The sequence below is a fragment of the Dermacentor albipictus genome, chromosome 4 (assembly GCF_038994185.2).
Source record: "Dermacentor albipictus isolate Rhodes 1998 colony chromosome 4, USDA_Dalb.pri_finalv2, whole genome shotgun sequence".
NCBI classification, from domain to species: domain Eukaryota; kingdom Metazoa; phylum Arthropoda; class Arachnida; order Ixodida; family Ixodidae; genus Dermacentor; species Dermacentor albipictus.
Window position 1 is genome coordinate 138,937,781 of NC_091824.1, and position 112,804 is coordinate 139,050,584.

The 112,804-nt window shown below is 46.3% G+C and overlaps 5 protein-coding genes across 7 annotated transcripts; 4 read left to right on the top strand and 1 right to left on the bottom strand.

Annotated features, from left to right (window-relative positions):
* The first annotated feature begins 912 nt into the window (after positions 1 to 912).
* On the top strand, positions 913 to 6,138 carry LOC135895767 (membrane metallo-endopeptidase-like 1). Its single transcript, XM_065423926.1, has 2 exons — positions 913 to 928; positions 4,037 to 6,138. Exon 2 carries the CDS (start codon positions 4,130 to 4,132, stop codon positions 6,089 to 6,091), a length of 1,962 nt encoding a protein of 653 aa, XP_065279998.1. The 5' UTR covers positions 913 to 928; positions 4,037 to 4,129; the 3' UTR covers positions 6,092 to 6,138.
* A 12,200-nt stretch (positions 6,139 to 18,338) lies between these two features.
* Positions 18,339 to 76,862, bottom strand: LOC135895809 (sodium-coupled monocarboxylate transporter 1-like). 2 transcript variants are annotated; one of them, XM_065423993.1, is made up of 19 exons: positions 76,578 to 76,862; positions 70,156 to 70,284; positions 66,033 to 66,246; positions 51,367 to 51,558; positions 43,174 to 43,242; positions 43,061 to 43,112; positions 42,083 to 42,150; positions 40,275 to 40,355; positions 34,752 to 34,825; positions 34,162 to 34,302; positions 33,241 to 33,370; positions 32,424 to 32,512; positions 31,947 to 32,056; positions 30,614 to 30,681; positions 27,271 to 27,357; positions 24,479 to 24,639; positions 22,200 to 22,297; positions 21,695 to 21,813; positions 18,339 to 19,998 (listed from the first exon to the last, which is right to left on the bottom strand). In XM_065423993.1, the coding sequence occupies exons 3-19, from the start codon at positions 66,177 to 66,179 to the stop codon at positions 19,888 to 19,890; spliced, it is 1,797 nt and encodes a 598-aa protein (XP_065280065.1). In that variant the 5' UTR covers positions 66,180 to 66,246; positions 70,156 to 70,284; positions 76,578 to 76,862; the 3' UTR covers positions 18,339 to 19,887. The 2 variants fall into 2 exon arrangements, with proteins under 2 accessions (XP_065280065.1, XP_065280064.1); XM_065423992.1 differs by lacking the exon at positions 70,156 to 70,284.
* LOC135895810 (uncharacterized) lies at positions 45,739 to 51,298 on the top strand. The gene is made up of 2 exons (XM_065423994.1): positions 45,739 to 47,190; positions 49,605 to 51,298. Exons 1-2 carry the CDS (start codon positions 45,982 to 45,984, stop codon positions 49,671 to 49,673), a joined length of 1,278 nt encoding a protein of 425 aa, XP_065280066.1. The 5' UTR covers positions 45,739 to 45,981; the 3' UTR covers positions 49,674 to 51,298.
* Positions 76,863 to 76,883: 21 nt separating the features above from the next.
* Positions 76,884 to 99,865, top strand: LOC135895811 ((3R)-3-hydroxyacyl-CoA dehydrogenase-like). Of its 2 annotated transcripts, none has more exons than XM_065423995.1 (4): positions 76,884 to 77,017; positions 94,184 to 94,366; positions 98,203 to 98,396; positions 99,217 to 99,865. In XM_065423995.1, the coding sequence occupies exons 2-4, from the start codon at positions 94,210 to 94,212 to the stop codon at positions 99,631 to 99,633; spliced, it is 768 nt and encodes a 255-aa protein (XP_065280067.1). In that variant the 5' UTR covers positions 76,884 to 77,017; positions 94,184 to 94,209; the 3' UTR covers positions 99,634 to 99,865. The 2 variants fall into 2 exon arrangements, with proteins under 2 accessions (XP_065280067.1, XP_070393731.1); XM_070537630.1 differs by lacking the exon at positions 76,884 to 77,017 and adding an exon at positions 90,506 to 90,783.
* A 10,161-nt stretch (positions 99,866 to 110,026) lies between these two features.
* Positions 110,027 to 110,332, top strand: LOC135895804 (solute carrier family 22 member 7-like). Its single transcript, XM_065423980.2, has one exon. It carries the CDS (start codon positions 110,027 to 110,029, stop codon positions 110,330 to 110,332), a length of 306 nt encoding a protein of 101 aa, XP_065280052.2.
* The last annotated feature ends 2,472 nt before the right edge of the window (positions 110,333 to 112,804 follow it).

Genomic DNA, 112,804 nt, shown 5'->3' on the forward strand with positions numbered 1-112,804 from the left:
TTCCTATAAGTATGACTGCAGTGTTATTTGTGATAAGTGAATATCACTCGCAGACGCAAGAAATGCTGTGTTGCCAGCACAACTTGTACGGTATCGCTCAATGGAACTCAGCTTAATAAAACGTTAAACAAAATAGCAGAAAGGATAAATTCCAGGGGAACTCCTCTTGATTGATTATATTTTTACGTCAACAAGCCACGATAGCGCTGATGCGTCTGTTTTTGGTTTACATTTTCTTCTTCGGAATTTCTGTGACGTTTTCAAACACATATACATGAATAATAAGAAAAGGAAGATGTCACAAGTTCCATATTCTTACCGCGCCACGAAAGTTAGAAGTACAGCCTTAAAAACTGCAATAGTCAGCCTTTTAACGCTTCAAACGTTTCCGGAAGGGTATTACATTGGGCCATAGGGCGGGCGCAATACCTTAAAATAGATAGATAGATAGATAGATAGATAGATAGATAGATAGATAGATAGATAGATAGATAGATAGATAGATAGATAGATAGATAGACAGATAGATAGATAGATAGATAGATAGATAGATAGATAGATAGATAGATAGATAGATAGATAGATAGATAGATAGATAGATAGATAGATAGATAAACAAACAGTATACTAAAACAGTTAAAACAAGAACGCATGAGAACATTAAATTTGGAATTTTCCAACGTACGTTATAGCATAACAATACTAAGGTACAATAGTGACACACCGCACAATGTTAAGGATTACGGTTAGGTTCAGTGTGCTACCAATGAGAGAAACTGAGAAAAAAAATGTTTAACAGTAGGTCGGAAAGACGCGGCATAATATGACAATGCACTATAATAAAAAATAAAATTACAAAAAGTAAAAAAAAATCGTAGAACCTGACGAATTGGTAGAGAAGAGGAAGAAGATGTTCGCCATCACTACGGTAAGCACCTAAATCTTACTCCCAATTTTTTCTCCCTATTATCAGGTTACCTGCTCATAAAGTGACCCTCTACTCGAGTTGGTCAGCCACCAGCTGTCCTTGTTCACCCTTAGAATTCAGGTGTAGTGACAACATGTCTCTTATTACCTGCTCTATCGAGCCGGAGCGAAAGCCGGAAACAAGAGGGATGTTGCGCGGCGAGCACAAGCGCTAAACAATATCATGGGTGTCCTAACGGTTGCGAAAATCCTGCAAACAATCCTACAATCCTACAATCCTACATATGTATATAATAGTACGAGCAAGTCTTTCTCAGTGTCAGATGAATTACCTGTTATCAGAAGCGCTGCTGCGTATTACAGCTATGCTAAGACTTTGTCTTACGGCGAGTCTGGCCATTTGTATTTTGCATATGTAATTTTTCAAAGCTATCATGTGCCTTCCTCAGTGTGACGTTCAATTGTACGGAAATGCCTAGTGACTAGCTTGCGCTGCGGTGTGATGCGGCTTGCCTATAGGGACAGTTGTCACGTTAACGAAGCTGCTCAGGAACTAACGCGAGAAAGCAAAGTAAGATAACCGAAGCACGTAAAGCAAGTAAATGAAGCAAAATAAGTAACGTAAGTAAAGTAAGTAAATAAAAAAATAATCTGGCAGAACCCATCTCACGATGAATGTCGGCGCTAATGCGATTAGCAGTGAAGCAGTGTAGCGACACCGTATTGGCACAGCCGAAACGCGTCATGTGTGGAGCTTGTACAGTAGCCGGGATCCTCTATCGTGCTTCCCTGTGAACAGGCTGCTCCATCTAGCGGCGCGTTCACGAAATTTGCGCTCGGCGCGCCGCTGTACGCGGACGCTGAGAACTGTTCTCTCGTTCGTGGCGCAGAGCGCTAAAGCGTCGGGCTGCGGTGCCTCAGGAGCCCGTGTATAGTGGGTTTTGAGTGACCCATACCGGGGGAATAATCAAAAATAGGCACATAGCCCGTGGTACACATTTTAATTGTTGCACATACCAAGTGTTCCAAGCTGTCTGTACGCGCACAGGCCCAGTGGCGCGTACCCCGTGTCCCATGTTGTGGCGCGAAAGATGTTAGACTAAACCGTACCGCAAAGCGGGCAAAAATCCAAAAGGAATGCTAATCGCTTCCTCGTAAAAAGGGTATCGCGAGAGGTGTAGCCGGAACAGCAGAGCGTGGACTGCGATATCACTATTTTGTGATAACTAGCTGCAGTCATTTCCTCCGCTACGATTATTGTGCTGTACTGTATACCTCGATCTACGGCAACGATCGTTCGCGCCGACGTATCGCACATGTGCGTCCAAATGTGTTGGCTCCCGCAAGACAGCCCGCTAGCCTAGCCGCATGACGGCGATGCCCCACATAAAGAAAACACGGCCACTGTACTAATTAAGTGTTGGAAGCGCAAGACTGAGTATCTATTCAACCCCATAAGTTGACCCCATCACTATATATGTGTTGCGCATACCTTGTCTTAGATTCTTGACAAGGTTGCTACTCGAAGTTTTAAGAATGACAGCCCACAGACAAATGTCACAGCGTATGGCCTTTATGTTAAAGCTTCTGGGACTCAAATGTTAAAAGTGCGAAACAATAATAGACACCTAAAAATTATGTAATTTTTTGCTGCGGCTGGGCACTTTATCCGGCGTCGGTGCATACAAGAGACCGCGTTTATACAAAAAAAAAAAATCGTCTTTGTGCATAGTGTGCGTGCCACCAAAGTTTCCCGGTAAACATCGCGATTACATAAACTGCAGTTGCCGGGAAGCGTGAGAAGCAGCCAAGGATATCTGAATGCCATCGCGTTCCACTAACAAAGGCGAAGCTTATATATGCATGTCGGTATATAATTTCCACGTCCCTGAGCGACGCTGTACACTTTAGTTTACGGTAGTTTTGTCAAGCTTCGGCCAAGGCACTGCAAGTCGCATACATTGCAAAGATGCCAAAAAAACCAATCTTCACAAGTCGCCGCTCATACCGTGTCACCCGGTAACAGAATATGTCGCCACTAAAAGAAAGCACGAGAAATATTTGCACATTCTTATCACTCGAACTTTAATTAGTAATGGCACGGCGCGTATGAATAAGCAAATTTATTCTGCGGATATCGGCAATGTGTAAGAAGTTTAGGGAAAGGGAGAAATTGTTATCCACCGATGAGTGGCCCGAGTATTACGTTTCCTTAGTAGCTACGTGTGTGCATTACGATTTTTTTGCCATTTCTCTCGGAATTACTTCGTTGAAGTACAGTTTAGTATCCAGGTATCGAGCTCAGTTGAAAGCGGCCATCGAAGAATCGCTGAAACGCTGCACAGCCTATTTGTGGAGTATACAGCGCGTCGTATTATTGGGTTCCATATACACTCGCGTTGTGTAGGAAGTATACCGTGGTCTGCATTTCGGGCTGATCGGGAGTCGTTCGTCATAATAACGTAGTGCACAGTATACGAGCCAGCAGAGGTAGGGAAAAGGATGACATCGCAAAAAGCTGCGCAAGAATCAGCAGCGTAGGAAACAGCGAAATGTGTGTAGAAAAGTTCCGCTCGGGACGCTTGACTATTTCTTTCTTTCCCCTTTTTTTGGACTTCGACGGCGAGGTGGCGTGACAACGCGTCAAGCTGCGAATCATCATCATCATCATCATCATCATCATCATCATCATCATCATAATCGTCGTCGTCATCATCATCATCATCATCATCATCCTGGTTACGCCCATTGCAGGGCAAAGGCCTCTCCCATACTTCTCCAACTACCCCGGTCACGTACTAATTGTGGCCATGTTGTCCCTGCAAACTTACTTATCTGCGAAAGAACCTGCGAAAGAACCTCGTAAAAGACGCGCGTGCGATGCACCCGCAGTTAAATCACTTCGGGTTCGCCATGTATCTTTCACAATATCGTCGCTTCGTGTGTAGTATAAACGTGAAATGAAACACTTTGCTGGCCTAGTTGGTGACAGGCGCACCATAGACAGATGCGTGTGTCTGTGTCCCTCGTCTTTCGCTGCGCAACATTTCTGGTAATAAACGTGCACGCGCCCTCATCCCACATTTTCTATGTGTCCCTCCACCCCCAGAGCGCCAAAGCCAACCAGTGCGACTCGAAGCCCGCAGCCGACGTCGGAAGCGCCAAGAGCCTAGCCTACGTCATTGTCGTGTTCGGCTTGACCATGGCTGTCACGTGCGTTTCTGTCATCTTTCGCGCGGCCCCATCTCCCAGCTCCGACAGCAAAACGCACTCGGCTTCCACTGCTGAGGCGTCAAGCGAAAGAGTGGGACTGAACGCCGGCTTGTCCAGCCTCATCGAGCCTTTCGTGGACACCTCGGCGGAGCCGTGCCGCGACTTCTACGCCTTCGCCTGCGGCGCGTACGCAAGTCCGTCGGCGCAGACCATCACGCAGATGCAGGACGAGATGTACGACGCCCTGCCCCGCGCACTCTCGACCGCCACGTATCCTGAGCGAGGACAGAGCGCCGCCCAGAAGGCGGCAGCCCTGTACCAAAGCTGCTTGAGGGTTCAGGCCGGTGACCTCGACGAGTCTACGACGCTGAGGCAGTTTGTCCAAAGCGTCGGTCTCTCCGTACCAGGTTACGCCCGCGCGGAAGCCCTGGACCGTGTCCTGCTCCTGTTCTTCAAGTACAAGCTGCTCACTCTGCTAGGCCTATCTCTGGAAGACTCGCAACTCTACAAGGGCGCCAGGGAGATCAAGGTCACGCTCAATGCCAATCAATTGGTCTGGTTCCGCCAGCGAAGCTCGAACGTACTGACGAGCCAGTTCTATGCTCCGCACACTGATGCACTAGGCGTGCTGAATGACGGTGACGAAGCCTTGAGAATAGCCGTGCAAATAACGGAATCCGAGAACACGGCCATCGGCCTCCTTACGAAAGGCACGCTGCAGAAAGCGAACAGCCTCGTTTTCTCGACTGTTGACGACATTGGGATCTACACGCCGACCATACGTCCTGGCCGCTGGGAAGTTCTGATCGCGGCTCATAGTGATAACGTCTACCGGAAAGAGCACAAGGTTCAAATCAGTGTTAGTGCCTTGTCCTATTTTGACAAGATCTATTCGAACCTCGGAGAGGCGAGGACGAGCCTCCTGGTGGCGTGGGAGCTCGTGCGCACTTTGGTTCCCCTGTCGTCGTCCGAGTTGGCAGAGCACGTGCGGAATTTTCCGTTCATTTGCCTGCGCTCCGTGATCAGAGCCATGGAGGTGCCGCTGCTTTCGCACTATTTGTTCAGGGCCGTTCCAGCCAGCACCGTCGACTCCGCCAAGAAGATGCTGTGGCGCATACGGAAATCCGTTATCGAAGAGATTCGTCGCGCCAGCTGGCTCGACGACGTCACCAAGGCGACGGCCCTGGACAAGATGCGCACCCTCCAGGCACACGTGGGCTATCCCAAATTCTTCGCCAACGACGAAGAACTGGACCAGGTGTACTCGCGTTACCCGGACGTGTCCTTTCGCTTTCTCGAAGCGTGGCTGCACGCGATGAAGCTGACCATCGAGTGGGAGTTGAGGAACACCAGCAGCTTCAAGTTTTCTTTGCGCGCAACGAACGCCGCCTACTTCCCCATGCGCAACGCGCTCATGCTGCCGGCGACCATGCTCCGCCCTCCGGTGTTCTCGTCCGGTGCGCCGATGGCATACAACTACGGCGGCCTCGGCTCTGTCATCGGGCACGAGATGACTCACGCGTTCGACGTTGAAGGCAGGCTGTGGGACAGTGACGGTCAGTGGCGTGACTGGTGGTCGAAGTCGTCCCGACACTTCTACGATAGCAAGCTGCTCTGCCTGCGACGCTCCCATGGGATGTCGCGTGAAACCGCCGACTCGGAGAATATGGCGGATTTCGCGGGCGTCGTCTCCGCGCTCAACGCGTACAGGGGGCTTCTCCGAGAGAGCGCCGAGCACTTGGCAGAGCTTCGATACAACGCGCCGCAGCTCTTCTTCATTTCCAGCTGCGTGAAGTGGTGCGCCGCCAACGGCAGCGCCCCGTTCACGAATTACGCGTCCTGGAGAGATCGCTGTGTGATCCCGCTGAAGAACATGGAGGCCTTCGCATCCACTTTCGGATGCTCCCAGGTCTCGAGGATGAGTCAACCTTCGCGATGTTCCTTTTGGTGAAACATTTACAGAGCTTTCTTTGAATACAAATCTACGTCGTAAGTGTATATACTGCGTTGTTGGGATAGCGAAAGTGCACATATTTTAGTTATAAGTATACACCATAGTGCGGCTACTGTTGTATGTCGTTATTTGATAAGGCTTGAGATGAGATTTGAAAACACGACCCTTTCTTCAACGAGGAGTTTATTGAGAAAAGTGAGCGGCCTAATTCAAGGTAATTAGGTTATGTAGATTCTGAACAGATTCTAGAGTATCAATCGATGACTTTATATTAAGGTACCACAAGGAAGACGCATATTCCATTTCAGTTAGAACGACCGTTTTATGCAAAAGTAATTTTAAAGCGACCGGAGCAAGGGAAAAATTACGGCGAAGGAAAGCAAGCATGCGATTAGCATTTTTATATATGGGTTTGATATGCGTCTTCCATGAACGGTCACTGCTGTTGTGCACGTCAAGATATTTGTACACTAGACAAAGCACAAAGGAGAGCCATTAAGAACATACGGATGCGGGTGAGCTTTGGAAGCAACTCGTGTTACATTCAGTGCCTTTCATTTGGATATATTGTTTCATGAGCCAAGTGTCGCACCATGCAGAAATGCTATTAATTTAGATTAATTAATGCTACTTGTTAATAAGTACGTCGCTGAAAATATCGCAATTGCATGTTACTTGGCTGTGCCTATACAAGTGCCTCATTGACACTTTTATAAGTAGGATATTACGTCTCGAGTTAGGTGATTAGTTACCATTACCTAATTAAATCTCAGTATTGAAACAGTTACTAGGAGCTACGTCACTGTACCGGAAGCAAAATGCACTAGGTTTTCTTCGAGTAACGCAATTGCTCTCTTTTTATCTTGGCGCATGGTAGCTAATCGGGACACCCTGTATATATTTATGGCCTCCGAGTGCAAGTGACGATGTTTCCATACCTAATAAATGTTGTAAATTATTAGAAAAGCTTTTTTTCATGAGTCGTTAGCATTGCTTACTGGAAAGAGAATCAAAAATGAGACCCATATCATTCACCTGAATTTCACACGCCGGTGATAGAAGACTCTGCCGAAGGGGTCGCTGAAGTCTGCAGGCTTTTTTCAGAGCCAAAAAAAGTACGCAGAGCAATTTGAAGCGAGGTGAACATACAGCAACATGTTCATTCTCTAGGCATAGACTATCCATACCTTTATAAATAATTTTTAATTGACTACGTCCTTCTCTTTAAAATATATAATAAACTTTGTCCTGTGTTTATAATTAAATATATTGTGTATATGCATGGTGCTTACCGTGGAAATTCAAAACAATGTTGAAGTGAGAAAATACGGATGAGGCTGCCGCCGCTAGTGCTTCTAATGCGCTTGTCCTCCAATTGTTAGGGTTTGCAGAAATAAAGCGAAAGTATGAATTAAAAGCCCTGCACGTCCTCGCCAACAATAATGCAGTAAGCTATCAGCCACAATCAAATTATAAGTGAAAAAGGCAAGTCAAAAGAAACCTCGAATGATGCGGGTGACAAAACTCTGGTAATGACATTTTAGGTGTGCGTGTGTGTGTGTTGGGGGTAGGGGGGTAGGCTTCGGGACCGCCGGTGGCTCTGCCCCCTCCGGAAAATTCCGGACGGGGCTCGGGCTCGGACCCCCCCCCCCCCCCTCCTCCCCCACCCCTCCTAATCAGTGCCTATGGACGCCACTGCAATAGATGAGCCAGCTGGGTATGTTCAAATGAGTACAGTTGCAAAACGGGTCCCTAATATTCGTTTTCACTTACATTTTCATATTAGGCATAAAAATCCTTCCACACCGCAGAACTGCGACTACTTTTCTAACACACATTTTTTTTTAACAAACACAAGAAATCATGTAAAAAAATCGGTGCTTTATTTGCTTGAGCTGAGCTTTGAGCTGTGTGAAAAGAACACAACAGCGCCTGTGTTGTGTTCTTCCCTCAGTCCTCGTCTTTTGCGCTGTGCAAACGTGTTAACAACAACAACAACAACAACAACAACAACAACAACAACAACAACAACAACAACAACAACAACAACAACAACAACAACAACAACAACAACAACAACAACAACAACAACAACAACAACAACAACAACAACAACAACAACAACAAGCGCTTGTGCTCGTGCTTTCTTTCACTCGTCTGTGTTTTTCGATCGCGCTACGCTCAACCATGGTGGCTGTCGTAGCCTTGCCATTAGTTAGAAATGTGCCAGCAGCTCCGTTGTGTCTGCTCGAAGTGGATCTCACGACTTACTCTATGAACATTTGCCTTAGTTTGGAGTATAACTATATATCTCACTGCTTCCCGCGAAATTAATACCTGCAGACGCGGGGCCTATGGTTTTACTGCGGTTTTCCTTCTGTGACGTGCCTTGCACGTGCAGTGTCGTCATCGGGACGTGCTCAAGCTAGCTTGGCGGCCGGATGCGGATGTAAATTCTCGCTGAGCCAAAAAAAAAAAAAAGCGTAATGTAAACTTCTCCCGACGTCGCCCCAGCTGCGGGGCCGCTGGGGACCTCCTCAGTAGGCGTCGCCGCCGCTGGGAGGCGGCTCTGAAAAGTTCGGAGTTGGAAGACCAGCTCTGGGCCGTCCGGCAAGCCGAAGATGCCGCCCGAGTCCAAGGACTTTGAGCCGCCACCTCAGGCCACCACAGCCAAAACTGCCGGACCGTTCTTTTTAATGAAGTTTATTTGCGTCTTTCTTCTTATTTAAACTGCATTCATAAACAACTTTGGTTAAAAAGTGGTTCGTACCAAAAAAAAAAAGTGTTTGATGTGTTCCTTTCTGCGGTCAACAAACTGCCGCCTGTGCCACTGCGCCTCCGAAACAACATACAGGGTTTTTCAGCGAACACGTCCAAAAAATTTTAAGGGTTGCCTGTGGCAGATAGCACAATTCTAGTTCATGGGCTGGTCTACTCGAAGAGGCGGACATTACTTGCACGATAAATTGAAATGTATAACGCACTAATTAAATAATTAAGTGTTTACCTAAGTAGTACCTTATAGCCCATATTGTAATTTACGAATTCTAGCCGTGAAGCTCTCAAGGCGGGTCCACTTGGAACGAATTCTTAGGATGACACCAGTTTCGAGATATTAATTGCCGAACTTTGCGGATAAATATATATATTTAATTATGCGGTTTCACGTGCCAAAACCACGATCTGATTATGAGGCGCGCCGTAGTGGGGGACTCTGGCATAACTTGTACTACGTGGGGTTCTTTAGCCTGCACCTAAGTGTAAGTACATGGGTGTTTTCGCATTTCGTCCCTATCGAAATGCGGCCGCCGTGGCCGGTGCGGAATGCATTTGGTGTTCCAGTTACTTTCTTAACAAAACGTCCTTCTATGCATTGAAGAACGAACGTAACTGGAACGCCTATGCATTTCTCCGCAAAGTTCAGGAATTAATATCTCGAAACTGGTGTCATCTTGAGAATTCGTTCCAAGTGGATCCGCCTTGCGAACTCCACCGTTATAATTCGTAAATTGCAATATAGGTAATATGATACTAATTAGTTAAAGCCTAATTAGAGTTTTTTGTTAATTAGTCGATTAGGCATTTCAATTTTATTGTGCATGCAATGTCCGCCTCTTCCAGCAGACCAGCTCATGAACTAGAATTGTGCTATCTGCCGCAAGCAATCTTTAAAAATTTTTGAAAGTGTTCGCTGAAACACCATGTATATGTTTCATAGACTGTCGAGATCGCGTTGTCGACCAATGCGAGTTGCTGCTGCACCGACAACAAAGCAGCAACTGCAGTCCTTCCTAGGGGTCGTCAACTATTACGGGAAGTTCGTACCTAATTTGTCAACTGTTGCTAACCCCTTGTACCGGCTTTTGCAGAAGGACACTTCGTTGCACACGGACGTTGCATCACACACAATACATTTTCTCCATTTTAAAAAGCTCGGTGATCCTCCTTATGGTGTACGTATACTTCTTCGGTTGCATACTAGACATTTGCCACAGTAAGATGTGTGAAGTTCTCAAATTTCAACATCTATTGTCTTTTTTTTTTCCAGAACTTTGTATGCCACTTCAAGACGAGCCACCAATTGAATCCCCTTGACGGACGCATACTCAAGCTTGCCAGATATGCAGACAGTACTGTACAGTCGAACGTGTTTATAACGAAGTGCTTGGAGCCTCCGAAGCTACTCTCACTTCATTGTAAAGGTCGCGCACCGCACAGCTCTCAAGAGAACGAGAATCCAAGTAACCGATAACACTACAGATACTTCCAAGTCACGAACGGCATGCGCGTTATCAGCATGTCAGAGCATTCTCGACGGGGAAGTAGCGAGCGCAGCGTTTTCAAGAAAGGAAACGCAAGCAAGGCAGATGACGATTATTGTGTGGCAAGTATACACCCGAAAGGGTGTACATTTGTTATAGAGTGTGCGAGGTGTGATCTGGAGCTATAGATAACGTGCTAGATAGATAGAATAAACTTTAATGGCCAACAGAAAAGGCGATCTACCCACCCCCCGACACGCAGGTCAGGGGGCGAGTGCCGCCGCCTCAGATGCAGGCTGGGAGGTCTTGGGTCCCAGCAGCCTCTTCAGCCAGTTGGACGAGCCGGAGCTGGAGCTCAGAGTCCGAGCTGCGCAGCAGGGTCTCCCAGGTGTCTCTACTATCTATTTTGTGCGTTCCCCCGGGAGAGTACGGACATTCCCATATTATGTGGTCGAGGGTCCCTCTCGCCCCACAAAGATTACATTTATCGCTCCTGGCCTCGGGGAACATGTGGTTCGCCATAACCGGGTGCGGATATGTATAAGTTTGTAGTCGTCTCCACGCTACTGCTTGTCTGTTTAATTTTGGGTCTGGCGGGGATACCAGTCTACGAGCCAATCTATAATGCTGCGTGATCTCCCCATATTTTAGCATGCGCTCTCCGCTCCCTCGGTCATCGAGGGGCCCCGTAGCGGCTCGGCGGTAGAGATCTCGAGCCAGCTCGTGGGCCGCCTCGTTGCCGGGGACGGCTTCGTGCGCCGGAGTCCAAATTATTTGAATTTTTCTATCGAGCTTTCTCTGGCCTAGGATTCTGGCCGCTAAGGGCGAGATCCTTCCCTTGCTAAAATTTTGTATGGCAGTTTTGCTGTCACTGATCACAAATTTCGCGTCCGTTCCAGCGCAAGCTAATGCGATCGCAATTTCCTCGGCAACTTCTATGTTGCGCCCGCGCAGAGTGACAGCGGTCACGGGAATACCCCGGCCGCTGACGGCCGTTGCCACCGTAAAACTGCCGCTACCTCCCGCCGCGTCTACATAGGCCACCTCATGTTCCGGGATATTACCGAATTTAATTTTTAATGCTTCGGCTCGTTTATGCCTCCTGTCTTTGATATGTTCCGGGTGCATGTTTTTTGACAGGGGGTGGAAGTAGATAGGGAAGTTAGAAAAAACCTGATTAACGTGCTAGAGAAACGGGCAGCAGTGTTGTAATGTGGAGAGATATGGGGGCACGGAAGAAGGTGTGCGGCATGCGTACGCATGATTGCGCTCCTGATTTGCTACCGGCAACAGTAGTTTCCGTTTCAATTACACATTATTTCGCAACAGCTAGGGTCAGTATAATGTGAAATTTCTTTAGCTCGTCTTTGTTTTTCTTATCGCGCACCGTTGACCGCTGGCGTATATACCGGTAATGACGTGGGCAGAGCGCTGACGAGGCAAGAAAAGGAATTGTGTTGGAAAAAAAAATCTATGCCTTATCCTTACCCAAAGTACAACGCTAGTCAGTAATGAGAACAGTTTAACGTTTGCTGTAATGAAGCTACTCATTGCGAGGTACTTTGGATTGATCCGTGGAAACAGGCTTAATGGGACACTAAATGAAAATGATAAGTTGAGCTAGATCGATAGATTATTCGTCTAGAAATCAATCACCGTTTGGGTGGGCCAGTACGTCACTTTGTTGCGCAGGAAATTGCCGCCGAAGGTCCCGCTGCTGCTCCTAAATGTGAACCGCCCCCACCAGAACGGACGAGTTGACGTAATCTCCACGTGACTTCCCCCTTTGAATCCGCCAGTGCTTTCGTCACAGGAGAGGCACCGTAGTCCACAACAGGAGGCGCCACTACAATTTTTCACTGTCGCGTTCTCGCTTACAACAGCTCCGTTCTCGCTACGAATGACGAATTCATTGTTACAGAAGCCCAATATTTAGTGGCATCTGTATCGAAATTGCTCCTCGTAGCGTTCACTACGCAGACCTTCCCTCACAGAGTTCATGTTCCAGTTTTGACAATTTAGCGAGTCAGGATACCAATAACGGCAATGGATCTACGAGTACGCCCTCAACAATGCACCACGTTTGGGCACTTTAGTTTTGCCTCCAAAAATTCGCGAGTCTCACCACGCGCCCTCGTTGCGCATTCTGCTCGTTTTAAAACACTTGCAGTTTTAATGCGGTTCACCGTTTCAGAGCTACACAGGGGCTATCAGAGACGTCGTAATGAAGGACTCCGGAACAAGTTCGACTGCTTGCGGGTTCTCGGAGCACCCGCCCAAAGCGCAGTGTACGCGAGCGTTTTTGCACTCTGCAGCCAATGAATGCTTCAGTCGCTGCCTAGAATCGAAACCGCTACCCCCCCCCCCCCCCCCTCCATTGTGCTCTGCAGCAGAACGTCACAGTCAATGAGCCGCAGCGGCTGGTGTTTCAAATTTTGGCAAGCGTTCTAAATGCCATAACAAAAAAAAAGTTCTAAGTTTGCAGAGCGAGATGATTTTACTTCACAATATTTCGATTCCCTCGGTGTTCTTCGTTGGCTCGGTCATCTTTCCGCTCCTGATCCTCCTTCCTCGCCGCGCTGTACAGTTACGGTGCGGCGAGCAGGCATTTTCCTCTTCTCTGTCAGTCAATCTCTCTCGTTCATCGCGCTCTTCTGTGGTCAAGTTATTGTCCGCAATAAAATAAATATCGATCATTAATTTCCCCTGTTCTCCGCACTTATCGCTCGTACTCTTCAATAGGGCGAGCGTGATGTCTCTTTCAGAAGGCCATTACTCGCCTGCTTGTCTTTCTGTATGCGAGGTGCTTACGTATGTTTACATTAATAGTAATAAATTGTAACCACTACTGTATTAGTAGTGTACGTGCGTTACCCACATTCTCGCGTGACGACACCTTCCCGAACAATTTGACTACCATTCTGTTATGGTTAGCAGATGAACATATTGGAGGTAGCGCTTCGTTAAAAACAAGAAGACCAAACGGGGGATGAAACAAACGCACCGTCTTTATTTCTCAGTGTAAATATAGACTGTACATATATACACAAGGACAATTCGCACATCGATGGAATGCTCGACTTCCGACACAGCCCGAATGAACAACCGGCAGAAACTGAATTTACAACAACATCAACAAAAAATAAAGATATACAAGGGCAGGGTTAGGTGGTGGACGTTTAGAAAATTTGAAAATTTCACTGTCGACAGTGCTTACATTCAATAAAACAGCTGAACAGTAAAGCAGTGTCATTCAATACAATAAGAATGGTTGACGATGTACTTAATTTGCATACCAAATAAATTAGGTGCTAGGCATCTATATAGTTGTAACCTGCTTAAATTACAAACACTCCTTTTTGTATTTAAGAGATCACTTGGGCGTGCTTATAATTGCAATTCATCTAAACATTTCAGGGAGGGTGTAGAATTTATAATTGACTTAACAAGTAACGCTTATGCCCGGATGATCATACTGTAAGACACTAAACACACATACTGCCCTGTGACTGGCGCAGCATGGCCTTAGTCGCTTTTGCGCCATTAAACTCGAATTACCTACCTACTAAACATACTTAACGAACGAAGCGCGGTTTGTGACAACTTGAATTAACTTAGCAGATGAACTTACGACTTCAATATGAATAAGCCTTAATATCCATCTAGACTGCAGGAAAAAATCGGTGAAATGAACAAACACAGATATGATGACTGCGCCAGAAACAGCGTAATGAAACCAAACAAACGCCACTCTTTTTTCGCGAACACGGGTAGTTGTTTTACGTTTGTTTATTTCTGTGAATTGAGTGAGGTAAACGGACAAATGTACATTCTGGCACGTGAAACATGTAAACCGTAATTGCGGTCATGAAATGCAGTGAACTAGCTGGTATAGTGGCTACAAGGTTTAGCAGTTTAGCTTTTGCGAACTATAATATGTTTTTAACGAACGAGCTAGTTGAAATGCAGTTATTGAGATATTATATAAAAGTTTCGAGGCTTCGATTCGCATAGCGGAGTCTTAGATTATCCTGGACGTTTTAAAATTTAATGAATTTAAATTATGGGGTTTTACGTGCCAAAACCACTTTCTGATTATGAGGCACGCCGTAGGGGAGGACTCAGGAAATTTCGACCACATCTTGTTCCTTAACGTGCACCTAAATCTAAGTACACGGGTGTTTTCGCATTTGGCCCCCATCGAAATGCGGCCGCCGTGGCCGCGGGATTCGATCCCGCGACCTCGTGCTCAGCAGCCCAACACCATAGCCACTGAGCAACCACGGCGGGTTCCTGGACGCCTTGGTTAGCTATTTTAAATACATTGATTTATGGGTGTTTTAGGCAATGAAAACTCGGCCGTAAAACACTCAGTAAAACGCTTGCGGAAACGGCACAATGCTGAAAGCGCAGCTGCTTCGATACCCCAGTAGTACACTGCATCCACTTTCCTAAATGCTGAATTATCGAACTAAAATTAATTGACAACATTTTATTTTCTAAACAATACGTTCTTTTAAAAAATATATTCAGCGCATGGAATGTAGTGATGTCTGGAAATACAGATATCTGGATTCATTGATTCATTCAAATAACTTTATTGAGTGCCCTGCGATTTGGTGGGGTGGGCCTGGACCCCACCTATATAGGTTTCGGCCAAGGGTTGTTGGCCCTTGGCGGCTTCCTCATCTCGCTGGACGGCCCAAAGTTGGCGTGCAGCTCCGAGCTGAGCAACGCAAACTCCCAGGGCGCGCGGAGGCTGTCGCAGTTTGAGGCTGCATCACCGTTATCCTGTATTATAGCCGTACATTCCCATAGGATATGCTCCAGGGTGGCTTTAGAGTCGCAATGTCTGCACTTGTCATTTGTGTACAAATCTCGGTGTTTTAGGTGCATGATAGCTGGACTCGGATAGGATCTGCTCTGTAACTGCTCGCCGCCATTCGACAGTCTGATTTTTGCTTAATTTTGGTTGAGGCGGTGGGAATGTGTGCCTCTGCAATCTATGGTGTTGTGTAATTTCGTGAAATCTGGTCATTCGATCTTCCCACTCCCACTCGGCGGTATAGTAGGTGAGGCGGAGCTAACCGAGGCTCGGTCCGTAATCTCTCGAGCCATGCGGTGCGCCGCCTCATTGCTACCGTCTGGTAGTGCGTAAGCGGGCGTCCAGGTGAGATCGACACGTTTGTCGTGGTCATCAGCTAATTTTAGGAGCCGTAGTGCCTCTGGGGAGATTCGACCGTCGGCGAAGTTTCGCATCGCTGTCTGGGAATCACCAATGATTATGCCCACTTGTGTCTGTGCTATGGCTAGCGCGATAGCTATTTCCTCTGCTGTTTCTGCGTGTAGATTGTAGCGCTCGTCGTGCATTTTCCCTCGTAATTTATCACCACTGCTGTGTAGGCGCGCTTGTGTCTGTATCTAGCTGCGTCTACAAATGTGGTGTCCTTGCTGTTAGCGAACTTATGTATATAGCGCACTCTGCTTTCCCGTCTGCCCTGATGGTTGAAATGTGTTTTCAACCTGTCCATTGCTGTCATCGCTCACCCAGAGGGTGACATCGTCAGCGTAGATGGTATGATTGAGGCCATCGATTTCCTGTAGCTTTGCTGATAATCCGATAAGAGCCATGTTAAACAGCATCGGTGATATTACTGAACCGTGGGGCGTACCTGCGCTTCCGATCTGTAGTTCTTCGGAGTTAAGGTCTCCTATCTTAATGTGTGCCTTTCTGTTAGCAAGGAAGTCTTGCATATAACTGTATACTCGCTGGCCTAGGCCTAGCTCATGTATTGTTTACTATTGTTTTGTGGGTAACACTGTCAAAAGCTTTCTTTAGGTCGAATCCTAGGATAGCTTTGGCATTCCGACTTGTGTTTTCTCTAATTTGATGCTTAAGTTGGAGCACTACATCCTTTGTAGACAAATTTCTCCGGAAGCCCGACATTGTAGGGGGGAGAACGTCCTTATCCTCGAGATAGTTAGTCAGTCTCGTTAGGACAACGTGCTCCATGAGTTTGCCCACACAGGACGCGAGTAAAATGGGTCTCAGGTTCTGCAACTGTAGCCGCTTGCCTGGTTTAGGTATTAGAATAATCTGGGCCGTTTTCCATTGTTGTGGTATTGTACCAGATTGCCAGCATTCGTTTATATACTTGGTAAGTTGTTCTAGAGAGACATCATCGAGATTTCGGATCGTCTTGTTTGTTATTCCGTCCAGTCCCGGCGCGGATGTAGTGTTGAGCTTTTGTAGAGCTGCTCTCAATTCCGCTTCGCTAATCTCTTCATCTAATCATCTGTTTTTGGTGCCCGTGTAATCTGGGCAAATTGTTGGCTTAGCCCGAGATAAATACCTTGCGGCTATCTCATTGATAAATGTTGCTTTAGTTTTGTCATATGCATGTAAGATTTTGTTTATGTTTTGTCTGTGCGTGGCTTTACTATGTGGATGACAGTAATTAATTAAAAATTGCAAGATATATACAAAATCACATTACGGAATATCTCAGCTTTCTATAAGAAAGTAAATGTATACCGCCGTGCGTGGTTAAAAACAGTGGTTAACGTAACAGATGTGAACGCACGACTTAATTAGCTGTTTTTACTTAACAAGCGTTAGTGCAGCATATATGACATGACCCTTTACTTATGCACAGGCAGAATTGCTACTAATGGCTGCAAAGGAGTCTTGGAATCCCATGTAACTGAGTCGTGTGTCGCGTACTATTTGGGTGTTTCGCTGCTTGAAACGCATTTGGAAGGTGCTTGCAATTTTTGTGTGTTGTGTCAAACGCGAATGCGGAATGCCTTTCAAAACTCGGTGACTAGCGCTACTTCGGAAGTTGAGCGTGATCGTAACGAAACTCGGGTGAGCTTGTTAAGTGAAACTTGCATCAACCAGAGCCGCATACAGCTCCTACAGCTGTATTATCACTCTAGTCAAACACACATCATTGCTACTGTCGAATAGTGAAATGTGGCGGTGGCAGTGAAAAGCTGAGTAGCACTCGCACTTGGCGTTTGGAAAAGCCGTGGCAGCCTCTATATTATAGTTAAAGATGTTCTGCGCTTGGGAATTAAGATTATTTAGATACCTTTTCTATTTTTCGAGACCGAAATCGAGAAACACATTGAAAAATTGGAGGACGCTTAAGCTTCGCCTTCAAGAGTGGGACTCGACAGCGTTCCCGTCGACCCGCCAAGGGGTATAAGACAATGCGCTACGGCACAGCGATCACTTACGATGCGCCCCGCATCGGACTTAGCGCCCACCTATCACGCGGTGAGCGTCGAGCAACGCAGCGTTCGGCGCGGCAACGAAACGTGCGCCTGAGCGAACGGAACGAACCAAAGAACTCGGTGTCTCGGAGGGGAAACGATCTACGCCAGCCGAACGTCGTGATCGGCACGGGCAGAGAGATAGATAGTAATCTAAAGAAAGGAACGGCGCTTGATTCTGCAACCGGGAGCACGGCGAAGCGTCGTCAGGGGAGAGGGAGTCCCGCGACGCGCCTGGCAGCGGTCCCAATGCGCGCGCGGTGCGCCTCCTGTCGGGGCAGCGCCGTACATTGAGAGGAGGGGGTCTTCAGTGTTTGCCGCAAGATGGCTCTGCGCGTGCGGAAAGCGCAGAAGAAATGCAGCGGAAACGCAATTCGCAACTCGTGTAATTGTGACTTCTGTACGTTACATGTTCATAATTACCGATATACACCGCAGTATAACTTTCCACGGCTCGTTTCGAAGGCAACACCGCATTCACTAGAGGCGCGTTTGCACCGCTTGGAAGCATCGAACTCGTGGCTGAGTGGTAGCGTCTCCGTCTCACACTCCGGAGACCCTTGTTCGATTCCCACCAGGCCAATCTTGGAAGTTGCTTTTTATTTATGAAGCGCCTGCCGTGATTTATCGCTCACGGTCAACGCCGCAAACACCGACGCCGACGACACCGGCTTTTCTGCGACACGAGCTCCTTAACGCTATCGCGTTAAAAGGCAAACTGCGTGTGGTCCTGGTGCTCGACGCACTGTCGCGGATGTCCGGTTTTCCATGCATATCCATAACCGCTGACCCCTGACCTTGGCTTTGTGACCTTATATCGCTTAACGTAGTTCATAAGCACGCAATGCTTCAGCCAATATTACGTGCGTAATAAAGCGAGCATACACGAAAGCCGCATAGGCACGGTTTTAAGAGTTTTTCTTGGAAGAGGGTGTTCTTATGAATTTGAGCGATCTGATACCAGTACGAATAATTCACTGTATATAGGAAACTGTTTCAGCGTTCACGGGTGTCAGTGCGTTCGTCTTCTGTTCTGACGGTAGGATAATTCCACTTTGATCTAAAGAGTGGTGAGAAAAGAACAAAGGGCAACGACCTTCATTTCACAGAAGGCCGGAGGTAAAGCTTGCATCAGAGGGAAAAGTAAAGAGAAAATACGGAGATAAGTTTTCAGAGGGCAGGAGCTAGGGGGACTTCCTGGAAGTGTTTTTCTCGTGCTAGGTTTTAAGTTCACAGGTGAAACAAGTGAATATCAAGGGAAAGTTGGTTGTATAGCGCATCCACTTCCTGTGACGAATGCATTACACAAACAGACTCGGCATAAAAACAAACTAAATGAGGCTTGAGCTTCCTTGTGATGTCCCTTGCTGTTTGGAACACAACTCTATTTGAATGTCATTCAACCAGGCTTCATAATACTTTTTTTTGCACTTGCTAAAGACCAGCAGTTTAGGCTCACATTCTCACGCGTTAAAGGAATAGCGGGTCACATATCGCAGGTGCTTTAAAGTGCCGACCGGTTTCAAGCATCACTCACGAGGGCGCTATCACGCCGTACTATTACTGTCATGGCGCATGGAAGCACTAACCATTGTTGTCATGTACAACAAAAAACCTGCGTTTTTACAATTTTACCCCGGGCAACACGTTATCTGTGGACAATCTTGGCTGGCTTGTTGCTTAGTGTAACGACATTCTTCTTTCGCGCGCACCAAGTGCACCGTAACATGCGACTCTCACGTCCGAAAAGTGTGCTGCGTATCTTAAACATGGCGCACGAAATAGATTGAGGATGATGACGCATGCTAAAAGGCAACAGAGAAGTAAAATTATCACCTATAAAACAAGAAATCACGACACGCGGAAACCTGTAGGTCTCTCAGAGAAAAGCGTTACGCTGAGAAATAAAGCGACGCGAATAGTAGGGCTTCAAACGCGACGTCTCTATGTCTACCGGACACGACGCGAGGTAGTGAAATTGAATCAGACGAAATCGAAATCGAATCTCCTTCGTAGCGAGTGACAACAGTCCTGTTGGACCTCTACACTTCCCAGGCCATCGCGATGGCACGTGTATTTGTTTGGCGTCTACAAGACGACAGCCTTGAATGACATCTCTGGCTTGTACGATCCCCCCTCCCCTCAGGGCTCGCGGAACTGTTCTAAGGTTCCTACGCATTTTCAAGTCCCGCAATTTCAGGTACACAAGCGGCGAAAATAATTTTCCGCCGTAAAACACGTCTTCTTGGATTCCTAAATGGTGGTGTGTTGTGTGCCATCGTCACTGGTCATGGCGAGGTTCACGTGGCCGTTGGAAATTCTGAAGATCTCGCGGAGTTTCTGCGGTTTCTCGGTGGCATTTTTCTGCAAGAATGAAATTGTAAGCGCATGTATCAGTGGAGGAGCCACGGTAGCGAACATATTAAAGCACGTTGGAAATACACAGGAAGAAAGCTAACGGTTGAGAACTATTCGGAACGCATTGTTGATTAAGAATGGTAAAATTATAAAGTACTAAATTTTAATGTAAGCGAGAATTCAAAATTCTTGCTTTTATGAATCTCATGCGGTGGAAGGTATATATATATATATATATATATATATATATATATATATATATATATATATATATATATATATATATATATATATATATATATATATATATATATATATATATATATATGACACTTTATGTGTTCTACTAGAACACATAAATACCCAAGAAAGCGGATGGGGAAACAGCGCCGCGGTAGCTCAATTGGGAGAGCATCGCACGCGAAATGCGAAGGTTGTGGGTTCGGTTCCCACCTGCGGCAAGTTGTTTTTTATACACTTTAATTTCCATTAATTTATCGTTTCTTTATTTTATTTATTAAGCACAAGTAATTTCCCCTATGTTGTCCTTGGTGTCAGTGTTTGTTGGCTGCGCACGTAGAAAAGCAAGAGCGGCACGCACACACGCACGGATATATATATAACGCGCGCCATTTCAAAAGCGTCTTCTTCATTGACTCTGTCCTAGAGGAACAATACCGTGACATCACCCCCGGCTCGACATGAAGCCACCGCTTGCGGCGGCAAATGAACGGCTGCACTTGGTAGGTCAGGCTGTACAGTACGTACTGTAAGGTGGCGTGGGCGGATAAAAGGTCAAGACCGAGGATGTCGTCGTCGGAACAGCGGGTGAGGACGGCGAACAAAACATAAATGTGGCGGCCGGCAACACTGACACGTGCGGTACAGAGGTGAGCTACGGGAGACGTGCCACAATCAACCACATTTACGGCGCATGATATATAGGGTAGGGGTCAGAATTTTCTTCAAATGCTGACGGGGATGAGAGCTCATAACAGAAATATAGGTGCCGGTGTCGACCAAATCTGTAGCAGGTAGGCCATCCACTTCAACGTCGATCAGGTTCTGATTGGTTGAGAGTGTCAACAGAGGAATTTGAGGGCAGGTCGTAATAGCAGCGTCATGCCAGGAGCTGCGGCCGTCAGTTTCCTGAAGGAAAACGCCGGGAGTATAGGACGCTTGGGACGGCGTAGTGGAAGTGAACGACAAGGTCGGCGTCATGGTGAGGGCGAGTGGTTGTCCTGGGCGGCGGTCGTAGTGTTCTGGGCAGAAGTTTCTGGTTCAGCTTGGGTTGGCACCTGGTGCAGACTTCGGGGTGGATAGACGAAACTGGAGAAGCTTGTTCGAGAAGGCTATGTCCAAGGACTTCGTCAATGCCGTGAAATGTGTCCGACACGTCCACATCGAAAGTAGATGGGCTTGTCAGGCGTTCTCCACGCATCCGGATCGCGATAATTCGGAGTAAGACCACGGCGTTGGAGAGTTCACTAGAACATGTTGCTATCCAGGATTTCGCGACTGGCACGATTAAAGCGTGGAAAGGTGACTGATTAAGTCTTTTCTCATAATTCCCGCGCTTTTCAGGGCTTGATAAGCTGTAGATTTTGTTGCAAAAGGAGAATGAACGCGTCAAAGATATCGCTTTCCTGTGTTTGCTTACGCGTTATTTGGCTTGTGTTACGTTACCGTTGGATATACATACCTCCGCTTTCGTAAGACCATGTTTTTGTTCCTTGTGCTCTTTGGCACTCGTCCTGAGGTACAGCTTCCTCACGAACGGTGCTATTAGGCTTGGGTCAACATCATTTGAGTTCTTGAGACCTGCGGGAAGGCAGAGTGACCTATAAAATTTTTTTTACTATGCTACAAAGTTAAGTACGTATGTGAATAACTTGAGGACACTTGTCTTGTCGAACTAAATAAACGAAACAACTACTTCAATTGCATTGAAAACTGATATTTGTATCTGCTTTACATGCACTACCATATGCAGCTTAACAGAGTTATGATATATTTATTCTTGGCATGGTGTTACGGAGCTGGCTCCTGATTAAAAAGTATGCCGATTTTCGAAATTACTTATATCTTCGAGAGTCTATAAGTAAGATCTGCTGCAAACAGTCACTACAATTGTTATTGAAGATTATTACCATGGTATTTTTCTTCGCGTTCGTACTACCAGATAACAGCGGGACAGAGGCACTCACCACAGAGTAGCGTAACAACGACCGCTACGAGGAAAGTGGTGAGGAAGCTGATGACGGGAATCCACATGTAGGACACATGGTACAACTCGTATATGCCCCTGTAAACACAAGCCAAAACAAAAGACAGTTCCAATATAAATTGGGGAAGGGAGGAGGCGGTGCTGTGCATGCGCCCTGATTTTAAGAAAATCTAGATCAGTGTGCTATCTCACCGGGCGACACGTAGGGAACGCCTGTTCGAACGCGAAAAGAGGGAGAGATAAGCCCATCATTGATAGTAGGAAAGCAGTTGGAGAGACCGTAGTTTCGCTAGTGTGATACTTCAGCGATGTGGTGATCAACTCCACCGAAGGGGGTGACGGTCGCTTTGGTGATTCACTCTAGGATGAGAGCGGAAAGGGCCAGACACAGGATTAAAGTTCGAGTATAGGCTCCGTTTAGATAAGGTGGAGGGCTGTGCCGGATAATGTGGTGAAAACGCGCGCCACGTTTTCACCGAAAGTCCTCTGCCGGGGATTATGATTTAAGATGCCCGATAGTGAAGACCGAGGTGAGAATTCACCGTACGCGTATGTGTGTTCTTTCCGCTTATGCTCATATTACGCGCTTATTAGGTACTTTCTACGCTGTGCCTTGCCGTAATCCGTTTGCAAACGCGCAGCTTGCTTAACGCCTGCGGAGTACATGGTCGCAGAAAGCTGGTGTAACGTTCTGCTCAAATTTTGCCAATGGTTAGCGTCGCTGGTTCGGGCATTATACGCGAAGAAGGCTGAAACATGATATCCAGGTTTTGTTTTAGATCAGCATCGTGCTCAGCAAAAGAAGTTCGTAACTAGTACTTGTGAGCCCTTTTCTGTACTGGTGTTGTTCGTAAAAGTGAATTCCAGGCAACTATATGGTGTTAGACATATCAGCGAAGGCGGCCGGAAGATGGGAAAGGCCGATTACGAATGAAGAGCTTTGTGAATTCGGTCCCTGGTGCTTTATCACCGCAACCACGCATGGTGACTACAAATAATTAACTGATAAGTATGCGCTCACGTGCCCTTTCCTCGCATTTTGCTGCAGTGAGGTCGTTGGCAAGGAAGTTTCTATGGTATACTATAACCTGCGATTTGAATCAGTGTAGATGGTGGCGCCATGAAGTGCATGTTGAGCATGGCTATCGATGGCAAACAAATGCATTAATGCGCAGACGTTGCGCAAGCGAGCTCCCCTGCGACTGATTGACTATGAATTGATTAGAAATTGACTAGATTGATTAGAAATAACGAACTGATAGGTATGTGCTCACATGGCTTTCTATGCTGGTATAACGTATGTACACGTGAACGGTTCGGCGTCGGGAAGTACTACGGGAACTTTTGTTGTTGCATCTTGACATATCGCTGCCAAATTGAGAATTTCGCACGTAATGGCGGGATCCGGCACAGTGGAATATATTGAACAAAAATTCCATTGCGAATGGACAGAAATAGCATACTTTTGCAATATGCTGCGATTCTAAGCCAGCCATTCAATGCGTACGAAGTTTGCGCCAAATTAAGAAATTTCCCATCGCGCTGCTGATAGAGGACTTGACAGATTTTCAGGCGCTGCTCATTGCGGCACCGCTGGTAAACCACCTAGCTGCTGACGCTACCCATGCTGCCAGTGCCGTAGTGCAGCGACTCTTTACACTACTGCCGAGAGTGGACGCGCCGCAAGAGAGCTTCTCCGTTTGGCACGCATTATGAAATCGGCTTGCCGGAATAATCTGCAGAACTGTAATCGTCAGTTACACAATCAGGTTCCGTTATTACGATCGTTGTTACCGCCTAATCTCCCACGATGTGACGCAACACTGCGGTGTCTGACGAACGACGTCAGACTTCCCAGTGTAGTCGGAAGCAGACCGAACAATCCAACTTTTGCCAAAGCTGGCTAACACAGCTGGGAGCCAAGCATTGCTCCTCATAAACTCAGGAAGCCACACGATCCTTTCTGCAGTATCTAAAGCGACATATTATAGTGCCCTGCTGCGAACACACTGCACCTTATTTAGCGCACATAATCAATCTCGATTCTTGCTTTCTCTCTCTCGTTCTCTTATACCCTTTCCTACGTGCAGAGTAGCCAACAGGGCAAAGTATAGTTATCTTCCCATCCTTTCCTTGCAACTCTCTCGCTCTCTCTCTCTCTCTGATAAGTACAACGACATTATTATTGTCAGGCTACGAATGAATGAAATGGAAATGTATGACAGCTATCAGACCATGACAGGGGTCAGCTGATCTCACCCGGAGTGGTAAGTCCGATGAGGGGGCACCCTAAGAGTGTAGTTGAACGTGCACTCCTCGAGCGTAGTGAGGGCAGCCACAGGTTTTTTAGGATACATCATGCTTCCGATGGCCACCCAAAAGGACAGTCCCATGCCCGTGACCATGGACAGCAAAACAACCTGCGGCAGTAACCCGAACAAAAAAAATCACGCCGGACGAAAATTTGTGGTTCTTCGCTTTGTTGACACGAGTAAGGGAGTCTGACTTTAGTCAAAATGGGACGGCACTGGGACGACGGTGTGACAGCGTTTCACAATGAGACAACACACAACCTGTCAGACAGGTCACATGCGTAACCGAAGTCGTTATTCAGAAAGCGGCATCCAGATTACATGTCTGCTGCTACAAATGTTTGCGCATGATTTACGAGCTTGCTTGCTGCTTTGTGACTCATTTCGCATCCGCTCTCCGTTGTCTCATTGGATAGTTATTTATCATGCATTGAATCAGTTTTTTTTCCTTATTTTCTTGTGACAAAGCGCAGAGGGCGCCATGGCGACTGTGGAGTTCTGTGCAAGGGAGTTGTTGTCTCTCTAACGTCGCTAATTTTCTTAAGGCGGCTGCAACTGTCTTTAGCTTCCTGACGCTACTAAATATTCTGACGGAAGATTCCGACATCTTTTGCAGAGTGCTATGTTGTCAGTGACAGGTGGTACGTGACAATGAAATAATTGCAAGTTTGTTTTGAGTCCAGCGAAACAATTTCAAAAACAGAATATGCAGAAGTGGGTCCCAAGGTCATGAGATTGTACTCTAGAGAAAACGAAAAACCTTGTTTAATTGCTTACAGTGCCTGTAGCTACGGTATTTTACAGGGGTATCCGAATAGCGAAATTTTTAAATAAGATATGAACATTCGAGAAAAAACAACTTTCAAATATGAAGTTGAATATCGGATATTTCCAGTTTATTAGAGTAAAATTAAAAGTTGCGTGTAGTCTGTTCGGCTAAAAGAGGTTGTTTACATTATTCGATACATGTAATGTAACTAACAACTGGATCTTAGGTCAACTGTCAATACTTTAAGTGAGAAACGAAGGAAACTAGTATTACACTGGTGCACGATGACAATGATATTAATGAAAAATAAATGAACAGTATGTCCCAGATGCATGTAGCAGAGTAGTGCTCTTTTTGTAGGAATCCATACATGATGAGGTTGACCAAATACTAGATTGCTTTGTATAAATAGACAGCGAATTCGTAGGCTGCCTAATGCGAGTCATGCTTACTCAACGGCTAGTAAGTATAGTCCATAAGTGACCTCCTCCATGTGCTTGTCCAGGAACCGGATCGTCTACATGACTGCAATTTTCTTGCACCAAAATAATTCAGACGAATCTCCATTTGCACCAGTCTATCTCTCTGCAGACGGCCAAACCGTTGTTGTCCTTAATTAATAACGCTAAACCGAAAGAAATATTCGACAACTTCGAATAGTGAATTCTCAAATCGATACGAATCAAAAATACTATTTCATTCGTATTCTAAATCGTATTGTGTTATCCTGCGCGGTTATAATAGCCCTTCGTCAGCCCTTTAAAGAAGGACAAGTACACATGCCGCATCCTACACGCGCCTCTCTAGAATAAAGTTTCATTGCTTTTCGCAAATGTAAGATTGGTTTTAGGTACCTTCCACGTCTACTTACGACGCTGCCGTAGCCGTAGTAACGTCACAGCAGTGATCATTGTCGTGCACCCACGGGAACGTACAACGTTTCAAGCGCGGAGTTTGGGCAATAAGGTTTACGAGCAAGTGAATGTTGTATTGAATATTATCGTTTTGCTGAATGCGGGCCCTACAAAAGAACAGCGATTGCTCAGTAGTTGGCGCATTCGGCTCTCAGCTACATCTAGGTGCACTGCTGGGGGTTCCATCTGCACTGGTACGGGTCAGCGAAGTTTCCTTTCGGCCATTTTTTTCTTCCTGCATTGTACTTTGCCCCGTTGTGCCGACAACTTTATGGCGCGTAGTTACTGTGGTCGAACCTTTAACCAGCTATTTCGGTAAAATTAATGCTGCATATTTTCAGCTCGTTCTCACCCGTCATGAAAGATACTTCGAACCTGCATCACCAAATGGTTTTTGAAGCCACGGCATGATGGAATTGTATTCCTCTTCCTAGCAACCAAAGTGTTCAGGTGAACCTATGCTGCCAGCTAGGCAGTTCGATCGTTTCACTGTCGGGCAATTCCTAGGCGAAAATATAGGAAAAATAATATGGAGTGGGCGTGGCGCTGACACTTTCAAGTAGGAGGATTCGCCAAAGAATGTCGTCCAGGGAATGCAAGTGCACAACAGAAATGCGTGTAGCAAGGTGCTGCGCAGCGTTTGAAAGTATTTAACGCCCCAAATGCAACTGTTGGGCTATGACAGAAGGCGTAATGTAGGATCCCGAATTAATTCCATTACTTCTGAACTACTGGTGTTCTCTAATTTTTGTGTAAACATAAGTACATGAGCGTTTTCATATTTCACTTCCATCCAAATGCGGCCTCTATACGGCGGGGAATCGGACCCGCGACCTCGTATACAGCAGCTGAATGCCATAACCTCTGAGTCACTGCGGCGGGTTAGTGCTGAGTACGAGGCGCTATGTTGCAAAAGAGCTCTGCTGGGTATCTATTTTGACTTCACTTTAGTTTCATTGAGCAACAACTGACTCCAAGTTCTATTGGAAGTAACACGTTGTTGTGCACAAGGATACTGAGCGCACCAGAAATGACGTGCATGCCCAAATTACTCACCCGGCTTCCGCACCATGGAACTAGCAGACCGACGAAGAATGTGGCCCCAGAGGCGCCTCCGAAGGATCCAGTTGTGACAAAAGTGGCCTAGGTATCAAAATGTAATCACTCGGGATGAGTCCGTCTCTTGACACAATCACGCAGGTCAATATATACAAACACAATAACAACTTTTACGATGCAGGTGACATAACGTCTAGAATTTTTATCTGCTCTGATATCGCTGCGGTGGTGGGCTAAACGCAGTTTTCGCTGTCTCATAGCCTTTGATATAGCTGTCCTGCATTCGCCAACTGATGTCGCATTCACTAACTCATATGCCTTTCTCAAGTGGAATGGTCTACAGCTCTACATGCGACACATGCAGCTGTGAGGAGACATTCACACACATCCTTTGGGTCTGCCCGCGCTTTAGTGTTGAGAAGTGATCTGAGCAGTTCTCGATAGGGTGTACAATCGTACACTATCAGAACAAAATGTTCTAGGCTAGTACTCCCAAAAGAAATCTGCGCTGAAGGCTATATCTGCGTTGCTGAGGTTCCTGAGGTTCACGGACATACATAATAGAATGAGAACGCTGCTGCAACTAAATTGCTACCGCTGGATTGTGCACGTGGTCTACTTTATTTGTGGTCCTTTCGCTTTCACTTTATTTCCACTTGTCCCTTTCCCCGTGTAGGGTAGCCAACCGGTAGCCAACCAGAAATAGCTCTGGTTAATTCTCTCTGCCTCTGCATATATAGCCTCTCTCTCTCTCTCTCTCTCTTATTTCATGGCAGATTTGATTGTTTAAAATAAAGCATGCTGAACCAGTAACGCCTTGCGATTGCACTGATGAATGCCATCGTGACAATTCTATTCCGAACAAGCTACAGCGCAGTGGGTCACATGATCAGCTTCATCGCTCAAATTGCTAGAAGTTGCCCATGTTTCCAAGCAATCACACTTAAAATTGCAGGGTATTAGCCAAGAAGCAGGGATTATAAAGTTATTGTGAATGGGGTTTGCGGGCTCTTGGTTTGCGAAACAACTTCAAAAACAAACTACAACAAGTTATGTTTTACAGAAGCGAATCCTTCGTGTATGCTGTAGTTACCATGGCTGTTTTGTAGACCTTGAAACAGCTCCATTATTACAGCGCTACTCCCTTCTTCTTGCAGACAGAAGATAGGGTATTCTTTTTTTAGCAGCACGAAATTTTTCAAAGATCGCCTATGGCAGATAGCGCATTTCTAATCCTTGATTTAAATTACTCGATGTGGCGGCCATTACTTCTACGAGAAATCAAAATGTTCAATTGAATAATTAGCTTAATAAGGCTAATTACCTCTAATATTCCCTTTTTAATCTTCCTTGTTCCCTTCCACCCTTCCTTGTTTGCGCATAAACGATCGTACTTATGGTCTACTAAGCAATGAACCGACTATCCCAGCAACATGTACTTCAGGATTCATATATCAATAGACAGAAATATTGAACAAGAACTTAAATTTTACCGCTTCAGAAAGCTCCTTCATAAGAGAGCTTAGTGCATTATTACTGGCCGATCACATTTGCTTTCACTAATTATTGATGTTTTGTTTCTTTTATATTTGTATGTTTATGCATGTATGACCTAACAAAAAGTTCATATAGATAGCATTTGTGCTAATGTTTTACGTGGCTTACCTATTCCAATGAACAAATGTCGTAATCATTCTTGTCAATGAAATTCTGTTCTCTTGTGTGATATGTATGTGCGTTTTATATGTATTCATTTGTATTGATTAACACTGCTCTTGTAAGCGTACACATAGAGCTGAGACATCTGTAAGACCTTTCGTGCCTTTAGTCCCAGTCTCCCCTCGCTGGGGCGAGAAATAATGTTAACTCATTCACTCATGAATAATAAATTAAGTTACAATGCAAAAAGCAATATAATTAAACAAAAGCGCATAGTAGCTAGTGAGTGATTCAACACAGCAGGCACGCGCGAGTAGTACGACACAAAAAGGCATCAGAGCAGAAAAATGAACAAGTACTGCATGCGCACATGGAGTCGTTGAAGCCATTGTTGAAAGAACGTATGTTTCATACACAGCTGTCGCCGGACACGCGTGAAGGCAGCGTTTGCACAAGCTCTCCAAAGCCGCTCAGGACAACTCCGTCCTGAACTTGAGCTACCAAATGATCAGTATTTCCTAGATAAAAGTCCTCGTGAACCCATGGAATCGAGTGCACTAGCTTTGTTTTATCAAAACAACCTCGTTTTAGCTGTGCAACGAAGAAACGAACATGCCGAGGCGCTGACCTGATTACCAAACACGTGTTGCTTTTGTTTAGCGGCCAGGTCACCCAGTGAGGCCCTTCGTGGTGTGGCGTGGAACAGCACTTCGTACATAACAGAAAGCCTGGGCTCTCCCTCCGTGAGGTTATCTTATCTTGGAAAGACGCCAACAGCGTCGAAAACTGTACTTAAAAAAAATCGCACACTCCTTGTGTATCCACCTATTGAAACTAGGAGCTCCGTGCTTACGTGCGTTACGGCTGAAGGCATCCTGACCGTTTGTTATGTAGGAGATCCTGTGCGGCATAATCGAATCGATGGATGGAGTTTTTCAGAGGGCAGGGGCGCCTTCACGTATAATAGCGCGCAAGCTCCAAAACATGTCTCGAACTAGCACTCTCCCGTAACCGTTGGAAAGGGCGTCGAGATCTAACGCTACGCTTTCACGCTACCTTTGCTACAGGGGCCTGAAGCCTAGGTAGGAATTCTATTCTTTTATAGCTTTTTCTGTGGGGTTTCCTTAGTTGCAGTACCCCGGTAAGGCAGAGAAGCAGTTTCACAAGGTAGACTATGTTTGGATATGCGCGGTAAAGGCCAGTGCAGCTTCTGTGTATTTGATTCTTTCTGATAACCACGCGCTATCAGCGTCGACTCGAAGGTAGGTGTGATGGTGCATTTCTCAAGCGACTCCTTATGATTGGCGGAGCAGCGTTGCCGAATCGCATCGTCTGCTTTAGACGAGAGGCACCTATGCCGTGCACTCGGGGAAGCCGAGAAAGATCTTCGAGTCGACGCCAGCTCTTTCTTAGTGTAATGCTGAATCAATCATTGGTTATCGGCGCGTCGAGTTGAAGCTGTCGTAGGCTTAATTCCGGCGATTACAAAAGAAGCTTGATGAGCGCAGCTCTATAGCTTTGGCGTTGCTCTTCGGGCATACCGAAGAACGTTCAATAAGAGCAACAAAGAACGCTTGAACGCTTGCGCTTGAACATTTTTCAGCGCTAAATAAGAGCTCAGTTGCGTGTAAATAGCGTCAATACACGGTAGGTGTAAAGCGGCGTCTAAAGGCGGTCTCACCGATAGGATGGAAGGCAGGCTGCCGGCGAGGAATGCAATGACCACCGTGAGGAGACCGTAACCGGCGGCTGAAATGAAAAGAAAAATATATGTTCTGGTCACTATTAATGGTAGAAAGAACAACAGGGGCGGCTTGCGCGAACATTTCATAACGAAAATAACAAATTTAAGAACGCGTTCTTGTGCGGTCTAGGCGTTATCTATGGCACATTTAAGAACGCGTTCTTAAATTAGTTATTATTTTCGTTATTAAAAGTTCGTGCAAGACGCGCCAGGTGCAAAACAATATTTGCCAGTCCCCGTCTGACAGTGCTACACCGCAGGACTATTAATGCTGGGCATACTTGAGCTATGTGGAAGTTACACGCTGCGGGGCCAGCGATAGGCAAAACACGTGCTTGTATATCAATATAATATGAATGAAGATAAGCAATAATTATTTAACGTGAACAGAGTTCACTCGGCGTAGTTCAACATTGCCTAAAGAGCAAAGAAAGCGACACGAACCCGGGACACAGGAAAGGCGGCGATCATAAGCGCTTGTACTTCCCGTCTTTCATGTGACCTTTGTTAGCTGAATTTTTTTCAGTGATGACTTTCACAAGGGCTGTAGTCGGCTCCAGGTAATAATTTTAATTATACGCCCGAAGAATGAACAAAGAAAGCTTGGCACACTCGCAAAACAGACACTCCAACCAATTTCTCCACCACCACGCTAGCGAAGTGCTTCATGAACACCGAGCAAAGCCTCACGATCACCCGTTTTGGTGCGCTCTATGATGTGTGAGACGATTGTATGTAGGATCCCTGTATGATACACTCACGAACGGGAACCAAGGTGAATGAAAGCGACTGTAGTCACATGAAGTGCTCGAGTGAAGCAGAAAGTACAGAAGGGCAAGAAATAAAAGTCTATTTTTCATATCTAAAGGTGCCATCATAATGGGCATGTGCTAAAATTCTTTGAGCAATAGTAGAAAGTTGTAGGGAACAAGGTTGCTTCGGCTCACAGCTGTAGCTTGCAGTTCCAAGCGAATGGAAACTCAGTAGGTGTTGGAAGTGGGGCTGATACTGTTTCCTTTTCTTTTTTTGCAGTACTGTGTGCCTTTGCACGAGCTCGGGCTGTCCAGAAAGGGAACTGACTTCGAATCGCCCGATTCTCCCTTGCATCGTGTTTCAACCGTTCCTGTTCTAAAATACGCTCTTATCCGACGTGCGGAAAGGAATGGCTGATATAGTACACACAATTATTTCGCTTATGTATTGATTCTGTGTTATAAGGACGTTCGATTGTAGCACAGCAGGAAGTTAGTGGCAATCTGTCCACGCATACCGATTGCCTTCGTTGCCCACATGGCGCCTCTCGGTGACAGCTTCAGCTTCGGTTTTAAGAAATCCTCCCATGTGGTGGCAGCCAACGCATTGTAGCCAGACGACATCGTGCTGTAATAAAAACAACACAAGCCTGATGCTGAGAAAATCCGATGTCACGAATTGGGATTGCTCAAAGACAACTGACACAGGCTGACATAACCTTTCCTACTTTGATTTGGTATCAATAGCACTGAAACAATACCAGTTCCCACGCCAAACAAGGCGCCGATGTCGGATTACTGATGCGAAGTCACCTTGCTTTACTTGATGATTTGCTAGCTCGCTAAAATGCTTGCTAACGTTAAGAACTCGTTATTAGTATTATTAGTGTTTGCACCATTCTCGCCGTCGCTGCTTCTCCAGCGCACCAGGTGCGTATTGAGTAATTTCGCTTTTGATCTTTATAAGTAACAATATAGCAGTGCTCCCGTCGTACCTGAGTGATCCGCTGTAGACAGCTGTGACGAAGAGCCCAGCTATGCCGGGCAGGTAATCCAATGTGTCCATTACAAAGTACGGCATCAACTGCAACCAGAATAAGTATTTGGATAAGCTATTTAGTCTTTGTTGGTGTGGTTGGTAACGTCAATTTTAACAAAAAGTACCGGATTTATGGGAGAGCTTGCTAACACTACTAAAAGAGCAATTTAGCCGTGGTGATAGGCTAAGGTGTGCACTGCAGATAATTTATTTGCTACAACGGGAATTGTGGTGACTTAACTTCAGAGGTGACAGCAGATCTGTCGCTACAAAATGCATTCGTTGTGTTCTTGGATAACGCTCCTACAGCCAGTCAAAAGAAAGTGCATCAGTGTTCTGTACATTTGGTATTATCATTGCTATCAAATTTCTTCGCTTGATGAGGATGGTCATCATAACACTCGTTCGTCTTTAGCGAGCCACTGCATGAGTTATTTGGAAGACTGTCTGCGTAGCTCCACTTCGACATGCCAACACCACGAATACCTAAGAAAAGACTAACATAATGATCAGTTACACATTCTACAGCTTACTGGAACCTTTCCGAATCCAGTCCAATAATTCCCACACGCTTCTCATATGTTATCTGTACAGTTTTCACAAAAGTTGTAAGGATTACGTATGAGCTCCGCAATATTGCCGCCACAATATCTGTCGAACATACATGGAATTATTGAACTGCATGCGGAATAATTCCTCCGGGCTTTTAGAAGTCGTAAGCAGCCTTGAAAGAGATGATGCAAAGCGTTTACCCTCCTTTTTTTTTCACTTGCCTCGTCATACTTGTTGATAACGGACGCCTTGACGGGGTCGCACTGTTCATAGAGCGTGAAAAGCACCAAGCCACAGAACACAGCTAGCGTCATCGCTACTGCTACGCCCAGCATGTTGATGTACAGCGCCCTGCGAGTGCGAGCCTGCGATATGAAAGGTGCATCGGAACACGCGCATCGCTGGCTAAAAAGGTTAAGAGACAATAACATTGTCGCGAAGCGACTCAACCTCTGCTAGAGTCACTTTGTACTGAAATTTTCGTGCCGCCTTTACAGGCGAGCCCTAATGATAAAACACATTTGTCAAGCGGTGGAGTGGTTTGCAGAGTTGTCGCGAAACGACCACTTCCGATGTTTGTAGAACCATGCATTACAATGACTGTAGATTCTTCTCAAAAGTGTTAGTGCCACCATTGTGATTACCATTGTGATTACCAAATTGTGATGCTCAGAACTGCGAACTTTTTGATCAAGTGCGGTAGCTTTGATAAATATCGTCATATGCTTACAGTTAAATAAACAAAAAATATTGAGCGTACATTAGGATACTAATAAACTGGTTATTCAAATGATTGCTTTACGACACCGACCAAAAAATGGGCAGGGTATGATTACACGTAGGAACTAAGGCTTAGCTGCTAATACAGTGCATGGCACCTCAAGCGCACGAATTGTGGCATCTGTCGTTCGCATATTGGGGCTGCCTTCGTAGTCGTTGACAATCGCTAAATGAGATAAATATTTTTTAATCGTATACGCTCCAGCTCAATCGAAGTAACTACCATCCCAAAGGTACACAATCTACTTTCCAGATCGAGGTTATCTCCGCGGTGACCTGCAGGGCAGGGATAACAACCCATGGCATTGTACTCTGACGAAATCGGCTCATCGAACACGCCCGTTTTCCGAGAGCAGACTCACGTGCGTGCCTTGCGAATGGAGCCGAGAGCGCAGAAGCGCTGTATCATGCTCTGGTTGGTGCAGAATCCCATGCTCCAGACGACAGAGCAGCCGATGACCACGTTCCAGAAGGTGAAGGTCTTCTGAAAGTCGAAGCTCATGCTTGCCATCGGGAAGCAGGGCGGAAGAGTCTGTTAGCATACGCTCGCTGTGAATCCACCGCCCTAAGCACTCAAAACACGGTATCAGTTACGCTGATGAAACACTCAAAACACGGTATCAGTTACGCTGATGAAATTCTCTTTCGAAACTCTGCATTTCTTATTTTCGACGTACTTTTGAAACGCTTTTTGATGTTTGGCCCTCTGTGGATCAGCAAAAGTTCTTGATATCAAGGCGGCGTCACCACTGGTATTCGGCTTTTGCGTCTTTTCTGGCTTATGAAGCTTCTGACTGTAAGAAGCTTTATTTTTTTTGGCATTGCTGAAGGGCAATTTACTAATACGGCTGAAATCGTTGTGACGTTGTGACGCACTGCAGAATTATGGCCAATGCAAATATGTTTGTTAGATATAATGTTCTTATGTTAGTCGTGGTATACTTATACCTACTCAAAAAACTCCAGTAGTCCACGTTTGTCGACAGCTTCAAAAACTGCAGAAGGTCCACCAGTCATTATCAAGCCCTGGAGAAGAAAAAAAAAACAACAACGTTTCAGCCTTCTTGTTCCGTTAGCAACGGAATGTTAGCGACGAGTCTACTTTGTCTGGTATGCTCAACCACACCTGATCGCCTAGCGTGTTTTGCCCTTGAGCACGTGACTCGATTCCAGCACGGGGCAGCGCGATTTCAGGGCGGGTAGAATGCGAATGCGGCTTTACACGTCAAGTGATCATGAATAGCTAAATTCATTCAAGACGCTCCACATAGCAACAAAGTTCACATATCACGAATCATAGCGTTCACACAGCGGCGTCTCCCGTAGTGCTGTAACCTTGACATACACAACCAAACTAATTGACTGGCCACATCTGAAGGTTACGCAGTCTATGAGAGGTGTTGTAGTTGAAGCTGTTAGATACATTTTTGACCACCTGGGCTTCAGGCAAGGCTCGTTACAAAAGAGTTGTCATTACGCCTCCACCGAAGAGATGTAAAATGTGGTTGATTATACTTATTTCCATCATAAGCATGCATTCGACGAGGCAGATTTTTATGCGAAGGCATTATATATTTCGGCGTTCGTACCTGGCGAGAATATGGCGCAATTTTTTTGTTAAATTGCCAAAAAGTTTCACCGACAATTATGATAGTCCCTAATACAAACCTCACGCCCAGCTGCTTAGAGAGAGAGAGAGAGAGAGAGAGAGAGAGAGAGAGAGAGAAGGTCATTCTTTATGAAAAAGGGAAAGGTTAGCACCGTCTTCTGCAGACCTAGAGGGAGTACGGCTCAGCACCAACTAGCAGGTGGAGAGTGGTGGCAAAAGAAGACAGGATAGTTTAGGTGTTTTGAATTCGTGATATATGATGGCAAATAATTTTATTCTTAAGGACAAGGTGCTCTCGGCGGCGGTGCTGAGCCTCTACTGGGGCAGCTTGTTTACCAGCACCGGCAGACGAAGCGTTTCCGGCGGTTGCGTCACTCGTTGTCCAGAAAGACAGTGTGAACACGGGAACGCATGGCTGGCACGGAGCGCATTTTCTAGCGGCGGCGGCGCAGGCGCGGTAGAGCATGCGCAGTGGTTCCGACGCCCACGCCCGCGCTTTGTTTCCGTGCTGGCCGCATGCCTGCTCGTGCCGGCACTCCGCTTTCCTTCTCGCCCCTTTTCGCACACCCTCCTCTGCTTTCCACCTCCTGGTTGCGCTGCACCCTCCTCTCAGCTTTCCTCCTCGTGCCTTTCATCCCCCCGCTGCGATCCGCGTTTGCTTTCATCTTTCGCTGTGCTCGTTCGCTCGGTTACGCCGACGCCGACACGGGCGCCTAAGGGCTGCGCGCTAAAAGATCCATAAAATACCGTTCAACTTATGTGTGATGGCAGGTGACATTATATACATATTTTAGTAACGCTGCAAAAAGTCAGCAGTCACGATGCCGAAAAATTGGCAGTTTCGCCCGGAAGATGGAGCACTGTCGGGGATAGCTAGATTAATCGCTGCGCTTCAAATCCTCGTACGTTGTGACAAATATATACGGTGTGATATATATTGGATAAGGTGGCGCCACTGTGCATAGGTTATATAGGTGTATCTCCTGAAAATAAAGTTGTTGAAGTTAGCGCATTGTGGTGTCGTCTCCCTTTCGTCCTTGTTTGCTAGCGCTAAATATGCTTTCAGCTTACCAACACGCCCAACAAATGGCAATGCTGATAAATATATGTGGGTGCAGCTACACGCGGATGCGACATACGCGTTCGCGCCACAATTCCAGGCGCCCTTAAATGCTTTAAAACGCCGTGTAGGGCGTGTAATGACACCGCATAGACGCCACTGCGCTGCCCGTAAGGAGCGGCGCCAGTGAAATTACCTCACTTTCAGATTGTAAGTGCTAATATCGTTATGTACTTTTTAATAGCCTGAGAAGATATGATAAAACGCGCGCGCTGTGAATTAAATGTATGCTGCAATTCCTTAAAATTCAGAGGAATAATTTACTCAAGAACATAAGAGCTGGTGTGTGCAACGTTGTCGATTGAATAGTATTGCATCTACCTTGCATGTACGATCGACATAGGTAAAGATACAGTGTACATATTGTCACGTTGTAGTGACGGTCAAGAACAACACAATAGCAAAACTTTGAATGACGAAAATAACTTAATGGGCGAACTTGTGCCCTTAGAAGCAAGTGACATTCAAAGCACAACGATATCGGCGAACACAGTCGGCGATCGTCGAAAATCTCATCAGCGGGTCATGTGCGTCGGCTTTTACACATGAGTCGCGGCGGATATGCATGAATTATACATGAGCTGCGAATATCTGCAGAATGCAGCCGCCAAGAACGCTTTGCCTCGTGTCATCAAATGTCAAACGCACATATTTATAAAATTAAAGTCATTCCACTCTGTGTATGTGGACGACCAACGAAGCTGTAGCACATGACACAGGGTTAGACAAGGGTAAAGGTATTTATTTTGATCATTTGGTAATAGCAGTGGCGATAGCTTTGAGATTACTGTGATATACAATAATTGTTTCGGTTACAACCTTAGACAGAATCTTGGTCAAAGTTAAATGTATACAAGACCGTTGGGTAGATGAGCGACTTGGATTGGTGCGGCTCTTCAAACCAAACTTTTCTAGCACTAACTGAGTGAACCATTTCTTGTCTGCTTTTGAAATGTCCACATTGAAGTCTCCAATGATGATTGCATGGGTGGGCCGTGGTGACACTACCCCTGTGAATTGCGTGGTCATGAACTTCTCGATATCACACTTGGGTGTGCCTGGAGACATATGCAAAGTGAATGTCACAATTCCATCTTTCGCTTGTACGGCACAGACATTCCCACAGTCGGTGGCACTGTCCTCTTGCGAGTCAAGGGTGCATGGTTGTACATACATTGTGTCCTTTGCGTATATGGCAACGCCTCCTGCTAGTGAGTCCATGTGCTGTTCACAAACGACTTGAACCTTACGGGGCTATGAGCCATTGCATTTCTTGCTTGCTTACGGGGGTGTGAGCCATTCATGATCACAGCTTTCCACATGCTGTTCTTTATGTTGCATGTGTGATTAGAAGGAATGTAAGCACTGTTCGCTTCACTGACGGCTTGTAGCATCTGCCTTACGGGGCTATGAGCCATTGCATTTTGTTTTGGCTTGCTTAGGGGGGGTGAAGGTATGAGCCATTGCTGATGATGATAGCTTTTATGCTCGCACACCTGAAAATTTCACGGAACCCTAGCCATGAGCAGCTTCGCTGCAATACTCAATTAGCATTTACTAAAGCGAAGCTTGCTAGCGAACCTTCCCGGTCTTTGGCGATTGATGCTGCTGGTGCTGCGGCTGCTGCATAGCCAGATCGCTTACACACAGGACGTCACTCGTATGTATCAAATCGGCCTTTGTGTTGCGTTATTTGTACTATACCCCTACGAATGTGCCGGTGGCCGGTTCTGTTCTCTTCGTAATTACGCAATGAAATCACAAAGGGTCCATGAATATCCTCACCACAGCAAACATAAGCTTTTTCGAACAGATGTCGGCGTGTTTAGTAGGTCGTCCTGTCGAGTAAGGTGGGCCGGTCTGGAAACAGTGCAACAGTATGAGCTGGGCTGATTACGTAGATGACGTGATGAAAAGTGGGCCGATCTCTGAGGCTGTGTGAGCTGCGGTCGCTTGGAACACACGTAACTACTCTGCTGCAAAACACATTGCAGACGATGAACAGTTTTATAGCAGCTAATTAACCGCTTCAGTAAACTTCAATTTACAGAGAACCTGAAATGTGCGTTGGATCTGCGTATTTGTTGTTTTTTTTCCCCATCTACCTGTGCTTGACTCGTCGGCTCGAACCGTTTCGTTGGAACCTGCAGTATTTCGGAATTTTTTTTCGTTCGCTAACTGACGCGTTCCCCTCTGCTGAGAGAAATTAAATTAAGTGAACATCAATGCTGGAAGCTCACTGACCGTAAGAGGTTTTCACGAACGCAGTTGGCTTCTGCTCGGTCTCTTCACGCTTGATTTCCCGTAGTTGTGACGTTTCTTCTTAGTTAGCAGTATTATTATTCCCTTCCTATCACTACTATGTGAAAATATGCGACTGGCACCATGGTAAGGTGATTAAATGTGTTTTTATTTGAATAAAAGTGATTTAGCGGTATTGAAGGGATCTCTCGCGCAAGATCGGAGGACAGGAAATGAAGTAAATGTAGCAGTTCTGTGGAAGTCGATTACTCTTGTTTCTTCAATTCTTCAATTCAAGTTTCTTCAAACTGATTTTTGGTCTATTTGCCATATGCGAGAGCTGATAATCTCACGTACGCGCTCTCTAAACACACCCCCCCTTCCGCACCCCCTTCACACACTCAAATTCTGTCTCTCCCCAACTGTGCCTATTCTTTAAAGTATGCCTGCGCTTTAAAGCCACAAATTTTTGATGCGACATAGCTGAAGCAATGCACAAAACAAACGTGGCTCATTAAAAAATATCTTAATTTCTGAAGTGCAAGGCAGCCGGAACAACAGCTCGCATCATATCTAAAACTAAATTAAATTTTTATAAAGGTAGAAAGTTGCTAATAAATTATCCTTCTTGATGTTTAGTTTCTGCCTTGTTAGTAAATATTTCTTTATCGGGGCATGTTATCGGCCGTTTTTCGTTCGATATCCAACAGTCTGGAGTCTAGTTATAACAAACATTCGTCGCGCCTAATGCCATATAACACGATTGTTCCCCGTTGAAGTTTTTCGCCCGGAGGACTCTCAACAAATTCTTGGAAAAAATCGAAAGTCTCATTAGCATACGCCAAAGAGGGTGAAGGCGGAAGCCTGCGCGCTCAAGAGACATTCATTAAATCACTTGACATTCTCATTCGAAGGCGTTGTTACTTATATTTTTCTGCCCACCATAGATCATGGGTTCGAGTGCCTTAATTGACGTTATTTTAATTAGCTGCGCCTTAATTAACTTCGCCCTTATGAACACCAAAGGTCGAGAGTGCCACTCCTACCAAAGATCATGAATTCGAGTGCCTTAACTAACTCTATATTAATTAACTGTGCCTTAATTAACTTGGACTTAACACCAAAGGTCGTGGGTTCTACTCCCATATAAGCTCGAGGGTTCGACTCCCACCGTAGGTCGTGGGTTCGGGTGCCTGCGTTAACGCTATCTCAATTACCTTTGCCTTTTATTGGAATTATGAGCGGCATCGGAGCCAGCTGTGGAAGACGACGACGCGGACGAACGGGCGAGCAGTGGCGCGAACCCGTGTGTGCGCGAGGCGAGCTCACGTGACTTTCTGTACCGCACGCCCCGTTTTCAGGGTCGCCGTATGACGAGGCATTTAAGGCTTTCGCCTCAAGTAACGTTTTGTGCACGGAATGCCTGTTTTTCTGCATCAGCGAAACAAGTTGCAAGCTCGATACGTTTTTTTATGGTGCGACTGTTTCGACGGAAGTGTCCTTACCTGGATGGTGACGATGAAGAACCCAGAAAGCATCAACGCCATCTGTATCACGTCGGTCCAAACGACGGCTTTGATGCCACCCTGCGAAATCGGAATGCCCTTGTCATATCCTTAACTACATTCCTAATCTACCGACTCGAAACAGGCATCCGCGACAGCTGGGACTGTAGTTTTATAACGCGAACTTTAAAATGTGAAAGGTGCTCAAGGAAGTTTTGTCGTATAGGACTAAGCCAGTGCTGTAGCGATGATCATGATGTTGATGATTGTGATTGAACATCTTTACTTCTTTCATGTTGCTTGGCTGGTTGGTTAATGTGTCAGTCATACAGGCGTAGTTAGCAAAGCTGGCTGGGGCGGTAAATGCTTCCCCTGAGCGTTTCTTGCCGCTATTTACAAACGTGTTACCACGGGCCCGTGAGGTTAGTATAGAATTATTAGCGAGGGAAAGGCGCGAGGCCTCATGTCGCACTATTCTCGGTCTTTCTATCACGTCCTCTTGCAGTCAACTGGTGGTATCGTAAGCACTTAGTCAACCGTCGGTCCTAAATTGTTTGTTTGCCCTCTGTTTATTGCTCTTACGCACTATGGGTGATTGGCCCGGATGAAATTAGAAGAAGGCAATTAGCAGACTAAATAATTGGGGAAGCATCAAAGGAGTAGAAAATAACATGACGAATTAGGAATTCAAACGAAAGATTTCTTTGAAACAATTGCAAACTCTCAATGGTTGAGCAAGCATCTTTGTGACATTGCCCAAAAGAGGATGTTCATAGAGAAAGGATTTTAACAATTGAAAATTCAGTCCGATTTGTCTAAATGTTTCATCAAAACGTTTTCCCTTGAAATTGTGGATTGAGGACAGAATAAGAGAAAAAGAATTATAATTTGTCTCGTCTTCTCCGCAAAACGGGCACAGCGGGGAGGGAGCCAGACAAGCCCTGTGTTGGTAAAAGTGTAAGGAAGTTATTCGATACCGTAATCGAGTGAAAGTTAATTCCGCTTTACGAGTCTAAAATACACTTCTGCGCCAAGGGTATAGTAGGTGTCGATACTCTGCAAAATTAGTTACAGCTGGGTTGAAAAAGTCAAAATAAACTTAACATTATTTGGGCTCCTGCGTGCCTACTTATTAGTACACGTGCACTTATTACAAGACCTCGTAAATTTTGCCCTCGCTTGCAAAGAAGCAGAAGGCAGGTTTGAGTGAGCTATCGCTTCTTTGATCCATAGTGTTGGTGGCACATGCACAGGTTTGGAAGTCGACCGAAGCTGACATCGATTTGAGTTGGCATATTAAAAAGCTTTTGCCCACCACGAGGTGGCGATATTTCTCTGTTCCTGCGATGCAGTCTTAGAGTTAATTTCACAGAAATACGACATAAGAAGTTTAGGTCGAGTGTGTAGGTCATCGGAGTGAACGTTTACGGTAGCCCTTCGTTTGTTCCTACTTTCACATTTATTTATATATTAGTTGTATTCACTGTACTATAGTTTTCTCCAAGCCACTGGGCTGGACGCACGGCTTTAGAGAGTCCGCAATACTGAATTGGTATATACACATCTCTTCCTTATACCATCATCATTCATCAACCCTTTCCCTCCCCGTCCCCCTTCCCCAGTGTAGAGTAGCAGGCCAGAGCAAGTTATAGCTCAGGCCGACCTCTCTGCCTTTCTGTAAATACATTTCTCTCTCTCGTATTCACTGTACCAATTCACGCAATAATAATTGTTCTTACGACTTCGCATTAAAAACTATTATAGGACACCTGAAGAGAGATAACTCACTGCAATGTGTCAATACTCACAATTGCCGTGTAAAAGGCGCAAACGCCTCCGTTCAGCACAATGGAGAGCCACACAGGAAGGCCTGTCACTGCGTGGATGAGGTTTAAGGTAAACATTACAGCGTCCACATCAAGCACAATCTCTCATTCACCCCAGGATCAACAAAAACGTATAGTTTTTTGTGATACAACAGATATCGCCCAAAGTCTGACTTATGACAAGCAAAGCGACTGAAAGTTCAAGTTCGGTTGCTAAAATGTAAAGCACTGTATGAAGAAGTACACTTCATGCCAGGACAGTCACGCTCATTCCAGCGACTTTTGTATCCCGTTCGTCGGCGGAGTATTCTGGAAAGGTTCGTTACAATGCAGTTGAGCCATTGAGAGTGCGTACGTTTTTCGCGACAAATGCCAGGCGCACAGAATGAAAACATATTAAGACGTCTCGATCATCCGGTCACCATCCAACTGCTCCCACGGCACTCGCTCCCTGCTCATCAAGAAGCAACCGCCTCCTTGCTTGAGGGGGGGAGGGTTAGGGAGAAAAGGAATGGCATATCATTTGAATACCTGCGTTCCTTCCCAACCGCGCAGTCTCTCTCTAGAAGTCTACGTAACTCCACTTATGGGCAAACATACATAGAAAATCAATCAATCAATCAATCAATCAATCAATCAATCAATCAATCAATCAATCAATCAATCAATCAATCAATCAATCAATCAATCAATCAATCAATCAATCAATCAATCAATCAATCAATCAATCAATCAATCAATCAATCAATAAAATAAATAAATAAATAAATAAATAAATAAATAAATAAATAAATAAATAAATAAATAAATAAATAAATCAAAAGACGTTTATCTACCTCACTAAGGGGTTACTTGTTGTAGTCTGCTTCACAGTGCTTTTGACGTGGGAGATATGTGATGCTAGTGCTGTCAATGCGAATGTTGCCAATGAGAAATACCAATCAAAGGGAGTTCACTCACCTGACCCAAGTGCAAGTGACGGAGCGTAGAGTACTACTCCCATGTAGAAACACTGAAATGTAGAAAAAGAAGTGCTTAATTTTGTACAAATAACTATGTCAAATACAAATTACCATTTGGATAGTAGTCATGACGGACGTAAGCTTCCGAATGAGCACAGAGTTGAACCTCCTCTCCAGGTACTGCATAAGAAAGAGCAAGCGAATAAGAGAAAAAAAAAAGTTGAATGGTGTAAACCATTCATACAGTTTACGGCAAACTTCGTTTTCGGATTAGAACACAATATCTCCTTAAGGAGATACAATGGTCAAGACGTCCTTTGGGCTAGTTTGTTCATATTCCTAGTAAAACAGCGCCAGAGAACACGAGGGACCAGACGAAGAACAACACGTACACAGGGCGCACTAACAACTGAATGTTTATTCCCTGTATGCGCAGAATAAGTACTGGCTGAACATGAATAAACAGAAGATGGGTGCATATATAGGGCTGAACAGGAATAAACATATGTTCCCAGCTTCCGTTAGTGTGCCCTGTGTACGCGTCGTTCTCGTATGTCATCTAGGTACCGTCATCTTATGCCGTTATCTAGGTAGAGAAGACTAGGTCGCACAAATCTGCTGTACTGAAATAGTTTATTTCTTCATAGTAAAACAGCGCCAATTTCAGTACAGCAGATTTGTGAGACCTAGTCTTCCCTGCCCAGATGACGGCCGCGAGCCCTTGGGTCCTGGCGGCATCTTCGGCCTGCTGGATTGTCTTAAGTTGGTCTTCCGGTGCACAGCTGAGCAATGCGGTCTCCCACTGCTTTATGGTCTTATGTGTTTTATTCTGTGTGGGTGTTCGAGGACAAGCCCAAACCAAATGTCGTAGGTCCGTCCTTTCTTGACAGAATCTACAAATATCAGCGTAAAGGTCCGGGCAGTAGCGGTGGTATGCCACCGTTATAGGCCACCGGGTTCGCACATGTATCTGTGTGTAAGAGGCGCCATGGCGTCACTTTCCGCCTATTTAACGAGGAGTGTGCCGGGGGGAAATGGGTCCTTGCTAAAGTATAGTGTTTGGTGATCTTGTTAAAGCTGGTAATCAGGTCTCTCTCCGTTCCCAGTATTTGCGTGTCACCTGCTCGGTCTGTCATTTCTCGAGCGAGGTTGTGCGCTATTTCGTTCTCGGGAAGGGAGGAGTGTGCGGGTGTCGATAATGTGAACATCTCGATCTTCGCGAAAGTTGGTTAAAATTCTTAGCGCTTCCGGCGAGGCTCTTTCTTTGGCATAATTCTTGACGGCGGCTTTGGAGTCGCTGACTACGATTTTGGCCTCCGTGGAGGCAAAATCGCCTTAAAATCAGAATATTTCTTACGAAGGATAGCGATTTGTTCCTTACGAATGTATCACTACGAATCTTAAGCTAAAGAAAATGTATTTGTATTTTGAATCCGTGCAGCTCGTCAAGCGGATTGTTTTGTCTCGTTGCGAAAGGCGATGACAAAGTGTAAGCTACAAACGCACAAGCACTTAAGAGGGCCACAAGCTTCAGTGTTCGTCTTACTTCTGATTAGTTTATGAGCTCTGCTTAAAAAGCTCCCGTTGATCACCAATTAAAGGCAGCGGGTGCACAGAGCATTCACTTCTAGCGGCGAATGAATAGATTGCGTTTGATTGCAACGACTGCATGTAGTGATGTCCGTAATTTATTATAAATTTTTGTTATAGCGCTGCCATAACGAACTATGGGGTTGCAGTATGTACAAGTAAATAAACTATCTAGGAACGTCATAAAAATACGATATGCGAAGTAGCTTACTCAGAGTACAGAAACTCATGCCCGACGAATTCATGCTTTTCAAAACGGTAGAGGCCTTAGTAATGAGTGGATTTGTACACGTCATTCAGAGGTTGATATTCAATTGAGTTCAAAGCATTGTGTTTGCCAGACACTTATGGCTGGCTACATGTACTAAGAGCTGTATAGGCAATCTGACGGAGTTCCAGGCGGACGTACAAGGCAGATACAGCAAAAGAGCATGCGAGATAAAGAAATGAGGTGTGCAAAGGAAACTAAATCAGAGTACGAAAGAAGCACGGTATTTACACCACTAAAAACAAAAACAATTAAACATGAAAATAACAATAATAGCCCTATGCAACCCTGAAAATAACACGAATAATTACATAAACTATCTTTATACAATATCTAACATCGCAAATGTAACTAATTGCAAGCAATCATTTGTTGTATCAAAGTAAAAAGAAATTGCACCCTCAAACGTGCTATTTATTCCCAATGGTTTTTACGCCTTTATACACTTCCACACAATTGAGTGTGTAGAAATTATTACTCTGCACGAATAAAGTAAAAGAAGAAGAAGGAAGCAGAAGCATGTTTATATAGTATACCGTATCAAATTATCGCTGACACATGCGTCACAATACTACAGATGATGTAGGTGCTAAACTAGTTTTAAGGACACCAAAAGCAGGTTCGAAATATGTTATACCTTCCTGTAAAAACGCGAGTGAGAGCAAAAACTTCATTGAAAAGCTGGTCTGGCAGTTTTCCTTCGGGGCGAGAGGGGGAAGAAGGCGATTAACCGCTGCCCCTCCCACCCTCCGTCGATGATGATGGCAGTGGGGGTGAAAATTTTGTTTTCTTCAATATTTCCGATGGGGTAGTGGGGCGCCGACTGGTGCGGACGTGCAAACATCGGCTCCCGATATCATCAATGATTTCACGAGGTTATTCACGCTAAATCGAAGTGAATTGTGTACCAACGAAAGCAGCAAGTTACACGGATTCCGTGGATACCGGATTTATTTCGGTGGGTGGATTCTTTCTCAACATTTTCTGCATTCGAATTCTCAACCTCGTCGTTCAAAGGCGGGTAGGCCTAGGCCTAACACCGCAAGTCAGTCATTGCCGCCATGGAAATCGTCCCCGGTGAGACGATATCGCCGGAAGATGCGAATGACCCGGGCTGGATTGCGGCGTATAACCGCAAATCACGCAAGGTAAAGGCCAGTCAACCACAAGGAGCAAGTTCAAGTACTCGTGGCAGACGAAGGGACGGTGAGCGCACCGCCGGACCGAACAGCGCATACCAGCGCCTCGTCGCTACCTCGAGACTCCCTCAGCTACCGAGGGACACGTTCCGTATAATCGTGAGACCCCGAGACGGTCTTAACGTGGCCAAATCTACACCAGTGCAGGTTGAGCAAGCCCTGGCAATGGCGGCAGCCCTGGCTCCTCAAGACCTCACGGAAGACTCCATCTGCCCCAACGTAACTCAGAATATCTTCATCATCTGCACCCCCAGCGAACGTAATGCAAGAGCATACGCCACGGTGCAACAAATTCGCATGAAAGACACTACGTATCGGGTCGCAGTATACCCGGCGCCACCCGATGATACCTGCAAAGGCGTAGTCCGAGGCATTGACCTCGAGCTCAACGACTCCCAACTCCGAGAACTGATCGTCACGAAACGCAACCCCAACGCCTTGGAGGTGAAGAGAATCAAGAACACCACAGCCGTGACAATCCTTTTCCAAGGAATGCAAGTACCAAATTACATCTACTGCGGAGCAAGCATTGTTCGATGCACACTCTTTCGCAGACACACAGAAGTTTGCTACAACTGTGGCAACATCGGTCACCGCGCGGATGTCTGCCCTAACCCCAGTACGACGTGGTGCCGGAAGTGTGGCATCAAAACTCCAGCGGAAGATCACCAGTGTTCCCCTCACTGCACCCTGTGCGGCGGACCGCACCCCACCGCCGACAAGGACTGCAAGCGCAAGTTTCAGGTCCCTTACATCGTTCGACAGAGACGCCGCCGCAGACGCAACCGACGCGGCCGTAGCCGCTCCCAAGGACCAAGCGGCGCCAGTCACAAGGACTCGGCCGCCACCTCGGGTATTCCCGTAGCGACCACAAGGAGTCGCTCGGTCACGCCGTCACCCGAGCGCCGCAGCGCCCTACGCAGCAGCCGCTCCCGCTCCAGGGGACGACGCAGCAGCCGGTCCTGCTCCAGGGGGCGCCCTACATCCGGCCCCACGGAACTGACGTGGGCCGACCGAGTACGAGGGAGACATCACCAGCAGCAGCAACGGGACGTTTCATCTACCAGACAGGTAACGCGGTCTTCATTGCCCGAGCATGAGAGCGAGATAGTCACAGCCCTACGACAGGAACTAGCGGGTCTCCGGGCCACCATACAAGTGCTTACAGCGCAGCTTAATGACGCAAAACAGGAGATTCAAAACCTTAAAGCTCCCAAACAAGCACCACCTCAGGAGACAAACGTAAAAGTTAGCACAGCCAAACGCAAGCCCCCTCCGCTCCCAGAGACGGAAGAAGAGAGTAATGCACCGCAAGACACCCTAGGCGAAATTCTGCGCCTCACGCGAGAGAACCTAGAAAGTATTCGTATCCTAACGAATCGTGTAGAGGTGGTCGAAAATAAAGTCGCCATAAAAATTAAAAACAAAGCTAGTCAGCCACAACAGATGGACACGACGACGCACCCCTCGTCACCAATAAATCCCCCGCAAAACCATCATGGCTAACACGACACGGGACACCTTAGAAATTTGGCAGTGGAATTGCGCTAGCTACGCGAAACGCAAATCCTCGCTGCAACAGTACCTCAAAATTCAACCCAAAAAGCCGCACGTAATACTATTACAAGAAACCCTATGTGAAACCCTCACGCTCTCAGGGTACAGCCCCGTCTCCCAAAAAGGAGGGGACGCCAGGAGAGGCATCGCCATGCTCGTTAATAGAAAATTCGCGCATATCGTGCATAACGTCCTTCCGAAAAACAGTCGCATCGAGGCGATCCTAATCGAGCTCGTACCTAACCGACTTCTAAAACAAAGCATTTTTGTACTAAACGTCTACAGCTCCCCCGCGCACTACAAACAATCTTTCCACGCGATCCTTACTAAAGCCACATCATTGGCACGAAACTCACCGCTCATTATCGCAGGGGACTTCAACGCCCCCCACCCGTCGTGGGGTTACCCCACAATCAAGCCTAGCGGCAACAACCTCTCGCGCGCGATCGACGACCTGTCCCTCACCCTGGTGACGGACCACAGGTTCCCCACCAGATTGGGTACGTCGACACAACGCGATACTACGCCGGACCTCACGCTACTCCGAAATGTAGCAAACTACACATGGACGAATACGCAAGAGAACCTGGGCAGCGATCACTTCGTCATACGCACAGAAATACCAAACACGGCGGCCCCACCCCGGTCTTTCACCCTTACAGACTGGGATAGCTTCCGCCAGTTACGGAAGGAAGACACGAACACGTACGATTCCTTCGGAGAGCTCCTCTCTGCGATAAAGGGCGACGTAGCTAGAGCCACGAAAACCATACAAACGGAATTGGAGGTCCCAAGGGTTGACCCTCACCTCGCACACTTACTCGAGGCCAAGGCCTCGATACTTGCGCGATGGCGAAAACAACGTCTCAACAGACGCCTGCGCAAACGCATCGCGATACTCAACCGAGATATCGAACAATACTGTACGGAGCTCACAAGACTCCAATGGCAGGAACTATGTTCGGCGGTCGACGGCCGCATGCGGACCGGAGGTAAGTGGAACCTCCTGAAACGCATGTTAGACGACAGCCAAACAAAGGACAATCACAGCCACGCGTTAGACCGACTTTTACACTTACATAAAGCGAAAGGGGGAACAGAAGAGTCCTTCCTGGCAGAAATCGCCAAACGTTACCTTCCATTAGGCGACGCTCACCCCAACGATTACCCGAGCATAAAGTGCGACACCACTCCCGAACTAGACGCTGCCTTCACGGAAGCAGAAGTTCGAGAGGCGCTACACAACCTCAACAGCAGATCGGCCTCAGGACCCGACGGGGTAACCAACCGAATCTTACGTAACTTAGACGACCAGGCCATTACACTACTCCTTAAAGACATCAACCACGTGTGGGAAACAGGAGAGGTACCAACGCAATGGCGCACGGCCACGGTGGTCCTTATCCCAAAACCCGGCAAACCACTTAACCTCGACAATTTACGCCCTATCTCTCTTACCTCATGCGTGGGTAAAGTAGCCGAGCACGTCATTCAAAACCGAGTGTCACGCTACATTGAGGAACACGAACTCCTCCCACACAACATGGTAGGGTTTCGACCCCACCTTTCCACGCAAGATGTCATGTTGCTCCTAAAAAGACAGGTCTTTGACGTTAAAACAAGAGACGTTCGAGGCATCCTCGCCCTCGATATCACGAGAGCATTCGACACCGTCTCGCACCGCTTCATATTGGAGTCTGTGGCAGGCCTCGGCCTCGGCCAGAGATTTCAGGAGTACGTGCGCTCCTTCCTAAAAGACAGAGAAGCCCGACTGCGAGTCTCACAACTTAAGTCGGACTGCTACACGCTGGGTTCCGTCGGAACACCGCAAGGCTCAGTCATCTCTCCATTACTCTTTAACATAGTGATGAAGGGACTCGCAGACAAACTACGAGACATCCCGAACGTAAATTTCGCTCTATATGCAGATGACATCACCATCTGGAGCCCGGGAGGCTCCCTGGCAGACATGGAGCAGGCATTACAGTCTGCCCTAGATGCCACGGAGGAGTACCTACTAGAGACAGGAATGAAGCTATCTTCCAAGAAATCGGAACTCTTACTATATCGCAAGTCTTGCCAAGGAGTCCGATACCTAACTCCTCTAGACGAACTTCCGATCGCACTACATACAAGTGACGGCCAACAGATTCCGCGAGTCGACCACATTCGCATTCTTGGGCTTCTAATCGAAGCCACCGGATGCCACGCACACTCGATCAAACACTTAACCGCCAAAACCGAAAATATGATCAGACTCATCCACAGAGTCTCAGGGCGCAGGAAGGGTCTCTGCGAAGATAACCTACTGCGCGTATACCACGCGTTCCTTATGAGCCATATTAATTACGTCGCCTCTGCCCACAACTGGACGAAAACAGAAAAGACGAAACTGAACACGCTCATGCGCAAGAGCATCAAACAGGTCTTGGGCATTCCACAAAGAGCAAGTACAGCAATGGTTGATCAGCTAGGCATGCACAACAACATCGACGAAGTGATCGAGGCTCAGACTATGGCGCAAATACTCCGCCTATCCTCGTCCAAAGCCGGTAGACTAATTTTAGGCGAAGCTAATGTCTCCCCATCTCCCTATCTCGAACACGCTGTTACCCTACCGAGTGAAATTAGAGACAACTACAGAGTCTCACCGTTTCCCAGAAACGTCCACCCACTATACAACGTGGGTAGGCGTCGGGCCCGCGCCCGCGCGATTCTCGACCGCACAGACGCGGATCGTGAAGCCACCGCATTTGTTGACGCGGCCCAGTACGGCAATACATCAACTTTCGCGATAGCAGTTGTGGACGGCAACGGAACGTTACGGTCATCGGCATCGGTTAAATCGACCACTAGCGCTAAAGCCGAACAGATAGCCGTAGCCATCGCCATGGCAGACCCCACATTTACCCATGTCCTCACGGATTCGCGTGCTGCAATTCGGGCTTACGAAAGCGGCAATGTACCGAAAGAGGTAGCGCATATATTACTAGCGAGCTCAAACGAGTGCAAACGGTGCCTCTCCTGGTTCCCCGCTCACATGGGGAAGGACATCCACCCGCAAAAACCCAACCTCAATGAAACGGCCCATGACCGTGCGCGAGAACTTGCCCGCCGCGACGGTCCCACGGCCTCCGAGGGGCTGGACATTCAGTTCAATGACCCGCTACTCACATATCAAGAAATCACCTCACACTATCGAAAAGGCAGAATGAAATACCCGCTCCCGCACGCCAAACTCGAGCGCGCGCAGGCGGCCGCGTTTCGAATGCTGCAAACGGCCTCGTATCCGTCACGAGGCCTATTAAGCCACTACAATTCAGAAATCCCGGCAAATTGCACAGACTGCCCAGAACCCTACTGCTCACTCTCGCACATGCTTTGGCAATGTACCGCGTTACCAGAGGGCCCTCTCTCCAGTGAGCGCGAATGGGAAGAAGCCCTCAAAAGCCCGGACCTCAAACTGCAATTCAAGGCCGTCCAGAGGGCCCAAGAACTGGCGGAGCGTCACCACGTTCCCGTCCCGACTTGGGCGTCGCCTACGGTTTCGGCCCAAGGAGCTCGCCGCGTGCGATCTCCAACGGCTTAGACCCCTCAGGACCTCAATAAAGTTCTTGACTGACTGACTTCAATATTTCCATCGTTGTCACTATATCCTCCACAGGCAGCAACCATGCAACGCGGCCTCACCTGATTCACACTGATCATATCCATCTCGTAGAAGACGGGTAGAAACACGTGGGCTGCCAAAACAATGCCGACAATGACACCGATGAAGTTGACCATGTACTGGGCGCCATGAATGAAGCTTTCCGAAGGCACACCAAGTATAGCGATCGCCGACAGGAAGCTCGCCATCATCGACATCGTCACCGGAAACACCTGCGCAAACAGTGGTGCAAAGGAGCTCGCTCTGAATGCACGCGGAAGGCACTCGGTAATCGGGACAAGCACTGCTTCAATAATTATCAGTAACGGGAGCACCTGCTCGCGTGTAAGTGCAGCAGGTGTACACACTGGCGGCAGTAGAAAGGACAGAAAGTGACCCAGCAATCTGGTTTCGTTTCACTGCGGCAGAAATACGGGGACAGCACTAATGACCTCCTCCACTGACCACCCGGACGCACAGCATGTGGTCTACGCTTAAAGGAAACAATTATTGGGCGATAAAGACGATACGACTGTTACGCTTTCTGTGCGACATTACCGGCAAGGCGTGGTTAGATGGAATTTTGGATATCTGTGCTTAAAGCTACTAAGTGAGCTTCCTTTCTTTTTCTTTTTTTCACATAGTGGGGCATACTCTGCGTCTGTCTGAACCTAACGTTCCTTTTGTTGCGGTTTCGATTGCGAAATAGCTGGAAAGGTTAGTTGTGAATCACTGATATGATAATGCATTAAACTGCCGAATTTTACACTTTACCTAACCGCTTTAGTGTATGCTGCCATAAATATCTGGAGTGTTTTTTACACGCTCGCTTGGCTCGCGTGAGGTAAATTGATATCGTCTTGGTTGCAGGAACAGCTTACCCATTTAGTTTCTCAACTACCGCCACTGCAGACGTGTTCTAAAAAGAGGAGTCAAATATATGACAAGCGTAAGGTATGTGCCAGCGCCTTCTTTGACTTAGAATGCGCGTGCAGCGATTGTTTCAGCTCGCAGGAGGCGCTTAATAGGCGATCGCTGAAATACATATTTATTTTATTCCGTCTAGCCTGTAAGTAACGCTTAATGTATCATTAGCATAAATGAAAAGGCGAACAAGAAAAAGAATGGGAATCTCGTTGCGCGTATAGTTATATGGGAGTGCGACATGCAATCGCTCCGTAGACAGTTTCTATCTTTGGCGTGCTCTCAGGCGTACGTATCGGAGCCCATTGCAAATGCTGTCGATCCTGGAGACGCAACAATACACTCTATTTGTTTTAGATTTGTTCGCGTTTGTATGTATGACGATAGTACATCAAGCGTTACTTTCGGAACAAACAGAATGTTATATCGCCTGAAGCAGATAACGGAATTTAGGATGCGGTGGACGCGAACATATAGCCGTAACGTATGCAGGGTGTTTCAGCGAACACTAAAAAATCTTTAGAATTTGCCTGTGGCAGATGTCACAATTCTAGTTCATGAGCTGGTCTGCTCGAAGCGGCCGAGCGTACTTGCACAAAACGTTAAGTTGCAAAATAGGCTAATTAAATAAAATTCACTAATTAAGCGTTTTAAACTAATTACCTTATGGCCAATATTGCAATTCACAAATTGTAGCTGTGGAGTTCGCAAAGCGGATGAACATGGAACAAATTTACAAGATTACACCAGTTTCGAGATATAAATTCCCGAAGTTTGCGGAAAAATGCAAAAACAACTTGCCGCAGCTGCGGCAAGTTGTTTTTGCATCCATTTTAATTTACATTACTTTATCGTTTCTTTATTTCATTTATTAAGCACAAGTAATTTCCCCTATGTTGTCCTTGGTGTCAGTGTTTGTTGGCTTCTTATAATATGACTATATATATATATATATATATATATATATATATATATATATATATATATATATATATATATATATATATATATATATATATATATATATATATATATATATATATGTATATATATATATCGTGTATGGCTGTGTGTGACTGTGTGCACGCTATACCAGTCGCCGCCCTATGAAACCCCCCCTCCCTGAAGGGAGACATTAAGCCACGGGTCTGTCGTCAGTGAGCGTGCCAAAGCTTCCATCGACGAACCGACGCATGAAATGCCGACGTACTTTGACCGAGGAGAGTGAGCGCTCTGATGTTGACGAAACGAGAGGCATTTAAGCGACGAATGGCGACGGGTAGAATTGATACTTTGACCTTATGCTCGCAAATCATCAAGTGTGGAACGTTTGCGGCTCGTAACCACGGGGCCGGCGGCGAGAGCATCGTATGGGCTCCTGTGACGTTGGGACCACTTCCATCCGGCGCATGTGCTGAAGAAGCTCATTAAATAAAATTTTAATTCATTCATTCATTTGCGTTTTTGATACGATGCATCTGAACATCTGCAGCCGTCGGACGATTTGACACGGGCGAAACAGCACTAAGTTGCCTCTCATTCTACAATAATAGGCCGGTTGTATCCATACAATGTGAAGTCTTGTTTATGCGGGAGCGATAAGACGAACAGGTAAACTTGATAAGTCTGGTTCCTCTTCTTTTTTAATGAGAAAGTGGGTGCCTATATATTTAAGTGCGCTTTATTGGCGCACCAAATATAGACTCCGGAGACCTCACAAACCCTTCCTGCTGATACGTTTTGCTTACTGGAGGCGCCCATTTACAAGCGAAGAAAATCGGCGCAAGCGGAAGCTAAGGAAGCACGTCCGCTTTCTGCATTTCGCTTGCAGGGTGAACAGTATCGTGCAGGAAGCACATTATATTTTAGACAGTTTTAGTATAGCGTACGCTATTCCATTGCGTACGCTAAAAAATAGCGGGTCGTCACTGCGCATGCGCTGAACGCTAAACGAAATAGCGGGTATAGCGGGCGTACGCAACGCAAACGAGTTAGCGTTGGCGTTTTTGCGGGGTTTGCGGAGTTTGCGGGAAACATGGCGGCGATCCCGGCTGCCCGCTTCGAATTGAATTTGGCGTTGCTTTTGTAAAATGCACTTCGTTCCTAGCAAATGACTGTGTAAACGGCTTTCGCTTAGTCTCAGGCCGCTTCGACGACAGAGTATTATGGATAACTTCGTGGTGTTTTCGAGATCGCTTCTCGTTTCGAACGAGTCAAAACCTAACGAAAGAAACGTTTGAGATGTCAGCGCCACCTATCGCTACAGGCGCGAAATAGCCGCAACGACGGAATATGGCCTCAGAGATTCGAAGATATCGTCGGCCAACTAAAATTGTAGAAAACGTGCGCTGCTTAGCGTACGCTATTTTACAGCGTATAGCGTACGCTAAACTAAAAGTCTTTTATCGCGCGCGAGATGAAGTTGCGCTCGCGATACTCGGCGGAATTTTTTTCTGGCTTCCAAGAACCAATTCCTTCTAGACCGTTACAGTGGTTACGTGTATGGGAGAGCACTCGTTGCTTTCGGATGAGCTTTGAAAAGCAAGTATAGTTAGGTCAGAGTTAAATTTTTTCCCGCGAAACTCCACGGTATTACGCTGCTCTCATACCACGGGCCTCACAAACGCTTCGCTGCGTTTAGTTGTGATCGCTGCCCTGCGGTGTATAGATGTACTGTGTTGTTTATTAATAGTGATGGTATGGGATGTTTGTCTAGTGAAGAAAGACCGATATCCCAAAATTGTAGCTAAACACACACATGCATACTTTCCCCCTCCCCTCCTCCCTATGAATGCACACATAAGAAGCTGTAGACTAGAGAACAATATGAATAGAAAGAAAAAAAGAAGAAATAGCGGCTTTCACAGGGGTCGGATGTCGGGTAAAAGTGAACCGTTTAGACATTTTCACAAAAAGTTCACGTTCTACGTGGTGCCAGCGGTAGAGAAGATGTTCTACTTCCACTGCCACAGTCGTGAGTGATGGCGCTGGCTAACACTCCCAGTGTTAGTACTAGCAGACAGACATAAATATCTCAGAAAGTGGATAGGAAAACGACGCCGCGGTAGCTCATTTGGTAAAAGCATCGCATGCGCGACGTGAAGACGTGGGTTCGTATCCCACCTGCATCCAGTGATCTTTTTTCATGCACTTTCATTTCCACGTATTTATCATTTGTTTAATGCAATTAGAAACTGCAAATAATTTTTCCTATGCTGTCCTTCGTGTCATTGTTTGTTGACCTCTTCTGTACTGATACGTACGTATTGACAGCTTGCAGGTGGCTTGTAGATGGTCACCTAGTAGACAACCTAATTAACTCGGATGTGCCCCTGGAATGTGCTCCTGGGATGTGCCCCTGGTCCTGATATAGAAACTCGCTGACAGCTACTGTGCTGCCCAATAGACAACTTGTCCCACTGGCTACGTGCTTGAACGGGCAACTTCGGCAGGGGGTATGTGCCGCTGCAAATGCGGCCGGAATAGATGAGCCACTGTGACATAAGCGATGTACAAGACTGAAATGCATTTAGACATGCGGCGTACTTCCGGGTGCCACGCGCAGCTCTCGTCGACATTTTCCCCTCGACAAGCATCATAGAACGATTGGCTTCATCGTCGTGACGCAGGCAGCTACGTAACAGCAAGCTACAGGCGACAAGGCTGTGCTCGTGTCATCCGCTAATGTTGCTACCTCTCTAACTCGAACAAGCTTCGCCTCATTTAGGCTCCAATAATGCGTTAGATCTGCGTGTCTTTTTGGTTCGCTGAGGCTGTCAACGTGCTCCGACCTTATCGCGACATACAGAAAATGAAATTGGTCACGATTTTTATACGTGCACTTAGTACTGGCCACATTTGGCCCTTGTGCAACTAAAAAGAAAAAAAAAAAGAAAAGAGAAAGACAGAGGCAGTCAATAGTAATGTTAAGTTCATTTCCTTCTATTTTTTTTCCATCGCAAAACAGTAGTTAGTAGCTGAAGCATTAATTAGGATAGCGCACGTGTTATAGGCGCACATCTAAAGTCAGGTGACGAAGGCATCCATCTTTATGCGAGCAAGCGTTCGCCTTCGAACATTCCGTTCATGACGCACACGGGATATTAATACCAATGGAAATTTGATTTTACCCACCTGACTTGAGGATAGCATTCGTTCTATGCGACGAAAGCAGATTCTATATTGGGGTGTTCCACTTGAGCTCAAACGCCCATGTCCGCTTGATATTTTTGTTTTGTCTGGTTGTTTTCTATGTCATGTAGGAATATCCAAACTGCGCGGAACCGAAAATTTTATTAAGGAAAGTTTTATTACCGGAAAGCCTTCCCAGCAAGCCAAAAAAAAAAAAATATGTGAAGGTTGCGGCGAGAGCGTCTTCCTGTTGCTTACCGCAGTATTTTCCGATTTTACGGCCGAATTGAATGCAAACCAAGAACGTTGTGTCGAAAATCCTTTCTGCTCATTTTAATATGCTTCGCAGTAGATTAGTTCTCACGTTTCTTTATGCTGTCCGCAAACGAAAAAGAAATGTTAGAAATTTCCAAACATGGCCCAAATCAGGCACGTACCCAGGATTTTTTTTCGGGGGGGGGCCCACCACCTCCATCATCATCATCATCATCATCATCATCATCATCATCATCATACTGTTTTATGTCCACTACAGGACGAAGGCGTCTCCCTGGGATCTCCAATTACCCCTGTCCTGCCGCCACCCGATTCCAACTAGCACCCGCGAATTTCCTAATTTCATCGCACCATCTATAGTTTTCTGCCGTCTTCTACTGCGCTTCCCTTATCTTGGTACCCATTCTGCAACCCTAATAGTCCAACGCTTATCTAATCTGCGGATTACATGACCTGCCCAGCTACATTTTTTCCCCTTGATGTCAATCAGAATATCTTCTATACCCGTCCGCTCTCTGATCCAAACCGCTCTCTTTCTCTCTCTTAACGTTATGCCTAGCAATCTTCGTTCGATCGCTCTTTGCGCGGACCTTAACTTGCTCTCAAGTCTCTGCCCCATATGTCAGCACTGGCAAAATGCACTGAGTGCACACCTTACTTTTCAATAATAATGGTAAGCTTCCAGTCAGGAGCTGGCAATGTCTGCCGTATGCGATCCAACCTAGTTTTATTCTTCTGTGAATTTCCTTCTAATGATCAGGGTTCCCTGTGATTAATTGACCTAGATAAACGATCTCCTTCACAGTCTCTGGAGGCCGACTGGCGATCCTGATGTCTTGTTCCTTTGCCCGACTATTTATCATTATCTTCACCTTCTGCAAATTAATATTCAACCCCACTCTTACACTCTCTCAGTTAAGGTCTCCAATCATTTGTTGTAACTCGTCTGCATTGTTGTTGAATAGAACAATGTCATCGGCAAATCGAAGGTTGCTGAGATATTTGCCGTCGATCTTTACTCCTAAGCCTTCCCAGTTTAATAGCTTGAATTCTTCTAAGCACGCAGTGAACAGCTTTGGAGAAATTGTGTCTCCCTGTATGGCCCCTTTCTATATAGGTATCTCCCTGCTTTTCTTGTGTAGAATTAAGGTAGCTGTAGAACCTCTGTAGATATTCTTACGCAAAGGACGAGTCAGTAAGACGAGAAGCTATTTACAGATTATATTTACAACAACGGTTGCAGCGCTGACCGGTTAGATTCACACCGCAAGCCCAGTTCGTTCTTCCTCCTCTTTTCTGGAGTGATGGCGCCCACGCGCCTCGTTCAAACAAACAAATACCACACGCATGTAGCAATATTTTCCAAGCTTTTTGCGTGAGCGTTCTGTACTCCTTGATTGCGTAGTGCCTCTATGACTGCTGGTATCTCTACTGAATCAAATGCCTTTTCGTAATCTATATAACCCACGTAGAGAGGCTTACTGTACTCTGCGGATTTCGCGATAAGCTGAGTGATGACATGGATGCGCTCCATTGTAAGGTATCTCTTCCTGAAGCCAGCCTGTTCCCTTGGTTGACAAAATCCAGTGTTGCCCTATTCTATTGGAGATTATTTTGGTAAATATTTTATATAATACTGGGAGCAAGCTAATGGTCCTATACTTTTTCAATTCTTTAACGTCTCCTTTTTTGTAGATTATTATAATGTCTGCATTCTTCCAGTTTTCTGGGACCCTTGCAGTCGATAGACACTTCGTATAAAGAGCCGCCAGTTTTCCAAGCATTATGTCTCCTCCATCTTTGATTAAATCGACTGTTATTCCACCTTCTCCTCCCGCACTCTTCATCATTTCATTTCTTGCAGGGCCCTTCTGACCTCATCGCTAGTTATAGGAGGGTTTCTATACCCTGTTCATTACTGTTTCTAAGTGAGGTATCGTGATTCCTCTGAGCACTGTATACAGGTCAGCTTAGAATTTTTCCGCTGCTTTTACTATATCTTTGAGATTGCTGATGACGTTATCTTTTAGTGCATACATCATGGTTTGTCCCAAGCCAGGTTTCTTTTTTACTGATTTCAGGCTGCGTTCATTTTTTACAGCTTCTTCAGTCTTTCTCATGTTATAGTTTCGAATATCAGTTATTTTCGCATTGTTGATCAGTTTTGACAGTTTTGACGTAACGCTGTGCGGCTGCCAGTCCCACACAACCACGTAGAGCGCAGGACTCTGCGATTCTAGATGTACTGCGCTCACCGCGAAAGGTTAGGAAAACACCCACATATGCACAGCAGAGAAGTGGCTACGTGAGGCCATTTGACCGATAACTGTAGAAGCGTCATTCAAAGCAAGTAATTGAACTCCATATCAGGCAGCGTTTTCTCTACTTCCTTTTTAAATAAAAAGATGATGCATAAATACTCTCATAAACAGCGGTCAACTTTTTTATATTTTTCGCTTTTCCTTGCAGTTTGGTTGTTGCCTTGGCTCTCTCCCTTGGTAGATCGCTTAATTTCTCAACTCCTTGCGATTTTTGTTTCCAGTTGCCAATTTTGCACGAAAAGTGCTATACAATTAGGGAAAAGCAGACGAGGTAATGAGCGACAGTCATGTTGCTTATGGGTTTAAGGGTTATAGCATGATTTCATGATGGACTCACTTTAACATTATTTTATTTCCCACCTTATCTAACCCATATCACGTGTATATGGTTGCAGGCATCTGGCAGCCTCGCGGCGAGCCGTAACTCAAGGAAATAATGAAGCAAAGGGATAAGTTAAACGCAATTGGCGTTTTCTCCGGCCGCAACTCGTTCCACGAGAGTTCAGACCGGCTCAGTAACAGCCGCATCCCTTTCCTGGTCCCAGGATCAGCCCAAACAGGCAGCATAATGCTGACCGATTAATAGCTGCCAAGTCTCAACATTGATCTGGCGGCGCTTTAGAAATATGTGAGGAGTGGTGGCGTGGGTTGGGAGGGGGGGGGGGGGGGGGGTATGCCACTTGATTTCGGGGGGGGCCCGGGCCCCCCCGGGCCCCCCCCTGGGTACGTGCCTGGCCCAAATGATAAAAAAAATTTGTAACTTTTATGCGTCTGGACGCGCTTTCTATTTCATACAAAAACTTGAAAAACGCGTCACACATAGAACGTTCGTTTGGCAACATTTATGTAGAATATTATCTTCCTATATGGAACACACGAGAAGACAGAAATAGTTAAACAAGCATTAAAAAAAAACTCGATCTGAAAAAATAAAGAACTCCGGTTCCAATTTTTGAAAAAAAATTTGGATGGAAGTCCGCTTATGTCGGGCAATATGTGGGCGCCATAACATGTTTCCTCTTTGTTTTCTTCACAAAATATAACGGGTTAAAGTGGCACCTGTCGAACGTGCTGGCTTTTGTGCCGCGATGACTCGTTCCGGTTTGTTAACATTTACTTTCTTTCAAAAGAAGAAAAGGCAACGGTTTCCACAAATGAAGGAAGGTTACCCTGGGTTCTTTATTGGGGCAAGAAGAGAGGACTTGTTTTCTGCTTTGCTTTCTAGGACACTGGAGAGAACAAACTCGACACTGCTTGTGGTGCTCGAACAAATTTATTGCGTGACCTTTGCAGTTAGTACTTAAAAGGGCGTAATCACCGTCAACTGGCTAGAGGCAGTTCTCGCAACGGACAGCGCATGTACAGTTGACTGATCGCGGGCGCGAATGCACACATGCCATGACTGAATTCGTAGAGACTGTACTTGATTCCCGGCAAATATTAAACTTCAGCCCAAGCTCTCTACACAGATGACACTTGTTTTATTCGTCCAAGTCAATTAGTGGTATAATTGCTGCCTTAATGTCAATGCACAAAGCGAAGAAACCTTATAAACAACCTGCACAACTGCTCGGGCAACAATAGCGCTCTTCTGAAGAGTAGAAAAAAAAATAATTACCTAGAAAGAGTAGAGAAAGAATAAAAGCAATTCGACAGAATGATCTTGAAACGCGACGAGAGAGTACGGACCAATGTCGCTTAAGTTAACTGTTGTTTCTTTCTCATCGTAAATTCTACGTGTATGCTTGTAGCAGCTGAAGAAAACGATTGGCAGCGTTGGACAAGGGGACGTGACTGAGACAGACGACAAGCACTTGTCGTCTGTCTTCCGTTTTCTTCCGACATGCACCAACCTGCCTAAGTTGGCACGTTATTGTAGCAGCTGTAGCTTACAGTAGTGCGTAAATACAAACGTTGCACGAGATTACGCTTATTACTTGCGGGGTGCATTAACACAGAAAGAAAGAGAGAAAGTACACTGAAATAGTGACTATAGACGCCTATTCGTAAAAAGGGGGAAAGTAAAGAGACAAAGCGGGGATCGTTATGGAAGCGTCACATGCCAAGCTTCGTAGTGATTAAGATATCTTTATTCCCATCGGTGTGGAGTTATTAAACAAAAAATACCTTTTACCTTAAATTGTGGCTGGAACCATTCCTCGAACGATTTCACCTCCCGATGCACGAGAGTGCACGTTGCATAGGATATAAATACCAATTGTTCCCGCCACATGTAGTTGCATAGGACTTAACTGCGTCGTTAAAGCTCCGCGTACCATAAATGTCAACATGTGCGTTGATCTGCAAATATTTCTTTTTTTAGCTCATGTGAACCTAAATGCTGAATTTGAGCGTAATTTTCTGATTAATGCCTTGTCATGGATGAGGCGTGCTTGATAAGTTAGGCGTTTTCTCACTGTCAGATGCAGTTGACTATCGTTATCTCGACCTCTCTTAATTCGACTTTTCGCCTAATTTGATCGCGCTGTAAACTAGTTGCGAGAAAGCATGCATTGACTACGGAAAAAAAGCTCGTATTAGTTCGAACACGAAAGCATGCCGCTTCGGTTCATTCGATCCCCGCCGGCATCCCCTCATGCGCGTGGCGGTTACTATAGAAGGATTGAAAGCATGAAATTCAGAAGGCGGAGCTATATGCTTCCCCTAGTTTGAAGATGCTTTAGCTTAGCTTCACTTTTCAGAACTTTACTTTGCCTTTCTGTCCAATGCCGAGGCAGGGTTTAAACATGTCGCAACTTGTCACCGCGCGCCGGTTGAGTCGCGCTGCAGGAGCAAGAAGCCGAGAGACATTACGGACTACTTCGAGCAATAAAACATATTTTAGGCCTCGGGTTCGATTCCCGACAGCAACAGCGATTTTTGCGCGCGAGGAATACGAAAACGCCCGTTCAATTAAACGAGAGTGCACATTAGAGACGTCGAGGGTGTTCAGATTAGACCGGTTCTCTACACCGTGGCCTTCCTGGTCGGCCACTGAGCAGTTCAAAGGCTGCTACAGTTTTTTAACGACAGCAGACCTGTACCGGCGGTTGTAGCCTGAATCGGTTTTCGTCGTGCTGCACGTGATGCTGTGTTGAGGTCGTGACCGTTGCCAGCGGTGACTGCGTGTCTCTAATAGCTGACTCTCCCTATTACTAGCTTCCTTTCTCATATTTCTACGTCGCCTTCTTGCTTCCCCAGTGTAGGGTAGCAAAGCTGATTTTTAGTTCTGATTAATCTCCCCGCCTTTCTTCTTCTTTATCGCTGTCTGGGAATTCGAAAAGAAAGAAGCGCAGCTATCGATGCACGTTTGTTTTCAGTGCTTCGTTCTATCACAACAGGGCGCCTCGACTATAGAGCGCACTATCGCGACTATGAGCGCCGCAACGTGCCGAATGTTTCAGAAAAGCATCAGAGATAGTGAGATCAAGGACCGATTGCCTCGGCCACGCACTACTTGCCGTGTTTCGTCAACAAGGTCACACGTTTATAGAGCAATAAAACAAATACGGACAGGAAGGACAACAGACCAGCATTTGTCACCCTGTCCTCGCGGTCCATCCTGCTTTTAATGGACTATAAACTTGCGACCATGCCGCTTGAAGGAGGCCGAACGTTAAGACGAGCCTTCTCTACCAGCGAATTAGTCATACGGGCTGCAGTATCTAACGACACACAAACACACACACACAAACACACAAACACACACACAAACACACACAAACACACACAAACACACACACAAACACACACACAAACACACACACAAACACACAAACACACACACACACACACACACACACACACACACACACACGGACACACGGACACACACATACACACACATACACACACGCACACACGCGCACACACGCGCACGGACGCACACACACGCGCACACACGCACGCACGCACACGCACACACACACACACACACATGGACACACACACATGCACACACGCGCACACGCACGCACGCGCACACACACACGCACACACACATCGACACACACACACACACGCACACACACACATGGACACACCCACACGCGCACACACACGTACGCAAGCACACGCGCAAGCAAGCAAGCGGCAGTAGTGTCGAAAACAGTCCGTGCTGGAAAAACTCAAGTTTATCGGGATTGCGCAGATTACGTTGCGAGGAGGTGAATACTAACATAAACCAAGAAGAGGCAACACAGACGCGGTTTGTGTCGTCGTGTTCCTTGCGCTGTTTCACTGGTCAGTCCTGAACTATCACCTATTTTGTAGCCTCCACCCTTGGCATCCATCGCAAAACACATTGGCATTCCATGCATCTTTCCCTACAACGCTTTTCCAGCGCGTCAAGCAATGCTCAAAATTGAGAATGCTGGAGAGGTTGTGCCCCGCGAGAACGCGTGACGCGCCTGGTACCAACGAGCAGGTCACAGTCACGCACCACACGCCACGAAGGGCCAACATCGTCAAGTGCGGCCGACGAAGAAGCCAGCTCGCAGCACAAATTGTTTGAACCGGGGATTTTGAGACGCTGAGACGGGCGAGGAAAAGCCAAATGTGGCCCCGTGGATCACAGACATCGGTGTCACTGGAACTTGGCGCACCAAAAGAGGAAAACCAGGAATAGGCCAGCGGCATCCGCGCACGTACGTTGCCCCCCTTTGAGGGGCACTTGCCGCTGCATTCCTCATCTGTCACGTGACGTCTACGTGGACTCGACGCGAGCGAATCGACTATAGGTCGACCTGCGGTCGACCTATAGTCGATTCGCATGACCTATAGATAGTCGACCTATAGTTCGATAGATATACCTATCGACCTATAGATACACCGACCTATACCGATATAGACCTATAGATATACCGACCTATAGATAGTCGACCTATAGGTCGATAGTGACCAATAGCCGATTCGATGACCTATAGGACTGTAGGTCGATTCGCATGGCGGGGTCATAGAACTCGCCTCGACGCTCGCTTGGCCCGACCTGCTTGCGTTTACAGGAAGCCGACGACTGCATTTCGGCCTGACATGCTGACTAGACCCGGATTTGTCGAGTTCATGCTAGCGTAGTCTACAGTCACATCGCTCCGTTTAATCAACTGCCGCCATCAAATGCGCTGATTAGAATAGCTATAAACGAATTCTGTTAAATTAAACCGCTTTTACGTATACATATTGGGAGCCTTCTGAAGTTTACCCGCCAGTAATGCTTCTTTTGTATACCTGTATACGCGTAAATGCGACCAACATTGATAGGGCAGATCACGAACTTTCCGCTATCTATTTATGTCCGGAGCTAACCGTTTTACTATCACGGCAGCTTGGGTCTCTGGGTATGTGTCACTGTATATGTGCTGCTCTTCATAATAATAATCATAACAATATAAAACATATCAGCAGTTACATGCTCATCATAATAAACTAGAGTGCTGGTTGCATTCATTAACGTCGAGAATCATAGCCAAGGGATTAATTCGCCGCCATCTTTTTCACATTGCCTCTACATTTTCCTTCTCATAAGTTGAGACGAGAATGCCGGAGAGGCTCCGCCCCTCGAAAATGCGTCACGCGCCACGAAGAGTCAAAATCATCAAGTGTGGCAGACGAAGAAGCTACTTAGCAATGCACACTGTTGAGAATTTCTTTTTATGCTGAATTATTCCAATTCGGTATAAACCGAAAGGTGCCGGAATTTGGAAACTTCTGCCTCGCGAATGCAGATTCAGACGGGTCCGGCGTAGGACATGCTATTCTTTAGCGCAAGCTAAGTGAGAGCTCAGCTTATTTATTTTATTCACCTGATTTCGCAGCGTTTCACAAACGTCTGTATAACTCTGTCTGATGTAGACATGGCGTCTTCCACATAGAAATAACTATCATATTGAAAACGCACCGAACAGTATTATGCGTATAGCTTGCGGCCCGTTAATAAAGATATTAGCGCCTGTGTTCTGTGTTTCCGGAACTTTCTTATTTTTGGTTGTGTGTTCGCGTTGCGTCAATCATTAATTCGCCGCCATCTTTTTTACATTGTCTCTGCATTTTTCTTCTCATAAGTTGAGACGAGAATGCCGGAGGGGCTCCGCCCCTAGAAAATGCGTCACGTGCCACGAAGAGTCAAAATCATCAAGTGTGGCAGACGAAGAAGCTACTTCGCAATGCACAATGTTGAGAAAAGGCGCCAACTTGTCCAGCAGCATCTAAATAACGACAGCCGGAGATATTCGCTAGCAATATAAAAGGCACTCCGAAGATAGCGTTTCGAGCCCGTGATCACTAACGCGTAACATCCACGCGTACCAGTAGTAGAGCACAGTTTTTCACAGTTATAGGCTAAGCAGCAGTTGTTCGAGCAATCGAGGCCTTGATGCGTGCTCCCAACTAGATATTTCTCAGGAGCTCGAGATACGAGAAAAAAAAAAAGACAAAGGAAATAGCGTTGAAGCAGGTGCAGTCGCCTTCGAAACAAAAAGAACAGTCGATACTTCTGCGTACAATAATCGCATCTTATGGATAGGTTGTGACGAAATTAAACTCTCTTTTCGCACATTTAGTACCCCGAAACATTTGCAGGTGGTTGTGAATGCGCATGTACAACAAGCTTTCATTAAAATTATTTTCTTCTCTTCTGTTCTTGCCTATGGGAGGCTGCTAATAATGCGACATTAGCGTACAACACTAGCGAAGCTTTTGTTTCTCTTTTGTTATCAGCTACAAACTAGTACTTTAATATAGGAGAAAAAAAAAAGGCAAAGACGCAAAAGAGGCAGGGAATCCGCGAAATATATGCCGGCAACAACCACATTTTATGACAAGAAATATGTTTTAATAAGTGACCGTCGAGCGTACCAAGAGCCTCAGAGATAAAATCACAAAATAACATTGTCTTGCGTCAGTCAAATTGGTCTGGTATCCCGCGCGAAACAAAGCAGTGAAAAAAATAAACGAGTCGAAATTATAAAAAACAACAACAAAAGAAAAGACAACGTGGTGCGTACCACGACATGCAACGAGTCCGCTTGGCGTGCTCATGTCACGCAGTCCTCGCTCACCTGTAGCTGTCTGTTTCCCACGAGGAACTCCTTGTTGTTGGTGCTGCGGCGGTCCTTCCAGGCGAAGTAGACGCCGATGAACGAAGAGAGGCCCAGCACGGCCACGAGCACGCAGTAATCGGCCGGGTGGAAGTACCGCACGGCCATGACTGCGATGTTACTGTTACGCCGAAACACGAGACTTCAGCCACAACTTCTGGTGCTGTTGCGGAGTCTGCGGAGAACGCGAGCAGAAGATCGTACGGCCTCGTACAGCGGCGTCTCTCTCCCTCTCTCTCTCTCTCTCTCACACTGTCTTTGCTTCTCCTCCGCGGAAGTTCCGTGCTACCGCGTCAAACAGTGAGGTGCCCTGCTGAAGGTGGCACAGAGCAGTCGGCGCGACCTGTAGGTACAATTCCTTTGCGACGCGTGAACGCCCTCTCGCGTATTGGTAGGGAGCCCTCTTTCCTTCCGGTGTTCGTCGCCCGCAATGCGCCGATCTCCGCGCGAGTGGGAAAGCTGTGCCGTTCGTACGCGAAAAGACGTTTTACAAGCGAGGAGAAGTGAAGAGAGCGCGCGAGTCGTGAATTTCCCTCGAGCAAAGAACGCGTGCAGCTGCCGCAGCGCGCGCGTGTTGGTGAAGCACTACAGCTTAACGGAGAAGCAGCGCCGGAAAGTATAACGCCGTGCAGAGAACACGACACACCAGGGGCAGGCGCTTTGGTACATAGTCCGGATTGTGGTTCGCTGCGTGTTGTGGCAGGCGCCAATTGTCGCGAAACGCATGAAACAATAAAAAAAAATGATAGATTAGTGCTGCGAGAAAGTTGGCGAAAGAAGCGATGAACAAAACGTAGAAAAGTGCGTTCGGGTTAGCTTGCGGAGCTCTGATGTGCGAGCTATAGCGATTTGTCACTCGCATAGCGGTCGTGACAGGAGAGCGTGGCTTGAGATGTGACGTCGTGAGTATGACGCACTTCCTTCTGGGTTCATTCTTCTTTCAATTCTTTAACGAGAGGGCGCCTCTGCTGATTCAGCGATTCATCCAAAAAGCGCAGCGTCAAGCACTGTTGTAACTGCAGCAAATAATTGTAGATCGACAGTTAGCTAAAGTCTGCGAACTACGAGATTCCCGATAAAGTTAAAAATTATGGGGTTTTACCTGCCAGAACCACTTTCTCATTATGAGGCACGCTGTAGTGGAGGGCTCCGGAAACTTTGGAGCACCTGGGGTTCTTTAACGTGCACCTAAATCTAAGTACACGGCGGTTTTCGCATTTCGCCCCCATCGAAATGCGGCCGCCGTGGCCGGCATTCGATCCCGCGACCTCGTGCTCAGTAGCCCAACACCTTAGACAATGATATGGCAATGACAATGATGTTTATTTGCATCAGTACATCATGCGAGGGGCATCCAGAAAAGGCTGCCACATGGAGAGCTTGACGAAGCCGCAGGCCCCCGCATTGGCGTTTGCGCGGCGTTAGCAAACACAAAGGCAGCACATCATTGTTTACAAATGCCATTTACACAAAATTGAGCATGGCGAACCATGCGAAGCAAATGAAGAAAAAAGAAAGAAAGATGTGCTCTAACAAGAGGATAGTATAAAACATCTCCAACCAATAGGGACAAAAAAAAAAGCAATGATAGGCATAACGGTATCGCAACTGTTGAAAAAACACGAGGGCGAAAAAGATAATCAAAACACAAGCTGTAACAATAACATTTCTCATACAAACTAACCAAACGAACAACCAAGAATAGAATCTGTACAATGGGACTAGTTAGTTTCGATAAGGAAAAATTTGCGAAAGCCAGGGAAACAATCTAGTGCAGGCAGAAATAGCTATACAAAGCTTTAAAACAGGTATTTTACAATCCATTGGTTTCGTTTTGTAATTTATTATGTAGCCTTGGCAGGTTTTTGCGAAGAGTTTCTTGTCCGTATGTCGTTCTAACGGTTTCTACATAGCCACATAGCCACTGAGCAACCACCCGATAACTCGATAATATATTTGACCCGATAAGGTCAAATATCTTCAACTGTGAGTTTTGCGACAATGTAAAGTGTCGTTGTTTCGTAGGTGTGTAGCTGTAGGTGAAGGTACGCGCTGCGGTGGTAGACAACAATGGAACAAACTGCGTATTTCAAGTGTTCGTTGAATGCCTACGTCGCGTAATAACAATGTCGTCCGTTGCTTGCGACCTTTTGTCATGAAGGGCGGCTCACATCATGAACAAGCGGCAGACAAAGACAAAGAAAGGACGACCGATAAACGACCCCTTCGATCAAAAATCTATATGTTTACACGGACGTGAATAACACGATCTTGTAGAAGAAAGGGCATACCGACTTCAAAAAAAAAAAAAGAAAATGTATAACCACGTGTAAGTATGTTCCCCTAAAGATTAAAGAGGCACTGATATGATGAGAGGCGTAGCCTACACGCCTGGCATCTTGTGTGTAGCATCAAAAGGAGCATGTCCCCGGATTGTGTCTGCGACAACCTCCGACGCTTCAGTGGATTATCTTATCATAGGGTGCGCTCAATAGGACAGGAAGTGGGTTTGCCTACGTGACCGTTTGAACCTCTTTCACAGACGTGAGCAATCATCAGTGAGCAAGGTGCTTGGACCACGATGATGCCCTGATAAGCAGAAACCGTACCGTAAGCGCCATTTGCGATTCCTTAGAGGAACGGACGGAATCTCACTCACTGCCCCCGAGTAACGCTACCTGATGCACTGCACTTCCTTTCATTGCGATAACAATTATACACGGACACTCGAGACGCGTTCGCGCCGTTCGCGCATACATTAGCGTTCCTGCTGAGCAGCTGTGCGCTTAGACGCACGCCCGCACGCGCACACGGGATTGCGCAGGTGGGCCTGTGCTGTGTGCACGTAAAATTATGCCAGTTTGGATGCACGTGATTCTGAGCAGCCGAAGTTTATCTATGACCTTTATATGATCCTTAGAGCAGAGGCGCACTTTTTTAATATGGAATGGAAACACCTTTCTATAGATCAACTGCTTTCCTTTTGCTCAAAAATGTTACTTATTTCCTGAGAAAATGACCGCGTCATTTGACGGCATAACTTTTCTTTTTGTAGTTAGCGCCAGAAGCGAAGTATACCTGTGACAGTGGCATGGCGGCACAATTTTCAGCGTCAATCATGAGCCAATAATGCCACGTTTTGTAAGTTTAGAGTGCGTGGAGTTGAATGGAAGGAGTGGCCTATTGCCACGTGGGTCTAAAACAGGCACGCACTGTGTCCCGAACTATATAAAATCATCACACTTGTACGGGGTGGCGTCACTGTCAAGAAAATTTAAAAAGCCTTCAACGTATCTAAAAGCAGCTAAGACGTTAGAGTTAATGACCGCATCTGTCACAGATCTGTCACGTTTTGCTGAAAGCAAATCGCTGACTATGGGAGCAATGTATGATACGATTCACGTGCCTTCTTTTTGAAGGTAAGGTTTACCATCCAAAATGGATCTACGTCGACGTCTACGTCGATAAAAACAAAGTGATTCTAAAGAGCGACTGACACTGATGCCAGACTGAGTCTGGAAATTGGAAGGACCGAATTCATCAATACGTTCATCAATGCGTTGAAGTAGTGAATCACGAGGTAAAGAATAATGAAGGTCCTTGACCTCAATTGAAAAGGCAAACGGGCTTTCGTTACATCGTGAGCTGACAAATCGCTGTACTGCACCAGTTTTTCACAACAAACGTGTCACCTGCTTTTACGCAATTAAGGTTTTTCTGTAAGAAGAGAGCGACACATTCTTGCTACGTGCCATTTTCTGAAATAAGCCTACAAGGCATGTAAACTTTCTGGGATTTCGCATTGAAGAAAACTTCGAGAAAATAATTCTTTGAGCTACACATATCCTTTAGAACAGATTCGAGTCTTAACCTGCCCCTTGGCCTTGTTCTTTATCCTTTTCAATGATAACAGTGTTGTGGTAATCGACAGCGGGAAAAACCGTGCGTCGTGCCTTATCCTGGTACAAGTCAACTGACATTACTGCGAAATCACCCTCTTTGTCCGCCGGTAGCACATACAAGGAATGTTCTTTTAGAAAACAAGTAACACGTTTTACCGGAAGTTTTGAAACACTTGACTTACATCGGCTCAGGATGACGACACCGTGTGATATGCAGCGCTTGTGTTCTTGCTCGGAAGGACGCCGGGAGACCTAACTGCCTGACGGTAGCCAGGAGGTCTGACGGAGAACACTTCGGCTCAACCGCGAACCTATGTCCCAGAGAAAGTGCGTCAGTGGGGCACATGCTTCTCTGCACGGCAGCTGCAGGGGCAAGTTCAAGCTTTTCAGGTTGTGTATCGGGCAACTGGGCGATTACTGCCTCGCAGGCACGATAACACGAAACTGATTGGGTCTTTCAGAGGAATTCGGTTGATTGGAAAATAATTCGACGAAGTTATAGGAGCCCTTTCGCAGCCTCAGCAGACCCATTGCACAACCGTACTTGCCTCTGCAAGTTCAGCCTTCAGGATTTTGCACACTGTTGTCCCGTGTCGTTGAGAAGGTGTGCAGCCACCGAAAAGAAGTCAAACGTCTTCAGAAAGCACTTCTTTCCGGACACAGAAGGAAAGTGTGCGCCCTTGGCAGGTGGAAACTGCGATGACATTGACGATAGCATGCAGTTCAAGCGGTAGAGATTGGAAAGGGCCGGTTGTACGAGAAATGAAATTAAAAATGATGCTCAATTGGATTTGTTGGCAAAACGTGCTTTAAAGTTCTAACAGCGCAAGAGCACCAGAGGGGACAGAAGAGAGAACAGATCACCGACTTCCAACAGTTTATTTCTTTTCAGAAAGCAACTCTATATAGAAGCGGGAACAAATTTATGTTCAAAGGGCGGTTGCGTCAATACCTCATCTGTCGCTCTCACTGACAAGGAGATGAGATGCCTCGAGATATCACAAAATTGAATATTTCTCTCGTTTTTTTCATTGCGTTCTGCGTATGGTTTTTGTGTGACTATATACAGGGGGTTCAAAATTAAGCTAGCTGTATGGTTTTCTTAAAATTAGGCACTGGGAGGCACGCGAGTACCACCTGTGCAAATAACTTTCATATTTATATGTAAAACAGCGCCCCCCCCCCCAAAAAAAAACACGGACAAGGAAGACACAGGACGAGCGCCGACTGCCAACAACACCTTTATTGGAGCCTGCGCAAATATATACAGTTCGCAACGGGCATAATAAGAGTGACAGAAGAAGGGGAAGACCAGTCATCGTCGGTCAACTCCTGCTGCGCATGCGTCAAACCCTTCTGTGCAAATAAGTTATGTGGTCAGGGAGACACAACGTGAGATCATAATAATCGCTGCCAGCTGACCAATTAACTAAAATTGAATAATTAACTTTATGTTGACTGCAGTAAGTGGGTATGTTTCTATTGAAAAGTTAGAGGCAGTCGTGTTTATACGTAGTATAAGTTGGAATAAATCTTCTAGCGTGTCCGTGCTCCGAAATATTCGACTCCTGATTGTAATTGTAGTTCGCATGATTACGTACGCAAGAAAGTTAGGATCGGTTCAGAGCTCCTGCCTGATGTGACGTGGCTGTTGCGTGCGAGGTTTAGTCTGACAACGGGGCGAAAAAGCATAATATATAAGCTTAAAGACATGACTGTGCATGAGCCAGCAGCATTATTTTACCCTGACAGCGTATGCCACAGGGAATTCACGAAAGGCTACCGACACAAATTATCGCGTTTGATAATATTGAGCTTGTTTTCTGTATCTTTGACAAGCTTACCTTTAGAGCATGAACTTCGCGTTGTCATGGTGCATATTCGCACTAAAACCTCCTCAAGTTGAAAGCAGCAAAGAGAGGCAACAAACACGTTAGAGGCACCAGGCACAGCGAAGTTACCGCGCAATGTATTATGTATCAATGTAAATTGTGTGTGTACGCCACGGTGATGGCGGTTAGTTGCAACTATTAAAGTTTGCACCCGTTGGAGCTTATCTTGTCCTACAACAATAATCATTTGTCCTACTTGCGTTTCCTTTTTTGAAAACTCTGCGCTCGCTACGTTCCTGTCAAGAATGCAATGCCACGTTGACAACGAGCATGCCGTTTGTTACCTGCAAGTATCGGGCGCACAACATTAAAGAAAGGAAAGGCAGTAAGATGGATGATTATTGTTGTGGGACAAGATGAGCTCCGAAGGGTGCAGACTTTTCTTAGGGTGTAGACGAAGTTTGCGTTGTATATTGCTTAAGACGATAATGCCTAAACGGACACAAAGTAGCTTCACGTAGATGCGATGCAAATGTTATTTAGGAGGATCAGTTAATCCCTTCGAGGAAGTGTCGCTTTGACAGCGTAAAAAAAAAAAGAAAAACGTTCGTGGGGCTGCAACATTCATATGGGGACGGATTACCAGCGAAGCTGTTTAGGTTGCATACATGGGCTGCTTACATTATGAAATCATACGTTTCTTTAATACGGCACTACACTACGCCGGCACAAGTGCCGCTGCGGACACCGCATCTTTCATGCATAAGCCGCAACAGCTGCTGCAGCCGCGCCGGCATTTCCGACGCCCGTGAGGTTATGGCCACAAAAGCCCAGGCAACGTGCATAGGGGCCGTCGCCACTCTTTCCCCCACTTACGCGGGTGACGCGCAAGCGTATGAGTGCTATATCGCCCTCGGTGCGCCTAGACGTTTACACTGTCCGCATCGCAGATCGTATTCAGGGCAGGGCTCGCGCAATCGCGCCATACGCAGCAGCTGCCGGAGTAAGTTCCTCAACCCCCACCCCCTTTTGGAGGGAAAACGGCGCGCTTCCCCCCGTTTTTCTATCTGCGCACGCCAGGTTGAGCCGCCATCGGCTGCTCACGGTTACGCTCGCACATACAGCGTACGCTGCGCGAGGACGCTGTTACCATGAGATGAACCAGAGGAGGTCAACAACGCGCGTTCCCGCCTACCTTCCTCCTCCGAGATGCTTAGCCTGGTTTCGAGGCTTCGAACAAACATTCGCCGATCGCGCTAGCTGGCCACTTACGCTTGCGCGTATAATTTTATCTGCCAGCATTGATGGATGGTGTTGGTACACTACGCAGTCCGGTATAAGCATTTCTCATTCAAACAATTCAAGGAATGCTTTTACGAATGCATGCGGCAGATCAGTAGAATGTGAGCAAGCACAATGGTAATTCCTCGAAGACATCTGACAAACTGAGACGCGAGTGGGTTTGCGCTGATGCTAGCCGCACTGGTCTGTTTGCACAGAGTCGTCGTTGTTGTCACCTCAAATGGTGGCTCGTACCCACTAGGGAGATAGGCCACACTGGAGGTAAAGTGCGCTCAACGAAAGACAATGGGCTAAAAAGAAATTCATCAGCACCAGCTTTTTTTCCATCTGACTCTCTTTCACGAATTTTTTTTCCTCAAGTAAAACCTCGTCATTGCCTTGGAAAGATTCGGCTGTTATTTCTCGGATGTAATTTAATGCCGCGTACCCTTCCTGTTTGTTTCCATCTTAGGTCTAGGATATGTTGTTGCATTGTTGTTGACTTCCTGCCAAATAATTTTATGTGGTTCTAAAATTATTCTAGGTGCGGCCTTCTTTTTCTCACGTATTTCTGGCAATGGGATGCGCGCAAGCGAGCGGCATTTGGGGGTTTCGCAAAAAACTCAACGGCGCCTGCGAGCTAGACCTAGACCATAACAGCAGCACAGCGCCCGGAAAGTCGGGAGAAGCTGCAAAGAAAGCTTCGCTGGGTAGTTGCGGTTTGTTACCCGTTACGAATCTGCGAAAACTATTCTTGTGCCAGTTTTCACAATACACAATGCACAGATACATGGTAAACACAACGATAAATAGTAAATCGTATTAAGAGGTACTACATCCCAATCCAAGACATTAAACATTGAGTTTTTTGTTCCACAGTCGGCTTTCGCAGGTGCTTTAGAAGAGGCAACTATCACAGTGGGTGGGGATCCGTTACCTTGTCTAAACGTCAGCCGTAGAGATAAATTGTGAGACTGTCCAAAGAGCCCCTACAATGGACAGATGTCCTTTTATTTTTTTTAGCCGAGTTTCCTGTTTTATATATGTTACTTCAGCTTTGATGAAAACAGGACTGGAAGAAGCGACCAAGCACTTTTTTCGACATTTTCACGAGTACGGTGCTGATTCATTGCTCGGCTCTTTGTTTATGCTTCCTGTCAATCTTGACAGCGTGTGTTATGCATGTGGCATTTTTCCATGACAATGTACCTGTCGCGAACATTAGGAACGCCATGCACGCAGCTGTGTCGCTCTGAGTTGGACATTAAGGCAGACGCGAAGTGACCGCGATCGCTTTGAGCGTGACCTAATGCATGCCGCCGATACAATGCGTTCTGACTAGACCTATTGTATAGCAGGCTATGTCCGAGTTAAATGATGTTATATTCCTGCACTATATTTTCTTTCTGCCTTTCCGCCTGTATATTATTTTGGTCGTTTCGTTTCCCTCCTACATTCGTTAGTCCCTGCATGGAGTTTATTTTTTTATGATTGGTGACCCTTCGGTGGCCGGTTTTCTCGGGATATCAGTAGTTAAATGTCATCAACAACAAAGGTGTGCAGAAATCCCCCGTACAGGCGTGAATGTAGTCTATTCGGGCGTACAAACAAATTTCCCCAAGTTCTTTTAGCTATAAATCCGAACGCAACGAAACGTAGACGAAGAAAGGCCGTCGCCTATCCGCGTATAATCGTAGTTAATAAACAACACAAAAGCAACGCGCTGTGTTTGGCACAGTTTGCAGAAAACGAGAAAAATGCACGCGTTTTTGCCCTATATAGCCTCGAGCAATACGGGCCTAATACGGGCACGCAGCCTCGCGCAATACGGGCACGCACTCAAGTCGGTGGAATGGAAACGTTGCTGTGGCTATTTCCCGGCGACCGCACACAGCCCTTGCTATCTTAACTGTCAAACACGATAAGTCTCCCGCGGACGGGCCATAACGCGGGGGGAAAATAATGGGAGGCACGCAGCTGTTAGCCCATTATCGCTTCAATAGATCTCCACGACGTTGCTTTTCACCAAAAAATGTTGCGGAAACAACATTAATAAAAGAATGGCTCGTTTAATGAGCAACATTTATTTGTACGCAGATCGATAGACAAAATACGAAACCCAGTATATACGTGAAGGAACTCCCGGAATGCGTTCACAAACCGCGAATAGGCTTCGCGATTACTTTAGGTAAAATACTGTGTCGCTGCTCAGGACAGCGTTATCGGTTTGTATAAGCTTAGATTCTACGATTATTCTTTTACTTTTTGCGCTCTTCTGGTGCTGAATATTGGTCCAATTACGTCGCGTGTCCCGGTATGGCTTACGCACCATTATTTTGTCATTAGCACCGTAAGTGCTAAGGTAATCTAGTTCAATTAGTTGCCCTTCACGTGCTCAACGAAGGATGCCGCCCCAAAAATTTCAACAGCTTCAAGAAAAAAAAAAATCTGCTGTTTTACATGTCAGAACTACGATGCGATTATGAGGCACGCATGTTAAATTTTCACCATCTAGGGTTCTTTAACGTACACGCAATGCATGGTATGCAAACATTCATTCATATCCTTTCTATTGGCATGCGGCCGCCGCATCCGGGAGCGAACCTGCGACCTCGTGCGTAGCAGGGCAGTGCCATGGCCACTGAGCTACCGCGCTGAGTGCCATTTCAAAACCTACGGTTTGATGCGTGGCTATGCCGGCCTAGCAGCGCACCGTATCTGTGAAACATAGAATATATTCTTGCATAGATACCGCTACACTTGTACCGCAAACCAATTTTGCGTTTCGGTACAGTGCCGCGTACCTTGGCAACACCGACAGCGCCAACCAAATAATCTGCTTATCATGGAGTCTACAAGATAGAAGAACCGGTGCACCTAAACTACGTGCATCCTTAGATTCTATCCTATACCTTTTATTTCGAACAGTTCTATCCGACTCTCCCAATGCCTGTTATACGATTCACTCCTGGATCATACCTTCCTAAAGCAATGGGCTCATACAACAGAAAGTAGTCAGAGGAAAATAAAACTAAAATTAAATTCTGAGGTTTTACATGCCAGAACAACGATCTGTTTTTGAGGCGATTCGTAGTGGGGGACTGAGGATTAATTTCGACCCCTTGGTTTTCTTTAAGGTGCACCCAACGTACGGCACGCGGAAGTTTTTGCATTTCGCCCCCGTCAGAATGCAGTGGCCGGGCTTTGATTCCGCGATCTCAGCCTTAGCAGAGCGGAAAATAACAAGACCGATAAAGAAAACACACAGGACAGCTAACACGAGAGCAGCACAAGTACAGTATGCTTCGTTTTTCGTAAGCGCTATATTGCGTTGCTAAATTTCCAACACGAGACTTTGCCAAAGAGCCCCCTTCCACTTTTCATTTAATTATGCGGCTTCGACTTCTCTGACAGCCTCGCTCTATCTTTTCACCACGACTACAATACACCACTGGATGAACTCACGCAGCAAGAGAGCTAAGTCAGCTTACCCTCACGGTCTTGCTTGTCAACTGGCCAGGTTATATCTTGCACAGCAGTAGTAGCCCGCTTGCCAGTGGGTGCGGCCACTGTTTGCATTCGTAGTCGTATGCGCTGCATACGGATGTTGCTACAGGGCTACATTTAGAAGCGAGATCCCGCGAAAACACGGCAATGTACGCGTCGATTTGATGGCAACTCATGCGCCGCCGTGTTTCGGCTGTATGCGTGTGCGGTAGTTGCGTCCGTATGCGGTGCACTACCAGGCTATATGACTGTTCTTTCGTAGTTCTAACAGTCCAATATTCGTGATGCGGGCGGAATTAAACGCGCTGTCGCCAAAGCGTCATGACGAGTGCCACATGTCCGCGCTGATATCTGCGCCAAAATCACGTGTTGCACAGTACGCAGTGAAGTGAAACGTGCGAAGCGGCCCAGTGAACAACTTCCGGTAAGAACAGGCTGGATCTGCGATCTACTTCATTTTACCTCTGTACAGCTTAGTTTTATTGCGATAATAATTGTTTGGATATTCCAGGCCCATTTCTGCCGTCGGCGTTGCCATGTATACGTCTTCCGGACGAAATCCTAGGGCGATAAAGTCTTTCCCGCGCACCGTATGCTGTATGTGCGAGCGAAAGCGTGTGACGGTGAGACGATGATGGCGGATCAATCTCGCGCGTGCAAGTGAGGAAAGCGGAGAGGAAGCGCGCCGTCTTCCGTCGCGCGCAATGGCACCGGGCGAGCGGCAGCTGCTGCGTATAGCATGGGCCCTATCTTGAAAGCGATCTGCGATGAGAACAGAGTCTAAGTGGGCCGGGGGCTCATAGCTTCAGGTGCGCTGTGTTCATGCCGCTTAGTTCGCGTTGAAGCGAGAGACAGCACGACGGTCAATTCGCTTGCTGCTGCTGCCACTTTTCCTCACGCCAGCGTTTTGACAGCACGTGTGCGTGCTCATCGAGTGAGATGTTCAGTAATGCTTCGACTGGGACTGGTTGGTATGGCATCGTTCTGTTTACTGCCCTATATTGTTATAGGAAAGACAGAAAAGAGACTGACACACATGTGAGCAAACTTGCAACTGTTTATTATTCGCTATAGCGCACGTCAAATATATACCCACGATAGGGTTACTGAAAGTAAATAGAAAACATGAAATGAAAGACGAAAAAGAAGATAATCTACGCACATCTGATTTAACAATGACAAGTATAGCTTAAGATAACATCCGTCTATGAATTTAAAAGCTGTCTCCCAGCGCCACAGAACGTTTGCTAACGTGGTTTCCCCAGTAATTTCTGAGCATGAAATACGCTTCTAACATTTCATGTGCTTTTTTTTTTCAGATCTTCAGCGAGCAAAGGCCTTGGTTTTCTTCTTTATGTAAAAGACAATTTCTTCCAGATAGGCTTGCAGCCGCATTGTGCGCAATGTGTCGCCAAATGTCCTCGTGACTGAAGTTTTTCTGTCAAATCAATTGCTATTCGCCTTCCGGGTGAAACTGCTACTTTTTTTCTTGGGAAACGTAATCAGTTTCTTTTACAATTACATTGACGCCCTATGCTTCTTTACATGGCTTGCACGACAACGACCAGAGGATAGCTGCGACACTCAATGTCTCGTGCGTGTCGTCCCGTGCATTCTTAGCCGCTTGTGTAGTGTGTTTTTTTTAGGAATAGGTAACGTGGTAAATGTATGCCAGCAATTTTTCCGCCTGAGAGTTTCTTTCCGCCTCACGATGTGTCATCTTGGTACGTAAGATGAGATGCTCAATTCGAATTCACCCTGCCTACGGCTAATTTCAGCACGCAGGGAAAGCTCTAAAGTAATGCGTATGACATTGAATTTTGTTCGTAAATATCAGCTCACCTACTTAAGAACGTTGCAGACTACGGGGGTTGAGATTAACAAAACCTTTCTTACTTAAGGGCATTCAGTGACTGTCCATCACACCGCTGATCGTGTTATCATGGAGGTCGTTATGAGGTGTAGGATGCCTGCCTGCGCAAACTAATGAGGAAGCAATCGTTTATGCCGTAGAAGCTCCCTGTATCTGGTAACTGGTTCACTAATGAACATGCATGATATACGTCGGTGCAGAGCTGAGGTTTCTTCTTGTGCTAGGTCGCTTACATTCAAGGTGGCGTGACCGCTTTGAAACCACTCGCTTGATTTGTTCTGCAACATTTGTTGCCTCGGCACTCTATTTACGACGACGATTGCCGAAGAAGAAGAAGAAAAAAAACTTTCTGTGCAGTTGGACTGCAAACGGACGATCTTCATTCGTAACCGGGAGGCATTCACTAGCACTAACTATACATGGCGGACTACGGTGGTCTCCGGTGGTGGTGCTGTGGTCGCCAGCCTCGTCACTTGTGGCTATGTGGCCCCATCCGAACGCACCTTACATGCTGCTTCACCCCTACTGACGCTGAATGAGTCACTGCAGGACACGGTGTCATTGCACGACGTAGACAAAAAAATGTCAATAAAATGTTCCGTTTCTTTGCTAGAATAGATGGCCAATGCTATGTGACAAGGCGCTGTCGACCACAAAAGCTTACGAGATTGCATTATTTCTGAAAAAGTTAAATTATTCGCGAACTCTGAGCACATCGCATCGGATGCAATGTTTCAATCGATGATAGATTTTGTAGAAAGCCATTTCCGGTTGACCAAAAAGGCACAAAAAGAAAAGGAACTCAGTTCTGAGTAGTCCGCATATACTCACACCTACTGTACCTGGATGTAAAGCAGCTTCGAAGTACTCTTCGGAATCTATGACGACAGCTCTGGAATTGCTGCAATGGCTTTGATTCGAGTTTCCGGGTTCAAATTCTGGCCGCAGCGACGGCATTCCGACGACGGTAGAATGCGACTGCGCTAGGTGCCGATGTTCTCGGTGCGTACAACGTGTCGGAGAACCCAGGAGGTAGACATGAGTCGGGAGCTCTCCACTGCGCTGCCTCTCATTGCGAATAGTTCCGGGCCATTGAACCCCGTGAGTCAATGACTGCTCGTGAGTTTAGCAACCTACACCTTTGGAAGCACATATTTGAAAGGGCATTAAAACTAGGAACATAATCGGTCTTCGCTTGAAAGAAAGCAACGCATTCAAGGAGAATATGGAAATACCAGGTGCCACTTTCAGCTACTCAGTTATTCCGCGACTAACGGCTATAACGCGATGATGGCATAGAAGAGCCTGTTGGTACATAGCTTGACAAACGACGAGACCCAGCCTTCGGAGACACGTACACAAGAGAAGAGAAAAGACAACGACACACGCCTTGAGTAGCAACAGAGTTTTATGAAACACTTGGGTCGACAAGAAAAGAAAACCAACGCGCGCATAAGCCGTACAAAAGCAGGCAGCCATAAGGAACATGCGTTGGATTCCCTCAAAAAATGCTGCCACCATTCAAGGCAGCAAAGTTTTGATGAGCAGATCCAGCGTCTAAAGGCGGCTGGCTTCCGTGACATATTACAGGCAGTAGCCGAAACTAAATTGAACAGGTTGAAAGAAAGGAACAGATGGCAGGGTGCACGCACGTGGAAATGAAAATGAGGATCGTAAGTGAGTGGAAGTTATTCCTTATACCCACAAGCTTTCACACAACGTGAAAAATGTTGCCACTAGGCAGGCGTACGAGTTGTGTTTTCGGCGCCATGTAGGCTTTCAAGACTTTGTGCCAGGATTGAAAATCGGAAACCTAAGAGATTCCGCACCATTCGCCATGTTTCAAAATTCAGGCCGATTTACCAATGTTGGTTATCGCATACCGCTGTCGCGCGGTAGAGTGTACATCGGACAGACTGGACGCCGTGTCAATGTTCACTTAGAAGAACAAGAAACGTCTGTGGCGTCAAGTGGAGGGGCAAACTTGCCTGCTCACTGCCAAAGTTGCTTTTGCCATCTTGTTTATGAAGATACCAAAATTATTGGTAGGGGGGGGGGGCGAGCCACGAAATGCAAGAAAGAAGTCACTGAAACTTACCAAATCCAAAAACACGGTCACAATGAGTGCGTGAGCACACTCTCCTTATTGCTAACTTGCAACGAAGTGGCTTTTTTGGAAAAATGCTGTCTTTAGAATGTGGCATCCACCGATGTTTTTTTTATGTTTTCAGACTGCCTGGTTTTGTATGGCGCATGTGGGGGGGTTCTTTTCGACTCAAGTGTTTCATTAAACTCCCCTCTTGTGTTCGCGTCTTCGAAGGCTGGGTTTCGCCGTTTGTCAAGGTGACGGCACATTACGATGACATAATCGCCTGACATCATGTTTCGGGAACTTTCGTGAATTTTCGCCTCTTTTCGTCACGTACTGTCTACGAAACGCACGAGGTTCAACTTTCCGTTATTTTCACGCGCTTTCTGTTGTTCTCTTGCAACAAAAAACATTCTTCAGCTCGCTGTAGTCGCAAGATGCAGATAGCGCGGTATACATTCCAGAATTTATATTATGCTAAAGAATAGCTTCAAATCCACTTGATATGTTGACAAACCCGCCAAAAATGTAAAGCTGAAATGAATATTATGACTTGAGAAAAGTATGACACCTTCGCGAAGGCATAAGCCATACGATGTAACATGACATTTAAAATGTTGTGCCATAGCCTAGATTGTGCGATTGTAACTTCATAACTTATCGACGTAGCATGGAGAAATATGTACAAATGAGCATACGCATGCACTGAAATTAACCCCAGATTTTGAATGAATGAATTATGGGGTTTTAAGTGAGAAAACCACGACTTGATTACGAATCACGCCGTAGTGGGGGACTCCGGATTGATTTTGCTCACCGGGGTATCTTTAACGTGCTCCGAATGCACAGCCCTAGAGTTCATACGTTAAAGGCAGTGAACGTAGTGATCGTTTTGTAAGCGCAGCGAACGTCCTTTAACCATCGATTTTACACGTATGTTAAAGGACGTTCGCCGCGCTTTAAAGTAAAATAACTTTTTCTTGGGCGAGTGGGTGTCTGCTGAACGATATGGCATTATCGCGCAAAAAAAAAAGAAAACGGAAAAGAAAGATTCTAAGTGACAGGCAGAAGAGAAAGACAGACGGTGCTGGTCTTTCTTTCTCTTCTGTGTGTCACTTAGAACCTTTCCTTCCCGGCTTTTTTGCGCTACAATACCGTGTCGTTCAGCTTATAAAATAATAATTACATTCAGTAGTGCATGTACATAACGTCTTTTATTAAGTTTCCCTTTCCATGGTCACATTCCTTATTGTCTCGACGCTAAATGGGAATTCATTCAGTAAGTAACGTGTTCGCGACCTTGGCATCTCTCAAGGGGAAATTTTACACGACAGGTTTGTCGTTATCAACCATCCTAATAAATGTAGTTTTCAGGCTTACTCGCGAATTTATTTATGATTTCCTTTTTTTCCTTCTTTCTCCTCTGGTATTTTCGTTTCCCAATAAAGAGCTTCTTTCTCTGTTATACTTATTCATATTGTACTGTAAAACAAGGAAAGTGGAGCTGTGGCTAGGAGAGAGACCACGACAACGAAAAAGAACAACCTTGTTTCGGTGCTCGATCGGCTACACTACCTCTCGCTGCTCCACGTTCTAGTCGCGAATGCTTACTGCTCAAAGTGCTTCGCGACATTTGGTTTCGTTACTACTGGCGGGGGATGTATCGATTCATCCATCATTATGGCCGCTTCTGTCTCGTTTGTCAACGCCGTAAAGATCCCCCTCGTCGTTCAACCTTTGCCTTGCCCAGCACGTGCTTTTGATCGAGTAGGCATCGACATTTATGGACCTCTGCCGACCACATCAGACGGCAATCGCTGAGTAATCGTGGACATCGACCATCTTACGCGCTATGCGGAAACTTTCCCTTTGTCCAGCGCTTCTGCACGTGACGTCGCCTGGTTTCTCCTGCGCCACATCATCCTTCGCCACGGAGCTCCCAGGGAATTACTCAGTGACAGAGGCCGCGTCTTCCTCTCCGACGTCATCGAGGCTCTTCTCAAAGAATGTCGCATCATTCATCGCACCACTACTGCGTATCATCCGCAGACTAATGGCATGACCGAGCGCTTCAATCGCACTCTTGGTGACACGCTGGCCATGTACGTTGCATCCGATCAAACCAAATGGGACCATGTTCTACCTTTTCTGACCTACGCTTACAACACCGCCACGCAGACTACCACGGGATTTTCGCCCTCCTTTCTCCTGTACGGACGCGAACCTTTTTCCACAATGGATACTATCCTTCCGTACCTCCCTGACACCACGGAAACTACCCTATCCGAAGCTGCTGCACACGCAGAAGAGTGTCGCAAGCTTTCCCGTATATTTACGTCTGAAGACCAGCAACGCCAGAAGCACCATCGAGAAACTTCCAATGCTCTTGTATCCTATGCTCTTGGCTCGCTAGTGTGTCTTTGGGTTCCAGCCTCTACCTATGGACTGTCACCGAAACTCTCGTCGAAGTACCAGGGCCCATACCGCGTGATCAACCAAACGTCTCCAGACAACTATATCTTGGAACCCCTCGAGCTACCTTTGGATCATCGCTGTCGAGGACGCAAAATGGTTCATGCCCAGCGTCTCAAGCCCTACTATGATCCGCCTGTGCTGTCCTACCCGTAGGTCGTCGGGACGGCTTCCTTTCCCGCGGGGGAGAAAACTGTACTGTAAAATAAGGAGCAGTGGGGCTGTGGCTAGGAGAGAGACAACGACGACGAAAAAGAACAACCTTGTTTTGGTGCTCGACCGGCTACACTACCTCTCGCTGCTCCAACGTTCTAGTCGCGAACGCTTACTGCTCAAAGTGCTTAGTAAAGAAAAGCTGTAGTAAAGAAAAACGCAGTTGGGAGTACACATCTTAGCAATCCCGCACAAAGGTGAGGGAGCGGCTGGAATCTCTTGACGACTGACTCTTCAAGGTTCACACGTGGACTATTCCGCGGAACCAAGAGCGTTCGTCGAAGAGAGAGGGAAACAAAGAGAGAAAGGTAGGCAGGTTAACCAAGGACATGCCCGGACACCCTCTCTTTGTCGGAGTTCCAAGCGCTTACGTATCTCCTTTCCTTTCCTTGTGCTCTCCCGTGGTGGCGGTCTCGTAAGCGTGCTGCCCGCCAGGCCCGCGAGGCAGAAAGAAATGCGAACCTTCCATGTTGCCCCGATCCCGCAAACTTGGAACGTTTCACCGGAGCAACGGCCATGTTTCAGAGGAAATTCGTCGGGAACCAATTTTGTGTGGCCTGTGTTGTGTGTGACCGCTTGTAGTTTTCGAATGGCCTCACAACCATTACTGCACTGCGGGACGTTGGCCAACGTCCGATCGCTTTGGCGACAATGAAGCAGTGTGTGCCCTCGGAGTGTGGTGAGGTGCGCGTCTGTTGTACGTGGCGGGATTAATTTGTAAAATGTGTCTTGCCGCGTTTTGCAACAATAGATGAATATGTACATCCCCCTGCGCCTCATCTTCTCCTGACGATCAACATCGTGGAGGAGCGACTTGTCGTGCCTCTCCTTCCATTTATGTGCATGTGGCGTTTGACGCACTACAATGGACAGCTTGCCATTAAGAAGGCAACATACACAGCTTCGCTGGTCATACACCTTCGCTGAGTGGCAAGACATTGATTTTTTTTTATGAGCCGACCGCGCAGCTTCATCTGCGCTGTCGTTGCTGACAATTCCGCAATGGCTCAGCAACCATTGAAACATAGTGTCGTGTCCTTTCTGAAGCGCGTGATGATGAGCGTGCCTTATTTAGTACACTATAGCTGCCCGTCTAACCCATGACGTAGGGCAAACTGCAGAGTTTGTAGGGCTGCTTTGAAATCGCAGAAAATAGCCCAACGATTTGGTCGTTGCTGGAGCACGCACGTAATTAAGTGCACCTTGAAGATCCGCAAGTTCTGCTCTTGTAGACATGGTATTGTGCGAATACTTAAAATCCAAAGAGACGGCGGCCGATGGAACAACTACTGCTCCGGTAGAGCTGTTTGAATTGGCGGAACCGTCCGTGTAATGGTTATGCATTCAAAATAGTACTCATTGAGTAGAAGCAGAGACAACTGCTTCAGAGTTAGAGGTGACAAGTCTGCCTTTTTAGCAATCCCAGGAACTGAGAGACACACGTGAATTAGCCGGAGACGCCCAATGCCGATGTTGGGCGTTTCTCAGGTATCAAGGCATGATGTCTCGTCACAATACTAGAGAATGTAGCCGGTGGTCTTCGCGCTGGCAAACCAGCTAAATCGTGGGATAGTAGCCGTGAGAAGTGTCGAATGTGCGCGCTTAGCATTTCAACGACGGTATGAGTGGTGATCAGATGCTCCTGTGCAATGACAATCGTTGCAGCTGTCGAAGAACATTTCGGGAGGCCAAGGCATGTCCGAAGGGTTTGGGCTTGTTCGCTCTGTAGTGCTTGGAGATTAGCCTTGCATGTGTTGGACAAGACAGCAAGACAGCTGTAACATGAAGATCACGGATGGTCTCCACGATTTTCTAGCTACGAATTTAAACATATTCTCAATACAGGTTTTCTTTCTTCATATAGGAGACATGTTGACCCCAGGTGAGGTCACGATCCGTAATGTCGCCCAAGAATCTAGGTTTTCTTGTCCCCAGTTAACTGGCCCTCGATACACACCGGTTAGAAAGACATCGGTTTGCGTGTAAATGCCACCAGTGCACACTTTTCTGCAGTTATCGCGCGACCTTGTCGAAAGTATGCCGCGGTCAGGGTTGCCACTTTTTGTATTCTGGCGCTCACTTGTGGCTTTGTCACAAGCCTTCGTCGGAGTGGTCAGTTGGCCTATTCCCTGAAGATTGACTGAGCCAATTTGCTTAGCTTTGTTGATCTGACAAGAACTGGCGTATTGAGCACGGTCCGATGAAGGCATCAGCAAATGCCTCTGCACAGTAGCTGCCAAATTGTGGAGGGTCATAACCATCAAAGAGAGGAAGAAAAGTTCAGTCACTTTAGCATACGCTAACGAGGATGAAGGCGAAAGCCTGCGCGCTCACGAGACAATCATTAAATTACTTTGACGTATTCATTCGAGTGCGCTGTTACTTCCTTTAACTTGTTTTCGCTTTACTTGCATTTCTCTCGTTCTCCTTCTCGGTCGCCTAGACAACGCCACTGGTTCTGCGTGGTTAATGGCACACGTTAGAACGGTTGTGTCAAGTCTACGAAGACCATTAAGACACATACGGCAGGCTCACTGAATTAATTATTTTTATTTTGAGCACTTTAATGGACGAGGGTTGCTAAATGGGTTTGTATATGTTGCCTTCAATTTTCTGCTAGCGCTGGCAGAATGAGAGGGACACGGAAAGGCAAATTAGACAAACACACCGCACTAGCTTTCAACAACATGTTTGTTTCTGGTGCTTGCAGGGGTACCTACACTACCGTCATAAGGCGCGTACACACCACTGCTCGGCAAATATGAACAAAACCGGGAAAACCACATGCCGACACTTTTGTGGCCACAATTACTTAGAAGGGTGTCCGTTCAACGCGAACATATATAATCGAGATTTTTTATCAGTGAAGAAATTGATGGCTTACTGGCGCAGCCACATGAATTTTGGTGCCAAAACGCCGGACGCTCGTCGGATTCTTTCGACCCATGAGCCATCTAAGGCTTTTGTCTTAAAAAGATTCGGACACACGAAAGGTCGAACAAAGCCGACAGGAGGTTGGCATGCGCACTCTGTAGAAAAAAAAAGGATAGTGCGACGCCGACTTCGATGACATCGCGTAATTGTACACTAGTGTGAGGACTTTGCGTGCTTCATTATATGCATCCGACTACGGAGTGCATTTTCCTCCCTTTCGTGATCGGTTTTCATTTCCCACAGCGTGTACGGATTGCTACCGGGCGCGGAAACACCAGACGTATAGCGTCGACCCCAAAGCAAAGTGTGTCAACACGCACTTCCGCGCTTGTTGGAAACACCCATTCAAAGTCAGCCAAGTCGCGAAAGTGGCTTCCCTTTCACGGCCCGCCACACAAAACGAGATTCGCCGGACGAGACTATGACAGATGGGGGAAAGAAAGAAATGGGCGTCGCTGCACCTGCGCCTCAGTGGCAGGCACGACAAATTCGCCGCCACCCGCCCGCCCGCCGTGTTTTTCTGGCTTTCGAAACGCATTGGCCACGTGACCTGCGCGGCGCCCTACTTGTGACGTCTCTCTGTGCCGGCTTCTGTGCGCCCTCGTCAATGAACAGAGGCGCATGTTTCCATCCTTCCGCCAAGGACGCACCAGAAGTGCGTTACGCTGAGCAAGGTCACGCTTGCTGCCCATGTCGCCTCCTTCGCGTGTAAATCCTTCGCAGCACGTCGTTTCGTGCGCCCTCACCCGTGTTAAGACGAGGCTTGCTTTAAAGTTGCGTCAAGCGTAACCAACATAAGGCAATACATTTGACACGGAAGAATGAACGCGGGTTCGCGCTATGGCGTTTATATTGCCGAGTTTTGTTGAGATTAAGAAATTCGGCCATTTGCGTGTGAAAACACTGGCGTGCAGGGTAAGCGATGCAATGCAGTCGTGGACCCTGACACGGGGACTGCGAGGTACAAATCTTGGAGGCGCGGAGAATGCTGTAAGGGTGGCAGTGTATGTAAGCATTACAGCAGCGGATGTAAGGTTCCGTCATTCCAAGTCAGAGTATTACAAGCAGTTGGAATATTCTTAGAATAGTCTTACATTCTGAGTTGGAATATTGTTGGAATACTCTTACATACTGAGTAGGAATATTTCAAGGAACATGCGCATAAGAAAATATACGCGTTCATCTCTTTTAATCAACTTAGCATTCCCAGTTTCAGCGTTTTCTTGCGGGAAATAATCTTTCGATTTCAATTTAATGAAATGAAATTAATGAAAGTCAGCCAGGAAAAGTAATTTTACCAATATACATTATATAACTATTGGCTCGCCAAAATGCAAAGCTGTTTTATGTAGTCGCGGAATAATAGACACTAAGCAGTGCAATACGACCGGGACCAAAAGTAAGAAGACCCATACACAGTGCTAACTTTCAGCTTTTCTTTCTTTATCTCTACTTTGTTATCACTTTACCTCCCCCTCCCCTCTTTCCCCAGCGCAGGGTAGCAAACCGGATCTTCCCCGCTGGTTAACCTCCCTGCATTTCCCCTTTCCCCTCTCTCTCTCTTCAACTAAAAGTTTTATTATAGCTTCGCTGTAATAAAACGTTTAGTTGACTACGACTATGTTACTATGTTGACTATCTTAAATAGTTGGACTGTTTAATAAAATGTGTGAGCTTTCCATGTCTGGCCTTATCGGAGACAGAAACGAAGCTACAGTCATCGCTCTGAAATGACCGGGTGCGATGCGGTTACAGTGACGACACGTGTGGGTTTTGTACTGTATCTTTATATGTTTGTCTCCTTGCTTTTATTTTCAATCCGCTGTCATTGTATAATGACACGTGCGATCAAATAAAACGTTTAGTTGAAAGTTAGCACTGTGAATGTGTCTTCTTATTCTTGGCCCCTGTCGTATTGCGCTGCTCCGTGTCTATTATGAATCCAAACCAACTAGACCGGCAGCGCGCCCTATGGGATAACAGTAGAAAAAATATTGAGCTCGTAAAAGGTTGTATTAATGTTAAATATAACCGCAGGTAAGCTAGAACTGAAGATAAGCTGAAGAGCACGACGTACGAACATGCGACATCGCTTACGTCACATTCAGTGCATGCAGAAAGAAACTACATTAGAGAAACTTTTCTGGGCGGGGCCTGTAAGGAAGGCAACATTTGCAAACGCACAGCCATGCTTTTAGAGTTTGCTTTACATGCACCACCGTAAACAGGCTGGGGCATGTTCACGGTGCATTCTTTGCTTTTTTTACAATTTATATTAATGACCTACCTTCTAACATTTCCTCTTGCATGCGACTATTTGCTGACGACTGCATCGTGTACCGCACTATTGAAAGTCATGATGACCATTTGATCCTCCAAAAGGACCTTAACCTCGTTTATGCCTGGTGTGATAACTGGCTTATGACGTTGAACTCGGATAAGTGCAAAACAATTGCCTTTACTCGTAAACAGTCACTTTCTAACTTCACGCATTCTATAGACAACGTTTCACTGCGCCGTGCGGTGCCATATGAGTACTTAGGCTTGCATCTTATATCCTACCTTTCATGGAAATTGCATATCACCAACATATGCGCTAAAGTGTCACAAACGCTGGGCTACTTACGTCGAAATTTGCGTCATTGCTCAGCTCATACACGCAAATTGGCATATTTAACCTTCGTCCGCCCACAGCTTGACTTTGCTTCATCCATGTGGTCGCCTCATGGAGTATTTAATCTCAATGCTGGAAGCCATACAAAATAGAGCCGCTCGATTCATTTCATGTAACTATAACCGCCATTCTAGTATAACAAAAATTAAGCTAGGCATTCCACTCCAGACGTCAAGTATTCGTCGTTCTGTTGCTCTATAATGCTTAATACACAAATGTATTCACAGCGTAACGCCATCCCCACTGCCGCTTGAAAAACCCTTACGTACATCCAGGCGCCTTCATAATCACCTCAGCATCAAACGCATATTTGGTAAAACTGAAGCTTTCAATTTCTCGGCTTTGCCACAAGCCATCGCACTTTGGAAGGATCTTCCAGATGCCATTGTTTCAATCACTAACCGCAAACATTTCCGTGAGCGCTTATATACACATTTTACAAACTGAGGCTGTATAATGATGCATTCTTTTGTTCTGCTGTCTGTACTTTTCTTTGTTCTTGTTCATGTTCATCACGTATTTTATTGTGTAATCCCCCATCACTCAATGCTCCGACCGGAGCCTGTGATGTACCTTTAAATAAATTAAGATATACCCACGCCTTAAACACCCAACAGTGACTTTAATAATGCTGGAGCTCCCGCAGGGGCGTCTGCTTAAGCAGGCGTTTGGTGTGTTGCGACACCACGTACCCGAGCATCCTCCCACTTGTAGGCGTGCGCGGCTTAGCCGTGTCCGGGAAAAGGGGGATCCTGGGGGTCCAGCTGATGCCGGGTGCTCGGACCGTTTAGGCTCCCCGGCGGAGGCAGCACACCTCTTTGGCCTCTGCTTCACGTAGACGGCACCCCCGGATTTGCTCGTCCGAGGGAAATCGGTAGTTGCCCTTTCCTGTCTCTCTTACCCTCCATCCTTAGTTTTTGTCTCTCACTTTTTGACCTTTCTTATCGTCTTCCCTCTTCCTTTGCTTCCTATCTCCCTGGCGGTAAGGGTTAACCCTGTACAGCTATCCTACTTTGGGTATCTCGTATTTGGTTATAGTAGCGGCGTACGACTGGCATCGTGCAGACTTGTATACAGGCTCTGCCGCGTCCCCACGTTGGGCTCCGTGGTGGGCGGTCGGCGCTGTTGCTGAACATGTATTCTCTTATGGTAGCGCAAATTTCTATTGTGTATCATCGGCGTCTGAAAAGATGCTGCACCGAAGCATCGTTCCATGTTCTCCGTTCGGAGCAACGCACCATCATTTCCCAAGTACTATGTAATCCACAGCAAAAACAACATAGCAGCAAGAAAACTCTCCGTTCCTTGTGGCCAAGTGCCTAAAAGATGAAATCGTACCGACAGATAAGGTCTCGAAAACGTCTAGTGGGGCCTCCACTTTGAACTAATTGACAAAGATCAAACACAAAGATCAAGCACAACTCTCGGAACTTACCAGTATTGGCGACGCGACAGCAATGATTTCAGCCCACAGAACACTAAATACAAGCAGAAGTGTGATATCTGAGTAGGACTTTCTTGGCCTGAGCGATGAGGAAAAGCCGAGTATATATGGCCAAGCGACTGCGACTGTCGCAACAAAGACAATTCACGGCGTTGAAACGTGCCAACGAAACTGCCGAAGAACGACAGACTCGATCGGGGAGCGACAGATTGCACAAGCATGCCAAGCGCGTTGCCGAAACAGATGAACAGCGACAAGCCCAACTAGCTGCGGACGTTGCATACTAGCATCGCAAAGCCGAGGAACGGCTGCCTTTGGCAACGGCTGCGACGGCCACCTTCAAGCGGAACTTCTTCGACAACCCATTTGACTTTGCGGGTTCTCTGTGTGACAGAGTGTTGCACAAGAAGGACTTGCACTGCGTCAAGGCCACCATGTACACGACCTTGGCTTTGGCCTTTCCCAAAGTTGAAGAATTCTGCTCGTTTAAGGTGCGTAGAATGTGCAAGCCTTCGCTCGGCCAAACTAAAGTGCTCTTGTACTCTGTGAGCAATAGGCTTGAATATACGCTCAAACCTGCCCACCTGCCTAGGACCAACTGTACAGCGGAGTGCATGATTTCATCTCGCAAACCTTTCACGCAAGTGCGAAGGCTGCTCTACAACACTGGTCAGCACGGTGTGAAACTACAAAATCGTCTTTGTGCCAGTCTGCAGTCCTCCTCCTCCTGTGTCCACTGAATAACCCTTTATGCATTATGCAACCCAGTGTGCACGACTATGCGTATCATGTGTACAACAAAACAACAGTTTAACGACATCGAGATTGCAAATGATTTAATTAGCGACCGGTCAAAGAAGAGCTCAGCCATACCTAACTTGGTGCAAGAAAATGGCTAATTTGATCCAAGAAAATGTTCTTTCGCACGGTATCCCATGGTTGGTGAGCCAAACCGTCTAAGTTTTTTTCTTGCTCATATACATATCCGGGTGCTTTTCTGGTGACTCGGGCAGCCAGTCGTGAGATGATACGTATTGGAACGGCGTTGCCCCGAGGAGGCTCAGCCATCGTTAACATATCAAGTCTCGCGGCTAAGACCAGCTGGTTCGCGTGTGGCGCTTAGGCCACGGCAAAAGCCGATGTCGTCTCCCTCACTAAGTCGGCGGCGAAGGAACTGGCAGCACACAGTAACCGCTATAACGATGTGCTGCCTGGCTCGACGGAAACGCCCATGACGGCCGCTATGCGAGAAAAATCGAAAACTGCATTCTGCTCACTGATGCCGCTTAAGAGACCCGCACCGCCATCGGAGATTGCTGAAGCCGTCAAGTTTCTTTGCTCGCCTTCGTCCAGTTCCTATGTCATGGGAGCCGAACTGGAAATAACTGCATCATGTAACATGTAATTTTGTGCCTCGAGAGAAAGAAAGAAAGAAAGAAAGAAAGAAAGAAAGAAAGAAAGAAAGAAAAGAACACGTTTTCCGAATTTTGGTCCTCTGTCCTGGGTTACTGGTTGTAGGGGTGAAAGGGGGAGGTGACGGGAGAGAGAGAGAGAGAAGGGAAGAAGGAAAGGCAGGGAGAGTGGAGGTGACGGGAAACAGCGAAAAGGGGGCGACGTTGATGGCGTCGCCTATTTATACGGTTTGGGTCACTTCTTGTGGTACGGTGAGCCAAAGGGTTGCGGCAAGCTTCAATATTGCATCCACATTGACTGGTGTTGGGTCACTCAACTACTCCTGAAATATGTGGGGCCTTTTAGGTAAAGTCCCAAGTATAGATTGACTTGCGTGTTGGCTGCCCGGACAGAAGTCCATGGGGTGTACTTGGGTATTAATCGCATTGTGTGAACTTGGGAGAGCCATCCTTTTTAACATGGATTCTAATGTAAGAGTTTTGGCGATGAACATGTGGGGAGAAGGGAAGTACAAGGCTGGAGCCGACATTTAAATGAGCGCACTTGATTCTTTTCAGCGAAGCAAGTCACCGTATTGAAAGGCTGGCCCCAGCCTGAGGCTTCCTTTGTTTGACCTATGTCGATCGCTTCGTATCCATATTCCTATGAACCTTTTGTATCGTTCGAATCCAGGTTCACAACGTTAATGATTTTGATTGTTAGCTATAGACCAAAATTCGCCGCGCTTGTTAGTGGCAGCCATATTTTGATGGAGAATGTGGGAAATGGTGGTACGAGCGTCTGTAAAAGCTTATAAGTTTTTAGCCACTCGTCTACAAAAGCCGTTCGTCTAACGGTGAAAAGCTAAGTAATAGAGCTTAACGTGCCGAAGCTGCCCAATGGGCTATGAGCGGCGGATTAATTTTTATCACCTAGCGTTTGTTAACGTTCACGGGGTTCTTTAACGTGCACCAAATGCTAAGTACACAAGCGTTTCTGCATCAAAACTTGGTCACCGCTGTAAGGAAATGAAGCCTCTACCCTCTACTTCCTGCAGCATGCCTCCACATTCTTTTCCGCCGCACACACTTATGCAAAATTACACCCTTTGGGTCGTATCTGGCCTCACAACAATAATCGGCACCTGCCTTGCTTGCGTTTCCTTTCTTGAAAACGCTGCGGCCGCTGCTTTCCTGTCGGGAATGCTCTGTAATGCTGATAACGCGCATGTCGTTCGTGGCTTACAAGTACCGAGCTCGCAGCGTTAAAGAAAGGAAGTGCGCACAAGACAGATGACGATTATCGTTGTGCGGCAAGATGCGTCCCAAAGGGGGTAATTTTGCTTAAGAGTGTGCAATCAGCAAAAGCATACGTTTCGAGATCTGCATCTCTTATCCAGAGGGCGCCATCACTAGGGGGGGGGGGATTTGGACACCCCCTATCGTGCTGATGTGCAGGAGAGCGGGTGTCGGTTTCAAGTTGAGGACAGTCGCACAACAGAGCTTAATAATGCCCGTGCAATCGCACGCAGCGCGCACCACGCAATGTGAGCCATTGTGAAACGAGCGACAGATGCTGTCCTTACGGGAACATGATGTTTACTTGGTCACTTTCCAGATTACCTGCCATAGCGGCGTTAAAGCCATATTGTGCGAGGGTGGCGGCTCATGTAAACCGTGGTCACTAGGCATACGCAACTGCTGATGCAAAGCGTTTCGAAAAGATAATTTTGTGTTGGAGGCAAGTGCTCTGTCGGCACTGTAAGTCTAACATATATATTCAACCATTTATGACGCGACGCTATTCAATGTGTCGGAATCTGTCGACGTACGCGTCGACGGCTTTCAAAATGTGCTACTGGAAGGATCAATAACCAGCAATGGATGACCGAATTGGTTTACGCATAAATGAAACAATCTGAGGGCAACATTTTTCTATCTCTCTCTCTGATTGGTTCCTGTAGTTCCTCGGGAGCCCCACTCTCTCTCCCGAGGAGAGTGGGGCTCCCGAGGAACCACAGTGACCTCAAAGCGATCACCATTACCATTATACTAAAGTGATAAAAGATTTCATACATCCATCAGCAGGTGTAATGGCTTTGCAACAGCTTCGCTGAACATCCGCTTGCGCAGGGCCGGGATGGCGAATCAATTCTTTATCTCCGAGCTTACAAAAATATCTTTCTTTTGCGGGGTACGGTATCCGTATCACTACATGATGTATAGGACAATAAGCTTCACATTGTATCGGGGTCGACTGCTTCAGATATCGGCTGTATGCACTGGATTATTGGACAAACAGCCACATAGATCTCAAACTACCGCAAAGATAAGCATGGATGCACTTGAAGTGGCCAAACTACCCCAAAAAGAAATAAACCTGTATTGTATCTATGGCGCGCTATTTCATTAAAAAAGCTCTGCCATACCCTTGTTCTCCTTATATCGTGCCTTCGAGTTTTTACGAGCTGACCATTCAGACCGAGTTTTCTGTGCGCAGGCTCATTCGAGTAAAACTGCTGCAACATGCATATGGCTCTCAGCGGACGTCTGGCCCTGGTGACGGGGGGTGCCAGTGGCATCGGTGAAGCAGTTTGCCGAACCTTAGCCGCGGAAGGTGCAACCGTGGTCGTCGCCGACAGGCAGCTTGAAGCAGCAACGAAAGTGACCAAGTCTTTGTCAGGTCAGCCGGTGGTTGCCGATGACAACTTTATTGTAGCTTTTGGGCATGTAATCAGCGCTGTTGGGACGGTCGCTTGAAATCTTCCTGGGTTGCTCTAAACTCGACTCCTAATTTATACCGTGAATTGCGCCTTGAGTTGAAAGAAGCACGCATGCGGGCATTATTCAAGTGTTTGGTATGAATGATGAGCAACCAAAGCAGCTTTAGTTTTTTCCTTAGACTTGGTTCTGTCAGAACTGTTATTACCCATTCAATTGTGCGTGCGTTTGGGAGTGTGGCGAGTGCAGACGCATGGTATGGTGATGATCGCAATGAATACCTCTCGTAAAAATCCAAAACAAGAAAATTGAGTTTTTTTCACCGAAGTGCCATGTAGGTGTTAATTTAAAGAAAGCAACTGATTCACAGTGGCTGAACAAGGGGAGCTTCGGCTTGGAACCAATGTTTCGACAAAGGAACTTGTACATGTCGCCTAAAGCTAACGGGGCTAGATGGGGAGGCCTGACGTCCGCTGACTAATACAAGACCCCTTGTAGAAAAGCTAGGTGAAAGTTTGAGCTTCCCTTGTTCTGTCCGCTGTGGTTCACTTCACGTTACTTCCTCGTGTAACCTCCTTGTGCTGTTAGGAAGCAATAAATAATTATTCGGAAGTGACATTGCCTGATGTCCATTATTGAAAGAGGGAGTTAAAACTTTTTAACGCATACGTGGTGGTCTCAATGGCTCTGGCAAGTCGTGTATGTGCCATGATACTTCAGAAAATGGTCGCTAATTAAACGCGGCTAAGCGTGATACGGCGCGCACACAATGCCGAAAGATGGGAGTGTTTTACTGCGGTGAAGGTTAGGGAAATAGGAAGTTCTGTAGTAGCTGGGTAGGCAAGCCTAAAGACAGGTTTGACAGCTTCATGGCTGAGCCGAGTGGGCTGAGCCGTACAGCTAATGTGTGCGTGTGTGAGAGAGAAATGGGGTTGTAAAAGGCAGGCAGGTTAATGTAATGTGTCTAAAGGCTATGAAGTGAATATACGGTTTTGCTTCAGGAGCTGTGAAGACTTCAGTGGTGATGGATGAATGCATAAAACCAAGATCCACGATCGGATACTCGTTGTGTAGCACGGCTGCTCAAAGGGCTGCTCAAAGGCCTAGTCTTTATCAGGTGCTAGCCGTTGATATAGACTGATCGCTGTAGATCGTTGTAGAGTGGGCAAAGTCTTCGTACATTAGGTATACGTGGCCCCTTACAGAAGATGCTACAGAAAGCATTGCATACTTGAGAGTATTGAGAGTATTGCAATGCAACTGTCATTCGATATTTGCTGATTACACATATTTGCATTGTCTTACCGTTTAATTAAACCCTGATGTAATCTGGCTCACCCCAGATAGAAATTTTCATTCAAAATTTTTTTCCTTCCCATTAGATTGATCTCCGAGAGGCTTCACTCACACTTTACCCGCCGCAGTTGCTTAGTGACTATGGTGTTGTGCTGCTAAGCACGAGGTAGCGCGATCGAATCCCGGCCATGGCGGCCGTGTTTCAATGGCGGCGGAATGCGAAAACACCCGTGTACTTAGACTTATGTGCACGCTAAAGAAACCGACGTGGTCCAAATTTCCGGAGTCCCCCACTACGGCGTGGGTTTGACCTCGGCCATAATTTATTTTAAATCTTCCAGAATTAGCCGTGCGGCCAAGATAGCCCTACAGCTCCTGGCCCCCGAGTTTGAAATACTAGTATTAAACAGAAGACTTCGGGTTTGTCAAACATTTTTTTTTATAGCCGATGCCTATTTTCCTTCAGGTGTTCATAACATGCGCCCTTTGGATTCTATAATTACTACTTTGGCAATCTACAGCCTCTCCCTGTCCGCCGGGCGGACTGTTGATATGTCTCAGATAGCGATCACATACCAGTCATTTCTGATGTTATACGTCCAGTAACCTCCTTAGTTTCTAACGTGCGTGCTTTCGTAAATTACAGCAAATTTCAAGATTGCTTGCGATCATCATTGGCTTCTATGTTTGATACTAGCCTCAAATCGAAAGCACTGAGCATTTGTTCTGTTTTGAAAGATTCTCAGGAAAAAATCTGAATTTGTGGTGAAATCAGCTAAATCGAATTCTTCTCCTTGGTGGAACGATTATTGTTTCTGCGAGTACAGGCGATGAAAAGCAGCTTGAAGAAAAACTGTTGCGTAATCACCAGCCCTTAAAACTGGATGGATTACAAATTGAATACAGGTACTTTCAGACGCACAACCTTGAAGGTAAAGGATGAGTATGCCATTAAGCATTTTGAATTTATTTCTAGATCAAATCATAAGCGCGCACTGTATAGCTTTCTGCACACCAAGAATATAACTCCGCGGGCGATAAATGCGGAATGCACAGTTTTATCTCACCAAGAAGTAAAGGATTCATTGGAGGTAATCGCTAGAGGGTTGGAATGTCGCTTTTCTTCCCAAGTTCCGTTAGCTCCACTGATTTCACCGACTGACGTTTATTTCCTACATCAGCTTTCGGCTCAGATAGCTTTACACTCTATAAGCATTCAACATGCCCGCATTTTTTTCATGGCTGCGTGCCCGGCCATTGCTCCCGCATTGAACATGAAATAAAGCGTTTACGTACCACGTGGCAAGAAAAAAAATCTACAATGCTATCTACGCCAAATGATTGTTCTTTGTGCAAGTGCCAGCAGACGAAGAGGCTGTAAACTTGGAACGCACTCAAACAATCTCGGTGGCCTCGATAACCTTCCTATTTTGTTGGTTATTTGATGCTGAAAGAAGCACGACCTGGCGGCGCACAACATCAGCGTGGACAGCGACCTGAATTCACTCACGCAACTTGCTTAACAAACTTTGGATGCTGTCACGCATGAGTTGAAATGTCAGCAGCATCGATAAAAATGTTGAGGTTAAACTCAATGCGAAGCTGCATTGGTACTCTATCGGCAGTGAGCACTAGGGATTGTGAACTTCAGGTGTTCTATCCGTATGCGCGTGGCGGATTGTTTGTAATATCCGCGTCGTAGATTTTCTTGTGTTTCTCTTGCAAACTGCGATACATCCTCCCTTTGCCCCAACCGCACCGTAACCTCCATCACTCTTGAACACGTAATTTCTTTCAATTTTAATGCAGTGCTCCCCATGTTTCTCTACTGTGAACCAATAGCTTCCTTCCTATGAAACAAAGGAACTCTAATACAGCCAAGCCTACGTTCCTGTGGCTAAATCCCAATGTAGATGCCCCAAAGGAGATAATGTTTTCAGTGTTTACCGCTCTGCCTTATTTTCAGAATGTAATTTTGTAGCTTTTTTTCCCCGGATTGCAGGTCGACGGCAGGTTATAATAACAAATAATAAATGGTTTCAGGTTTTTTGCAGATATGGCATAAAGGGAACAGCGCCACACCAGACCGGTGTAAATAAAAGTTTTCTGTTGGAATACGGCATCGTAACTTTGTGTGGGTGATTTACCATTCATCTGCAGGACACCATCGATTGTACCAAGCGAAGAACAAATGGTTTAAGTCTGTTATTTGGAATGTTTGTGTTGCGGAGTATTTTAAAATAGATAATTTTCTAAATCTAGCCACGGTGCTATAAGCAGAAGTCGGCAGCACATGCATGACAAGTCCATCCGGGGGTGCACGCGCAAGTGGGTCGGCCATCTCATTTAAAAACAAACCACGGTGACCTGGTACCCAATCAAGCACACCAGACGTCACATCACATAGCCGCGCAAAATCCTGTTTTTCTTGAATATTGAAGGTCACGCGTAAACGCTCTAGATTGGGGGAAACTTATTAACGTTGCGAACTCTGGTATGCAGGAGACGCCAAACACCAGACCCACTACGTGGACGTCGGTGACTCGTCCTCCGTGGAGCAGCTCTTCAGCGCCATGAGAAACATGTCTGATCTACCACTCGGAATCGTTGTCAACTGTGCTGGCATTTTTGTTCAAGTGCCACTGGTAGACTGCAGCGACGAAACGTTCGACGAAATGATAAGAATCAACCTGCGGGTAAGAGCACACGATGTCCGGTCAGTATGTGCTTGTATTCAGCATGGCCGAAAAGCTGAAACAATGGCACGAGACAAACAGATAAGCGCGATAACCGGGCTTCTTCGTATATCTGTCTTTATATTCTCCTAATTATATATTTATTAAATTTTGCCCCTCTTTAACGAACATCCATCCGTCCTTTGCAATTTAGGCTGAAGTGAAAGGCAATGAGATGCAAAAGGGAAATAAGCAAAGCCCGCGCGTTATTTAGAAAGGGTGTCTCACGGTTGCTTTTCGGTGGTGACTAACATATACACGCTTGTAGCTTTTGTATCGCCAAACCTTTTGCATCTATGCTCTCCAATGCGGTCAAAAATGAAACGCTAACCCGGCGTGGTTGCTCAGTGGCTATGGTGTTGAGCTGCTTAGCACGAGGTCGCGGGATCGAATCCCGGCCACGGCGGCCGCATTTCGATGGGGGCGAAAACACCCGTGTACTTAAATTTAGGTGCACGTTAAAGAACCCCAGGCGGTCCAAATTTACGGAGTCCTCCACTACGGTGTGCCTCATAATCGGGAAGTGGTTCTGGCACGTAAAACCCCTATTTTTTTAATGAAATACTGAAATTACTCAGCAAGAACACAAATGAACGCCACTTCACCGAGGTAAACTTTCATTCACGAGTCAAAACGTGCTGTTATAGCCTACTTCGGCTGACACAACTCTATGCATTTTATATACCATGGCATAAATTTTCACCTGCCGAAGCAGCACTTCCCGCACGCAACGAGTCCGACATATAAAGTTCTGACGAAACCCTTCTCCTTCTTCTCACAGGGCACTTTCCTGGTGACCCGCGCAGCCGCCCGCGAGATGATGCGCTCGGGAAATGCCCTGCCTGACGGCGGAGCAGCCATCGTGAATATCTCCAGTGTCGCCGCCAAGAGCGGCTGGTCGCTCGGCTCGGCCTACAGTGCCGCCAAGGCCGGTGTGGTGGCCCTCACCAAGTCGGCCGCGCAGGAACTGGCGGCTCACGGCATTCGCTGCAACGCTGTGCTGCCCGGCATGGTAGCAACGCCCATGACGGCGCCCTTGACCGAGGAAGCTAAAGAGCGCGTTAAGTCAATGACTGCGCTTAGGAGACCCGCGCAGCCCAGCGAGATTGCCGAGGCCGTCAGGTTCCTGTGTTTGCCAACTGCTAGTTCCTTCGTCACGGGAGCTGCCATGGAAGTCACCGGCGGACTGATGATGTGATGTACGAGCAGGTCAGGGAATTTCTCGTACGAAAACTTGGGCCTCGGATGTTGTGCCCAGGGCGTAAGTGCACTGCGGAAGATCTGTTTTTTTTTTGCCTTTATTTTAATGGGCGATTGTTTGTCTTGATTTGAGACTAAGCTGCTGAAATAAAATTTGTGTCAATTGACATGTCCGTACCACCCGAACCGCGAACAGAATGTTTGTTTGCCAATAAAATATTTACAGGTTGTCGGATTCTTCAACTTGCTCTCTGTTTGTGGCGTAGAAAAAAAAAAAAAAACGTCGTGAGGGAGAAAGGACGTGGCGGGGGCTCTGACAAACAAAAGAGGGAGAGAGAGGATGGGCAAAAGCCGGAGGATTGCTCATGCGACATTTGCAGACTCCAGAGCGACATAGCGAAGCAAACAGGGATCAAAACAGACTAGAATAATTATACCCAGAGTTTAAAGCAAGCGAAAGACTCTTGAAGTAATCGCAAGTGTAGAGCGCGAAGGTTAAACTCGTGTAGTGCAACAATTCAATGCATGTTTTCGCTATTATCAACATGGCAAGGCCACGGCAGCTGTAGCAAACTCGTGAAGTGCAACAATGCAATGCATGTTTTCGCTATTATCAACATGGCAAGGCCACGGCAGCTGTAGCAAACTCGTGAAGTGCAACAATGCAATGCATGTTTTCGCTATCATCAACATGGCAAGGCCACGGCAGCTGTAGCAAACTCGTGAAGTGCAACAATGCAATGCATGTTTTCGCTATTATATATCAACATGGCAAGGCCACGGCAGCTGTAGCGCGATCTATTTGTGCCGTTATTTCTTCGTCACAAAAAACGAAAAGAAAAGCATCACATTAAAAATAACGAGTATGCCTGTCGCAGACTCACCCATCGGCGCTGTGAGCTGTGCTATGCTCACTAAAAATAAGAAAACGTACTTGCCCACTCGACGTGAAGCACGTGCATCGCTTGGAACGAGCGTACGCTCTCACGGAAATAAATTGTGTCCGACTCCGAATACTCGAATGATTAGTAGATACGAACGGACATTTCGTGTTACATGCGCACCTGCTTGTTTGTCTTTCATGTAAGCACCGTGTTCGAGATGGGCGTGTGTGCGGCCAGCTGACGAGCCCTGCGGTATACGAACACAGCGGGCTCGTATAGAGTGAGTATATAGTACGAAGTCTTAATTTTGCTGCCGATAGCGTATCTTCAGCAAAACCTTACATTGCCCCGCATGAGTTCACAATTTACCTACATGTACAATGCCCCCCCCCCCCCCCCCCCAAAGAAAAGAAGAAAGAAAAAAAAGTAGAATAACGACATATCGAGATGATTTGAGCACGGGTTCGATTATACACGCACTTCTTGGAAGCCCTATTTACTGACTAACATAAACAACTCTGAATGAATTCACACACATGTTGTCCGTGGCCTTCTCGCGGTGTACCTTTACATTTTATTACACAGACGCAAGCTACGCCTGGAATTCCTTCCATAACAGATATTAAATCAGTGCTCGGTCCCACACCCTGTAAAACTCCACTATATATTGACGAGAGAGAGTTTACCCGAAACGACACATTTAAGTGGTATTATTACACGCGCATAACAAGGCTGGCAGCAATCGCTTAGGCCCATTGTTTCATCACGTGTGTCGGCGAGTGCGTTAACGCATTTGTTTTTGCTATATTTCGAAGTTTTGACATCTTTGTTGTCTTAAACTTATGCCATCTCTACTTATGCCATCTATAGTCCACGGCATATATCTACTAAGTATATAAAAAAAAGAAGATGGGCAGAGACACGACTGCTTACGTGTGGGAATGTGAGAGCATTATAGTCCCTTTTAGGTTTGGTAATACCGATGAACGATTAATCGATTAAATGTGTCCCACAGCATGATTTATCTTCGTGGATGTCCACCTTTCATTTCACTGACTTAATCAATCATTCCTGTTCAGTTAATCGTTTTAGAGAGTTGGACAGGAGTGGCGCGAAAGTTTTGAACTCGTACTGGAATGGCGGTACACGAGCAGTGACTGGGTGGCTCCGGTGGAGCGACTGCCGACTGTTTTTTCGAGTCCGGAGTGATGCGGAGCCGAGCGCTTCCCCTCTCCTCTTCCACACCACACACGCTACTGTATCGGGAATGACGCACGTGCCATGCCTGGTGCGGCGATTCATCGTGCTCGCCTAGATTAGATATGCGCCTTGGTTGCCACACCCCTTGCGGCTATAAAAGCCCTGTACGTTAGGCAATAAAGAGCATTTGGTCGCTGGCCACCTCGACTGATACACCTACCACACCGCCCCAAGCCGCAGGCTTGAGATTACCTCGAAATTCAAGGCATGCTATAGCAACACAGTGGTCGACTGTCGTGCCACTCCTAGTCAACTAAATACGTGGCACAGCATGCGTGGCGGCTTGGAGCATATATTTGACATCGCGATGGAGTTCATGTCGATTCCAGCAAATCAGATCCGCAGCGTCCAAGCACCTATTCTCGCCTGTATCTAGTTGTTCGACCCTTCAAAGAAGGTGTCGGTTTAACCCAAGCATCCCAGCCTTCGCTCAGTAGAAAAGAGCATGGAGTTTAAAATTCTAAGCCAGTAATTTTCTTTTCCCCTGTGGATATTGCAGTTTCTTGCATATTTCTGTTGGACTTCGCCTTTCCCTTTTGCCATTTTTCTTATTTCGTGTTTAACTGTACTGTACAGAGATTCACTAGTACACATCTTACTGAATCTTGCAGTAAGTGCCACTTTATAACATATATTGTTAATCTTTTCAAAAACCACTAGCGCAAACTATAAATCTTTAACAAGTAAATTGTTATCGTTCATCATATGCTTATACAGTCGTGTTTCAAACATAGTTCCACCTCCCGAACATTAAAATGGGGTCTTACAAAAGTGGATAACTGTTCTAACATTTTTAAATGTGCCCGGCAAAATTTACGATTAATAAATTAATTCTTCAAAAGCCCTGCATCGAAAGCGATTAAGTCAGGAAAGGCTAATACGATGTATGATTAATCGTTAATCGAATAGAAATATTAATCGCCCATCCCTAGTCCCTTTGGTGAAATGCTTTTTCAGTGCGTTGCTTGTCCCTTGCATAGGTGGCGCTGACGTAAGTCGTCGCGTGGACACAGAGTGCAGGAAGAGGTCAAGAATGTTGCCAGCAAAGTGCAGGGTAACTGAAAGTGCAAATAGACAACCACAAGTAATCAAAATGGAAGTAAGAGAAACAGAGACAGTAAATTGGATGCGAAGAATGGAAACAAAAAATAGCATGGAGATTTAAAATAATGGGAAGGAAGAAATTAGGAGTGAAAGTCTGTGCGAAACACAAAGGGCTCGAGCTGGTTGCCTAAGGACAGAGACCTACCGGAGCAAATATTCGCACATGAGGCAGCTAGGTGTCTGCTGTAGCAAGAAACCTGGAGACCGCTCAGTACATCATAATGAAATGCGAAGGTACTCACCCAGTGAGACCAGTAGGTAACGTACACCACCCAGAAGCGCACGGATTCAAAGCGCATGGAGGCATCAACAGGTCATAATTCGAGATAACCGCGAGACGTTTAGACTATTGGTGAAAAAAAAAACCGGTTCAGAGACAGGTGTAAGTAGCGGTACAAGGTAGATATAGAAGTTTTAAGGAAGAGAAAGGAGATAAGGAGATGGTACAGAAAAATTATAGAATGAAAAGCATGTATAGCATACCTGCATGATTAACTCAAGCAGGCTATAGGTGACTATTTGTCGCCGCGGCCGTTTCAAGGGGCATTCCAATAAATAATCATCATCAGCAACAACAACAACAACAACGCTAAACATACAAGCCAGGCGACGGTGTGGTTATATAGCGGTGCCTTTATCTAATCAACGTTATCCAGGCCACGCGACTTGGTCGGTGCATACGGCAGGCTCTCGCTCCCCGTTATCTCTAGCTCGCTTGAGGGCCGCCGTAAAAACCTACGAGACACGTGTGCGTGTAGACAGTGTACGCATCTTCTCGTACAGACGGTTTCGTCACACAGTAAACACGTGCGGCTGAGGCCAGCGCACGCGAGTTAGGAAGAGGATGAGAAAATTAATTTGGGCGAATAATTTGAGAGTGGTCTTCGCAATGCGAACCGAGGTGGCACGGTACTGCTAGAGCTAAAGTAACACAAAATATGCATATTATTCTATTGAACTATTTCGTTCACATATTCAACTCTTTTGAATTGAGCAGTTTCGCAAGCGTTTTGGGAGATGATTGAAGTTCATGAAGCCGAAAAAACAAAATAATGCGAAAGGCAGGTCGTATTATTATACCTCTCGCTAGGAAAAGATGATACTGTTCCGCTGCTGTTCTAGCTTCCGATCAAAGTTACAGATCAAAATGTATTGAGCCAATCTAGGAAACTTGAAAATTTGGCAACATAGACAGGCGCAGCAACGTGTCGATGTTGATTCTGTCGTCACTCGTCTTTCCCTGCGCCACAATTTTGGTAATTAACATTAGGATCACTCAAGTATGCATCGACATAACATAACTGTCATGGGAATCGAAACAGCTCGAAATCCGATGAACTAGGAAATATATATCCGGGGCTACAGATAAGTGCAGAATTTTATAAGTGACATGGCGAAAGTAGCAAAATCGAATAAACCATGGTATGCCACAGCAGCACTAATTACCATACCAAGTATTTATATGCAAGTACGAAGTTTTCAGTTGGGTTAGGCCATTCGGCTTTAGAAGCTTGTAAAAAAAAGAAAGGAATGCGGCATTTATTTGCCTTCAGAATACGCATACGAATTCAGCTATTCCTTAGAGGGCGCATATGCAACACCAATGACAACAAGGCGATGCGGACTTATAGCAGTTTTCCTTGGTGTTTCCTTGGGTGTAAACCCTGGCGCCGTCGCAGGGAGTGGTCTCGTCAAGGTGAAGCACGCGCACGGGTTACTATTTGATACCCCTGCAATGGTTTTCTATCAAACGTGATCGAGACCATGATGGAGATCCTGATGTAGATCTCATCTGATTGTGGTTGGTTTGATTTCACCCTCATGTTACAAAAAAATTTGGCTTTCGTACTGCAATTGCTGGGGGGGTCCGTCGCACATCTACTTCTGATTCCAGTTCCATAACTGTATTATTATTATTATTATTATTATTATTATTATTATTATTATTATTATTATTATTATTATTATTATTATTATTATTATTATATGAAAACATACAAGTAAACGAAGAAAGCTGGGAGGGAGCAGGCTGAGAACTACCACCGAGAGGGGCACAACGCCTGCCTACTCTTTCGGGAGGAGGGAATGAAAAGAGGAGAAGAGGAAAAGAAGACAGGAAACAAGGAAAATAAGAAAGAAAATAGGAAATGAACAAATGACAGAGACACGTACAAAAGAAAGTAGGGACACGGAAAAAATGTCTATAAACGGGAAGCCAAATCAGTTTTCTGCGCGAAAGTTAGCAAGGCTCTATGAACCTGGTCGCGCGTTGAGCAGCACTCCCTCTCGGAAACATGCAATGGTCAAGGGTCGTAAACCTGAGTCCAATCAGTCCATATTCCTTAATTAGCAGTGCGCGTTGTCTGACGCATGCGGGACACTCCAATGTACAATGTTCAAGCGCCTCACAGGAGCCACAAGACGTACGCGACGGACTGTCCACACGTCCTTCACAATACAAGCGTTCGCACACTAACACCGAGCCAACTCTTAATTCCAATAACCGTGTTCTAGCACTACGAGGCAAGCCATTACCACGAATACAGGGAGGGAACGAGCTGTTTGGAGGAACGCTGCTTTTGGAGGTATCGGCGGATTAACACACACGGCGTTGTCAATCATACAATAAATTTCTGGACAGTCACTCCCGTTGTGCGCACATGTTGAAGCTAGGCGATCAACCTCCTCATTTCCAGCAATACCCACGTGCGAAAGTATCCACTGGGCAATGAGGGACACCCCACGAGAAGCAATTTTGTCGGGGACTCTATTAAACTGCGTAGAATTGGGCTATTGGCGTCCTTTCTCAACAGCCTGCTAAGCGCAGCACGGGAGTCTGTCAGGATGACGACCTTCGATGTGCTTATTTCTTCCTGTACGTACTTTAGAGCAACATCAATCACTGCCAGCTGCGCAATTTCTGATGAGAATGAATGAGGTATTCGAAACGCCCTTCTGCTGCAACGAATTGCTGCTGACTTATACGGGTAAAATCTGCACACCAATTTCATCCATGTACTCTGATGTGACATTCGGAGCTCTCTACAAGATTCCATGAAGACGTGGACCCGTGGTACGAAGGACCGCTGATCCACAGTGCGATGTCATCAGCATACATTGCTACGCTTAGTGTAAAACCATAGCATAGGAAGCATAAGTGATGGGCTTGTACACATTGATTACTTCAAATGCTCCATATCTGGAAGAGTTCACCAATGTCTCTGCAGATTGAAGATAGCACTGTTATTTCCATAGTACTTGAGTTGTAAACAATATATTATTCGTGCCTTGGACGTCAATAAAGCAACTGGTCTAACTTAGTTGCATTACAAAAGCTGTAGACTGATAACTAAGGCTGTAAGGCTGTCAGGTAGGGTACGCTGAAAGAGCGCACGCATAATCGCTGCTTTTAGGTGAGGACAGTACACTTTGAGGATAGTTAAATGCCTAAATGTACGTCACTATGCTTCTGAGCAACTTCCCTAGTCTGAAATTCAAGTAATTCATTTATTGGCTATGTATACGTAGTTGCTTCTTCTGGAAGCGCTCAACCACTCGGTAATTATTTCTCACATCAAGCATAGGCATAAAACGGAGGCATCAATGGCACGTTTTTTGTAAGTACACGAACTTCTAGTTGCCCTTTCTACCAGGCATAGAGCAAAGCTGCACAAGGGCTTTCTGCCCAGCCCTGTCTGGTGGGTCGTCCGCTGTTCCGGATCCCGCCGGTCTCAGGCGGCTCGCTGTAGATAAACTCCAGCTGTCACACGCACAAAGTTTATTGTTCGTTTTCTGCCACGTGCCTGAAATGTGCAGCCGCTTTATCAGGCAGATACACTGATAATGTCTTGATGGTGATCATTCTGTCGTGCCTGTACGAAGCACCGTATAACAGGTTTTGAGGCGCTGTGACACCGCTAAAAATTTTTTGGGGAGTTCAAATCAACATTTTGATTGTTGGTTAAGAAATGAAGAGCGACAAAGTGGCGAGTATGGTAGGCCTGAGGAGCTAACAAGGGTAGCCGGTCGTACGACTGATAAAGTGCGAACACAAAATAATGTGGCTGCAAAATCATCCCGTTCTCTAAGTTCCTTCAAGACCAACATCAAGCGTTTTCAATGTGACAGTTGTAACAGGCTGCAGTCGTCACGTTGTCCTTCAGCCCGCTAACTGAAGGAGCGATCTTTATTTTGTAATGCCGTCAGGATTTGTTGTTATTGCTCTGGAGATGAGGTCGCACGTGCCGGACCTGTATGTACTCACCTTTAAGGCTCTGTGTCGCATGCATGGGGACCCCACGCGACACAAAACGCGCCATAAGAGGCGACCGTGGCGGATTGCGCTGTGCACTTGGCACTTCTTTTACTTTCGAGGACTGAACCGAATCTTCGCAAAGGGCCGTAAATCTGCAAAAGGCAAGGTGTTTCGCAACTGTCCTTTCCAAACGATCACACACAGCTGTAATAGTGATCGAACAAGGAATGTCGCTGGCTGCAGTGCCATTCCTTGTTCGGTCACCTTTATTCAGAATACTTCAAGCATCGATGTTCCTCTGAACTTTTATGTTTGGATGCATACCTAAGCTTCATCTTGTTAAACGAAGTGTGTGTATTTTACGTCAGTCTACTAATTCGCAAGCTAACGTCGGTCTTTATCCCCATGCATAGCTGACCCACGTATACCTCTATGCCTGTGTGTTATCCGCATGCAGAAACGGTATGACACTATAATTTAAAGATCACGTGAACTCCCAGCCTAAATGAGACATGAGTCCATGTACAAAATGTATAAAAGCGCTTTTTATAACAACGTCGTATGTCCAGAAGCAGCTGGTCACGGCACCTACACCAATATGCTGTGCACGTTGCTGGTATTTTATATGATATACAACACGTGTTGTTTGTTGTGCCCTGTACTATACCTCACCTCATGGCGAATTTCATCAAGTCATCTCTGCCTCAAACGATGTAGCTGAAGATTTTATCTTACTGAAAGGCAATGTTTTCTGAACGGAGTAGCGTTATTTATTAAGCTACAGAGAAATTAGTGTTTTATTTCTCAGACAGATTCATTGCAATGCAAAGAAATCGATGTTCGAGACCTTTTCATGGCACTTTTCCCAAATTGCAGCTAAAATACTCCAGCGGTGAAACCTCTGTTAGCCTATAGCTTCAGCTCTCTATTCGAACTTTCTTCGAAACAAATGTATCAGGCTATCAGCGAGGACTACAAGCATCATTATTTGATTGTAGTTATTTGAGACCGAAAAGCCTTTATTGGTGCAAGCATCATGAGGCCTGCAGAACTCGCGCATGCGTTGTAAAAATGTTATCAATAGTTTATACGGGCAAGACTGTCGTTTCAAAAACGCTCATTGACTGCATTTTTTGTGAGCGAATCAGTCAAGATTATCATGTAATAAAACAACGAAACAAACATAGTAGGTTAGGTTCCTTTTTTTGAGGGGGGGGGGGGGGGGTAATTGTCATAAAATTCCCACTGCCGTTTGCCTATAACGAAGTCACATAGCCAATCCGAGTGCATAATCCACATGCTCAAACATCGAGGCAGTCATCTCTCGTGTTTCCGCTACAGAGAGAGATATTTATTATGAGATAAATGCTGAGAGGTCGGCCTGAATCAATGTGCTGACCTCTTACTTGGCGTTGGGGGAAGGGGAATGGGTGTAGAGAGAGAGAATAGAGAAGATGTTGATTATGAGGATGAAGATGGTGGTCAAAATCTTGCGCGCTCCAAGACTCTTTAAAGTCTCTTGTTCAGTCCGCTCTAATTCAAAAATTTCTTGAGAGCCTTCAGAGTATCAGACTGGTGACGAGGATCAGGCGAAGGTCCCAAAAGAATTTTTCAGTCAATGGTGCAACGACAAATTTCCACATGATTTCTGTCAGCCATTTTCTCTGTACATCAAGTCGCGGGCACATGCACAACAGGTGTTCTGCCATCTCAGGAATACCGCATTCCTCACCATTCGTACTGTCCTCCCGGCTGATGGTACGGGCTGGGGCATTTTTCATTTATGTTTTTCTTCTAGCCCCTGAATAATTTATGTCCGCCAGGCCGATGAGATGTAAGTACCGCCGGGTGAAGGCAACACCTAATCGTAATCTGTGCAGCAAGCTTGCATCGCACCTTTTCACGGTGGGTGGTGTCTGTATTTTTATCTCTGGGTCGAGTTCCTGAAGGCGGCGATGACGATGACCTGGCGAGGCCCTATGTACTGCGGTATTTTCGCGTAGAAGTCTATACACTAAGGCATTAGTGTCTGGTCGTGAAAATGGGATGGACACTGGGTTGGCATTAATGTGGGCCGTCTTTGCCTATGGGTTGGCGAGCTCATTTCCATGTAAGCCACAGTGTCCTGGAATCCACTGAAACCTTATGCAATGGCCAACTCTTTAGGCGATGTCGTGTGATTCGATCACCTCTTGAGCGAGTAAGGTTTTCGTCTAAGTGCAGAATCGATCACTTCTTGTGCCGGCTTGGAATCGCAAAATATAGTCCAAGTCTGATGCAGCTCCATCGATATATGCCTAATTGCCTCCCGAATGGCAACAATTTCCGTGGCTGTTGTTGTAGTTTGTTGGCCGAGATGGAAGCGCTTACTGATCTTCGTTATTGGTATTACGAATGCCTCGGTTGAAGAGGTTGTTGACACCGACCCGTCAGTAAATATATGTATGGTAGCGACATATTCTTCAGATATATGGGGCAAAGTAAGTTGTTAAATTTCATGTTATCGCTGCAAGTAGCCAGATAATAATATTTGGGGTTTTACGTGCCAAAACCACTTTCTGATTATGAGGCACGCCGTAGTGGAGGACTCCGGAAATTTCAACCACCTGGGGTTCTTTAACGTGCACCTAAATCTAAGCACACGGGTGTTTTCGCATTTCGCCCCCATCGAAATGCTGCCGCCGTGGCCGGGATTCGATCCCGCGACCTCGTGCTCAGCAGCCCAACACCATAGCCACTGAGCAACCACGGCGGGTGCAAGTAGCCAGAATCCCTGATACATCATAGATCACTTGGTAAATGAGGCATTCAATAACATTTATTCATATCGTCGTCTTATGAGGACTCGTTTTCTTTTGCGTAGAATCGCCACCATTCGACTACACGTCATGCTGCCCGAAGAAGCCCTGCGAGCTTCCGGTGATTTTGGGCCATTCCAGTACCTGCTGATCATCTACCTGTGTGTGCTGGTGGCACCTGTTCGTGTGATGCCGCTGTTCGCGCACGTGTTCAGCCTTCTGGTGCCCCCGCACCACTGTAGACTGCCCGAACAACTCTACGGGCGGCTGCTTGGAAACGCGTCATACGCTCGAGACCTGATCTTGCGGGCGGCGCTACCTCGAGAGGACGATGGAAGCTTCAGCCGATGTCGCATGTACCATCCGAACGACACAATAGCACGGTATGAAAAATAATCTTGATTGTATTTGTTGAAAGAGTGACGCCATTGGCCACGTTTCAGTCAGCGTACGATGACGGACATCGCCTGCACGGACTTGTTTTTTTGTTAATGCAGGTTGCTGCGGCGCTCAGAAAACAATTACTGTAATGGGACAACAGGCGACGACGCTGATTCCCAGACGACGAACTGCATCTACGGGTGGGAGTACGACTACTCCTTAATTTACCCCACCGTCGTGTCAGAGGTTACTTCCCATTCTTTCCTTTCTGCACTTAGTTGGCCGCTTGAGCAGGGCGAAGCGAAAGTGATCATTGTTTACAAATATGTAGTTCATGATTAGGCGTCGAATAAAGTGTTAACCCGATTAACTACCGTTCTTCAATCCATTAATTGCTTGATTATTCAGTTGCGTTTATTTCCGTGACTTATCGAAGAAAGACAAAACCTACGACATCTTTAATTGAATTGACCATTTCAAAAAAATAAAGAAACCGTTCAGAAACAACCGAGGATGATGACCAGGTGGTGTTTGCAAAGCAACTTGTGTACTGGTTCTCAATAAGCAGCTCAATATAAAGGTACGTATACATACACAGTAATTAAGTTACACACAGAGAAGGTAAAATATTTTCTTTGATTTCTTTATGCACCCTGCACATAACATGGCAAGGGGGGGGGAACAAATGAAGATGGAAGTGTACAAAGATTAATCTTGACAACCGTCGCAAAGTGTTCGACGAATGTACACCTTGTTACTTACCCACCGAAAACAGCGCACAGTATTTTTGGCATGAGTTTATTTGTTCATTTACTCAAACAAATAAACCGGCTAAAACTTAATCGTAACTAAGGTGTTCTTTATATTTTGCGCGTTTCCATATAAGATGAGGCGCTTATTGAACTACTTTCGCTTGAATTTGGTATATTGGTGTTTCTTGTCGATAGTCAAACAGCGAAATCAATATGAAAAAGAACAGCGAGTTAGTCATCACACGGAAGTTACTCCTGACCTATGTGTTCGAACTCTACGAGCGAAGTAACTTTCTTGTTGAGCTTCTGGCCTCGTCGAAAGTGTTTACACTCTACGCAGATGCAATCAGTACAGACTCTTCAGTACATATTTAGGTGGCCCCTGCCATGTTACTCACCACTGCACGTACTGTTTCATGAAAATACACACATTTCCACCCTGGTTGCTTTTGCCAACTCAACTTTACAAGGACAAGCCTTCTCGATGAAACATCAGGAAATGAGTGAGTCACTTCACTTGTGGTCCTATAGCTTCCATCATCGACGTTACTACAAAAGAAACAGATTTATACTTCTATGTATAGCACATAAATGAGTTGCAATGTTTGTGGGTGCTTAGAGAGAAAGCCGAAGGTATGTGTTGAATTCAATCGAGTCAACACGGGCACAATAATACGGTGCGTTGTCGAAATTTCCTAAGTTTTCTTGAAAACAAGAACGTTTCTACTTGTGAAAAAACATCTGACGCGTACACCGTTGTGCCCGTTGGTGCGTCATGTCTCATGTAGCGTCGTCGAGCGGAAATACGGGCGGGAAGAAACGGAGTGGACAGTACAGATGCGCCTGTCCTGTACACTCCCTTTCTTCCCGCCCGTATTTCCGCTGGACGACGCTACATGAGACATCTGATGCTTCGTACGATGTACTTGGAGGACCCTAGGCAATCTGTATGTGCTGTTTGTATATGCGAACATGACCATATTTATCCTTTACCTTAAACGTATCCATAATGATAATATTTATTAGAAAACATTGTATAAACCTGTCTTTTGCATTTTTTTGCGAGTACATATAGATCTCGATTCACTATGTTGTAACAGCGCATAACTGCAACTTCTCATCAGCCTTCAATGTATATGTACAGAAGGGCGGAGGCTTCTAAGCCATTATTTGGAGATACATTTGTTCTCTGCGCGACTCAGCATAATATCTGCGAAATCGTTGTTTTAGTAAGCTGGCCATTCAATCTACAAACATTTTATAAATTTATGTTACGTAAGGCTCGCATAGTCCACTTTGATGGCCGTTAATTGTAATGGCGATCGGCGGGAGAGGAACCTAATACCAGATGCAACGGCCCGAGTCGGTGACTCCGTGTTGCGTGAGAGAAATATTGTGGATCGAAATCGTACTGTGCATGCAATTCTAAGCAATCGACGTCATGACAGTGCCTCAAAAGGCTCACATATCTATATATAGCTGAAGTGAGCTCAAATATTGGCGCATTTGCGTTGTGTAAACATGTGCCCAGATGCAGTAAATTTCTGTTACGTAAGGCTCGCATAGTCCACTTTGATGGCCGTTAATTGTAATGGCGATCGGCGGGAGAGGAACCTAATACCAGATGCAACGGCCCGAGTCGGTGACTCCGTGTTGCGTGAGAGAAATATTGTGGATCGAAATCGTACTGTGCATGCAATTCTAAGCAATCGACGTCATGACAGTGCCTCAAAAG

Excerpts from the sequence above, each read along its gene's own strand:
- LOC135895809 (XM_065423992.1), bottom strand. The coding sequence starts at position 66,179 with ATGGCCGTGCGGTACTTCCACCCGGCCGATTACTGCGTGCTCGTGGCC. Across the intron at positions 43,243-51,366 it reads ATATGATCAGTGTGAATCAG|TACCTGGAGAGGAGGTTCAA; the intron begins GTGAGGCCGCGT and ends TTTCTTATGCAG. Across the intron at positions 24,640-27,270 it reads TTCCATGGTGCGGAAGCCGG|GTTGTTTTGCTGTCCATGGT; the intron begins GTGAGTAATTTG and ends TTACTGCCGCAG.
- LOC135895810 (XM_065423994.1), top strand. The coding sequence starts at position 45,982 with ATGGAAATCGTCCCCGGTGAGACGATATCGCCGGAAGATGCGAATGAC. Across the intron at positions 47,191-49,604 it reads ACGTTTCATCTACCAGACAG|ATGACATCACCATCTGGAGC; the intron begins GTAACGCGGTCT and ends CTCTATATGCAG.
- LOC135895811 (XM_065423995.1), top strand. The coding sequence starts at position 94,210 with ATGCATATGGCTCTCAGCGGACGTCTGGCCCTGGTGACGGGGGGTGCC. Across the intron at positions 94,367-98,202 it reads AGTGACCAAGTCTTTGTCAG|GAGACGCCAAACACCAGACC; the intron begins GTCAGCCGGTGG and ends TCTGGTATGCAG. Across the intron at positions 98,397-99,216 it reads TGATAAGAATCAACCTGCGG|GGCACTTTCCTGGTGACCCG; the intron begins GTAAGAGCACAC and ends TTCTTCTCACAG.
- LOC135895767 (XM_065423926.1), top strand. The coding sequence starts at position 4,130 with ATGGCTGTCACGTGCGTTTCTGTCATCTTTCGCGCGGCCCCATCTCCC.
- LOC135895804 (XM_065423980.2), top strand. The coding sequence starts at position 110,027 with ATGCTGCCCGAAGAAGCCCTGCGAGCTTCCGGTGATTTTGGGCCATTC.